Raw genomic sequence first — 117,636 nt, forward strand, 5'->3', positions numbered from 1 at the left:
GATCCCAACTTTTGGGATAAGAATTCATTATTTGACAAACACTGCTGGGAAAACTGGAAATTAGTATGGAAGAAACTAGGCATGGACCCACAGTTAACACCACATACTAAAATAAGATCAAAATGGGTCCATGATTTAGGCATAAAGAACGAGATCTAAATAAATTAGAGGAACATAGGATAGTTTACCTCTCAGACTTGTGGAGGAGGAAGGAATTTGTGACCAAAGGATAACTAGAGACCATTATTGATCACAAAATAGAAAATTTTGATTACATCAAATTAAAAAGCTTTTATACAAACAAAACTAATGCAAACAACATTAGAAGAGAAGTAACAAATTGGGAAAACATTTTTCCAGTTAAAGGTTCTGATAAAGGCCTCATCTCCAAAATATACAGAGAACTGACTCTAATTTATAAGAAATCAAGCCATTCTCCAATTGATAAATGGTCAAAGGATATGAACAGCAATTTTCAGTTGGGGGGAGGCAGCGGCTGTTTGCCGATCCCTAGGTTTCTCACCCGGGCTAGTAGATGCGCGCAGTTTCACCTTCTTCCTGCCCGGGCTCGGCCCGAGTCCCGGATGCTGAATCTACATTTCACGACTACAGGGCGATGCTTTACGGCCCAAGTTCGAAGCGAAGGGGATAGGAGATGAAGTAAGGGCTCTGATTCCCGAGGGTACTGTATCCTGATGAGGATGAGCTTTGCATGCCGGGAAATGTAGGCCTGAGCGAGTGCACCGAACTGGGCAGTACCCGGCGTGCAGTGCGCCTTTTCTGAGCAGTGTGAGGAGCGTCCCTGGCGCGTCTCGAGCCGCGCTCGGGGGGGACTTCCCTCTTCTCTTTGCGAGGAGAAACTTCCCGCGGGATTGGTGTTTAGAGTGGGCTTTTCTCGTGTCCTCGTCTCCTTGGTGAGGGGGACAGGTAAGGAACAGCTGACGCGGTATTCGGGAGCGTAGGGCCCGGTGGTCACCCCTCAGACTTTTTCGGCTGAGGCCTCCTCCTCAGAAATCGGGCGAGGGGGACCATCGGGGAGTAGCGCCTCACTTTACCCTCCTCCAGCACCAGGTTCTCCTTGACCTTCGTCTGCCAGCACCAGGTTCTCCTTGACCTTTGTGTGCTTGATTTTGGAAAAGTTTCTCCTGCCTCAATTAACTGGGCAAGGAAATGGGGCCACCTATTGGAGAGGAGAGGAGAGGGGGAGGGGAGAGGAGAACACACCTCCGCTCCCTCCACCCCAGTTCCCTCCTAACTTGATTTCCTGCGTCTCTAGCTGCGGAGCCCGGGGAGGAACGGCCTCGGTGCCTTGTGAAATAGTAGATGAGAGTCTGCAAAATGTGGGTTCAAGTTTCCTTCCTGTCCCGTGCACCTGGGCAGCTCCGGAGAGGATTCGTTAATCTTCTACTGTGACCCGGGGACTGTGCTGGGTTACAAATTATATACAAAATTAATTATATCGTGTACCAGGTAGTGTAACCGAGTGCTGGGGATATAGATTATAATGGCACATACTCTATACTAGGCAACATGCTAAGCTGAGTGCTGGGTACACAGATAGTAACAGCCAGCATTTCTATGGCGTTTGCTCTTTGCCAGCATTATGTTAGCTAAGTGCTGGATTTACAAGTTATACCGGTTAACATTGTACCAGCTAAATGCTGAGGATAAAATAATTGCTGCTAGCATGTACATACTGCTTACCATGTGCCATGTGTTTCATCAATATGATCTCATTTGATCCTCACAACACCTCTGGAGAGAGATGTTATTATTTTGTGTGGGAAAATTGAGTCAAATGGAGGTTAGGTGGTATGTTCAGAATGATATAGCGGTAAGTCAGAGACTGGATTTGAACTTAGGTCTTCCTAACTGAGGAAAGTTGGAAAAGTGGGAGCTATGGGCCATGTATTAAATGTTAGGGTTACAGACATTAACAAGCAGTGTAGTTCCTGTCCTTCGGAATTTTAGTCTTAAGGAAGAATAAAAAGCATAAAGGAGGCCAGGTAAGTACTTAGCTGCTTGATTTGGAAATGGCCTGGAAGAGGTGCTTTGATTTTTGAGTCCCAGGGACAGAGCTTAAACTCTGGTAAGAAGGAAATGACTAGACTTTAGGCTAAAAGGCAAAATAAAATAATTTGTGGAGTGAAGATTGGGAAAGGACTTTAGCCAAAGAATGGGTTAGAGGAACTGCCTTTAGGCAGCACCTGAGCTGATATTTTAAGAAAGCCAGGGATTCTGTGAAGCTGAGGACCAATCTTCTGACCAAAGACAGCCTTTCCAAAGGTTTGAAGATAGGAAATGGAATTTCTCAGAAATCAGCAAACCAGACATTTTTACTGGAATGTAGAGCAAATGAAGGAGAGGAATGTGCAATAAGTCTAGACAAGTATATTGGAACCATATTGTGAAGGGTTTTAAAAATGAAAATGAAGTTTGGTGTTTTGTTATTAGGGTTTTTGTTTTGCTAATTCAGGCCAGAGGAAGTCATTGGAGCTTCTTAAGCTATAGAGTGACATAGTTTAACAGCTTTGGGCAAGCAAAGACTGAAGATGGTTATTGGAATAGTTCCGTTATTTGGCAGAGAAATAATAAACACCTCAATTAGGTTGGTAGTCATGAAGGAAAAGAAGGGAATGGATGGAAAATATGTTGTGGCTGTAGCATTGATTAGAGTTGACAGCTGATTGGATGAGTTAGAGGGGAAGACCAGGGTAACAAACTGGAATGACTAGAAGCTGTACCCTAAAACAGAAATGGGAAAGTTAAAAAAAGAGGATAGAGACCAGAAAAGATAATAAGGGTTCTTTTGGATATGACTTGAAGGTCCTATAAAACACCCATTGAAGATAAGAGGAGATAATAGGATGGTGTATGCTTTTATATAAAAGATATATAAATACAATCTCTAAGTCGGCAGCATAGAAGTGATAAATTCATGGCATCCATTGAGATCATCAAGAAAGTGGAGAGAAGAAGAGAAAAGGTCCCTAAGATATATAAAAATAGGAGGTAGGAGAATCATGATAATCATGTAAAAGAAACTGAGATGGATAGGCCAAAACCATAAGGGAACACAGTTCTGAAAACTAAAGGAGAAAGATGGTTGTCAAGTGTTACTAGAAGTCAAAGTGAATGAGGACTAAGTATGTTGTGCAATTTTGCAATTACTCCACAGAGAGAAGTAACTGTGAGATGAAAAAATATAGACAATGATATATATATATATATATATAGGCTGTCTTTTCTCAGAGTCTTGGTGTGAAAGGGAGGTTGTTTGTCCTTCGATCTTGAAGAGGACCATGACAACAGAAAGATGATGCCATGACATACTAGTGACTTGGATTAAAATGAGGGAGGGCTGGGCAAAGTCACCTGCTGCACTTTTCTCTCCAGAGCCATCTGGGTCCAGTAACAAGATGTTACTAAATGACTGGAGATGGCTCTGAATGAAATGGGAGACCTTTTTAAGCTAAAGTCTTCAACAGGTCTTGGTTTGACCAAGGTTGCACCTATTCCATGATTAAGGCTAGGTAGCAATTGAGGCAAAGAATCTCCTCTTTTACCTAGTTCAAAAAAAAATCTAAATAAATAAATGAATGAATGAATGAACCTGGGAGGGAAAGACCCTCAAGGTTTTTGGTCAAAGCAAAAATGGCTGCTTTTTATATTCAATTTGAGTATGTTGGAACCCTAACTATGATCAAATGGGGCTTGGACTAGGACCTATTATTAATAGCCAATGAAATCATATTGGTTTTGGTTTAAAGCATGGTCCTCAAGAAAGAAATATAGCCAATAAACCCCAAGATATCTTGGGAGGGTTCAGAGATGCAAAAGAGAAAACAAAAATAGTTTTAAGAGCATTTGTAGGTAAGGGAGGGAGAAAGAAAGGAAGGGAGTGAGAAAAGAGTAGTAAGGCACTTAGAAAGGATGTAATCAAGTAAAAAATTTAATGATGGAGGAGGTGAGAGTAAGCTGTAAGAAAAGAGCCAGAGAATAAGGAGTAAAATAATTAGGGAGAAAGGAAATAAGAGAAGTTTTGAGCTTCATTCAAAGTAGTAGCATATGTATATATAAGACTTCTCAGATATGGAACATAGCAATCTCCAAAGAATTTCATTTGAGTTTGATGCAGAAAGATGGCACTGGCAATGTGAGCAGACTATAGTAAATTACAAATAAGGAACTTTGAACAATAGTGTAAAAATGTATGACTGAAAGACTAGGGCAGGTTTCATGAAAAGAGCAAGTGTTAACAGGTTGACTAGAGGAAACAAGAAAAGCCCTGGCTGAGCACTGGCAAGTTGCAATTTGCTTCATGGAAAAAATGTCCAAATCGATGACAACAAATCATTTGAATTTTAGTAAGTGCAGAAAACTGGGAAGGATACATTGTTTTGAAAAGTTTCTGGGGGGAGGGGAGGAGAGAATAGGTTTTCTAAAAGAGTATAGATAATCTGTCTTTATACTTTTTGGCACTATCTTGAATTTTGTGCCTGTTATTAATAATAGAAATTCCTTTTTGAAAATAATGCTATGTTCTGAAAAACTGTAACAAACTATACATTTATCTAAAATATCAATGACCAAAAATTTGAATTTTTGATGTCATCACTATTATGATTTAAAGGCGCATAAGACCTTAAAAGTCTAGGAAAAGTAAATGACATTTAAATAGTATTTAAAAATACACATATTTTAATATACTTTATCCACTTATACTTCGTAATCATGTGAAGTAGTTACTACAGGGATTATCCCCATTTTACAGATAGGGAAACTGAGAATCAGAGGTTCAGTGAAGAATTAGAAGCAGAATTTCAGTCCAACTTATCCTCAGTTGTAACTCTGACATTCTGTCTGCTAAACTAGGCTGCTTCTATGTGCCAGAAACCAAGAGTGATTATTTTAAACTGAATATAAACATTATTCAGCAGTATTTTACTTAATATATAATAGCATCAAATTGTTTATCTGTTCAATTATCAGTGTTTTCAGTCCATTTTATAGGGGAAATGAAAACAAACTTTTTATTTGTTTTAGAAATTTTGTATTTTGGGCACTTGGAATTATGAGACCTGAATGTAGTTCTAATTCTATATATTATTTAACTTTGAGAAAATTTGATAAAATTAGCTCTGAAACATTGTCTTCATCATAACCTTCTTTGGCTAATAATATTTGGTTTAAAGTAAGAACATTTGATATCATTCTTTAAAGAAACATTTACCTTAGGGTCTTTTATTGTCTTAAAATTTAGGAATTCTTTATTCTATTGAAATACTTAAACAGGAAAGAAATTTCTTTACACCTATCTTTATTCTCCCCAAGAAATTATTTGGATTTTTTTTTCTTTTAGAATCTACCCTTTTTCCTCTTCTGCCTCTATGCCATTAAAATTAGCACTAGTCCACATTCTTGTGACTAAAATAAGTTTTGCCACACCTAAAATAAATATAATATATATTGCTGTTATATTTTTAATTGCCTCACGAGGAATGAGTTTGCTACATACAGGCCTGTACTTGTTTGAAACAGTGCTTTTAAATAAATGTGAATTAAGGAGGAAAAAACATCAACCTTTGTAAAATGTTTCAGGTTAGGTAATTTGTGTAAACTTTGAAAGACCTCTAGAATATATTATCGTGTATACTTGATGACAATTTTGTATATTGATTTGTGTAAACTTTTTAAGACCAACTACAGTGTATTATTTTTTGTAGTTTTTATTGTCCCTGGATTAACAACCTGTTAGTTGTTAATGGTATCAAGCTGTGGATTTCAAAATTTAAACTATAAAACATTCAGACTAACATAAGAGAGGCTTGATTTTTTTTTTTTTTTAATTGTTAATGACATTTTTCCACTGTGTCAGTATTTTTCCCCCCTCAGGTACTTCATATCCTGCACTTATAAAAAAGAGGATATAGCATGGCAATTTGTGTTTGGTTTTACACATAACATTTACATGTTTCTGTTAAGAAAGAACATAGACAAATTCATAGGATTCACACTTGAAAGGGAATTCAAAAATCATTTTAGTCCTTCCCTTTTATTTTATAGGTAAAGAAACTGAGAAGAAGATGTTAGAGGGGAGATGGCTTGCCCAAGTAGCAAAAGTAGGATTCATTTTTTAGTGTTTTGATTCCAAAATCAGGATTCTTTGTACCTTACCAATTTGCTTTCTTTCTTTGGCAAATAGATTGCCTGCTTCTTAGTTATATCCTTTCCTCTTGATTTCCAGAATCTCTTGCCTACTGTTCATGGTCAGAGATTTGTCTGTCTGTCCTTGAAGCATTTATCTCGGTTTGGTTGTCCACTGCCTCCTAACCCAGGGATAGGAAATTAATCAGATCTACTTCTGAGTCAAGTGTGATTGTAAACCCAGGTTTACTAAATTTCCCTAACCCTATTGTGTGGTATGGCAAACCCAATTCAAAAATATTCAGAGATATCTCAAAGTGAAGAATAGAAGTTTTATTAGGATCTCAGGAGAAATGGACAGTCCTCTCTATCTCAGAAGAGAAGGGTTACTTTCACAAAGGTTTGTGAGATAATTTAAGTGGTCAGAGAGAAAAAAAAAATTATAGAAACTATTCCCCCACCCACTCCTGCTAATCCTCCTAAAATCATTGGCAAACCAAACTTTATTTCTTTATTTGTCTCTGGAATATAGGTAGGCTTTTGTGACACTAGGGTCTTGGTTATGCAAAACTTGTTATAAAAGAAAGAAAGAGTTTGTTCTACATATTGTTCGAAACAGAAACATTTTCGACAGGACAAATGCAAAAACTATTATTCTCAGAATCTCTTTAAATAATGGTACAACAATCAATTAAAACTCACACAGAATATCCTATTTTCACATAAAAGAGTCTGAAAAGTTCTTAAAAACATCAATTAAACTTTTTGAAATAACCCTTTCAATTCACATTTATGACCATATTCTTTAAACAAGGAAACCATTAGGTATAAACAAATATTCAGGCAATTAACTTATTACAGTAAAGGTAGGGCTGTCTCATTAAATCACAGTTTGCTTTAAATTTATCTTGAATCTTTTCAGACTCCTCAAAGGAGCTTGCCATCTAGGTGATAATAGCCTCTTATTATTTCAGCCACTTCAATCACTTAAGATATATCTTAAATTAGTTCTGTTCAGTCTTTCTAATGTTCTGATTAACTGATTGTGTCAATCTCTTCAATGCCTCTGAGTCCCATACACAAACTTAGGGCAAAAATTAGCTGTATACTAAATCTTAATAAAACTTACTACAATTGCAAGCTTTCCTAATTTAAAAGAGAATTTCTCAACTTCTTCGGGTCAACTATCTTTCTCCCATTGACTATTGAGTGGGAAATTTGTTAATAACCATTTATAAATTCCTTTAAGGAACCCTCATTCCTAGTAATACCATGTAAACTCAACAAATATTTTCTAAAACATGGTATAGTTAATCATAAGGAACATTTCAAACAAAACTTAAACAAGATTTTTGACTGTAGGCTTAAAGATAGCTTTATGGTATAAATCACCATATCATTATATTTGTACACTTGTGTATCTTTTCAGGAGAATTAGAGGGGTTCAATCAATCAACTACAAAACACAAGTGTTATTTGGATTTTCATTGTATGTAGATTGTGATTAGGGGATGTAAATGGAGTAGTCCTATAAGTTACTGGAGAGAGGGTGATAAGTAAGTGACTTAGAATAAATAAGGAATTCAGTTTATCCACAATTTAAGTGGGAGTGGGAGTACTTTTCCAATTCTAGTCAACTGTAATTTTAATTTTTTTTTTCATTTTTTACATATTGGTATTTTCTTTTTTCTTTTTTGTTTTAATTTTTATTAATTTTGTAATTATAACATTTTTGACAGTACATATGCATAGGTAATTTTTTTTTACAACATTATCCCTTGTACTCCCCTCTGTTCCGAATTTTCCCCTTCTTCCCTCCACCTCCACCCCTAGATGGCAGGCATTCCCATACGTATTAAATATGTTATAGTATATCCTAGATACAATATATATTTGCAGAACCAAATTTTGTTGCTGTTGTTGTTGCAAAGGAAGAATTGGATTCAAAAGGTAAAAATAACCATGGGAGAAAAAGAAAAAATGCAAACAATTTACATTCCTTTCCCAGTGTTCCTTCTCTGAGTGTAGCTGATTCTATCCATCATTGATCAATTGGAATTGGATTAGATATTCTCTATGCTAAGATATCCACTTCCATCAGAATACATCCTCATATAGTATTGTTGAAGTGTATAATGATCTCCTAGTTCTGCTCATTTCATTCAGCATCAGTTGATGTAAGTCTCTCCAAGCCTCTCTGTATTTATCCTGTTGGTCATTTCTTACAGAACAATAATATTCCATAACGTTCATATACCATAATTTACCCAACCATTCTCCACTTGATGGGCATCCATTCATTTTCCCAACTGGAATTTAAAAATTTTGTCCCCCATGGGCCTTTATTACAGCAAATGATTTCCACAAACTATGCAATATGAAGATTTTATGTAAAATTCGATACTATTAATTCCTTAACTTTTCTGATATGTTGAAGGTAAGCAAATAGTGAAAGATGTTAGAATAAGACAAAATCATATCATAAGCCTAGGGCATCTTTATGTTTCTAAGAAAGACACTTGTAGAGTTGGGAACTTTGGAGAAATATACTTGAAAGAAGTATACTTGAAACAAGGTGTTAACTCAGTGGAATTGATGAGATAATGGTTCTCTAGTTTACATATACTTAGTACTTAGTATGGTGATGTAATAGTTCTACAATTGATGTAATTGTAATAGGGTATTTAAACTGGGGACAGAGTCAGACTCAGAAGAGAGACTAGCAGAGGAGAATGGGTCAGATTATGGAACTACCCGACTTGGGTCTTGGCCTTTGTTTTAAGGACCTTCTTTGTCTCTCTCAGATGGACAAAGTGAATATGGCTTGTTGGCACCCATTTGATTTCTTCTTCATCTGTAGAGATCTGGTCCTTTTCTGGATCTCTCCACATCACAGTGTGACACTTGTGTGACATTGCAGTGGACACTGCCCTTCTGGTGGGTTATAAAACCTGTCTGCCAGAGCCAGTGCATCTTTATCAAAAATTTAAAAAGTTAATGATATAGAGAGCTAAATTTAGAAGTTCTCTAGGGTTACCTGTGGCTCCCCCTTTCTTTTGTTTTTGGAGGAGTGTCTTAATGTCTCTGTTTCTCCTCTCTACTATTGCCTGTTCTTGAGGATTAAAAGGTATGCCAGTGGTATACTGTACACAAAAGTGCAAAATATTTAAAAGTGTATGCAAGTCCGTTATTTGTTTTTATTGCCTGGGGAACACCCATAATTGCAAAAGGTTGGATAAGGAATTCAGTGACCACTCGGGCTGTCTCTTTTACTGCTGGTATTGCAAAAGTAAATCCTGAAAAGGTGTCTACTTCGTACTATCCTACTATCATGGATAAAAGACAGATGACCAAAAGATTTATAATGGGTCACATCCATTTGCCAGATTTCATTGGGTCTCAAACCAAGAGGGTTCTTCCTTGGACAGATTGTAGGAGCATAGAAAGGAAAGCAAGCTGTACAGCCTTTTATTATGTTTCTAGCTTCCTCTTTTGTTATCCCAAACTGCAAAGGAGCAGCCTGATAATATTTAGAATGAGATTCGTGGGCTACCTGAAATAAAGGGAGTATTGTCTAACATGGTTAGGTGATCAGCTTTTGAATTTCCATTAAAAATATAGGACCTGGAAGTCCATTGGACTTCCACATGTGGACATGCAAGATATAAATCTTACTTAGATGTTTTCTCACTTGCTCTTGAAGTTCCTTAAAGAGCTGATATATATTAGAAGCCAAATTTTATTTGGGCTGTGGCAATTCTTTGTACCACACCTACTGAATAGGCTGAATCAGATATTACATTTACATCTTCTGGATAATAAGTAAGAGCTAGCATGATTGCATACAATTCATTCTGCTGAGTGGACTGAAAAGGAATTCTGATTACTCTCTTTATGGTTAAATCATAAGAGTATACAGCACAAATATTATATGTTGATGTGTCTTTGAAGAGAGTTGGTCCTTTAAGAGGTTCCTTAGAAACCTTTTCTTTAAATATCCATTGCCAATTATGTATAGCTGGGTTATTTTTAATGGAGACCTGTATGTAAAATTTGGAGGTGTGGCCAATAAAATTTGCCACTCTGGGATGGTTTCACAGCATACATTAATTCGTGCGTTAGTATAAAAGATGTATATCTTGTCAAGTCTTATCCCAGATAATTGTACTGCTCACTTAATGGTCTTTAATAAAATTCTAGCCACAAGCACTGGGTAAGGAGTAAGGTTTTGGTCTGGTTGTGCTGGGAGGTTCATCTACTCTATCATACTGTGTCCTTAATGAAGCACTGCTGTGGGTGCCTCTTTTTTTTTTTTTTTTTAAAGCAAAAACTGAAATTTCCAAGGGTTTTTGAGTAACTCCTTCAACCATATTGGATAAAGCCAGTTCAGCCTCTGCCAAAGCCTCTTGAGCTTCTTTTGTAAGCTGGCATGGTGTGTTTAAAGCAGTGTCTCCCCTTAAAATGTCATATAATGGTTGTAATTGATAGGTAGTTAAGCGTAACACTGGATGCATTCTTTGGATATCTCCTATCAATTTCTAAAAGTCATTTTAAGTGTTCAACTTTTTGTAATGTAAGCACCTTAGGGAGAGTATACTTCATATCCTAAATATTGAAAAGGAGGATGTTTTTGAATTTTTTCTGGAGCTACATGCAATTTGTAGCTCCTTAGTGTTTCTATGGTCTTTTGTAGACATGCTTTTAACATTTGCTCCTCAGGTACACATCCCAAGATATCATCTGTTTAATGTAATAACTTTTGGAAATGCTTTTCTTACTGGAGTTAAGTAGCAGCAACATACATTTGACACATAGCAGGGCTATTTTTTATTTCCTATGGCAAAACTATCCATTTATGTCTTTTATAAGGCTCAGCTAAATTAATGCTGGGTACTGAAAAGGCAAATCTTTTCATATCCTCCTTATCTAGAGGGATAAAATAGAAACAATCTTTAATCTAAAGAGGACATTCCCATGGCAATTGATAGGAGAGGGAAGCTCAGGCTGAAGAGCTCCCATTGTCTCCATTTATTCATTTACTTTTCTCAAATCAGTCAATATAATCCATTTTCCAGATTTATTTATTTATTTATTTATTTATTTATTTATTTATTTATTTATTTATTTATTTATTTATTTATTTTACAACAAATACAGGGGAATTCCAAGGATTTAGAGAAGGTTGTAAGTGTCCTTGGTTAAATTGCTATACCTAATAAGCCCTGAATTTTATCACTTTTAAGGGCCACTGTTCTATCCACACTGGTGTTTTCCATTGAATGGGAACAGGTAAGAATGCAGGCAGGCCTTCAATAGCAAACCTGCTTAAAAAGCCAAAATACTTATTTGTAATCCTAACTGTTGTAAAATGTCTCTTCCCCATAGATTAATGGGGATTTTTTTCTACTACAAAAGGAGTAAAAACTACTGTTTCAACCTTCAAATATCCATCTTAAAGAGGTAGCACTAACTTCAGCTGCTATTGATCCTTTTATGCTAGACATTGACTCATGAACATCAAAAATTTTTAAGACTGTTGCTGAACTTCAAAACTCATAGGAATCATTGGATTCCCTGACACATGAGGTAATTGACAATAGATTGGTTTTGGACTATCTCTTGGTTGCTTAAAGAAGTGCATGTGTGATTGTTATTTAGATACCCTCCTTCTAGGACTTCTGGAAATCTTTTACAATACCATGTTGATTCATATTGTTTGTTATATCACTACTTGCACATATAATTCATGTTTGTTATACCATACTGAGCTTGTGCCAGCTGTGGGGAGAGGCCATCATTACTAGCCTGAGCTATATTACTGTGTACTTGTGTAATACCTCCCATGGTGATGGATTTATGTATGCTGCTTTCAATTTCAGTCCTGAGGAAACCCGCTAACAATATCTGGTTTGACTCCCCATTTCCCTTTGGTGATTTTCACCTCCCTGAGAAGTCAGGGAAGAAATAATCATCTTTTTTTTTTTTTTTTTTTTTTTTTTGGGTGTTCTCACCTTTCTTCCTGAAAAGTTAGGGAGGGTTGTGTTCTAAAACAAGTGGGAGACACTTGAGAGAGAGGCTAACTTTTAGGTTTTCTTTATCCAAAGAATGGATATGATCTTTTTTTTTTTTTTTTTTGCCTTGTCTTCCTTCCTTCCTTCCTTCCTTCCTTCCTTCCTTCCTTCCTTCCTTCCTTCCTTCCTTCCTTCCTTCCTTCCTTCCTTCCTTCCTTCCTTCCTTCCTTCCTTCCTTCCTTCCTTCCTCCCTCCCTCCCTCCCTCCCTCCCTCCCTCCCTCCCTCCCTCCCTCCCTCCCTCTCTCCCTCCCTCCCTCCCTCCCTCTCTCCCTCCCTCCCTCTCTCCCTCCACCCCTCTCCCTCCTACCTTCAAATTTTATTGACAAAACCTATGCATGGTAATTTTCAATATGATACTTGCAAAACTTCTATTCCAACTTTTCCTCTCACCCTTCCCCTAGGTGGCAGGTAGTCCCATACATGTTAAATATGTTAAAGTATATGTTAAAAAATATATGTATATATGTATACATATTTATACAGTTATCTTGCTATACAAGAAAAATCAGATTTAGAAAGAAGGTAAAAATAACCTGGGAGGAAAAACAAAAATGTAAGCAAATAATAACAGAAAGAGTGTAAATGCTATATTGTGGTCCATAGTCATTTCCCAGTGTTCTTTCGCTGGGTGTAGCTGGTTCTGTTTTTTACTGATCAATTGGAACTGATTTGGATCCTCTCATTGTTGAAGAGAGCTACATCCATAAGAATTGATCCTCATATAGTATTATTGTTGAAGTGTATAATGATCTCCTTGTTCTGCTCATTTCACTTAGCATCAGTTCATGTAAGTCTCTCCAGGCCTCTCTGTATTCATCCTGCTGGTTATTTCTTACAGAACAATAATATTCCATAACATTCATATGCCACAATTTATTTATCCATTCTCCAATTGATGGGCATCCACTTAGTTTCCAGTTTCTAGCCACCACAAAAAGGGGTGCCACAAACATTTGGGCACATCCAGGTCCCTTTCTCTTCTTTAATATCTTTTTTGGGATATAAGCACATTAGTAACACTTCTGGATCAAAAGGTATGCACAGTTTGACAACTTTTTGAGTATAGTACCAAATTGCTCTCCAGAATGGTTGAACTATTCATAACTTCACCAACAATGCATCAGTGTCCCAGTTTCCCCACATCCCCTCCACATTTGTCATTATCTTTTCTTGTCAGTCTGAGAGGGATGTAGTGGTATCTCAAAAGTTGTCTTAATTTGCATTTTTCTGACATGATCTCCTTTTATAAGATTATCTTTCCATGTAGGTTTTAAGTAGGTGGGATCATAGGAAAAAAAAAAAAAGCAGTAATTCCACCCCCCAAGAGTAAGAAGTACAGAGAGAGGTTAAGCAGGTTTTATGATTAAAAACAAGGTTAGAGTCCTAAGGTGATCAGGATTTTGCTCCATTTAAGTTCTAGCAGAGCCTAAAAATGGCTTTTATCATCAGGTGCTTGAAATAAAATTTTAATTTTCACTTTGTCTTTTTTTCCCCTATTACTAATAGTAAAAACCATACAAGGGCTTGCTTTAGAGACAGGTAGGGAAGAAGATGAAAATAGGAATTTCCATATTTCTTAGCACTAGAAAAAATAAAACTCCATCCCTCTTAGAAAAGATAATAGTAACTAAGAGGAAAATCCCCAAGCCAGCTTTGAAAGGGAAAATTAAAAGATTAAATTAAACTTTATAAATAAGACTAAGATCAGAGTATCTGGAAAAATCATGCCACTTGTTCCTTGAGAAGCATTATCTTCCTCATTGGATGAATCCACAGGATGCATTGCTTTCTTTTCACTGGGCCTGCTTGTTGACTTTGGGTCTGGAGTTCAGGAATTACATTTTAGTCCTAACTGGATTTCACAGGAGACGCTGGAATGAATGGTAGCATTAGATATGATATATTCAAAAGCATGATTATAATTGATTGAGGATGTAACTGCTATATTATCTCTCTGGAAAATGAGTTCTTAGGACTTTCAGATGTTGCAGAATGCAAACGGTTTTTAGATGTAGAGTCCAAGGATTTGGTATAAGTTTCTTCTGAGAATATTCCTCAAACAATATAGTGATGAGGATATTGTGTGACATATAGTAAATCCTTTTCTATTTTTGCTTGCTTTAGTTTCTTTCATATGCTACAGAAATGCTCTTGGCTTGAGTTTGGAAGTACTCAGACCAAATGAAGACCTAGACAGTCTTGAAATTTTAAAGAAATGAATCTCAGATGCAAACATTGAATTTTTAGAAGGATTTACATTTACATGTAGAGGGTCTGTATTGAGTAAGTCCATGTACAGAAAGAGTCCTATTCAGATATTACTTGAGACCCACTCTCTGTAAGGGCAACTATTTCAAAGACATACTGTAGAGAAATTTAGGATAATCTTGATGGAGAATGCATGTGACAGGAGCAAGGCAGCACAACTATGCTATTTACAACTCAGTTTTGGCAAATACCTTGTTATTGATAGTTACTGCTATTTATGACTCTTTTGAGAAATACTTGTTATTAATACTATTAATATTAATTGACTATTAATAGATACTTTGTTGTTGCTAGTCAAGTTCAAACTGAAATGTGGAAGTATGATCTATAACCCTGGAGTGAATAAAGCGCCACCTAGAGTTAGCTGGTGTCAAAGCAACACTAGCTTAAAGAGTATATAACCTTTGGTCCTCAGATTACTAAAGAAAAGTGCAAAGTATATCTTGGTCTTGGGCTCATGGATATTCATTTCAGATTCACATTCTTGGTATTCACTGAAATTGGATTTCAACATGTAAAAATGATAAAAAATTGAGCAATAAAAACTGCTAATATTGATAATTCAGAAAATGAAATTAGTTTTTGAAAACTTTCTTCAGTTTAACATTGTAAATTGAGAGAGAAGATTACTTACAAATTTCTAATAATTGAGTGAAATGTACTTTTAAATTTGATAAATCAAACAACAGTTTTATGGGCAAAGCAAATTGTACACAATACATTTTATGCTTTATACTTAAGATAGATTTGGATCTTTCAAAAAAAATCTTATAAGTAGTATTGTGCTTGAAAGTAATTATTTTTACTTGGTTCTAAATTTTCTTCTCTTCCTCAGTCTTTCTTACTATTCTCCCAACCTGTCCTATGGCCCCTCCCATTACTATAGTGTTTAAAAAAAAAAATTCTTTCCATGAGTTCAGAATTTTTGGCAACTGGTATTCTATGCCATAACATTGTTTTTTCTCTCTATTGTTTGTATCTTCAGCAATGGTCTTTGAACTTGTGTTTTGGGCATACTGGTATCATAATGGCAGTGTATGCAAATATATTATTGTAAAAGTCATTTATCCCAAGTTCATTTCTTGTTCCAGTCTATGCTTTAAATAAAATAACTTGAGTATAGATTAGAATTTAATGTCTTTCTGCCTTAGACCACCATGCTTATTACAAATTTGTTTTTCTCCGATAGTGATCTTGTATGCTGCCCTGGAATATGAAAATCACTGATTCAGCTTGTATATGAGTATATTCCTGAAGAATCTGGGGTACCTTATTTTTAATAACTTCATTAATGGCAGATTTTCAGCCTTTTGAGAATATTCAGAAATCTTTCAGAGCCAGGTTTGATGAATAAGGTAAGTGATTGCTTTCTTTTGCTTTATTAGCCTTAATGCATCATTTTACTCTTCTTCAGTGTTCTTATTAGATTAATGTTCTACAAGGCTACAAGAACCCTTTATGTTTTGATTCCATCATGTAGTAATTTGCATAGGATCATATATTGGATTGAAGGGAACTTTAGAGACTAAATAGTCTAAATTGCCCATGTTACAGGAGAAGTTACTTATTGAAAGTAAGAGAAGGTAAGCCCAATATCACATAGATTATAATAATAAGAGCTAGAATTTGAATCTAAGCTCTCTTAACTTCAGATGTTTCAGGAAGGAGTCAAAGGGTAGGAATGTATTGGCAAGACAGATAATAATAAAAGAATAGCAAACCCACAAGAGACTTTGGGAGACCCCTTGCTAAAATCTAAATGTACTACTTACCACCCTTTTTGTCCATCAACCATCCCAATAAATGAAATGAGGTTAGTTTGGTATGGCTTATTCTTAGTGGACTGAAGATAAATATAAAAGAGTGTCACAGACCTGAAAGAACAGTATCAGGAAGGCTGACATAGATAGAAATGCTTTTTTAGTTCTTTTAGGTTTGAGGATAGAAACAAGGAAAATATAAAGCTACTACATGAAGTGAAAAGGGCAACTCAGAGTTGTGTATGTGGAAGTAATTTTTAATAGTAAGGCACTATATAACAATCAGCTAATATTATTTTTAATTCACATGTAATATTTGAATGAGACTTTGAAACCTCACGACCCTCCACAGCATACAGCTCCTACATATAATGTTCCTCTGGGCTTTGGTTAGAAAGTTTGTATATACTGTCTGCCTAGAAGGACTTGGGGGAAACATCTGAAGTTAAGAGAGCTTAGATTCAAATTCTAGCTCTTATTATTATAATCTATGTGATATTGGGCTTACCTTCTCTTACTTTCAATAAGTAACTTCTCCTGTAACATGGGCAATTTAGACTATTTAGTCTCTAAAGTTCCCTTCAATCCAATATATGATCCTATGCAAATATATATGTATATTTCAATACATCTTTTATCACCTCTTGCCCTTCTCTGCCATTTTCACATCTACCTCAAAATAGCTCATCCATAAATTGTTCTGAAAAGGTGATGCTTGAAGAATGTACAAGATTAGACACAAATGAACTATTTGGGGAACATTTTGGCTTAATACAAACAGATATATATCTAATTAACTTTTGTTGATGTAAAATCTTTAAAATTCAGCCATATATATATATATATATTTTTTTTTTTTTTTGAGAGAAGAAAGGGATCAATTATAAACCTATATACCTATGCCCTCTTGGCCTAAATGGACACAAAACCTAGCAGAGCCAAGACTAAACCATGAAGATAAAATAGAGAAAAGAAACCCAAAAGAGGAGGGAAATAAAGCATGTTTGAGTGAGAAAGAGAGAGTCAGTTATTTTTACATATTGGGTATGGATGGGGTGTTACATAAGAAACATGAAGTAAGAAAGCATGCACCTATCACAACTGCACTGGGCTGAAATTTCGCCAGAACTCCAGGGAGAAGAACAGATGGAGGGAGGGAGAAAGAGAGAGAGAGGTTGTGGCTGTTATTGAAGAAGGAAAAGTCAAGGATAAAGAGCAGAACAAAGAAAATATGCAACCTAAGCATGCTCTCCCCTTCTGAAAGGAAGAGGAAAAAGGCACAGAGACACATAGGCTAAGCCCTCCTACATACAATGTTCCTCTGGGCTTTGGTTAGAAAGTTTGTATATACTGTCTGCCTAGAAGGACTTGGGGGAAAGTGCCTACTTGTCTTTTCCCATTATTCTTCTCATCCTATCAAGGCAAGGCATCAGGCCCATGAAAGAATGTTTGACAGATGCTATCAAGCTTAGTAATTCTGTTAAGGTACATGTTGTTTGAAGAGAAGATCTAACTCAGATCCAATTGGTCAATGATGGACAGAATCAGCTATACCCAAAGAAGGAACACTGGGAAATAAGTGTAAACTGTTTGCATTTTTGTTTTTCTTCCCAGGTTATTTTTACCTTCTGAATCCAATTCTTCCTTTGCAACAATAACAAAAAATATTCGGTTCTGCACACATATATTGTATCTAGGATATACTATAACATATTTAATATGTATGGGAATGCCTGCCATCTAGGGGAGGGAGGGTGAAGGGAAGGAGAGGAAAATTCGGAACAGAAGGGAGTGCAAGGGATGATGTTGTAAAAGTTACCCATGCATATGTACTGTCAAAAAAAAAGTTATAATTATAAAATAAAATTAAAATAAATAAATAAATAAATTTTATATTTTATTAATTTTCTATAATTTTTTATAACATTATCCCTTGCACTTACTTCTGTTCAGATTTTTTCCCTTCCTCCCCCAACCTCCTCCCCCAGATGGCAGGCAGTCTTATACATGTTAAATATATTACAGTATATTCTTTTTTTTTTTTTTTTTTTAAATTTTAACAAAGCTATAATTAAGCAAAGAAATCCCAATAAAAACTCAAAACCAAAACCAAATTTAACTGTATAAAGTTAGAAATAGGAGCTACTCCAGGGTAATACAAGAAGAATACAGAGGATTCAAAACACAATAGAGTTGTTTTAGTTTTTTTTCCACAAGAAGGCCATAATTAATTTTGTTGACAGCCAACAGTAGGTGGAAAGAAAAGGCAGCATTTTTAAAGGGAGAAGAAAAACTCACCCTTGCCTAATACATTGGAGGAATATTTTCTGAATATGGTTACATTTTTAGATTAAGCATAAGAGAGCTTCAATGTGACCTTTTTTTTTTTTTTTTTTTTTTTTTTTTTTTTTATTATTATATATATATTTTATAATATTATCCCTTGTATTCATTTTTCCAAATTGCCCCCCCTCCCTCTATTCCCTCCCCCCGACGACAGGCAATACCATACATTTTACATGTGTTACAATATAGTCTAGGTACAATACATGTGCGTGAATATCATTTTCTTGTTGCACAATAAACATTAGAATCCGAAGGTACATGCAACCTGGGCAGACAGATATTAGTGCTAACAATTTACATTCGCTTCCCAGTGTTCCTTTTCTGGGTATAGTTATTTCTGTCCATCATTGATCAACTGGAAGTGAGTTGGATCTTCTTTATGTTGAAGATTTCCACTTCCATCAGAATACATCCTCATACAGTATTATTGTTGAAGTATACAGTGATCTTCTGGTTCTGCTCATTTCACTCAGCATCAGTTGACCTAAGTCTCTCCAGGCCTCTCTGTATTCCTCCTGCTGGTCATTTCTTACAGAGCAATAATATTCCATAACCTTCATATACCACAATTTACCCAACCATTCTCCAACTGATGGACATCCATTCATCTTCCAGTTTCTAGCTACAACAAAAAGAGCTGCTACAAACATTTTGGCACATATATGTCTCTTTCCGCTCTTTAGTATTTCTTTGGGATATAATCCCAGTAGTAGCGCTGTTGGGTCAAAGGGTATGCACAGTTTGATAACTTTTTGGGCATAATTCCAGATTGCTCTCCAGAATGGCTGGATTCTTTCACAACTCCACCAGCAATGTATCAGTGTCCCAATTTCCCCACATCCCCTCCAACATTTGTCATTATTTGTTCCTGTCATCTTAGCCAATCTGACAGGTGTGTAGTGGTATCTCAGAGTGGTCTTAATTTGCATTTCTCTGATCAGTAGTGATTTGGAACACTCTTTCATGTGAGTGGATATAGTTTCAATTTCTTCCTCTGAGAATTGTCTGTTCATATCCTTTGACCATTTATCAATTGGAGAATGGTTCGGTTTCTTATAAATTATGGTCAGTTCTCTATATATTTTGGAAATGAGACCTTTGTCAGAACCTTTGTTTTTAAAAATATTTTCCCAATTTGTTACTTCCCTTCTAATCTTGTTTGCATTAGTATTATTTGTACAGAAACTTTTTAGTTTGATGTAATCAAAATCTTCTATTTTGTGATCAATAATGATCTCTAGTTCTCCTCTGGTCATAAATTCCTTCCTCCTCCACAAGTCTGAGAGGTAGATTATCCTCTGTTCCTCTAATCTATTTATTATCTCCCTCTTTATGCCTAAATCATGGACCCATTTTGATCTTATCTTGGTATATGGTGTTAAGTGTGGATCCATATCTAATTTCTGCCATACTAATTTCCAGTTTTCCCAACAGTTTTTTCCGAATAATGAATTTTTATCCCTAATGTTGGAATCTTTGGGTTTGTCAAAGATTAGATTGCTATAGATGTACCCTTTTTTGTCCTTTGTATCTAATCTGTTCCACTGATCTACCGGTCTATTTCTTAGCCAATACCAAATGGTTTTGGTGACTGCTGCTATATAATATAGCTTTAGATCAGGTACACTTAGACCACCTTCCTCTGAGTTTTTTTTCATTAGTTCCCTTGCAATTCTTGACCTTTTATTCTTCCATATGAATTTTGTTGTTATTTTTTCTAGGTCATTAAAATAGTTTCTTGGGAGTCTGATTGGTATAGCACTAAATAAATAGATTAGTTTGGGGAGTATTGTCATCTTTATTATATTCGCTCGGCCTATCCAAGAGCACTGAATGTCTTTCCAATTATTTAAATCTGATTTTATTTTTGTGGCAAGTGTTTTGTAATTTTTCTCATATAATTCCTGACTTTTCTTTGGTAGATGGATTCCCAAATATTTTATACTCTCAACATTTGTTTGGAATGGAATTTCTCTTTGTATCTCTTGCTGTTGCATTTTGTTAGTGATATATAAAAATGCTGAGGATTTATGTGGATTTATTTTGTATCCTGCCACTTTGCTGAAATTTTGAATTATTTCTAGTAGCTTTTTAGCAGAGTCTTTGGGGTTCTCTAAGTATACCATCATGTCATCTGCAAAAAGTGATAGTTTAATTTCCTCATTTCCTACTCTAATTCCTTGAATCTCTTTCTCGGCTCTTATTGCCGAGGCTAGCGTTTCTAGTACTATATTGAATAGTAATGGTGATAGTGGGCAACCTTGTTTCACTCCTGATCTTACTGGGAAAGGTTGCAGTTTATTTCTATTGCATATTATGCTTACTGACGGTCTTAAATATATACTCCTGATTATTCTAAGGAATAGTCCATTTATTCCTATACTCTCAAGAGTTTTTAGTAGGAATGGATGTTGGATTTTGTCAAATGCTTTTTCTGCATCTATTGAGATGATCATATGGTTCTTATTAATTTGATTATTAATATGGTCAATTATATTAATAGTTTTCCTAATATTAAACCAGCCCTGCATTCCTGGAATAAATCCTACTTGATCATAGTGTATTATCTTGGAGATAATTTTCTGAAGTCTTTTTGCTAATATCTTATTTAAGATTTTAGCATCAATATTCATTAAGGAGATTGGTCTATAATTTTCTTTCTCAGTTTTCGATCTACCAGGTTTAGGTATCAGTACCATGTCTGTGTCATAAAAGGAATTTGGTAGGACTCCTTCATCCCCTATTTTTTCAAATAATTTATATAACATTGGGGCTAATTGTTCTTTAAATGTTTGGTAGAATTCACATGTGAATCCATCTGGCCCTGGGGATTTTTTCCTGGGGAGTTGATTAATAGCTTGTTCTATTTCTTTTTCTGAAATGGGACTATTTAAGCAATTTATCTCCTCCTCTGTTAATCTAGGGAGCCTATATTTTTGGAGGAAGTCATCCATTTCACTTAAGTTATCAAATTTATTGGCATAAAGTTGGGCAAAGTAACTCCTTATTATTTCTCTAATTTCCTCTTCATTGGTGGAAAGATCCCCCTTTTCATTTGTAAGACTATCAATTTGATTTTCCTCTTTCTTTTTTTTGATCAAATTTACTAAAGGTTTATCTATTTTATTGGCTTTTTCATAAAACCAACTCTTGGTTTTATTTATTAATTCAATAGTTTTTTTACTTTCAATTTTATTGATTTCTCCTTTTAATTTTTGTATTTCGAGTTTAATTTTTGGTTGGGGGTTTACAATTTGGTCTTTTTCTAGCCTTTTAAGTTGTAAGCCCAATTCGTTAATCTTCTCTTTCTCAATTTTCTTCAAATAAGCCTCTAAAGATATAAAATTTCCCCTTATTACCGCTTTAGCTGCATCCCAAAGATTTTGATATGATGTCTCATCATTATCATTATCTTGGGTGAAATTATTAATTGTTTCTATAATTTGCTCTTTCACCCAGTCATTCTTTAAGATGAGATTATTCAGTTTCCAATTACTTTTTGGTCTATTTACCCCTAACTTTTTACTGAATGTAGCTTTTATTGCATTGTGATCTGAGAAGAAGGCATTTATTATTTCTGCCTTCCTACATTTAATTTTGAGATCTTTATGTCCTAGTATATGGTCAATTTTTGTATAGGATCCATGAACTGCTGAGAAGAAAGTATATTCCTTCCTATTGCCATTCAGTTTTCTCCAAAGGTCTATCATACCTAGTTTTTCTAATGTTCTATTTACTTTTTTAATTTCTTTCTTGTTTGTTTTGTGGTTTGATTTGTCTAAATCTGAGAGTGCAAGGTTGAGATCTCCCACTATTATAGTTTTACTGTCTATTTCTTCTTGCAGTTCTCCTAACTTTTCCTTTAGAAAGTTAGATGCTATACCACTTGGTGCATATATGTTTAGTATTGATATGGCTTCATTATTTATGCTACCTTTCAGCAGGATATAGTTTCCTTCCTTATCTTTTTTAACAAGATCTACTTCTGCTTTTGCTTGATCTGAGATAAGGATAGCTACCCCTGCTTTTTTGGCTTTACCTGAAGCATAATAGGCTCTGTTCCAACCTTTTACCTTTACTCTGTATGTATCTCCCTGCTTTAAGTGTGTTTCCTGTAGGCAACATATTGTAGGGTTCTGCTTTTTGATCCAATCTACTATCCGTCCCCGTTTGATGGGATCGTTCATCCCATTTACATTTACAGTTAAAATTACTAATTCTGTATTTCCTGCCATCGTATTATCCCCAGCTTATGCTTTTTTCCCTTGACCCCCCTGATCCCCCTCCCCGATATTTAATTTACAGACCCCCCCTTGTGCCGCACAACCCTCCCTCTTTTTTTTTTGGATCCCTCCCCCCTCCCTCCAAGTCCCTTCACTTATTCTCCTTTTCCTTTTCCCTTTTCCTCTCCCCCCTTTTAATGAGGTGAGAGAAAATTCTCTGAAAAACAAATATGTTAATTATTTACTCTTTGAGCCTCTTCTGATGAGAGTAAGATTCACACAATGATTCTCCCCCTCACTAAGTTCCCTCAGATATGGTGTATTTTCTATGTCTCTTCCTGGGATGTAGTTTCCCTCTTTTTATCACTCCTTCCCCTTTTTCTGAACCGACCTCCTTCCCTTTACTACACCCCCCTTTTTTTCTTTTATATCAGTAAAATCAAATTATCCTTGAGTACTTTTTATATACCCACAACAGAGTTACAGTTCTCAAGGGTTCTGTGTACCTTTTTCTGTTTCTCTTCAGTCTTGTGGATGTAGATCAAATTTTTTGTTTAAGTCTGGTTTTTTTCTTAGAAACATATAGAATTCCTCTGTTTCATTGAATGACCATCTTCTTCCATGGAAAAAGATGCTAAACTTAGCTGGGTAGTTCATTCTCGGTTGCAGTCCTTGATCTTTTGCCTTTCGGAATATCAGGTTCCAGGCCCTTCTATCTTTTAATGTGGAGGCAGCCAGATCTTGGGTGACCCTTATTGTGGCACCTTGGTATTTAAATTGTTTTTTTCTAGCTGCTTGCAGGATTTTCTCCTTTGTGTGGTAATTCTGCAGCTTAGCCACAATATTCCGTGGTGTTCTTTTTTTAGGGTCTATTTCAGAAGGAGTTCGATGAATTCTTTCCACATCTACTTTCCCTTCTGTTTCTATTATCTCTGGACAGTTCTCTTTGATAATTTCCTGTAAAATAGAATCTAGGCTCTTTTTTTGGTCATAGTTTTCGGGAAGTCCAATAATCCGCAGATTATCTCTCCTAGATCTATTTTCCAGGTCTATAGATTTTCCCAGTAAGTATTTGACGTTGTTCTCCAGCTTCTCATTTTTTTTGTTTTGTTTGACTGATTCTTGGGTTCTCTGTGAATCATTCATTTCTATTTGTTCCATCCTGACTTTTAAGGAGTTATTTTCTTCTTTCACAGTTTTTAGTTCTTTTTGTAAATGCCCAATTTCGTTTTTAAATGAGTTATTTTGCTCTATTGAATTTTTTTCCATTTCCCTAATTTTTTTTTTTTGAGAATTATTTTCTTTTTCCAATTCAGAAATTCTATTTTCTTGAGACTTTTTTATCTTTTCCAATTCAGAAATCCTACTTTCCTGTGTTTTTTTAACCTTTTCTAATTCACTAATTTTGTTTCCCTGCATCTCCTGTGAATTCTTTATTTTTTCCAACTCCAATTTCAGGACATTGTTATTCTCTATCATAACTTCTCTTTCCTTTCCCCATTTTTCTTCGATCTCCCTCAATTTCTTAAGAGCTTCTTCTAGGAGAGAGTTATGTGATGGGGGGCAGGAATCGTTCCCCTTTAGGTTGTTATCTTCTGAATCTTTGCTGTTAACTTCCTCGGGGTTGGATACCCGCTCTTTCTCTGTATAGAAGGAATCTATAGTTTTTCTAGCTTTTTTGCTCATACTTAAAAAATGTTTTGGGGTCTGTCCCTGGGGTAGGAAATTATTTACTTCTTTACCAGCTTCCTCCCAGACCGGATGGATGCAGCCGCCCCTGCGCCCGCGCTAAGAGAGAGCTCTGGGAGAGAGTTCCCCACCCCCTCCCTGGAAGTGCCTCAGAGGTGATTAGCACTGCTGTGCTTTGAGGGCGTAGAATAGTGAAGACAGCAAGAAGCTCAGCCTATGTGTCCGGGTGGGGAGTGGGTGTCTGCAGCAGGTGACGTGAGAAGCCCCTGCGCTCAAACTGGAAGTGTCTGCCAGAAACCGCGGTCCCTAGTTCAAAGGTTCCGCTTCTCTGGGACTTCCTGGAGCTGAGTTCCACTCCCTCCAGCTAAGCTAGGCAGTGTGTGTTGCCTTGGGCCGTATCCACCCACTTGTCAGTCTCTTAACTATTCTCAGGAGGGAGCTGAGGCCACACCCCCTGGTGCCGATTCTCTGCTGAGTCACCCCCAGGGTGTGGGGGGGGGAATCTAATCTGAGTTTTAAAATATTTTGGCTTTCTCCTCTGAACTGCTAAATAATTAGCAGAGAAGAGCTAACAGCCTGTGCCAGATTCCTTTACCTCAGTGGCTTCTCTGATCCCAGAGCCCCTCCCAGCGCAATGGGCGCAGTGTGCCCCTACCCCACCGTCTGTGCTGGTCTTTCTTATTCCTCCCCTGAGAACTGACCTTTCCTGTTGAAACTCCAGATTCTCTTCAGCTGGTAAGTCGTGCTTCCAGTCCTTGTGGTATCTATCAGTCCTGAGCTAATTTTGAGACTTAATTTATCTAATTGGTTGTGAGGGAGTGAGGACGTTCACTGAGTCGTGTGTTTCTTCTCCGCCATCTTGGCTCCACCCCTCCACAGTATATTCTAGATACAATATATGTGTGTAGAACCGAATTTTTTGTTGCACAGGAAGAATTGGATTCAGAAGGTAAAAATAACAGTTTACACTCATTTCCCAGTGTTCCTTTTCTGGATGTAGCTGATTCTGTCCATCATTAATCAATTGGAATTGGATTAGCTCTTCTCTATGTTGAAGATATCCACTTCCATCAGCATATATCCTCGTACAGTATCATTGTTGAAGTGTATAATGATCTTCTGGTTCTGCTCGTTTCACTCAGCATCAGTTGATGTAAGTCTCTCCAAGCCTCTCTGTATTTCTCCTGTTGGTCATTTCTTACAGAACAATAATATTCCATAACATTCATATACCATAATTTACCCAACCATTCTCCAACTGATGGACATCCATTCATCTTCCAGCTTCTAGCCACTATGAAAAGGGCTGCCACAAACATTTTGGCACATACAGGTCCCTTTCCCTTCTTTAGTAGTTCCTTGGGGTATAAGCCCAGTAATAGTATGACTGGGTCAAAGGGTATGCACATTTTGATAACTTTTGGGGCATAATTCCAGATTGCTCTCCAGAATGGTTGGATTTTTTCACAACTCCACCAACAATGCATCAGTGTCCCAGTTTTCCCACAGCCCCTCCAACATTCATCATTATTTGTTCCTGTCATCTTAGCCAATCTGACAGGTGTGTAATGATATCTCAGATTGTCTTAATTTGCATTTCTCTGATCAGTAGTGATTTGGAACACTCTTTCATATGAGTGGAAATAGTTTTAATTTCATCATCTGAAAATTGTCTGTTCATATCCTTTGACCATTTTTCAATTGGAGAATGGCTTGATTTCTTATAAATTAAAGTCAATTCTCTGTATATTTTGGAGATGAGGCCTTTATCAAAACCTTTAACTTTAAAAATGTTTTCCCAATTTGTTACTTCCTTCTAATCTTGTTTGCATTGGTTTTGTTTGTGCAGAAACTTTTTTAATTTGGTGTAATCAAAATTTTCTATTTTGTGATCAATAATGGTCTCTAGTTCTCCCTTGGACACAAACTCCTTCCTCCTCCACAAGTCTGAGAGGTAAACCATCCCCTGTTCCTCCAATTTATTTATGATTTCGTTCTTTATGCCTAAATCTTGGACCCATTTTGATCTAATCTTAGTATGTGGTGTTAAATGTGGGTCCATACCTAGTTTCTGCCATACTAATTTCCAGTTTTCCCAGCAGTTTTTGTCAAATAATGAATTCTTATCCCAAAATTTGGGATCTTTGGATTTGTCAAACACTAGATAGCTCTTTTTATTCACTATCTTGCCCTGTGAACCTAACCTATGCCACTGATCAACTAGTCTATTTCTTAGCCAATACCAAATGGTTTTGGTGACTGTTGCTTTATAATACAGTTCTAGATCAGGTACAGCTAGACCACCTTCACTTAATTTTTTTTTTCATTACTTCCCTTGAAATTCTCGACCTTTTGTTGTTCCATATGAATTCTGTTGTTATTTTTTCTAGGTTATTAAAATAGTTTCTTGGAAGTCTGATTGGTATAGCACTAAATAAATAGATTAGTTTAGGGAGTATTGTCATCTTGATTATATTCGCTCGGCCTATCCAAGAGCACTGAATGTCTTTCCAATTATTTAAATCTGACTTTATTTTTGTGGCAAGTGATTTGTAATTTTGCTCATATAATTCCTGACTCTCCTTTGGTAGATATATTCCCAAATATTTTATACTATCGACCGTTATTTTGAATGGAATTTCTCTTTGTATCTCTTGCTGTTGGATTGTGTTGGTAATGTATAAAAATGCTGAGGATTTATGTGGATTTATTTTGTATCCTGCCACTTTGCTGAAATTCTGAATTATTTCTAATAGCTTTTTAGCAGAGTCTTTGGGGTTCTCTAAGTATACCATCATGTCATCTGCGAAAAGTGATAATTTGATTTCCTCATTTCCTACTCTAATTCCTTGAATCTCTTTCTCGGCTCTTATTGCCGAGGCTAGAGTTTCTAGTACTATATTGAAAAGTAATGGTGATAGTGGGCAACCTTGTTTCACTCCTGATCTTACAGGGAAAGGTTCTAGTTTATCACCATTACAAATGATGTTTACTGAAGGTTTTGAATATATGCTCCTTATTATTTTAAGGAATAGTCCATTTATTCCTATACTCTCAAGCGTTTTTAGTAGGAATGGATGTTGGATTTTATCAAATGCTTTTTCTGCATCTATTGAGATGATCATATGATTTTTATCAATTTGATTATTAATATGGTCAATTATACTAATAGTTTTCCTAATATTAAACCAGCCCTGCATTCCTGGTATAAATCCCACTTGGTCATAGTGTATTATCCTGGGGATGATTTTCTGAAGTCTATTTGCTAATATCTTATTTAAGATTTTAGCATCAATATTCATTAAGGAAATTGGTCTATAGTTTTCTTTCTCAGTTTTCGATCTCCCTGGTTTAGGTATCAGTACCATGTCTGTGTCATAGAAGGAATTTGGTAGGACTCCTTCAATCCCTATTTTTTCAAACAGTTTACATAGCATTGGAGTTAGTTGTTCTTTAAATGTTTGGTAGAATTCACATGTAAATCCATCTGGTCCTGGGGACTTTTTCCTAGGAAATTGGTTAATAGCTTGATCTATTTCTTTTTCTGAGATGGGACTATTTAGACTACTTACTTCTTCCTCTGTTAATCTGGGCAAGCTATATTTTTGAAGGTATTCTTCCATTTCATTTAAGTTATCGAATTTATCGGCATAAAGTTGAGCAAAGTAGCTCCTAACTATTGTTCTAATTTCATCTTCATTAGTGGTGAGTTCACCCTTTTCATTTTCAAGACTAACAATTTGCTTTTTCTCTTTCCTTTTTTTAATCAGGTTTACTAAGGGTTTGTCTGTTTTGTTGGTTTTTTCATAGAACCAACTCTTAGTTTTATTAATTAATTCAATAGTTTTTTTACTTTCAATTTTATTAATCTCACCTTTTATTTTTTGAATTTCAAGTTTTGTGTTTGTCTGGGGGTTTTTAATTTGTTCCTTTTCTAGCAATTTTAGTTGTAAGCCCAATTCGTTGGCCCTCTCTTTCTCTATTTTATGCAAGTAGGCCTGTAGAGATATAAAACTTCCCCTTATTACTGCTTTGGCTGTATCCCACACATTTTGGTATGATGTCTCATTATTGTCATTCTCTTGAGTGAAGTTATTAATTATGTCTATGATTTGCTGTTTTACCCAATCATTCTCTAGCATGAGATTATTTAGTTTCCAATTATTTTTTGGTCTATTTTCCCCTGGCTTTTTATTAAATGTAATTTTGATTGCATTATGGTCTGAAAGGATGCATTTACTATTTCTGCCTTACTGCATTTGATTTTGAGGTTTTTATGCCCTAGTATATGATCAATTTTTGTATAGGTTCCATGAACTGCTGAGAAGAAAGTATATTCCTTTCTGTATCCATTTAGCTTTCGCCAAAGATCTATCATATCAAACTTTTCTTTGACTTCTTTCTTATTTATTTTGTAGTTTGATTTATCTAATTCTGAGAGTGCAAGGTTGAGATCTCCCACTATTATAGTTTTGCTATCTATTTCCTCTTGCAGCTCTCTTAATTTCTCTTTTAAGAATTTAGATGCTGCACCACTTGGTGCATATATGTTTAATATTGATACTGCTTCATTATTGATGCTGCCCTCTAATAGGATATAATGCCCTTCCTTATCTCTTTTAATTAGATCAATTTTTGTTTTTTGCTTGATCTGAGATGAGGATGGCTACTCCTGCTTTTTTGGTTTTGCCTGAAGCATAATAGATTCTGCTCCACCCTTTTACTTTTAGTTTGAATGTCTCAACCAGTTTCAGGTATGTTTCCTGTAAACAACATATAGTAGGATTCTGACTTTTAATCCAGTCTGCTCACTGCTTCCTCTTTATGATCACATTCCTCTTTTTATCACATTTATGGTTAGAAGGACTAATTCTATATTGCTTGCCATCCTATTAACCCCTGCTTATGCTTTTCCCCTTTTCTTCCCTCTTACCCCCCTACCCAGTATTAAACTGGTGAACACCACTTGCTTTTCACAGCCCTCCCTTTTTAGGATCCCTCCCCCACCTTAAAGATCCTCCCCTTATTTTACCCCTTTTCCTCGAAATTTCTGTATTCCCTTCCCCTTAGCTTACTCCTTCCCTTTCACTTTTCAATGAAGTGGAAGAAGTTTCACTATAAATCGAATATATCTATTGATACACACTATGTTCATCTCCCTCCTTTCTTTCTCTCAGATACAATAGGTTACCTTTGCCTCTTCATGAGATGTAGTACCACCACTTTACTCTTTTTTATGATATAATTTCCTTTCCACCTCTAGTTTCTAAGACAAATTGTACATATGTTCTTTACATATTTTTTTGGCAGAAGTATATTTCTCAAGATTTCTTTTTACCTTTTTAGAAATCTCTTGAGTTCTGTGTTTGAAGATCAAACCTTTTATGTAGGTCTGTCTTTTTCATCAAAAATAGATGGAATTCATTTATTTCGTTAAATATCCATCTTCTTCCCTGGAAAACGATGCTCATTCTTGCTGGGTAAGTTATTCTTGGCTGCATACCAAGTTCCTTAGCCTTTCGGAATATCATGTTCCAGGCCCTGCGTTCTTTTAATGTGGACGCTGCTAGATCCTGGGTTATCCTTATTGTGGATCCTCCATATCTGAATTGCTTTTTTCTAGCAGCTTCCAATATCTTTTCCTTTGTCTGATGGTTCTTGAACTTGGCCACTATATTTCTTGGCGTTTTGATTTTAGGGTCCCTTTCATTAGGTGATTGATGAATTTTTTCAATGTCTATTTTACCCTCTGTTTCCAGAACGTCTGGGCAGTTCTCTTTGATAATTTCCTCGAAAATGGTGTCCAAGCTCTTTTTTTCCTCACATTTTTCAGGGAGTCCGATTATTCTCAAATTGTCTCTCCTGGATCTGTTTTCCAGGTCTGTTGTCTTTCTGATAAGGTACTTGACATTCTTTTCAATTGTTTCATTTCTCTGGTTTTGCTTGACTCCCTCTTGGTTTCTCCTTGAGTCATTCATTTCTACTTGTTCCAGTCTAATTTTCAATGATGTATTTTCTTCACTCACTTTTTTTATATCTCTTTGTAATTGTCCAATTGAGTTTTTATCTTCTATGGAATTTTTTTCCATTTTATCCATTTTGTTTTTTAGAGAGCTGTTTTCTTTTTCCAGCTCACTAATCCTGTTTTCCTTGGAGTTGTTTACCTTTTCCAGCTCACTAATCTTGATTCTCAATGATTTGATTTCTTTTCTTTTCTTTTTTTTTTTTTTTAAATGATTTGATTTCTTTATCCACTCTGTCTTTGAATCCATGGGATGACTTCTCCAGGCTGTCTTGCCAAGCTTCCCTTTCCTTTTCCCATTTCTCTTCCAGCTCTCTTGTGAGAGCCTTTTTGATTTCCTCTGAGATTCTTTTGTATTGAGGAGCAGCTCATATCCCCCTTAGGGGATTCCTCTGGCGACAGACAGTCTGTTTTTAGTCTCCTCAGTGTTTGAAGTCTGCTCTCTCTCCATACAAAAGCTGTCAATGGTTAGAGTCCTTTTGAATTTTTTGTTCATTTTGTCAGAGTAGGAATCGAAGAAAACAAATTGACAAGAGAAACAATAGGTCTGTTTTTGGGGGGATGGGGCTGGATGGTATTAATGGGCTTCCTCTACAGACTGGGGGTAGGGCAGCAGAGAGCCACTAACAGAACAGCAATGACTGTACTGAGTCTGTGCTCTGAGGCTCTGAGAACATGCTGAGTCAGTTCAGGTGGGGGTTGGGGGGTGGCTGTGTTCTGAGAGAGGCTGGCTTTCTGTGGTTTTAATCTTCACCTCCGGTGTTTACACCTCTGTGATGTTCCTGGCTTGCTGCCAAGACGGAGTATCCACACTGGGGAAAAAGTCTTTTTGCAGAAACGGCAGAGATTGTACCCCTCCCCCTCTGGTCTGAGCTGTGTGAGCTGCCTGTCTGGCTCTGGCTTGCCTGCCCTCAGTCTGCGCCCAGTCTGTTCGACCCTCCCCCGAGCAAACACAGACCTTTTCTGGCGACTTTCAAGAATGTCTTCTCTTGGTGATTATTTGTGGATTTCTTTCTGGGTCAAGCATTAAGTCTGAGGCTTGTCATGAAGTAAGTTCTGAGAGAAAATGAGGAGCTCAAGCAGCTGTCTGCCTCCACGCCGCCATCTTGGCCGGAAGTCCTAAAAAATAAAATTAAAAAAAAAAAAAAAAAAAGGTACACATTGTTTGCTTTGAAAGGATTCCATGGAGGGTTATCATGAAGTTCTACTTTCTTGAGACTGGGGTATGAAATTGTAGTTACTATATTTCAAGCCAAATCTAGATAAATTGAACATTCTTAGGTTATACTATTCTTGCAGGGACTGAGCATACTTGGACCAAAGTGGTTTTACCTATCCTCAAATGAAAATATCTGGTCCCTACATAGATGTGGGTTAAGATTCCTTTCTAATTCCCAACCCCTATGAATTCCAATGGGAGATATCCTGGGCTTTCCCAGCCCCAGTGGCAGCTGAGCTAACTTGGGCTGTCCCAGCCCCCATTCTAATGATCTGCTCAGGTTCCCCAAGCATAAACAGCTTCCTCCTTATCTAAAAACCCATTGAATTCTATTCAAATTCTAACCCTGGCTGAAGCTCAGGCCTGAGGCCAAGCTGGGACTCCACCCAAGAGCCCTTTCAGATTACCAAAAGCCCTCCTGTTATAAAAGGGGAAAACTGAAGTCCACGTTTTGGCTGAAGTCCCAAACATGGCATCCTTACGTTGGTCATGTCAAGGGTTTCTGTCCACGGGACCTGTAGCTCTGGTGCCCTCTTATTTCTGCCCTCAACTTTATTAATTAAACTTTACTTCCAAACCCCACAATAAACCTCTTTTAGCAATCTAGATTTTCGGTTCTGTAAATTCCTTTAGAGGACTCTTGCTCCTACTAGACCTCATTTAACTTGGTATCCTTGCGCTGAATCCAAAGGGGTTGCAGGGGAGCTCTATTTGACTCCCTGTACCCTTAACCTGCCACTAGACCTCAAATTAAACCTTATTTCATTTAGATACTCCTTATCTAATTCTCATCATATTCAGTCCCTGGAAAAGTCTGTATCTTATAGTCTTTTACTCTGGGGTATGGTCAGTAATATTGACAAGCTGAGAAACAAAATGTCACTGGTTCTGATATTATGACTGAATAAACAAGCAGGGTAACTTCTGACATTGATCAGCATTTTTCTTTGTGACTTATTTTTCTAATAATGAGATAGAAAGAAATCCTAATTGATTTTCAGTTCATTACAATTTTATGGTTTAAAAAAATTGGATTGAGCTTTAGTTTTTGGTTTGTTCCCCCACCAAAAAAAAAAAAAAAGAAAAAAAAACTGCAAAGGATTTCAGAATATTTCCCCTAGTAACTGTTAGCTTTAAAAACAAAGTGCACAAACAAAAAACTGAATAGCAGTCTCTGTTTCTTTTAGGAGATTTAGATCTTCTAGATATAAAAGAACAGATCTACAGTTTTAGAATACTTTTTTTTAATCATCCTGTGGTATAAAAAAGTTTTAAATTACTGATATGCAATAATGAGTTAAAAGATGTAAAAACTGCGGTTTTATTGCTCTCATCAACTTTTGCTAATGACTTTTTTCTCTTCCGTTTTATAGTGACTGCTCTTATATACACTTACACTTTTGAGGTTGGAAGACATCTGTGTATGTGTATATATATATGTGTGTGTATATATATATATATATATATATATATATATATATATATATATATATATAAAGTGTAAAGATTTTTCAAACAGTGAGATTAAATGTTGTAGATGGGCAATGCAGAAATAATTCTTTTAAAGCAGAAAATGTAAACACTTCAGTTTCTGGTCCTTCCTGGATGTATAAGTAAATGATATTTGGGAAAACTATTTCAGAGACTAAAGATTATGGGAGAAAATGGGACTTTAGATTGGGGTGAGGAAGATTTAAGTGCATATCATGAAAAGAAAGTAAATGTGGATTGCAGGAGTTTGTGAGGAGTGGGGAGGATAGGAAAAAATATATCAGAAGAAGGGAAATACTATATCTTTTGTTTCTGTTAGAGAAATTAAAGGAGAGGGGGAGAAACATATTTGGAAATGAGTGAGAATAGGGGGGAAAGTTTGAAATAGGTTTTTTTTAAGTCAGGCAAAGTAAATAATTTTTATTGTAACATTACAATAACAACAAAAATATATCACACCAGATTGAAAAATGATCTGGAAATCCAAATGAGAAACTAAAGTGATTTCTTTTAACTCAGAAGTGTTAAGGACCATGCTTAGTGTGGAACCCAGAAAACTTGTAAAGGGCTAAACTGGGACCTGTACACACAAAAAAGTGATTGGTTTTCATAAGTCTGTGTAGCTGAGAATTTGAAGGAGTGACTGGATTTCATAACCTTTGCAACTGTGTTACAGAGTTATGTCTATAGTGTTGTCGTAGTTTGAGCTAACAGACTCCCTGGAATTTCCATTGTCCTGACAATCAGAGATATATGTTTGGAAGTCATAAAACATAGTTACAAATGTAGGTGCAAAGGAATGTATTATTATTTTTAACCTTGTTGTGCTTTGAGAACATTTATATTCTATATAGGGGATGGAATAAAACAGAGGTTTTTACTGCAGCTGCCTCTTGTTTCCTTGTATCATTAGCATCCTCTCACATGAAAAGATCTATTTTGCTGGTCTGAATTAGATCTCTGCTGCCTCTAAACAATGACACATGACAGAAACAGTTTAGTCCACAAGAAGCCCAATTAGTATTTGGAATACGGTGAAACAGCAAAGTCAGTGCCAACACAGGAAACTAAGCCTAACAGCCTCTCAGAAAGACCAAAGACTATTCAGAGGTCCTTATAGTAGTAGTGCTAATATTACTATTAGTATCAGCAACAGTAGCATTAAAAGTACTTTAAATTTTCCAAAGCAATTTACATGTGTTATTTCACTTGAGAAAACCACTCAGTATTCAGAAGCAGAAAGAACAGTTCACTCCCCTGGACTGATTAGACAAGTTACAATGTGGATTTAGGAAATGACTGGTAGCACTTAGGGCCAGGGGCTGTGGGATTTTTTTAAACCCCTTTGTCCTAAACTTTGGGCCCTCACCATCGAATTTTCTGAATTTCAAAGATCCAGGGGAAACTAGCTCTGGGAAGTGGAATCAGTGCAGAAATGCAGGTGACTTATGTTGAGAATAAGCAGATCCATCTCATCTTATCCAAAAGTGCAGAAAAGGGCAAAGCCTAATGCTGTAGAAGAGTAGGAGCTAAGACTAGAGAAAAAAATCTTGCCTAGAAGGAGAAAGTAATGCTGTAATAACTAGAGAGACTCAAAGGAAAAAAATAATTTATATATATAAAAAAGTACCTAAAAGAAATGAAGCAAGAGATAAAATATGCAGTAAAAATTCTGGAGAAAAGTATTTAAAACAATAATTTGTATTTTTTTTTTAGTTCAGAATTTCCCAAGTACATATAAAAAAGTTTTTAATATTAAAAAAATTTCAGTTCCAGATTCTCTCCTCTTGGTCCCTCCTTCCTCCTTGAGAAGGCAGATAGTTTGATAGTTTGTATTTCCATTTTAGCCATCTTGCAAAAAAAGACACGAACAACAAAGAAAAATTACAGAGTTCATCCATTTTTTCTCTGGAGATGGATAACATTTTTCATCATGTGTCCTCTGGAATTATCTTGGATCATTATCTTGATCAGAATAGCTAAGGCTTTCATGGTTGATCAACCTATAGTACTGTTGATATGGTATATAATGTTCTCTTGGTTCTGCTCACTTCAGTTTGCATCCGTTCATATAAGTCTTCCCAGATTTTTCTGAAATCATGTTGCTTATCATTTCTTATAGCACAATATTATTCTATCTCAATTATATACTTCAACTTGTTCATCTCTTTCCCAGTTAATGGACATGCCCTTAATTTCCAATTCCTTGCTTCCACACAAAAATAAAGTTGCTATAAATTCTTTTGATCATATATCCTTTTCTATTTTTCTCTGATCTCCTTGTGATATAGACTTAGTAATGGTATTGCTGAGTTAAAGGGTATGCACAGTTTGATAGCCCTTTGGATAGAGTTCCAAATTGTTCTCCAGAATGCTAGTTGAGTTCATAACTCCATCAACAATGCATTCGTGTTTCTATTTTTCCCATCTCTACCATTTGTCATTCATTTTCTGTCATGTTAGCCAATCTGATCGATGTGAGATGGCATCTGAGTTGTTTTTGTTTGCATTTCTCTAATTTCTAATGATTTCTTAGAGCACTTTTCAGTTGAGTATTGATAGCTTTAATCTTTTCTTTTGAAAACTGCCTATTTAAATGTTACCTAAAATTTTTGAAAAGTGAGGTCTATCAGAAAAAATGCATTCTCCTTCCTGTCCATTTTTTGTTTTCCTTCTAATTTTGGCTGCATTGGTTTTATTTTTTCCAACTTTTAAAAATTTTATCGTTAGCATTATCTATTTTATTTCCCATATTCCCCTTTTATTTGGACACACTTTCCTTGTTCTTAGGTCTAATAAGTACATTTTTCCAATTGTTTATTATATAACCTATTACATTTAAATCATTTGCTCATTTTGACTTTATCTTGTTATATGGTGTGAGTTGTAGGTCTGTGCCTATTTTCTGCGAAATTGCTTTCTAGTTCTCATAGCAATTTTTTCTTGCCAGGTTTTGTTGATGGTATATAGAAATATAGAAATGCTGATGATTTTTGTGGCTTTATTTTATGTCCTGCCACTTTGCTAAAGTTAATTATTTTCATTAGTTTTTTTTTTTTTTTTAGTGGTTTTCTTGGAGTTCCCTAAGTTTTCTGTCACATCATCTGCAGAAAATAATAGTTTTGTATTCTCATAACCTATTTGTACTCCTCCAATATCTTTTTCTTGTCTTATTGCTATAACTAGCATTTTTAATACAATATTGAAGATCCTTGCTTTACTCCTAGTCTTACTGGAAAGGTTTCAAGTTTATCCCTGTTGCAGATGATAACTGCTCTTGGTGTTTTATTTTTATTTTTATTATTCTATTTTTATTCATTTCAAAATTAAATAAAAAAGGCAAAACATTTCTATAACATAAAAAGAGGATTCAATATAAAAATATGAATTTACATATCATACTGTTGAATTTTTAAAAAACTAATAAATGCTATAGATCATTAAAAAAGAAGCTATCTTGCTTTCCTATGTTTATTTTGACCTTATCTTGGAAAATGATATAAAATATTGGTCTACATCCAATTTCTGTCAACTGCTTTCCATCTTTCCCAAACAATTTTTATGAAATAATTCTTATCCCAAAAGCTTTAATCTACATTTGTCAAATACAAGGTTACTCCTCATTTGCTACTATGTATTATATATTTACTCTTTTCATTTACCTTTCTATTTTTTAGCTACTACCAGATAGTTTTGACAATGGTTGTCTTATGGTTTAAATCTGGTACAGCTATAACTCCTTCCTTAATTCTTTTTTTCATTAATTCCTTTGATGTTCTTTACCTTATATTTTTCTAAATGAATTTTGTTATTATGCTCTTAGTTTTAGATAGATACTACTCATCATAAAGCTCCATTATTGACTCTTATGCTTTCTAGTGTTTCGTTTTTTGTTTTTGTTTTTGTTTTTAATAATAATAGGAATTGGTGTTATATTTTGTTAAAGCTTTTTCTACATCTATTGATATAATCATAGGATTTTTTTTGTTACTGACGTGGTCAGTTGTCTGACAGTTTTCCTGATATTGAACCAGCCCTGCATTCCTGGTATAAATCCTACTTGCTCATAATGAGTAATCTTTGCAATATACTGCTATTAGTAAGGAAATTAGACTTTCTCTGTTTTTGCTCTTTCTGGTTTAGTAATCAAAACTACTTTTGTGTCATGAAAGCATTTTGGTAGGACTTGTTCTTTTCCTGTTTTTTCAGTTCACTTGTAAATCCATCTGCTCCTGGAATTTTTTCTTGGGGAGTTCATTGATAATTTATTCAATGTCTTTTTTTTTTTTTTTTAAGATAGGGCTATTTAGGTGTCTTGTTACTCTGGGAAATTTTAAAAATATTCACCAAGTTTTACTGTAGTTAGACAAAGTAACTCCTTAATAATTTCTTTAGTTTCATTTTTTTCAGTGCATTCAAGGGCATTCATCCTTGATTTTTTTTTTTTAATTGGCAATTGTTTTCTTTTTAAAATCAAATTAGCTAATGGTTATATCTATTTTGTTTTGCTTTTCCATAAAACCAGTGCCTACTTGTATTTGTTAATTCAGTGTTTTTATTTTTTACTTTCATTATGGTGCTTAATTGAGGAGTTTTAATTTGTTCTTCTAGTTTTTCTAATTGCATACTGTTCCTTCTCTTTTTTCATTATATGCATTTAGAAATATAAATTTTTCCCTAGATACTACTTTGGCTGCTTCCTTCAAATTTTGGAATGTTATCTCATTGTTATAATTCTCTTAATGAAATTAATGATTATTTCTATGATTTGTTGTTTGACTCACTTATTCTTTAAGATCAAATTATTTAGTTTTTTATTACTTTTTAATCTGTGCTTTCATAGTCCTTTTTTGAATGTGATTTATTTATTTTGCATTGTGGACACAGAAAGTTGCATTCTATCAGAAGGAACCCAGACAGCATTGTGAGCTCTGCAAGAAACTGAAAATCTTGGGACATAGAAATTGAATATCCTCTCATTCAAAGCAGGATTTTCAGATAGACAAGTTTGGGTAGTGAGCAGATAGTGAAAATAGTATATAAGAACAGAACTTGGACTTCTGGGTTATAGTTTCTTATATGGAAATGTACAACTTGAACTATAATATTTAAACAGGGATAAAAAAAATCTGTTGTCTGAAGTCTTGTGACTTTGATCAAGACCTTTAAAATAGAATGAATGGTAGAAAGATCTCAACTCCCTCTCACAGAAATACATAGATATATTTTGTATATATACATTTGATTGAAATGAAAAGTCCAGAAGATATAATTTCTGGGTAATTAATATTTATTTAATTTATTAATTATTCCTAGCAAATAATTAATAAAATGAGATTAGTGGTACTTTCAGGAACCAAAAACACCTTCCTGGAGGACATTGAGTACTTAAAAAGTCTTTGGAAAAAGTTGTGTGCCTGAGGATAGATGGCAACTCTGATGGGTTAACAATCGATGAGGGGGTAGACATATTAATGAGCAAAAAATCTTCATTACCTCCTGCTCAGAACTTGATCTTTCCTCTAGTAATCTGAACAAAAAAATTCATCTCTACCTAGACCACCTTGTCTGGTTTTTCCCCATTCATAACTGAATCACCCTCCATTCTAATGAAAGGTCCCAAGGATAAATACTCATTTACTAAAGGCAATATTATCACCCAGATTGGATTCTGTTTGTAATGTCTTCTAGTTGAGTGGCCTCCCATCCAAGATGAAAAAGTAGATACCCCAAGGATATGGGCAATCTATCATCTATCATCTATCAGCAGTGTTTTTCAGAGGCTGGCTGAGTGATCTACACAGGGATTGATTCTTTAATGAAAAAATAGAAAGGGAAAACCTTATCTTGTTTTAACAATTGGTTATTAAGAGAAAAAAGTCATTTCTTCCACACATGAATGTACATATGGATAGTTATCCACGAATCCAGATACCACAGAAAGTACTAGACATAAAAGGGTAGGTAATTATGAGCCTCTGCCTAGCACTTTCAAGAGACAATTTCCAAGTTGAAAGACAGTCAGCAAGATTAACTGGATAAGGACTGTGCCTCTCAGTTCATTGGTATAGGAAGCGCTCTCTACTGAGAACATTCCTTCTACCGTTATGGGTCAGCATCTTTGCAATTTCTAGTCTGAGAAAATTGCCTAGAGTACTGACAGGTTAAGTGAATTGCCCAACAACATATAGCCAGCATATATCCCACACAATATTTGAACCCAGAATTTCCCGATTTCAAGGCCAGCTCTATTCTCTACACCAGTGATGTCAGAACTCTATCAATAGGGCCAAAATTCTTAAATGCTGCCCAAATCGTATTAAAGTGTTTTTGGGAAATTTTAACCAAAAAACCCAGTAAAATGTAGATGGCATTACTTTACCATTTTTAAAATCAGTATATGTTTGATTCTATTACTTATACCACCATTCTGCCAATATTAATGATGTGTTTTTTTTTTTGTTTTTTTTTTAAGACAATCTCTCATTGAGGATGGAAATTTAGTAATTAGTGAAAAGTTCAGTTCCATTACTGATTGGCATAAAATTTTTTAACTTGCTCTGTTTTTCCCACCAAGTCTAATTCAGGTCTTAGTGTGGTGACCTTCTACTCCCAAGGACTCATCACAAAAGTACCGATTTTGGATATCTGATCAGCTTCACTTGTACTATAGCTCAGAACTCCCAAATTCGGGGAATCCACTAATTTTAGTCTCCTCCAGTAGCAAGAATTACAGGCATGTGCCTGGCAATAAGAAGTTTATTGATGATTATAATAAAACCCCTTAATTTGGTTTCATATTCACAGCTTAGTCATAAACTACAAATATGTTAAATAGATCCATAAATAACAAGAACACTGAATTTCATGTTATATTTTTCCTTCAAAACTGAATTACTAACTTTTTTTTAGTTGAATTTATTGTATCTCTTCATGAAATCTTCTTTTGCAGTTTTAATCCATGAGAGCTGGTGGAAACAATGGCTGTTAGCCTGAAAGAAATAACCTTAATAGTCAGTGTGGTTATAGCCTGCTATTGGAATAGCCTCTTCTGTGGTTTTGTTTTTGATGATGTTTCAGCAATATTGGACAACAAAGATTTACATCCTTCTACACCTTTAAAAAACTTATTTCACAATGACTTCTGGGGAACCCCTATGTCTGAGGTAAGTGTTCCTCTTGGTGGTGCTTCCCCCCCCCCCCCCCCCGCTTCCCCTACTCTTAAGTTGTCTCAGAAATTGAGATTTAAAAGAAAAATGTTCAGTGAGATATTGATGCATTCTGTTAACAGGAGATATAACCATGTTAGGTTACTTTTAACCAATGTGATTCATTTCTTGATCAGATCATCTTGGGCTAATTTATATGGATAAAAATCAGTATGTTTTTAAACAGAAGAGTATGATTTCCTTACTTTATGCTTTTCATTTTGCAGAATTAGGCAAATTAGGGATAGATTTCTCCCTGTTAGAGATTAGTGAGCCACCTTTGTTTAGTCTTCCTGTGTATTTTAATCTAATCTATTTTATACATGTTTGCCAGAAAAGTGAATCACCATCATCTGATGATGAAATCTGTTCACAGGTTCTAGCCTTGTAGCATGAAATAAACAAAAAGAGCAGGAGCAGGAGGGAGAAACCAGAAGTATACCTCCTTTTCTTTAAGGTGCCTTACTTCTGTAATTATTAACTTACCTTAACCCTAACCCAGCATCTCCATGCATAAAGTATACTGTCTACCCTAAAAAAGCTGTTAGTCTAAAATATAGGATATATGTAGATGACTTCTGAAGTCCCTTCCAACTCAAAATCTGTCATCCTATGATCAAATTAAATACTTAATTCAAAAATTACCTCAGAAAAACTTAATGTAGTATAATTATCATCATTAAGGAACACAAATTTTGGAATTATATGTCTGGTCTGAATTGTACCTTTTTCATTCTAGATAATAAGTTAAGTAAGCTATAGTGTTCTTTTATATTTATAAATATAGATTATGTACATATAAAGGTTATCTTATTGTTATAGATCCAGGTGTTTGAATTCACCAAATATAAGTATAAAAGAGAATTCTGTAGTAAGAGAAACTTATGAAGTGATATTAGGAAAGAGTTAATAGAAGAAATTATAAATGGATTTTATCTCAAACCTGCCATAGGGCCAGATTATCCTGATAGTGGATGAACCCTTCCCCAAATTTATCACCTTTTTTTTTTCTTTTAGTAAGCTGGGCTTCTCTAAGATGTCACAAACTTTTTTTTTCTCAAATATATCTCACTTTCCTCCCTCCTTATTTCAAATCAAGTGATGCAATTTTAGTAGTATTTTTAGACTTCTATATATGCTGTATTCCAAGTCAAATCAAATTTTTTATCATCTACTATCCCCAATCTTATGAGTAAGTAGAATATTTAATCATTTAAAATTGGGGGTCCATTAACATGGCTTTAAAAATCTTTAATTTTTCCAATATAATTTGATTTCTTTGTAGTTCTATTATTTTACGCATTATTTCATTTTATGCATTCTGAGAAGGGATCCTTAGATTTCATCAGATGGCCAAAGGGGTCTGTGTCATAAAAAAGACCAATGTAGTAATTGCTTGAATCATAGTAGTGGCAGTGTGAGTAGACTCACAGATAATCTAGTCTAATTTCATTAATGATTCTAGTTCCCAATTTCATTAATGATTCTAGTACCTAATTTCATTAATGATGCAATTGAGGCCTAGAATTGGTTATAAGTTTCCCAAGCAATATCACATGGACAATAAGTAGTGGAGTTGGGATTTAAACCCATCTCTTTTACCAGATTTTTTTAGTCCTTGGCTTTATGGTAAATTTGGCTAATTATATTATTCTGTTTTCTCACAGTGACCCTTAACAATCAACAGAAATTTATTAATCACTCATTGTTAAGCACTGTGGGTTAGGGGTACAAATATAAAGAATGAAATTATCTCTATTCTCACTGATCTTGTGGATAATGGAAAAAGGATATACTTAAATATTTATTATTACTTATCTGAAAAGTGAGGATCATAAGGGATATTTTTTCTAATCATTTTGTTGAAATAATAAACATTTTATTACAATCAAGTATTGTTATATGCAGACATTTGTTTTAAAAGGTTATATAGGCCTCAAAATTAATCTCCACATATTAAACTTACTTGTTTGAATTAATTCTTGGACATATACCACATAATGACTTATTTATGAAAGTGTTCATCTTCATATTCCAAGTAATGTTTACATAAAGCAACACATCATTTATCTTAGGGGTATATTATTTTACTATGTTGCTGTTTGTCAGTAGATCTGTCTTTTCTATAACTAAAACATTTTATTTAATTCACTACTTCTTTTAGAAATTGAACTAGAAATTATCTGGCTGCTCTGATCACACACACACACACATAAACCAAACTTCTAAATAAATAGCTTTCTACCTGAATTTTCATATCCTAAGAAAAATTTTGGTTATATCAATAATGATTTGCTTTAAATCGTTATATTCTTGACTTTCCTTAGCTTGAGCTAAGGAATAAAGTAAGTATAATTTGAATATAATGGTCATGCTATATGTAGATTTGAAATCAAGATTAAATAATTATTGAATATATTTTTTTCTCTTTTAGGAAAGAAGTCACAAATCTTATCGTCCTTTAACAGTATTGACATTTCGTTTAAACTATTTATATAGTGAATTAAAACCAGTATCTTATCATTTGCTAAATCTCATTTTTCATGCTGTGGTTAGTGTGGTCTTCCTTAAAGTCTGCAAATTATTTCTGGACTCCAGGAGTAGTATAATTGCCTCCTTGATGTTTGCTGTGCACCCTATACACACAGAAGCGGTAGGTAAACCTAAAAATACATTTTTAAAAAATCCTCATGGATGATTCTTTTTTTCTTTGAAACTTAAAAGTGAATTTCTTGTAGCATTTTACCTTTGTAGGATAATATAAGTATTTCTTCAAGAAATAAAAACAAAAATGACATTTAGATGTTACTTAAGGAAACTAAAATACTAGTTTCTAAATTGGTATAATCAGAGGAAAATTTCTAGTAATGAATTTTACATGCTACATTTTAATGTAAATAAAATCTTTGAAATTAGTCAATATAATTCATTTAATTTCACACATGAAAACAACAGGAATGTTTAATTATATGTATATATGTGTGTGTATATATATAAAATGTAATAAATTTCATTTGCCTGATATTTTTGAACAGTAAATATAAAAATAATTTTTCAGTTCAGCAGTGGTATGTTCTGAAAATGGGGTGAGCATTCTAAAAATTATCATGATTATTATTATTAATGTCTTCTAGACTACTAACTAAATAACTGGATATTGAAGAGACCACTTATTAGATAATAGTGAACCTGGGTAGTTCTTGCTATAAGAAACAAGAGCTCCAGTGACTCATTGATGAATTCAGAGAAGATTTATTTTATATTCTTGCAAAAATGGGTGCTTAAATGAGTAGACACACCATTGAAACTCCAAAGGCTGCATTTTATTTCTTCCCCCGAAGCACAAATCTCTTCCCTGATTCCCCATTAATTTGATGTTTCAGAAGTTACACAGCATGCATCTCCATCCCATATTACAAAGCCAGTCCCTGCTCCCAAGGAGCTTGCATTGTAGAAGGGGGAATGTAACACAGGGCTAAGGGCTAAGAACTAAAGATTGTTTTCAAATCTCAGGCCTTCATCCCTGATTACAAATCAGCCCCTGCCCCCAAGGAGCTTACCTTCTAGAAGGGGAAGATAAACTTTCACCTTTGATTATTCTTTGATGTCCTTATGGGTTTCAGTTTTGTAATTTAACTTTCATTTTTCCAATTTGATTTTTATAGCTGTGGAAATCAAAATGCCCATCTATTTCTCACATTGCTCTTATCCAGCAACTTCTGTCTCTGCAGATAATAAATAGAGCATGCTGGCTTAAATAGACTAAAAATTGATTCATATCTTTAAAAAATTTTATTGGGTTTTTTGTTACTAATGCAAATTTTAATCATCAAGCATTGATTAAGCACCTCATGTGCTAAAGACTGGGTTTACAAATAAAATAGTTATGCTAGTAGTAAAATAGCAAAACTAATAGAAGTCTTACCTTTTTTTAAATTAAAAAAATAAATTATTATTTAAAATCTCTCAGTCAATACAGTAACTAATTTATAATCAGCATTAGGAATCCTTCCACCAATATAGATCTCAGATTTCAATTCTGGTGGCATCAGAGATTAGAACTCATTTAGACAGCTAATAAGTGTTTAAAGCCTAGATGAGATAGATCTAAGTCTTCTCTCCAGCCCAGCACTTTCTTCATTGCCAGAGAAAAATAATTAGCAAATATACTATTGTAATTTCGATTCAGATCAATTTTACTTAGAAACTCTTAGACTTGAAATCAAACTAATTACTGTTTATGGGGGAAGTGGTAATTGTAGACATTTTGAATTGGAGCCTGAGGGTCTAAGTGAAATAGTTCTGTTGTTTAAAAAACAAACAAATGAACCCTGTAGTTGGTAATCCTCCTCTAAAAGTAGCCAATAAAAAGTTTCTGTGAGTATTTTAGAAGCAATCTGCCCAAGTCCTAAAGTGATCATTACTCCTGATTGAATTGAATCTTTAGGGGCAATGTTAACTCACTGTTCTAAGTTTGTTCCATCATCTGGCAGACAGTAGCTCTTACTGGTGGTATTGAGTTAACTCAGGTTTCTTCAACTGTGTTATGATGACCCACAATTAAAAGCTTAATTCCAGTTACTCATCTGTAAAATGAGAGACTTGTAGTAAGTGCTTTCTGGTGTCCATTTCATCTCTACCAGTCTGGATTCTATCTATGAAGATAGTGTCCTGGATTTGGGAATCAGAGCTGAAGTTCCAACTCCTCCATTTATTTAGCTGTGTGACTGTGGTCAAGTTACGCAAGCCTTCCAAGCCTCATTTTTTTCGTATGTAAAATGGAGATTTTATATACACGCAAACTCATAAATACACTACTTTACAGTGTTACCTGAAGGAAAATAAATCTTAAAGCTATTACATCAGTGTAACTCATTAATGTTTTCTTTTACATCTCACATGAGCTGAAAAATCAGATTAACCAAGCTTATCTAATGAAACATCTGTGTTCTGCAATCTGATGTATTCACTTCTTGATTCAATAAGTATTTATTAAGTACAGTGCTGGAATCTTTGCTGTGTTGATTTTGTAATCTGCTGAGAGGCTTTTGGTTCTTCTAATTTTCTTTCTAATTTTGGGGAAATTGGCCTCTAGAAAGTGAGATGCCATATGCTAAAAAGATTTTATAATACAGTAAGGCTATTCATTTGAGAGTAATGGAAGAAATATTTAACAGTGTTTCAGAGACTTAACTTTTATACTATTGTATCTCATTTGAATCAAGAAGATGTGTTTCTAAAGAGTTGAATGGAGTAGAGCTGCTCATTGAAACCTAAATTTAATTTTCTTAAAAAGGAAAGAATCCTTTCTTATTTTGCATAGTAATTACTGATTTTTTTAGTTCAAATTTTTGTATTAGATTTTCTTTCAAAGTGCATCTGTGAATAGAATCATATACAATAAAACTTTTTTTTTTTTTTTTGCTAGCTTTAAACTTGGTTGCTATGTTACTCAGTTTTATATTCCAGGGAAGATTTCTATGTGTGTTAAAAATATTCAAAAAAGGATGGAAACTCATCCCTAGCATAGTAGCTAAATCTTAAAGATATATTTAAACCTAAAATATTTTTGACTGGAATAATTTGAATAAGTTGAAGTTATGGACATTTGCCACATGAGGGCACTTAAAGAATATTAACATGTATGATATTCTAATTTTTTTTTGAAAATTAAATATTTGAAGCTTTCCTTATTAACTAAATTTTTTTATCTTCCTTTCTATTCTAGGTAACAGGTGTTGTAGGAAGAGCAGAACTTTTATCATCAATCTTTTTTCTAACTGCATTTTTGTCATACACAAAATCTAAAGGTCCGAATAATACCATAGGTAAATGTCTGCACTTTCTTTATCTGTAGAATAGTAAGGAAAAGTACTTTGTAAAAGGATATAAGAATTATTTTAACACACATTATGCTTTTGGATTTATCATTAAAACACTGGAGGAATACTATATTTTCATTGGAGAAAGCATATCTGTTTACATTTATTTTCTTAAAATAAAAATTTCTGATATATAGAAATGTCCTGTGATTTAAATGCTTTTATTTATTCCCAGCTTTACTTTTAAAACATTTCTATTTGGTGCAATTAATTTAACCTTTACTAATTTCCTTTAACCATGATACTAAAGTAATAATGGTAGCACATCTCTGATGGAGTCTTATTGATTCTTCAAAAATCTGCTTCAAAATTCTTCAAAAAAACCCCATAAATTAACATGTGTAAAGAAAAAATTCACTTTAGATTCACTTCATATGCTTATTAACAACATTTTTTTATTTCAAACTGGCATTCTAATATTTAATGTCCAACATATTCAGAACATTGTAATCTTTTCAGAAGTTATACACTTGCAGAATACAAAATGATTTTGTGATTATATGCTGCAGAATGTCAGGCATTTGAAAGGCAAATTTGAAGGATTCTGATGTCTGTACTTTTGAATTAGCCGTACCACTGTCCTTTGGGTAAATAATAAAGAATGGTGTGTAAAATAAGTTTAGAACCATACCGTTTTAGAGCTAGAAGGGATATTAAGGCTAGAAAAATTATTAAGCATATAAAATGATTACAGTTTTATTTCCCCTTCTAAATCCAATTCATATTCATACCAATGAAATCACAGATGTTTGAGGGAAATTTCATATTTCTAGAAATTTTGGTAGGAATGTACTTAAACTAATTTTATTTATAGTTGAAGAAACTGAAGCCCAGACTAGTACAGTAATTTAATCAGCATTAGATGATAGTGAGAACCCGACAAGGACCCTAACTTAACAACTATAATTCAGGCAAACAGTAAAAATACTCAGTTTTTGCAGAATTATATAGAATTTTAGCTATATAATCTGCCCATACAACAATTATTATGTCTAATGTCATAGTATACCATGTTAGTCAGACATTCTTGATATGCAATAAATAATTGGTCAATAAACTATAGAGTAACCAAAGTAATTTTTTTGCGTCATTCTCTTGGATCCCTTTGGAATGCCACAGCTTCTTGATGTTCTCCCTTTTGTTAAATCATATAGGTGTCATTATAGTAACTGAATTTGCCATTCTCATTTCTTCTCCTTCACCTGTTCCTATGTTGTCCTCTTCACTGAAGATTACTTCTGTCAAACAAATTTTGCTTTGTCTTAATACATTTTATTTTTGGTTTAAATCATTTGTTTCTGATTATGTACCCCATGCTATATAACTCTGCACCTTCCTTTCAGAAAGAACCACTCCCTTTGTCTAAGAAAGTTAATCCCAAACTGATTATAATAATTATGCAACATTCTGTCCTAGATCCTGCTCTGCAGAGAAAATAGTAGCTTTTTATTCACTTCCTTTAATGGTCTTTTTTTACATTGCTGTACTAATTATGTTTGTTCCTTTGGCTATTTCACTATATCTTTGTCCTCCTGTCTCTTCCAAAGTTTTGCTGAATACTTATTTTTTGTCATTTCTCATTTCACAATAATTTTCTATTACATTGACTTACCACAGTTTGTTCAGTCATCTGTCAGTCAGTGGACAGTGGAACTTTGGTTGCACTTCTTTGCTACCAAAACAAAAAAGTAGCACTTGGAATATTTTAGGGCATGTTAGACCTTTCTCTTGCTGACCTTATTAAGATTTGTGCCCAGCAGTGGAATCATTTGATCAAAAGGAGACATTTCTAAAATTTTTGTTTTCTTCTATATTAATTTGTCAAGAGCTGTATGAGGTTCTTTCCTCTAATAAATCTGCTCATTATGGCAGCCTAATTTTCTTCACTGACAATTGGAAGAGAATAAGTATTCTTATTTTAGAGTTGTACTGGGGCACTGAGAGTTTAAGTGATCAGCTAATTTGTATAGCAGTATTTGAATAAACTCAGTCCTTTGCTGCACTAATCTCTGAATTTAGATTAGAAGTGCATATAGTAAACATTTCTGGTTGAGTTAAAATGAAGAATTCTCATAAAAATGAAATACATACACATTTTAAACAAGAAGGTTTTGGGGACAATATGCTACATAGGGCTCAAAAATTTTGTCGAGGACTTTTACATTAATCAATAATAGCAGTCAAATCTAATTTATTCTGATGCAGTTATGAGATTATTTCATCAATTGTTTTTGTTCCTTATAGTATGGACTCCAATTGCATTGACTGTGGTTCTAGTAGCTATTGCCACGTTATGTAAAGAGCAAGGGGTCACTGTTGTGGGGATATGCTGTGTCTATGAAGTGTTTATAGCTCAAGGAGTAAGTAGCAATCTAAATTTTTGCTTTGTTTCTTTTTTTTTTTTTACAGTTCAGTTAAATTTTGTGTAATATTCAATACACAGGTTCAAGTTTTTTTCTTTGTGATTTAGAGGCAAAATAATTTTAATTATTTTTAATAGAAAATAAACATGGTTTAATATTTTAAAATAGAAATTATTACCCTTTTCCTTACCAGTTCTGAACATTATTGATATAATTGTTAAAATAAATTTCAAACCAAAGGCTTATTGTATAAAATATATTGTTATAATTGGCCTTAATTATTTTGTTTTACATTTGCAGACTTAATGTATCTCATTTTAAAATTTCTGCCTGTTTCTCACAATATCTACAAATTTGTTATATTTTACATCTTTCTGAATTTGTGTTTAGCCTAGTATTTAATGTTTTAAGTTTGTTAATGAACTAAACTAACTATTTAACACTTTTCTCTTTACCAGTATACCTTGCCATTATTATATACTACTGCTATGCAGATTCTTCGTGGAAAAGGCAGTATTCCTTTCTCTCTGCTGCAGATACTGCTAAAACTTATTGTTTTGATGTTCAGCACACTGTTGCTTGTTGTGATTAGAGTCCAGGTTATTCAATCTCAGCTTCCAGTATTTACGAGGTAAAAGCCATACGCTTTGGGGGTTTTGTGATAGATTAACTATAAATGGTCAGATATTTCAGAAACACTTAATTTTATACCAATATTTTGTCACTGTTTATTTTTTTAAAACACTAGTTTTTATAGCTTAGTCTTATTGTGCTATTTGAGTTACTGTAAATGAAATACCATTAGACAAACTGGAATTATAAGCAAGAATTCTATTTAATAGAGACTCCTGTGTAATTGTAATGCTGTACCGTTATTTAAAAAAAAAGTCTTATCCTTTGTAATTTAATCAATTAAGTATATTAAATAAAATACATAGGAGGCAATGGAGTCTAATTGATAAAGTTCTAGACTTGGGAGCTTATACTGTCTTTCATCTTAATTGTTTGACCATGAGCAAGTTGCTTATCTCCAAGCCTTAGTTTCTATATCTATAAAATGGATATGATAATATCTCACAGGGTTATCTTGAGGTTAGATGAGATCATTATATAAGCATTTGGCAAACGGAAAAGCCATATGTAAATATTATCCAATAGCATTATTCTAGGACTTGTATCCTGGGGTGATTTTTCAGCATTAGAGATAATATTTATCTTGGGTTCTAAGTAGGCTTCTAGCTGCAGTATTTACTAATATTAGCACATTTTAAAAGTTAATCTTTTTGATAATTTTATTTAAGAGAAACTTTAAGTATTCATTTTTTTGTTTGTTTTAACCAAAAAGTTTGAAATGACAATATAACTGATAAGATTATGGTTTCTCATTGACTTAGAAAATAATCTTTTAAATTATTAATTAGGATTAAGATTTTGTTTTAATTCTTACTTATATGTTTTGTTTTAAATATTTTAAAATTTAATTTCAAATTTTTTTTTTTCTCCCCCCATCCCTCTAGGTTTGATAATCCAGCAGCTGTAAGCCCAACTCCTACAAGGCAATTGACTTTTAACTATCTCCTTCCTGTAAATGCTTGGCTTCTATTTAATCCCTCAGAATTGTGCTGTGATTGGACAATGGGAACAATACCACTTATAGAGTCTTTTTTAGACATTCGAAATCTTGCCACATTTGTTTTCTTTTGCTTTTTGGGATCACTATTAGTATTCAGTGTTCGATATCCTGGTAATTCTTCAAAGACTGTATTAATGGTAAGAAATTCTTTCTTAGTAATAGTTTCATTTTTTAAAGTATTATACTGCTTATTTTTGATGACATTTAATGAATATTCCTTTTTTAATCAAAAAACATTAAAACAGTTTAATCAAAACTACATTAAAACAGAAGATTTGTGAAAAGGGTTTTTTTTTTTTAAACATTACCTTTTATTTTTTAAAATTGTAATTCCATGAAGGTAAACACATTGTTTTAAACTTTGTATCTCTTTCAATTTTGGGGGGGTGTTTTACCTACAAAGCTGTGTCAGGAGTTTTGTGTTTCTTTGTCATTATTGTTTTTTCATTACCACACATTTACAAAAATTCATGAAGATCTTTCAGTTTTATTTATGTATTGTATTGCTCCTATAGAATTAAAAAGGATTTATTAAAAGCCATCTGTTTCATAAATCCTAAAGCAAAGAGAAAAAGAAGTTTTATCTCAAATCTTTTGATGTCATATTTATTTTTGATTCACTCAGCTACTCTAGATAATGACAAATAGATGAGGATGCCAAAGTTTTTAGAGAGAGTAAGGATTAAATTTATTTCACAGTACAAAGTTTTAGTATAACCAGATGGTTATCCCAAGTAGTTAAGAAATATAATAGGAAATTCTCATGTTTTCCTATTAATCGTTCTGTGCTAATTTGTTGCTGTTTCAATTTTTTTGGTAACTACTCTTTGTCAGTCATCAATTCCTTGATGCAAAGTAATGTGTTAAATGTTTCAAGTTTTTGAGATTTAATAAGGAACTTTTATTTGTATGCTTTAATATACAGGAAGAAATATATGCTATTCTTAATTTTTGTTTTTAGTAAAAGTTTATAGAAATGGATGCATAGAAAACCAGTAAAACTGGATTCTGAATAGTTCTATAATTCAAGGTGAATCTGGTATAATCCTCAATTTAAATTTTCATTGAATAAGTAGCATACACACACACATACTATAATAGAAATTACAATTTCTACATTTTTAGTAATTATACCTATTTATTCCTAAACAAAATAGTCTAACAGCAAAAATTGTAGAAGTATTATGTCAATGCATTCTGTTACAGTACGAAGCTGGACTCCACTCTCCAGGTAGTCTTAAGGTTTTCTTAGACTTAGATAATATTCTTACTTTTGCTTCAGTTAGTTTTATAATAAATTTCATGTGTAACTCTTCCACATTATCATTATAATTTTTCAGTCACTACATCATTTAAGTCAGCTGAAAAGGAGTTAGGTTTGGGTGTTTAATTAGTCTAATTGAATTTACCAAAATTTCTGGGTATTTTTCTTTATAGGCATTATGTTTAATGGCATTGCCATTTATTCCTGCATCAAACCTCTTTTTTCCAGTTGGATTTGTGGTTGCAGAGCGAGTATTGTATGTACCAAGCATGGGATTCTGTATTTTAGTTGCTCATGGATGGCGGAAATTATCCAAAAGAAAGTAAGTTAAGATTTTAGTTCAGTTTGATGATTATCAATCATAGAACCAAATCAGACAGAACCAAGTATTTCAAAATAGATGTGTGGGTGTACTAGAATTATTCTTGTTTTGAGTTTCATTTTGATTGTTGTCTTTTTAAAAGTTCTCCTTTCAGTCTTTTTTTTTTTTTTTTTTAAACTCTCTTTTTAATATTTGCTTCATTCACCTCTGTTGCTTGTTCTGTCAGTTTTGGAGATTTTTTAGCCTATCTAGTACTTGTCTATATTAGACTTTGTCATATGAACTGACCATTGACTGATGTATATATTTTGGGCATAATAGAGACAAAAAAACTTGAGGAATCTTAACTCTAAAGGTCTATATTCTAATTCCCTCATTTTACAAAAGAAACTGATGACAAGAAAGACTTCCATAATTCAGGTTGAATCTGGTGTTATCCTCAATTTAAATTTTCATTGAATAAGTAACATACACACACATTTATTTGCCTAAGGTCACATCAGTCATAAGTTAGTAAAAATCTTAAATAAACTACCTTTCAAATCAAATATGGGTATTCTTGGGAAAAGTATCAATGTGTTTAATAATTGGAACCTATCTTATTCCAGTTCAACCTTCCTAGTCCCTCTAAATAGCATTCCTGGCTTGGTATTGGCTCCTTCTTTGGACACTTTTTAGTGGCCTCTTGTCTTCTAGGTCTGTTGACATACTGAACTTTGAAATCCACTAAAATATAGAGCTTCTTCACCCAAATTCTTGCCAGATTATAGTGTCACCCATTCTGTAATTGTGCAGTAATGTTTTGAAGCCATGTACACAACAACTCTATTACATTTCATCACTCTGGCTTCTTGAAGTCCTTTGGATAGTTTTAGTTCCTGAATTTGTTATCCAACATGGTAATTATTTTGCCAGCTTTCTACCATCTTCAGTCTTGACAAGCTTGCCATCTGTCATCATCCAATAAAAGCTTTGAACAACAAAGGCCAAAGACCAGATTCCTAGGATAATGTAGAACTCTACCTATAGATTGACATTAATCTTAATCACTATTCTGCTTTTTATTCTTCAAAGAATTCTGAGTCCTAGTAGCCCATATATTTAATCTTATCCACAGGGATAGCATCTGCCTTATTCTGTAACCTAAGTTTCCCATATTTTAGACTTTTCCCAGTAATTATTTTTGTGATCATATCAAGAAATCCATAAATGACATGAGAGAGATACAAATACAATTTATTAAAAATCCCTACTAATAAGGAGCTGACATAAAAGTGAGAGTGTATGTGTGTATGTATACATATATAAAGAGTGTGAATAAATGTAAAGGAAGTAAAAGGAAATATATACAAACTGTTTATTGAAAGGATAAACTGGATTTGATAAAACTTATGTTGGCTTTTAACGATTACTACATCTCAGAATGAACTAAGACCACATCTATACATTAAAAATAACATTGTAAAGACAAACAACTCTAATCAACACAGTGACCTACCATAGTTCCAGAGGACTTTGGTGAAATACGCTTCCCACCTTCTGATAGAATGATAACTCAGCACAGATTGAAGCTTTTTTGTTTTGTTTGGGATTTTTTGTATTTTGGACATGGACAGTACAGGAATTAGTTTTACTTGATAACATATTTGTAATAGGAGTTTTGTTTTTCATTTTTGAGAAGATGACTCTTTGTAAAAATAAAATTTAATTTAAATAATAATTCACCATTTCTCCAAGCACTCACAAAAGTCCTAGAATTTATCCAAATCAAACTCAAGGTTACCAGTCCATTATGTGAATACGGAAGCAAGTTTTGCATATGTCATCTTGTAGCAACTTTACAGGCCACCAGCCATTTTGGAGAGTAATTTGGAACTGTACTCAAAAAGTTATCAAATTATGCATACCCTTTGATCTAGCAGTGTTTGTATTGGGCTTCTATCCCAAAGAGTTCTTAAAGGAAAGAAAGGGACCCACATGTGCAAAAATGTTTGTGGCAGCCCTTTTTGTAGTGTCAAGAAACTGGAAACTAAGTAGATGCCCATCAGTTGGAGAATGGCTGGATAAGTTATGGTATATGAATGTTATGGAATATTATTGTTCTATAAGAAATGATTAGGAGGATGATTTTAGAGAGGCCTGAAGAGACTTATATGAACCAATCCTAAGTGAAATGAGCAGAATCGGGAGATTATACACTACAACCTCATTATTATACGATGATCAATTCTGATGAATGTGACTCTTTCCAACAATGAGATGATTGATACCAGTTCCAATGATCTTGTGATGAAGAGAGTCATTTACACCCAGAGAGAGAGGACTGTGGGAATTGAATGTAGATCACAACATAACATTCTCACTCCTTTTGTTGTTGTTCACTTGCATTTTGTTTTCTTATTTTCTTTCCTTTTTGATTTGATTTTTCTTGTGCAGCAAGAGAATTGTATAAATATGTTTACACATATTGGATTTAACATATATTTTAACATGTATAATATATATTGGATTGCTTACCATCTGGGGAAGGGTGGGGGGAGACGGGGAAAATCTGAAGGCTATGCAAGGTTCAATGTTGAAAAATTATTAGTGCATATGCTTTGAAAATAAAAGTTTTAAAAAAACCAAAACTTTGCAAGCCACTAGCATTAGATTAGCAATTACATCTCATAATTCTTAGTTCTAGTTTGTGTAGGCATTGTGAATTATACTTATTGAGAAGACCTACATACTCTGCTATACTCTTTATTTATCTTGGTTTTCTGTGCTGTTGGTCCAGAATTAATGAATGTCAAAAGCTTAGAAATCCAGTCTAAACTTCTCATTTTATAGAGTTGAGGAGATGATTTGCTTGTTAGTTAGTTAGTGGTAGAATTAGAATCAGAACTTGAATTCACACTTTCTGATTGCAGGTCTATAGTATCTTCCTTTTTTTATCCTGTTCTTGAAAGTCTAAATATTCATTCTCCTTGACAGAGAAAAGAAAAACAAAAATTAAGCAATTCTGACTACTTCATTTAGTGTAGTCAGTCACTCTAAGAAATGTCTCCAGGCCTTTGGTCTTCTTTTCTACAACAATCTTTTAAAATAAAAACCAAACACCTTCTTTGGTATTAGTTTTTATTACCAGCCTTAGATCATTATAACTTTTGTGCTTTTTTTGGCACCATTATTACAGGATCGTGTGCCACTTTTTTTTTTTTTTTTTTTTTAACTCTTTAGTGTTCTTTTGGACTATTTGTGATGTTTGCAAATGAGAAAATGTTGGTGTCTTTCCTATTGGTAGTTTCTAGGTGTATTGACCCTGTTAGTACCCTGGATATCTTAGAATCAGCCAAAGTCAGGAGAAGCAAAAGTCTTTATTCTTGGTCTTTTGGGGTTGCCCTCAGGGGATTAAATATAGGAATCTCCATACCTTCTTTCTCTCTCTCCACTGCCAAAGAATGATCCTGCTTGTCCTACTTCACCCTCTGATCTTTCTTCCCCTTCTCTGTCCATACCCACAGATCGAGCCAGCATAGAGTTGAGTAGGGTCATCCTCCAAGAATATGTTAATAGAGAATTGTCCAATTGGTAATTAGCCTCAAGTGCTAGGTTATCTTGCCTTAAGTGCATCTGCTCAGAGTTTCAACCCTTTACATCTAGGCTCCTTTATATTTTGAATTAAGCAAGAGCCCCTTCTAGGAAATGTTAATAGTTAAAATCCCTACCTTTACTCACTCTCATTTTATTTGGTGTCAACAACTTGTTTAAAGAGGCTGGTTTGGAAATGCTGTGATCCCAGTTATTATCTCATCTTTATCTTTCTGAAATGATCTTGAGTTACATGTGACACTCTTGGGAACCTCTTTTCCTTATTCTATTTGCCTATGCTCTCAATCTCAATGTCATGGATCGTCCTCTTAGATTTACTCTATATGTCTATCTTTTGCCAGGCCTGGTCAGTTCTGCTATCACAGTATTTTCATAGAAATCCCCTCTTTTCCTATTCTTTATATATCATAATTGTTTGCATGTTGTTTCCTCCATTAGAGTGCAAGGACTTTTTGTATCCTGAGCATCCACACTTAGTACTTGGTTTGTGTTGTTTGTTATTCAGTTATGTCAGTAGTCCAGCTCTTTATGATCCCACTTGGAGATTTTGGGGGAAAGATACTGGAGTCGTGTGACACTTCCTTCTCCAGCACATTTTAAAGAAAACTGGTTCAAATAGGGTTAAGTGACTTGGTCAGGGTGACACAACTAGGAAATGTTTTAGGCCAAATTTGAATTTAGGAAGATGCGTCCAATTATTTATTCTCTATTTAAGCACAAGTTTCTCTTTACTGTCATGCTATGCTCCCCACATCCATAGTTTTCTGACTTAACTTGAAAAAAAGTATTTGTGATAACTAAGCACAAAATATCTATGTAGTCTACAAACCTTTGACCTCTTATTTCTTGATAAAATTCAAGCAATTACTAGGCATTTATTCTCTTCTGAATCCTTTCATAGGCATTGGGTAGTTACAAAAACCTTAAATCTTACAAAAACCTCCTAATAGGAGGATCCTAAACCTCAAAGTATATTTTTGTGTGCTCCACTTTTCTAATTTACATCAGTATATTCATCTTTTAAGTTGTCACTGTGGTTAATGAAGTGATTATTATATATGTATATGTGATACATCTCAGTTTACAGAGAACCCCCACCATTAAAAAGGTAGAGATTATTATTACCATTTTATATATTAAAAAGCTATTTTACATTATATCTACCTTTAGCTCTCTTAGTGTTTTTGAAAGCTTGGCTTAAGCAGGGAGAAATTTTAATATGTCTTAAATGTACTTATACTAAAAGAATAGATTTGAAAGTTAATTTTAGTATATTTATCTTAAGTCAATTTTTTGCCATTGCAATGGTGTATCACCTTTGCTATATAATAGATTTGAATTTTATATTTGTAAATATAAAATTTTTCTTCAATTTCATAAAACAAAAAAGTTGATGATGATTTATTATAGTGAAGTTTTTTATCAGGTTGGAAATAGTTGCATCTGAAGTCACTTCTGAGATTCTATGTAATTTTGATTCTTTTTTTTTAAACAGTGTGCTAAAAAAATTGTCGTGGGTTTGTCTGTCTATAGTGGTGATTACTCATGCCTTAAAAACACTGCACAGAAACTGGGACTGGGAATCTGAATATACCTTGTTTATGTCTGCGTTAAAGGTAGGTAAAGTGTTTTTCAATATGATTGGAAAGCATATTTCAAAAGCACATTTGTGAAACATAATCAACCTGCTTTTGTTTTTACTTTTGACTTAGTAATAGAAGAGATTTGTAAATTCCATAGAGAGTTTATGGTATGTTTTCACTCAGTCCTCTAGCATTCAAGTACTCACTGTGCCTGATTCTGTACTAAGCTAAATAGGTATTGATCCTAAAGTACATATCCAGACCATATTTTAATCCTTCCTCATGTTAAGCAAAAAAAAAAAAAAAAAAAAAAAAAATAATAATAATAATAATAATTTATACTGGAATTAAAATAAGAGAATTTATTATTCATGGGTATGTATTTATAATATATATTTCATATATTATTTTCTGATCTTAAATTGAAAATAAAACACTTTCTGCCATGTATTAGAATTTAAAAATGTAAAGTTAATTTTAATAGTAATAGAAAATCATAGTACAAATTGAAAATTTGTCATTGGAATCCTTTGATTAAATGACAGTTTTGATACAATTAATTTGTTAATATTTGGTGGATGAAAAATAGCCACTAAAGTACTTTATTTGTATTCTATGAGTGCATCAAATAGAATAGGGCCACATGGAAGACAATCACATAAACAGTAATAGGGTAAATGTATTGTGGAAATTTTTTACTTTGATAATAGTCAAATTATTTAAAGATTATTTAAAGAAATAGTAAGACTTAGCTAGAAATAGTAAGTTAAAAAAATGATGAATTAGGCTTATCAGCAATATTAGTACATTATATATGTATATGATTTTATACTTTTATGGATTTTTCATATCATATCACCTGTTCCTTTGTCTAAGGAATAGATCCATGGTCACCAATTGTGTCAGGAGCAGATCTTGAACTTGTGTCTTCTGAGAGCAGCTTTTTATCCACTGTACCATAGTGTGTCTTGGTGTAAAGTGTTTGAAGTGGGATGATTTTTCTTTTTTTTTCTTTATTTAGAATTTTTTTCCCTCAGTATATATGCATGAGTAATTTTTTTAAATAATATCCCTTGTATTCATTTTTCCAAATTATCCCCCCCTTCCCTCCACTCCCTCCCCCCCGGTGACAGGCAATGGGGTGATTTTTCAATAGATATTTCTAGAATATTAAGACATAAAATAAATTGGACTCATTCCTAAGTTGTGAGCAGAAATTGGTATGGCTGAATAATTATCTTTCTATATTTATATTACAGATCTGTAAAGCCTTACAGGGAAACAAAGTATAGAGAAAGTAGGGGTAGTTACATTTTAAAAAGTGTAACGGTTCCTATAGTTTCATCCTCATTCTTTACAGGTTAAATATATTCATTACTCTCCTTAGATTTCCTCCTGCCCCAAATTTTTTCATTCCAAGTCTTGATTTTTGCTCAGTTTTGGTTCCTAGTAGCAAATATTGCTGTTTTTAAGAGTCTGCTTTCCAGGTTTTCAGCATCTGGAAGAATCACAAAGACTTGATTCTCCAGTTCAATAAACTTATCTCTTTGCCTACAATCCAAAAGCCCAGACTTTTCCTAGCACTGCTGTCTCTTCTTTGAGAAAGAAATCTTTCCTTCTTAGGACCCCAAGCCTGGGTAACAATCTCATTAGAAAATGTTTTGCTTTTGTGCCTCTCACATTCCTTGCCTGTCTAGGCCTCTGAAATGAATTGTATAAGATAGATTGTTTTGGGTATTTGAGAGCTTTAATGAAGTAAGACTTGGAGTCATATCTCCTACTAGTAGTGTGATTTTGAACAGATTACTTTTTTTGTGACTTTCTTGGTTCATGTAAAATATTTTCTAAACGTTAAAGTTATGTATAGTTGACATCAATCATTTTAATAAACAAGTCTCTTTTCCGCCTCTGTTTTAAGGACAGTAACCTTTCTTAACCTGGTCAACACTCTTTGCCACCTCCCCCTTGTTATGAGCATGAGCCTTTGTTATTAGGTGAACCAAACTGACCATACCTGAGACTAGATATCTTTTCCTAGTCTATACAACATTGTTAAATACTAGCCAAAAGAGCATCAAAATGTTTGAAAATCATAAAATAGTAATCTAATGTTGGAAGCTGCAATCTTTAAGCTGATTGGCAAAACCCAGCACTGAGATCAAATGTGCACAGCACTCATGCAGGAACATTTCCTCATATGATTCTCATTAGTGGACTACTATTTCCTATATTATTTATAATTGGCTTGATTGGCACTAAAACATAATTTCATACACTTCTTATTATGTGACCTAGGGCAAGTCACCTAACTTCTTTGCAATTCCTCATATATAAAACAATCTGAGAAGGAAATAGCAAACCATTCCAGTATCATTGCAAGAGCGCTTCAGATGAGGTCATGAAGAGTCAGACATGACTGAACACAATGAAAAGAGTGTGATGTGGACATGCTGCTTTTAGCTGACAAGTTGAAGGTAGAATTGTACAAGGTTTCACAGTGGAGATAGTTCCTCATTTCAGTCTTCATGAAAGAAGAGAATTTTTATGGAAGCATGAAGAGCTTGTGAGTACTCAGATGTGAAATTAGATTAAATAGGAAGGTTACTTTTAGTTTGGATTGATTAGAAAAGTGAGAAAAAAACTTTGAGAAAGTAGATTACAACATTGTGGAAGGCACTAAATATAAAATTTAGGACTTTTAATTTTCTAAGTAATTGAGAGTGCTAGATTATCAGCATAACATAATAAGACCTGTGTAATAGGGAAATTATTTTCTCATCAGATTGTAAGGTGAGTTGGAATCAAAAGGTGATGCCAGGGGTAGATTATGGAGGGGATAATCACTAATAAAGGTTCCTCTATCCATAGAGGACAATGATCCTCTTAGGTATACTTGCATTGGAGCCAGATTCATATTTACTCTTTATAAGAAATCAGGACATTATCGGATTAAAAACCATCAAGAACCATAACCATCTCAAGTAGGTGTACCTTATAAGTTGTCCTAAAATGCTTTTAAGGGCTCCATAGAAGAAGTTATATCTGGAATTCCTTTTCAATGGGAGACCTTCCTTTAGTAGTTAGAAATAAAAGATTTAAAAACAAATACTATGCCTTTCATTTATATTGCAGTATAATAAGACATTCAAGCAAAATATAATGAGTCCTATTAGGTCTCATATGATTAAATTTTTTCCCCTGTATTATAGAATTTCCAAAGCTTTGGAACTCACCAGCACTTTTTATTCCTCAGTTCATAATAATAATTCATCTTTTTTTTTCCATACTTATTTGTATAAAAAGGGAAAAGACAGTAGGAAGATTGGGGAGTTTTTGGTTTATAAGCACTTAGAAATGCATTTATCCATTATTATTATTATTATTATTTTATTAAAACTTTTTATTCACAAACCATATGCATGGGTAATTTTTTCAACATTGACCTCTGCATAACCCCTTGCCACAAATTTTCCCCTTCCTCCCGTCTCCTCCCCAACCCAGCAGGCAATCGAATACATTCCAAATATGCTGAAATACATGCCAGATCCAATATGTGTATACATATTCACACAGCTATCCGATTATGCAAGAAAAATCAAATCAAGAAGGAAGAAAAAGAAACAAAACCCAAGCAAATAATTACAGAGAGAGTGAGAATGCTATGCTGTGTTCCACCCTCTGTTCCCATGGTTCTTTCTCTGGGTCTAGATGGTTTTCTTCATCACTGTGCAAGTGGAACTGGTCCAAATCATCTCAATGTTGAAGAGAGCCATGTACGTCAGAATTGATCATCATATAGTTTTGTTGTTGCTGTGTATAATAATCTCCTGGTTCTATTCATTCACTTTGCATTAGTTCATGTAGATCTCTCCAAGCCTCTCTGAAATAATCCTACTTGTCATTTCTTACAGAACGTTAGTATTCCATAACATTCATATAATACCACAATTTTCTCAGCCTTCTCCAATTGGTGGGCCTCCACTCAGTTTCCAGTTTCTTGCCACTACGAAAAGGGCTGCCACAAACATTTTTGCACATGTAGGTCCTTTTTCCTCTTTTAAGATCTCTTTGGGGTATAATCCCTTTGATGATTTGCTGAAAAATAATGTCTAGGTTCTTTTTTTATCATGATTTTCAGGGAGTCCAATAATCCTTAGATTATCTCTCCTAGATCTATTTTCCAGGTCTGTTATTTTCCCAAGTAGATATTTAACATTTTTTCATTTTTTTTCGGTTTTGCTTGACTGATTCTTGGTGTCTCCTCAAGTCATTCATTTCCATTTGTTAAAGTTTGATTTTTAATAAATTATTTTCTTCATTTATTTTTTTAAATTTCTTTTTGTATTTTTAAATGAGTTGTTTTGTTCCATGGAATTTTTTGTCCATTTTGCCAATTTTTTTTCTAAAGAATTATTTTCTTTTTCCAATTAACAAATTTTGTTTTCCTGGGAGTTGTTTAATCTTTTCCAATTCACAAATTCTGTTTTTCAGGGAGTTGATTTCTTTATCCACTCTATCTTTTAATGAGTAACATGACTTATCCTGACCTTCTTGCAAAGCTTTCCTTATTGAGATAATCATATGACTTTTGTTAATTTGGTTATTGATATAGTCAATTATGTTAATAATTTTCCTAATATTGAAGCAGCCCTGCATTCCTGTTATAAATCCTACTTGGTCATGGTGTATTATCCTGGGGGTGATTATCTGTAATCTCTTTGCTAATATTTCATTTAAGATTTTTGCATCAATGTCCATTAGGGAGATTGGTCTATAATTTTCTTTCTCTGTTTTCACCCTACCTGCTTTAGGTATCAGTACCATGTCTGAATCATAAAAGAAATTTGGTAGGAATCCTTATTCCCTATTTTGTCAAATAGTTTATATAGTATTGGAATTAATTTTCTTTAAATGTTTGGTAGAATTCACATGTAAATCCATCTGGTCCTGGGGATTTTTTCTTAGGGAGTTGATTAATAGCTTGTTCAATTTCTTTTTTTAAAATGGGACTATTTAAGTAATTTAGTTCCTCTTCTGTTAATTTGGGCAATCTATAGTTTTATACGTATTCCTTCATTTCATATAGGTTGTCAAATTTTTTGGCATAAAGTTGGGCTCTAGTTTCCTCTTCATTGGTGGATAGTTCTCCTTTTCATTTTTGAGATTAACGATTTGATTTTCCTCTCCTTTTTCTTATCAAATTAACTAACGGTTTATCTATTTTGTTGGTTTTTTCACAAAACCAACTCTCGGTTTTATTTATTAATTCATTTGGTTTTTTTAGTTTCAATTTTATTGATCTCTCCTTTTATTTTTAAAATTTCAAATTTAGTATTTGGGGGTTTTTAATTTGTTCTTTTTCTAGCTTTTTTTTAGTTGCAAGCCCAATTTATTGATCTTCTCTTTATTTTATGCAAATAAGCTTCTAGAGATATAAAATTTTCCTTTTTTACCTCTTTGGCTGCATCCCACAAATTTTGGTATGTTGTCTCACTATTTTCATTCTCTTGGATGAAATTATTAATTGTGTCTGTGATTTGCTGTTTGACCCATTCATTCTTTAGGATGAAATTATTTAATTTCCAATTTCTTTTTGGCCTATTTTTCCCTGGCCCTTTATTGAGTGTAATTTTTATTGTATTGTGATCTGAAAAAAAGTGCATTTACTATTTTTGCCTTTCTGCATTTGATTTTGATGTCTTTATGTCCTAATATATGGTCAATGTACTCCTTTCTGTCTTCCTTTCAATTTTCTCCAAAGATATGTCTAGTTTTTCTGGTATTCTATTTACCTCTTTAAGTTCTTTCTTATTTATTTTATGGTTTGATTTATCTAGTTTTAGAGAGTAAGGTTGAGATCTCCCACTATTATAGTTTTGCTGTCTGTTTCTTTTTCCAACTTTCTTAACTTCTCCTTTAGGTATTCAGATATTACCACTTACTGCATATATGTTTAATATTCATATTGCTTCATTATCTATGATACCCTTTAGCAAGATATAATTTCCTTCTTTTAATCAAATCAATTTTTGCTTTTGTTTGATCTGAGATGAGGATGGCTACCCCTGCTTTTTTTACTTCAACTGAAGCATAATAGATTCTACTCCAGCCTTTTACCTTTACTCTGTATGTATCACTCTGCTTTAAATGTGTTTCTTGTAAACAGCATATTGTAGGATTCTGGCTTTAATCCAGTCTGCTTTATGCTTAAGTTTTATAAGAGAGTTCACCCCATTCACAGTTACAGTTAAAAACTACTAATTCTGTATTTCCTGCCATCTTATTAACCCCAAATTATACTTTTCTCCTTTTCCTCCTCCCCAGTATTTTACTTATGAGCACTACTTACTTCAAGCAGTCCTTCTTCTTTAGAAACCCTCCCCCTTTCTTATACTTTTTTCTACTGTTTCTTTTTTCCATTATATTTAGCCTATCCATTCCTTTTTCCCCTTTCTCCTCCCACTTTTCTATAGGATGAGAGATGTTTCTTGATGAAACCAAATATATCTAATATTCTTTCTTTCGGCCAAATCTGATGAGAGTAAGATTCACACAGTATTCATTACCTTCCCTGTCTTCCCTCAATTATAATATGTTTTCTTTGCCTCTTCCTGAGATGTTAATTTCCCTTATTTTATTTTTCTCTTTTTATTTTCTATTACACATTCATCCTCCTCCCTTCTTTCCCTCAGATATAATAGGTTTCTTTTTACTCTTCATGAGATGTAGTATTCTTTTTTTCTGGTACAATTTCCTTTCCATCTCTAGTTTCTTTTTTTATATTATAACAGTAAAATCATATTAGTCATGGATTTTCAATGTATTCCCAAAACAAAAATATAGTTTTCAAGAGGGTTTTTTTTTTTCTTTTTACCTTTTTATGGTTCTCTCGAGTTCTATAGTTGAAGGTCAATTTTTTTGTTTAGCTCTGGTCTCATACATGGAATTCACCAGTTTCATTGAATGTCCTTCTTCTTTCCTTAAAGAAAATGGCTAGTTTAGCAGGGAAATTTATTCTTGGCTGCATTCCAAGATTCTTTTGCCTTTTGAAATATCAGATTCCAGCCCTTGGATCCTTTAAAGTGGAAGCTGCTAGGTCCTGAGTAATCCTTATTGTGCCTCCTCAGAATTTGAATTTTTTTTTTTCTGGTTGCTTGTAATATTTTTTCCTTAGTCCAATAGTTCTGAAATTTAGCCACAATATTCTTTGGAGTTTTAATTTGTAGTTTCTTTCAGGAGGTGAATTCTTTCAATGGTCATTTTACCTTCTGCTTCTATGGTGTCTGGGCAAATTTTCTCTTTGATGATTTTCTGAAAGATAGTATCTAGGCAATTTTTTTTATCATGTATTTCAGGGAGTCCAATAATCCTTTGATTGTCTCTCCTATATCTATTTTCCATGGCAGTTGTTTTCCCATTAGGTATTTTACATTTTTTTCTATTTTTTTCATATTTTTGGTATTGCTTGACTGGTTCTTGTCTTATTGAGTCATTTATTTACATTTGTTCAATTCTGAATTTACTGTGTTATTTTCTTCATTTATTTTTTTACTTCTTTTTGTATTTGTCCAATTGAATTTTTGAATTGAGCTGTTTTGTTCTATGGATTTTTTTTTCTATTTCAGAAATTCTGCTTTTTAAGAAGTTATTTTCTTTTTCTGTTTCACAAATTCTGTTTTTCTGGGAGTTGCTTTCTTTTTCCAGTTTATCAAATATATCTTTTAATGAATTATATGCTTTTTCCATTTCACTATGTCTGTTTTGTGTTGCCTTTTCCAAACTTTCTGGCAAGGCTTTCATTTCCTTTACCCATTTTTCTGTTAGCTCTCTTTTACGATCCTTTTTAAGTTCTTCTAGGAGAGCCTTGTGTGATGGGGACCAGGTTATTTCACATCTAGAGACAGTCTGCCTTTAGTCTCCTCAGGGTTTGAAATTTGTTCTTCTCTTTTGCCATAAAAGCTGTCTATTTAGTTAGAGTCCTCTTTACTTTTTTACTGGTCTTTTTTAAAAAGTAAGTTAAGGTCTGCCTTTAAGACTGGAGAGGTTTCCATGCAACTGCAGCTGTGGTAGGTCAGTGCTGATTCATTCCTGGAGCTGGGTCTGCCACGTGGAGTCATCAGCAATGCCCTGGTGCTCTGTCATGTTTGCGCTGGTGCTTGTGGTAAGCTGCCTGGACCTTACTTTCTCTCTCTCCCGCTTCCTATTGAAATAGACCTTCTCTGGTCCGCTTCTTCCTGCAAACTCTCTGCCCTGTGGAGGTCACACCACCACACTGAGACTGTTCTGCCCTGAGACTGTTCTCTGTCTGTGCTGCTGTTTGTGGTCAGCTGTTTGTGTTTCTCTGCCTCTCTCCTGTTGCTGATTGAAACAGATCTTTTCTGGTCTGTTTCCTCCCGTTGGACTCTGAGCTGTCTTCACTGGCATTTGTACTGATTGCCCTGGCTGCCTCCCTCCCGTTTCCAATTGAAATAGATTTTTTTTGAGGATCTTTGAAATTATCTTCTGCACAGAATTTGTGGATTCTGCCATCCAGAGCTAATTCAGAAGCTGGATTTTATAATTATTGGGAGGGTTATAAAGAAGGTTATAAAGAAGAAATATGTGTTGTCTATACCATCTTGGTTCTGCCCCTGGAAGTTGAAATGCATTTATTATTTAAAGTTAACGTGACTTAATCAGAAATAAGCCATACAAGATTTATCTTGGCCTTTCCTGTTTTAGTAAGTGTATTAGACCTATGAGATCCCTTCCAATTTTGAGATTCTGTGATTTTACTGAAGCAGAGGCATGACATATGAAGAATTCTTTTTAGCCTAGGGAATGCTGTGTTGGATTTATTTAAGCAGTGTTTATTTCGTAGAAAACATAAGAAATACACACACATAAGTATAAAACAAAACAAAATATGATTAGACACCTAAATAAAAGTACAAATTACTCTTGTTATATTAAGTCCTTTGTTCTCAGAGAGAACCACAACATCAGGAAGGTGATATCAGGATTTGCAAATGAATTAGTGAGGGATGGCTATGCAATCACCAGCCTCACTTTCTCCTGAGCCATCTGGTGGTTGTAGCCCCAAGAAAGAACTGTAGCCTCAATTTGGAGAGGGACTGGGTTCAGGGAAATGACAAAGGATGTTCATTCTCCTTTGAAGGATCACTAGGATATGATCAGGTGGAGAGGGGGATAGTCAGAGTTTAGGATTTTACAAGTGGAAGGAATGGTATAGAATGTTGTGAGGTCATAGTCCGGGCGTAAAAAGCATTTGTTCCCACTGTAGCACAGCGTCTTATGATCTCCTCTAAAGGAGCATCTTTGTCTAATCCCCCATGTAATTCTTTTGCAATTCTCATTGGCATTTTCCTTAGCCAGATGTCTGGTCATTATTTCTGTAGCTGCATTTTCTCCAATAGTTCTTTTGACAGCAGTTTGCAAATGTCCCACAAAATCCGCAAAAGGTTCATTGGGACCTTGCTCTATTTTAGTGAAAGCCTCCCCCTGATCTTTCTGTCCGAGGAGGATACCCCAAGCTTTTATTGCAGCCTTAGCAATTTGTTCATACACTGTCATGAGATATTTAACCTCTTCTGAATTCTCTCCATAGTGACCTTCACCAGCTAATTGCTCAAAAGTGAATTGTGTGTTAACTCCTGTTTCTATATTGCATCTGACTTGGATCTTACATAATTCATGAAACTCCACAAGCCACAATAAGTTTTGTCCAGGTTCTAGACATGTCCTTGCTATAGATTTCCAATCATTCGGGGTTAGGACTTCAAAAGACAAATCATCTAGTAACATTTTAACATAAGCTGATGTAGCCCCATAAAGGGTACAACCTTTTTTCAAATCTTTAATCTTATTCAAATGTAAAGGTATATATCTTCTTCTTTTTTGACCTACAGAATCAATATCTTCAATCACAGGATATGCATGTATAAAATCACTTATATCCTGTCCTTCTCTCTTAGCTTTAACCAATGCTTTTTCTAATCTTGTCACAGGCTGCTTCACAGGTGATTCTGTTTGTGTTTCTGCCTCTTCCCCTCCTCCTTCTTACTCCACCCTTGAAGGTGGAGTTGATGTGGGCCTGTCAGTAATCTGCTCTCTAGGCGGGGTTGAATCTTTTTCAAGAGAATCAGTCATCACACCCTAATTCCTCATTTAAATCCCGTTGCTCTTGGGCAAGATCTTGATCTTTCATTTTTTCCTCACATTTCCTCCTCTGTTCATTTTTAAAACTTTTCCTTCTCCTACAACTTGCTCAATAGTTTAAGGCTAATTGAACTATGTTGTAGATATAAAATACCTCTGCAGAAATTGAACGAGGCCCATTTTTTGTGTGAAATTCTTTCATTTCAAATCCCACTAGCTTCCAGTTATCTACATCTGTTTTTTCTTCCTCTAAGAACCAAGGGGACGTGTGTCTTAATGCAGACAAGAGTTTAGCAATCTGTACCCAGGTTACAAGTAAACTCTGCTCCTCAATTATCTTAATTATACTCTCTATAGTACCACTCCTGATTGGGGCTGGAGCTGAGGCTGTAGCTGGGGCTGGGGCTGAGTTGACTGAGGTTGAGGGATTGTCTTTAGCTAACATCTACCCCATTTCAGTTATAAGATATTGCTAGTTTAGCCCTTAACAAGTTAAGTTCCTTATTTGTCTATTAGAACATTCACTTAATCTTTTAACAAAGTTTCCTTGTTACTCATGGTTATTTCTGTGTCAGAAAGTCTTTTCCACTGGAATCTGAATTGGAGGTTTTTCCACTGGAATCAGGATCGTGTCTGTCCTTGTTCGGGTGCCAAATTGCGATGGTCTGGTCTACCTCCTCTGAAGGGCTCAGTATAAGTCCTTAAATGCAAAGGTCTGGGCTAGCTCCTCTGAAGGGCTCAGAATAAGTCCTTGTGAGGATAAGCAAAAGTCCTTGCCCCATGTTGGGCGCCAATATGTAAAGTTCTTTTGTCTCCAGAAACTGCTGATCGCTCTCTGGGAGGAGATCTGCTGTCTCAACTGCCGCCAACTCTGACCTAGAGTAGAGACTTGCCTATCTCTCCAATGCCTATCTCTCCAATGCCGCCCTCTTTTATCCTCCCAGAGAATGGGCATGGGATAACACAAAGGCTTGTGGCAAGATTACTTCTACCAATGAACTTGCTCCTCTTAAACATGCAAGCTCCTCCCTGAAACTCCCCTAAAGGCCGGAACTAGAGAATTGTTAAATACCGACTTAGCACTTAGTAAGAACCTAATATCTCATTATCTCATTAGCACTTAGTAGGTGCTAAGGTTTTTTTAACATCATATAAATATAAGTTAGGACTATGTTAGCATTAAAAAGAGCTATATAAACCGGATATCTCATTTATATAATTTTTTTATTGCTTTGTATATTTAAGGTAAATAAAAATAATGCCAAATTGTGGAATAATGTGGGTCATGCTTTGGAAAATGAAAAGAATTTTGAGAGAGCCCTAAAATACTTCCTACAGGCAACACATGTTCAGCCAGGTAAGTAGTATATGTTAAGTCAAAATCACTCTCAAGTAATTATTAGTAATTTATTATTATTATTTTTTAATTTGATGATACTTGAAGAGTAAGGACTATTTTTTTGTAATAAATCATCTGAATTTTCCAATAATTCTATCCTATCCAGTGCTTCATTGCAATTTTGAATTGTCCATTGCTGTGGCTTGGGAATAGTTTTTATCTTAGGGATGTGTGGAAGGTAAAGTTCTTCTGTGAGATCTTGAGCAAATCCCTTTGTGATTCGATTTTCTTATTAGTGGGAAATGTAAATTAGATTATTTTTGCTCCTTTTTTCCCCTTTTAACTGGGGTTGTGATTTTCTTGGTATAGAAATCCCTAGTAAAGAAACTCCATTAACTGCTTTGCTTTTTATGGTTATAGAAAATTGTTTGGGGCCCTAAGTGGTTAACTGACTTCCTCTAGTTCAATATCAGAGGAGAAATTTGAACCTAAATCTTTCTGAGTGATAGCAATCTGCTTTTCAGACAAGTTGATCTTTAATACTTCTGACACCTTAATATGAACCAAATTCAGAGTAAAATAAGCAGGAATAGGAAAACAGTATACTCAGTGAATACAACAGTGTAAAATAGAAAGAAGAATCACCAAAAATAGCTCTGAATAAGGAGAATGTGTCGTCTTCATTTTTTCTTTGAAGTCCTGAGCTACTACAAAGATGGTACATGCGATATTGGTGTATTGTTTACTTTCACTTTTTTATTTTCTTTTTTAATTCTTGTTGTAGGGGTACCTCTCTAGGTGAGGTTAGGAAATGAACATGATGAAAAATGTGTTTGTGTGTGTACATATACATATACACACATCCAATAAAAATTTTTAAAAATAAAGTTAAATCATTCCTGGTTTCAACATGTTGCTTCATAGGGAGCTCTCCAAAGAGCTGAGATTTTAGAAAAAAATATATAAAAATTAGGACTAGAAAAACATAACCAATAGAGTACAAAGAGATAAACACAGACTTATAACAATTTTACCAAGCTAAAAATCCATGTTTGAATAGAGCTTTCCAAAATAATGCTAAGGAAAATTTAAAAAAAAGATTTCTTTGGAGAAGTAAAGCAAAGAAGGAAGGAATAAGTCTAATGCCTAAGACAGATGTTGCAGTGTTAAGGGATGATAGAATAAGTAGAAATATTCACCCTTGTTTTGCTTCCATCTCTGTCAGAAAATAATCTTTAATTCTCTTTACTATTTGTATAATAATTTTTTTCTGACATAATTTTAATGGTTTTGGCATTTTTGCTAAATTGTTGAGTCTTAAGGGAAACCTGGAGAGTAAAGACAGATAATAGAAGGTAAGAAAAGGTAAAGGTTCACCTGTTTGTTTGTTTGTTTGTTTGTTTTGAATAATGAGAAGTTGAGGGAAGATGGCTTATAATTTTGTTTTACAGAATCAGAATCTAAAAAGAGTCCTAGGCTAGGGAGACAGATGAAATTGATTTGTTTCTTGCAGATAATTACTATTAATTAGCGATTATTATAATTACTATTCAGAGAAGTTTGAGAGATTGTTTGGTCGGAGATTAAAAATTAGATAAAATTCAGTAAGAATAAATTTAAAGTCTTGTATTTAGGTTTTAAAAAAAGCAAATTTTGAGAGTAGGATAAAAATAGCAAATTCATATAAAAAATACAAAGTGTTCTTAAATTGATTGCTATGTTTAATAGGAACCCCTTGTAGGGTACAAATGACATGAAATATTTATATTTCACTATCTACACTAGAAGAAATATTTCTAAGTTTCTAAGATAAGAGCAGTAAGTATGTCTCTTCTGTGTTGGTTAAAGAACTTTTAGAGTATTATATTCAGTCCATAATGCTCCATTTTAGTTGGGACATTGTCAAACAGGAATTGAGTCTACAGAAAAATAGAATGAGAAGACTTTGTACCATGTGATAAGTTCCAAGTTATGCAACTAACTAGATGAAGGATTTGAGGTTTTGTCCAATTATAGAAGAAACTGAGTCAGTAGCAGTATGTGTACCTGTAAGGCATTCCACTAAACTTGAGGGAAAGAAATGCAGGTATCAGTTCTACTTCCCCAAAAGTCACTTGAGGCATTGAGAAGATCCTGAGATAGAAGTCTAGCCCCCAGGGTGATTGCAATCAAGGGAAAAGACTCCAAAAGTGAACAATAGGGGAATATGAGGAAAAGAGATTGAAGTCACTAAAGATCTCATGAGTAAGAAAACTCAGTTAAAGACTTTGAGCATAAGCAAATAAACCAACAAGGAAGATATTAGAGAAAAGAAATATGACCTCCAGACCAACTAAATGAGAGCAGATATCTCTGAACAAATGTTGCAATATAAAGCAAAATAAATCAACACTTTATAAGGGAGATTACCTTGTGGATTCCTAAGAGTATATAGAACCATAGCAGGATGTTTCTAAATGGTTTAAAAGAGAAAGAAGAATTATAAAAACAACATATGGTCTGCAAGGCAGAAGTAATGGCACAATAAAAAAGTGTGAATCCAATCACCAGGCCTGAAATAAGGAGAACCCAAGTTCAAATCTAGTCTCAGACTTTAACACTTCCTAGCTGTGTGACCCTGGGCAAGTCATTTAACCCCAACTGCCTCAGCAAAAAAAATAAAATAAAAAAGTCTGAATTCAAGATTAAACTATATTACATGAAAAGCTATTAATGAAACAAGGAATGCTTGTTCTGAACATGTTGGCTTAATATGAAGAATGTCTTAATGATTTGACCTTTCAAATGGAATAGGCTGCTTTTTAAGGTAGTAAAATTTCTGTCACCATTGACATTCAAGGAGGGATGAGATGGTCATGCTTATTTATCATAAATGTTCTAGAAGAGCTTTCTGTACTGGATGAGTTTTTGCAGTATGCCTTGGTAAAGAAATCCTTGTCTGGCTTTCCCTATTGTTGTCCTCTTTATACTTTTCTCATTTAATGGAAAAGGTTTAGCTTTATGTACTGAATCTTTGGTAGAAGAGATCTCTTACTCATTGGTCAGTTAGAAAAACTAGATGCATAGAAAGCTTGAGGCTAGGTAAAATGCTGTCACTCTTTTTCACCATATTTCAGCTCTTAACTTCTACTATTGGCATAGAAAGACTTTTTTCCCCAAAGTGCTAATACATAGTTCCTTAGTGCATGGACCTGCCTTCAAAGAGTTTACAATTTAATGAGAGAAAAAAAAATTCATAATACAAATTAGGATAAAAACAATGTAAAATGGTATGAATGTCATTGTTTCTTGCTGGGTTCTCTACAGGAGGAACTATTATCACATATTAAATACCTATTGTATATTATAGGGTGAAGTCTTTAGGACAATACATGTTTTTATTTTGTTTATATATGTGACCATATAATACTGTTTTATTTAGTCATATATATTGTATTGCTCATGAGATACTTGCATATGAAGCTATCAAATGTTTTATTTTAGATGATATTGGGGCTCACATGAATGTAGGAAGAACTTACAAAAATTTAAATAGAACCAAAGAAGCCGAGGAATCTTATATGATTGCTAAATCACTGATGCCACAAGTAAGTAATATTATTTTTTCAGTCTTTTTCTAGTTGTTTTAATATAGCACAAACATTTTCAATTTTTAAGTTCTCTTTTTCTTGTATCTATAATCCAATAAAAATAGTAATATTCCAAAGAAAGCTATCATTTCTAACCATTTTAGACTTTTTAAACTACAAAAATACAGTGTACCTCAAATAGGGTACCTTTAAACATTAATAACTTAAAATTACATTAAGATTTTTGTGAAACCTTGTATGTTTTAATTAATTCATTAAATGACTCAAGTTATTGATATTTTCTACAGTCTTATTAATACACTTTATATTTCATACTTAATTTCATTAAAGTATTACTTTTGTTTGTATTTTAACAAGCCAACATTTTTTAATTCTCTAAAGAAATGAAGGGATTTAACTTTCTAAATTACCAAACCAAACAGGTCTGAGATATTCATAAATTTTTTTCCTATACTTCACTCCATTGTTATAAAAGATAAATAATAAACCATGTCATACAAGGAATTATTTTCAAAAAGCATTCTAAAGGGCCAGTACAGATCTTTTCCACCTATGGTACCACAAAATAGTTATTAATATTCATATCTTATAGAGCAGAAAAAGCACTAATAATGTTTGATCTTGCCCAAGTCATGTAACAACAATTTCCTTTTCTATATAAAGAGAAACTAGATGAGTTCCTTTTTATATATTATGATTCTGTGATTAGATTACATATACTTAACGTATTATATAGGTAGTTTGTTAAATGTTTAACTTCTAGGCAAGTAATCTGTATAGGAAAGTTCAGTTAATCAGAATAATTTAACTAAGTTATTATTATTTGACTATTCTTATAAATTATAGTTTACTGTCCCTTAAGAAATAAGGCATTTCCTCTTTTCCAACCATGAATAATTTTTGTCGTAGCAGCAACTTAGCTAAAAGGCTATGTATGAATTTCAAAAGATGTTCATTTGTGAAACGAAATCAGTCATTGGCAGAACCATATGCTTCTCATCTGTAACTATTGTAAAGTTGATTGTTTATTCTTTGTAAGACATACCAAGGAACTAATTTTCAATGTCTTCTCAAGTTAAATCAGTTAAACCCAATTCTGGAATGTTCTACCAAGGCTGATCGATTAGAAAATGGTGATGTGGTGAAAAGTTCTGTGATGGCAAACCAGCAGAAAATGGGGCAGTCTTGGGTTTTTCTGCACTTAGCTTGGTTGGTCCTTAGGTTAGAACTATCCTTGAAAGCAGAATGGAACCTTCCAGAATTTGTATTCTACTGATCTAGCTTTTGAGAATCCACTATGAAAATTTTGTCACTAGTGTCAGTTACAAAAGAGAAACTCTGCAAGTAACTAAACTTACACCTCAGACTAAATCAGAATATTGTAGGATATTTGATGACTTTCTTAATGCAAAAGTAAAAAAAGATGGCTACAGGAAAAAAAATAGTACAAAAATATGTCAGGAATAAGGAACCAAAAACTTGTATTTTACAAAGAAACTTCCTGCCAAATATATTATGATTCTTCAAAGAATCATAAATTGGTGTCTACAGTAAGCACCAGCTAATGCCACCAAAAAAGATGAAACTGACTTACTTAGGCTAATCTGTAGGAAGCTAATCTTTTTCTATTTTCATCCTAAAAGAATACAGATTATAAATATTTTGTACAGAAATGTACAGAGAGCAGTTTCCATCTCATTTTGACTTCATTGAAACAGCTCTCATCTAATGTATAAATAATACTTCTGCCCAATCTCTTACCCACTGACAGGAGGAGAAGATGTGAATGAGAGTGAGGTTAAAGAGTAGTTTATAATGAAGGGACACAAAAAGTGTATTGGGGCTGGAAATAATCTACTTTTACGAAACAATATAAAGCATGCTAACAAGAGATTCATTCTACTTAAAATCTTATATGCTCATACTAAAGACAAATAAGGACAAAAGTAAGAGGATAATAAAGAAGACAAAATAGAGATGTGAAAAACAGCAGTATTGGACCAATTTATATAGAATATATCCATTTCAGATGTATCAAAGTTATGAAGCATTGAGGAATTAATTCATAGTGTTATCTGAAGAAGAGAGAGAACTAGGGACTTCCTTACTAGTCTTCTAGCTTCAAGATTCTCTCCCTTTCATCTTTAATACAGATCTGATCATGTCATACTCATAATCATAAAACTTCAGAGATTCCCTGTTGCCTCTAGAGAAAAAAAAAATGAAAAAATATAAACACCTTTTCCTATCACAACCTGACCTTAACCTATATTTCCAGCTTCATTGTAGATTGTGCTTTTTTCCATATTCTGCATATTTGATGAACTTTAGTTGCTGGTTTTTTTTTTTTTCTTTTTTAATAAAGATTGGATCTTTCTGAGGGTCTAGGAAGTATAGATGAGGAAAGTAGATGATATATGAGGAAAAGAAAAGATAATATTTTACTTAAAAATAAAAGGAAGATAGCCCTCTCAGTGTTTCTCTGTGAAGCATAAAGAAGAAGTATGCCTGCCAAAGGTATTTACCATTGTCATGAAGGAGATTTTATGCAAAATCCAGATTGAAGATGGATTCTTCCCAATTGTTGAGACTCACCAAATATTCCTGTTAGTTGCTAATGTTTTGCATATTGCATAAAGGAAAAAACCATTGATCCATAACCATCCTCCCCCCAAAATCTGCCCTAACATCCACCAGAATGAAAAATCCAGTGATGAATATCTGTTGCTCAGATTATGACAGCAGTTGAATAGAGAACCTGTAGAATTTATACATAAATTATAAATGGACAACAAATTGGGCCCAGGATTAAGTAGGAGAATGGATTGAATTGTCTTTGGAAAATTTCAGAGCATCTTTAATAACACCAAACTTCTTCAAATGCATCCTGTCTTTTTTTATTTCAGTATTCTGCTATATGGCTATGAATCACAGAACACAACAGCCTCCAGTAGATTAAAATAGAATCAAGCATTTTCATCTCTTTGATTTTTGTTATATAAGTTTTTTAGTCTCTCAAAAAATATTAGAATGAATGAATTAATGAATAAATAAAAAAGAATTGATGAAGCATTCTTACTATGTGATAAGCACTGAGGATCCAAATTGAAAATGTTATCATAGGAGACAATACATTCAGGGTTTTATTTCAGGACTGGTGGAAATTCAGAGTTCCATAGTATGTTATGGGAGGGAAAGATGACACAGCAAAGGAATCTGGAGGGCACACTGCAAGGAAGGCGATGAAATCTAGTAGCCTTGAAGGTATTGAGAAGGTGGCTCCCTAACTTTTGAAGTAGTTTCACTAGCCATGTCTACTCTCCATACCAAAGGTGGAGTGGCCCAGGATCTGGGAGGTTAAAAGTTCAACCTATTCTGTTTCTGGTGCCCAGAAATAAAATATTTTTAATGGCCTGGTCATATGATGAGAGTGAGGGATGTTCTACTAGTATCTTATGATACATTTTAAAGTGGGACAGGGAGGTGGGGAACAAGAAAGACAAACTCTGTGACAAATTTATAAGAAGACATAGATAAGTCCCAAAGGATAAATGAACATGAATGGATCAAAATATGCATTTTTGTAGGGCAAGACCATGCCAAAATCATAAATCATTTGCATAACATTTTGTTCTTTTTAAATGGATTCTTTATTTTTAGTAATGCCACTTATTTAAAAAATCCTTAGTGGATATTCTATATATGACTTTTAATTTAGTTGCCTGATATGAATGTTTCACTTGAAATTTGTTTTGCCTTAGTGGCATAAATCATAAAAGTGTTTTTTTTTTTTAAAACCAGATTATTCCAGGCAAAAAATATGCTGCACGAATTGCTCCTAACCATTTAAATGTTTATATTAATCTTGCCAACTTGATTCGTGTAAATGAGTCTCGACTTGAAGAAGCAGATCAATTGTATCGACAAGCAATTAGTATGCGACCAGATTTCAAACAGGCTTATATTAGCAGGTATTGCTTTACTTTTGTACTATTCTTATATAAGATTGTCTGTTTTGTCTTTGCAAATGATTGTTACTGAATTAGAAGTATTACTTTTTTTCCCCATAGTCTATTTGAGGGAAGGGAGGGGGAAGCAAAAACCTATAAAGATTCATCTCGTAGGTAGTTCCTTAATGTGTCTCCTAATTCTCTGCTTGTCACCTTCTCTAATAATCTTCTTCAGAGTACCTAGGAAATAATTGAATTAATGAATAATTTTTTTAATGTAAATTTTGAGGCTCAATTAGTCAGAGCTTTTAGTATGCTTAATTTTTTTGTGTTCATCAAACCTTCTTAGAGATCTTATATTGCCAGTGTTTGGAAGAGATGTGTTTCTGGCATCCCAAATTGGACTTGAAAATTTTTTTTCCCTTTTATTCTCTATTTCTACTTTTCCCACTATTGCACTTCATTTAAACCTAATTTTGACTCTCAACATGATATCTGTATACTGAGTGAGAATCTTCTTGTTCTTGTTTTTCTTGCCTTCTTGACATACCTTTCTGGATTCAATTTATTGTCTACAAACTCTTAACACTATCCTATCAAGATCATTTATTTTGTGTGTGTGTGTGTAATGTTTTCTCTCTCTCTCTCTCTCTCTCTCTCTCTCTCTCTCTCTCTCTCTCTCTCTCTCTCTCTCTCTCTTTCTGTCACACACACACACACACACACACACACACACACACACACACACACAATCATTTTAACCATCCTTTGTCCCCTGCCCTGCCTTTGCTTCTTTATCCTAGATCTTGCTAATCCTCAGGCCTGGGAATCATCCCACCACCTATCTTCTCCATCTCTTCAAGTTATTGAACACTACTGGGAAAAAAAGTCATAAATTATCCAAAAAGGATATATTATAAATTCATGCTACCTGAGGTGGAACCCTTGCCAATAGGTAGCAATTCTCTTCATTTCTGATTGACTCCCTTTTATATCATCAAAGCTGTTGTTAGAAACCTGCTTATCTCTCCTAAAACTCCAAACTCAGTATATTTTCCTTCTGTAGATGGCCTTGGCTCCCACTCTGTTATTGAAATCATTTGTCATAAATTCCTTCATCACCCTCAAAAATCTCTCTTTATCTGTTCTCCCTTCCATTTAATCTCAGAGTAAGTTAGATGTCTCTAACAAAATAAGACAAGGAGGCCTTGATCCATTACTTTCTAATTCCATCATATTCTTCTTCATTCAGTTAGTTCATTTAAGAGAGAAGGAAATATTATGTGCCAGGTACTTGCCTAATTATAAGTATGATCTTACTTGATTCTCACAATAACTGTGAAGTTAGCTGCTGTTATCTTATTTTTATTAATTATTGTTAGACTCTAGGGATACACATTCAAAGAATGTAATTATCATACTTTTAAGACTCATTCTAAGAGGAAAAAAGTACTTACATAAGTGTATACAGAATTAAGTAAAAATTACAAAAAATATAAAGCATTTGAGAGAGGGGTCACATTAGCATGGGATGATCAAGAAAGTCTTCAACTTGAGCTGCCTCTATTTTTACTCATAATCTATGTCCAGAGTGCTCTTGGGTACTTGTCTATATGATATCTAAATGGTGCCCATTTTTTTCTTTTTTAATAAAATCTTTTGGCAAATCTCATTCAGGAATCATGTTTAATTATATTTACTTTGACAAATTAGTTAAGCCCTCTCTGAAGATATCAGGGCAGATCTTTCTTCTTTCCCTCTTCCCATCTTCCTCTCCAACCTCTCTTTCTTCCTTTGTTCAACTAACATCTTAAGCTGGTGTATTTTTTTCCTGTTTTTAATTACTTCATATCCTATTTAACCAAGCAAAACACATAGGAGTAAACATAGGAGGAATAAGAGACATTATTGTATTCTCTAATTATGATTAAGTTATTTTTGAGAGAAAAATTGAAAGGTTGTAGAGTAAGAAACTAAAAGAGCTTACCTTGTCAAAACTTTTAAGTTGCAAGTATAAGTGTAATATTATAAACTAAAGTTTTCGTTTTCTTCTTCCACAGAGGAGAATTACTTTTAAAAATGAATAAACCTTTAAAAGCAAAGGAATCATATCTTAGGGCATTGGATCTTGACCGAAGCAATGCAGACCTCTGGTACAACTTGGCAATTGTTAATATTGAACTTAAAGAATCAACTGAAGCCCTTCGAAACTTTGACCGGGCTTTGAAGATGAATCCTAATCATAAATTAGCACTATTCAATTCTGCCCTGCTCATGCAAGAATCTGGTATGTTGACATATTTAAAATGTATTTCTAGTTAAATCAGGGTCATATCCCAGTGCCCCTATACAATAAAACTGTTTACTAATTATATTTATCATTTGTCATAGTTCAGAAGTCTAACTAATATTTATTTACCCCTTTAACAAACTTCACATATATATATATATATATGGAAATTTGGTGATTTAAATAAAATTGTAAGACTAAAATGAATGAATTTTTAAAAGTACTTTAAACTTTTTCAATATTGAACAATGAAGCATTTAAATGCAATATTATACTAAATATTTGTTACAAATTTGTTAGAATGGTATTCTTAGGAAGTAATGATGTTTTATCACAATAGTTTTTCTACTCCCTAATAATATTTTTCATTTATCCTAGTTACCTATTTATGTCTCTTTCCACACCACTCCCACCCCATCCCCGCCAACTGTTGTAAAAGTACATGAGGGAAAATACTTTATCTTACCTGAGCAATATACCCACCCCCAGGATCTAGCACAGTAAGTGCTTTTATGTTTGTTTAAATACATGATTATTGTGGAAGAGAATTCCTATTCAAAATAACTGCAAAATTCATAAAATATCTAAGTGGATGCTTAATAATAACAAAAAGAAACACTTTTATTTGGTGGGGGGATGGCTAAAATCTCAAGAGAAGTAATAGGGAAAAAATAAGAATGTAGGGGAGTAGCACTTTGAGACCTTAAATTGTATGACAAAACAATAATCATCAAAACTAATTGGTATTGTTTAAACATAGAAAAGCAGATAATTAGGACTAGGAAGAATCTGGAGTTATTAAGCTTGATTGTGCAGTGTTTGATAAAGGCAAAAATACTAAGTTTTTTGAGAAGATTTCTTATTTGAAGAGAATTGCTGGAAAAACTCAAAAGCCATTTGACAAATTAGATTTTAGATCAGTATCTCATGCTATATGACATTATAAGCTCAAAATAAATTCAGATCTACAGATTAAAAGTCATGCCATTAAAAAATCAAAGAACATCATAATGCCTTTCACACATAATGGTTTAGAAGATAATTCTGAACCAAACAATAGAAGCAATTGCAAGTTTAAAAAATAGATACTTTTAAGCACGTGAAATTATAAGATTTTTGTCTGAAATCACTGCAGCTAGGTTAAGGAGGGAGTCTTGTCATCATTAGTATCTTAAATAGGATTTTGCTATCCAAGATGGAATATAAAATCATTATTAAGTATATATTATGTGCTAAACACTGAGCTTTTTGCAAGTAGAAAAGCAATAGTCTCTGCTCTAAAGAGCTCTTCTAATTGTGGAAGTCATCAACCAGTCAAATGGCAAACCTAGTGGCTGTGCATTTGCCATTGCCCCTGCAAGTCTGAAGGCTGAACAAGCAAGAAAGGAAGGTACAGTTACTTTTAGGGCAAAGTGGCTGCCACAGGACAAATGACAAAATATAAATCCTCCATAATGCCAGGATTATAGTTCATCATTGCCCACTTATCAGAGAACTAACATGAATATGTCCATCCACCAAACTGGGATTTTAAGGGACCTGGGCACAACAGTTGGGAAAGGGAGAATATGGAGGGCTCTGGCCCCTAACCCTAAATGTTTGAGAACAATATTTTTGATAACAGCAAAATATTTTACATTTTTGAAAGGCTTGAAATTAATTTTGTTCAAAATTATATTTGTAACTTTGGAGAGAGGGTTCCATTCATCTGATAATAAAGTTTTATTAGCTCTTTGGAGATCAGAGATAACTATAGACATCATCTAGTCTAGCCCACTGAACAGATGAGGAAGCTTCAGGCTAGAGTCTGAGAGACATTGCTAAAGACTTAGAACCAAAGTTTGCTGACTAACAAGGTAAATGTTCTTTTATTCTAGCATACTACCTAATAACTAATTAGGGATGCCATCTTTATGCTTGAATCTTTTTCTTTTTGATAATTCAGTTCAACAATTTGTTAGAGAGAAGTTGAAATATTTACCTCCATAGAAAAAGCTGTGAATTCAATGGGGTAAAAGAATCCCTTTTAACAGAGAATCTATTATTATAGGATGCCTTGAGGTTCCTCTGCCCCCAGATCTGCTGTTTTTTAAAAGAATATAAATTGTAAGGGGGCTTAGATGTCAACCTCTTCATTTTCAGATGAGTTTCAAGAGTGCCTAAAAAATAAGGTGCTCAGTCAGCATTTAAACTCAACTTTTCTGACCAGATAAGCACATTCCATTGTAATACCTGCCCCTATTTGATTAATAGTTACTGCCTCAGTCATTTTCTTAAGCATATTAATATTTTGTGCCATGAGTTGGTTTTCCTTTTATCCTTATAATACCCCTTGAGATAAAAAGGATAGCTATTATATTTTCTGCAAATCAGTCAAGTGTTTATCAGGGGTCTTCTAATTCCAATAAGGAAAATGAGGGTTAAAAAAGTGAATTGCCTTACAGTCATCTAAGTAGTGATAGAACCAAACATCAAATCTCTGGTTCTTGTCCCCACATTTCAGTGTCTTCTTACTATCGTATGCCATTTTGCTTTCTTATTAAGAAAGTGAAATGTTGATCTAACTTTCACCAAATAGATCAAGATCAACAGCCTTTGGTTACTTAAAGTTTTGTCTAAACTTCTATGTTTGATCTACATACGTGGCTATTGATGCTAGTAATATAATTTTTAAAAGCTGTATCTAGGCAAATAATTTCTTTATGAATGCTCAGGACACCATTTCGGTGTTGCATAAGAATAATGATTCTGAGAATTTGATAAATACACTTATCTTTTCATGGCATTGCTTATTCAAAATTAATACAAGGTTTTATATTTTCCTTTACATCTGAAGAAGTATCTGTGCTCCCCAAAACCTTTTAGTCACACCCTGATGATGGATTCATTTGTGCCTCAAGCACTAGTCTGAAGGAAGAGTTGCATAAAAAGCAATTATATTGCTTTCCCAGGCTCCTGTTATCTCACCAAAAGTTTTGATAAAAAATGGATTTACCAAGTTATCTCATTGGTGACAAAGGATTAAAAGGTTTTGTTGTTATTTTTGTAATCCTTAGGTGAAGCTAAAGTTAGGCCTGAAGCAAAGAAACGACTGCTCAACTATGTAAGTCAAGAACCCCATGATGCAAATGGCTACTTCAATCTGGGCATGCTAGCTATGGATGACAAAAAAGGCAGCGAAGCTGAGATGTGGATGAAGAAAGCCATCAAGCTGCAGGCAGGCTTCAGAAGCGCTTTGTTCAACTTGGCTCTTCTATATTCTCAGTCCTCAAAGGAATTAATGGCTTTGCCCGTGCTGGAAGAGCTCCTTCGCTACTACCCAGATCACATCAAAGGTCTCATCTTAAAGGGAGACATTCTGATGAATCAGAAGAGAGACATAGTTGGAGCAAAAGAGTGTTTTGAAAAGATTGTAGAAATGGATCCCAACAATGTCCAAGGAAAACACAATCTTTGTGTTGTTTATTTTGAGGAGGGGGACTTGATCAAAGCAGAAAAATGCCTACTTGAGACACTTGACTTAGCACCACATGAAGAATATATACATCGTCATTTGAATATAGTAAGAGTTAAAATTTCTTCCTCTGGTGGTGGAGAACGGTTATATCTCCCACCAGCTGGGACCACACGTGTAGAAGCGAGCAAAAAAACTCCATTTGAAAACTTAGACGAAATAAAAAGTGAACACAAATCCACTGAGACAATGCAAAATGATAATAACAAAAGTCCATCTAAATTCAACACACAATCAGAAGAAAATACAGAGAAAGAAAACAAAAAAACAACAAAAGAAATCAGTGACATTGAAAAAAAAAGAGTTGCTGCTTTAAAAAGACTAGAGGAGATTGAACGTATTTTAAATGGCGAATAACCTTATTCTTTATTATAACAACAGTATAGAAAATACCTTAATTTGTAGCATTTAAATTAAAGTTTGCTCAAACTAGATGTTTCAGAAAGTGGAAAGAATACATAACAACCTATAATAAGTTGTTTCTCTATCTGTAGAGAATAATAGATCAACTAAATTTTATGTATTAGGTTGAATGTGGGGTTTTGAATATGAGAAAATTTGTTAAGTTAAAAGTGGAGAAATCATTGTTTTTAAAAAGCCCAGAGGAAATTTCTAATGGCAAAAAAATTTTCAGTTGGATATTCTCAATTGGAAACTATCCCACAGAGCAGTTTCAATATATGCAGCTTTATTTCATGCAACCCTTTTTTATTTTCCTATTATGGATTTTAGCCTGTTTTCATTTAGTAGAATCCGACTACAGATTAAAAATACTACTTGACTGTATTTTTTTCTGTGAAACTTTCCTCTATGAAAAAAACACTGGCTTAGCTTTTATGTGGTGTTTTTTTGTTGTTGTTGTTGGTTTTGTTTTTGTTTTTTTGTTTTGTTTTTTAGTGCTTGTTTTCAAAAGAAATAATGAAACAACTTTTTTTTTAAGCAATTAATGTTTAGGATGTAAATAATTACCTTATTTCAGTATATATTTTCACAATTGTATAATTATCCATTAGCACTATATAAAAAGTTTTTAAAGCCTCTGTGACTGACATGCAGCCTTCTGGTAGTAATCTTATAGAATTTTACTGCATTTTCTTTTGAGAAAAAATACTTATTAAGCACAGCTAGTAAATCATACAGTTGTTATAACTCCACATTATTCTTTGTCTTTCTACAAACCCTTAAATTTTAATACATATAACTTCATAAGGCCAAAGAATTATAAATCTAGGTCTGGAGAGGACTAAAGAGGCTATCTAGTCTAACCTCCACATTTTACAGATTGAGGAAACCAAAGCCCAGGAACATTGATGTGGACCTGATATCACAAAAGTAGAGAAGTGGGATGGGATTGATGCATGTCTTCTAACTCTAACGCTATTTATTGCTCCTTCCATTGTATCAAGCTTTCTTGCATAATTTTGTACCACATAGTTTTATTTAAGACTTATAACTGCTTTGTGAGCAGGTAGGTAACACAGTGAATAGGGTCCCAAGGCCTGAATCAAGAAGACTCATCTTTCCAATTTCAAATCTAGCTAGGTTCAGGTACTTAACACAAGTGGCCCTATACAAGTCACTTCACAGTTTGCCTCAGTTTCCTCATCTATAAAATGAGTTGGAGAAAGAAAGGCAAACCACTCTGATGTCTGTGCTGAGAAAACCCCAAATAGGGTCACCAAGGATCAGAACCCTCTGAAAAATGACTGACCACCAACCAAAAAATTCTACTTGTGATAGTAAATGACTTCCCCAAAGTCATCTGGTCTTATTTTCTGAAGTAATGAGGTTTTTGGTTTTAAAATTATGTGTTCATTGAACAAATATTTATTGTTAATATATGTGAACAATTCAACAGAAAAACCACTAAAGCCAGTGTTATTTAATTTTGAGGAAAAGAAAAGACACTTGGTTCTTTTTGAAGCACTAAATTCTATTGTTTGCCATTTTTGTTCATTTTAACTAAATATTTATTTTGACTACTGACTCATTAAAATGTTCACATTTCTATATTAAATACATTTGTTTCATTCCTTCTTTTTGGACTTTTTCTTGGTCAAACTACTATTTCAATGAGTTTATCTTTTGATGTATGTTTTAGTGGATTAACTAAAAATGCTTATTTACCTATTGACAGCTGTTTTCCAAAATATTGTGAATATTATAAGAGTCAATTTGATGATCATTTTGAACTTTTTAACTTTTTGTAATTTAAAAATCCAGGAAAAAAATGTTTCAGAATAAATATTTTTTATTTTAAATTAAAATTTTTTGTTAATGTTTTTATAAAAAAAAATTTTTAATCTGTGCAAAGGTAGTTTTCATTTAGAATATGCTAAAGCCTCAATATATGTCATTGAATAGGGCTTATAATTTCTAGTTAAATATTTCAGAAAAATAATTCATGGTACTTTTCAGGACAGTTCTATAAAATGTTTTAATAGACATGGATTATACTGGTGACCCAATTTTAGTGGGTACATAAATGATTTACTGCAAATCATTTTCAAGTCACTGAAGGAAACCTCTATACTCTCTACTTAGACCCATTAGACAGACAAGCTTAGTTTCTAGGCTTATCTCATATGTTTGTATCTAGGGAGATAATTATGCCTACTAATTGTCATGTGGGAAAATGAAACATAATGGATTTAATACTTCCTACTTATCAGAAATTTCCAAATGGAGATTGCAATGAAATCTATTAAGAAAAACTGAAGGTTAAAAAAAATCCTTCTGGGCTGTGGTAGGGGATATATGCCTTCAAAAGCACTTATGGCTATCATTGGGTTGTGAAAATATATATATATTGAAGTAGCTAAAACAAAAAAGGATTTTTTTTTTTTTAGTGAAAAAAATAAGTAGGACATGCATTTGATATGTAATTAAAAGCCAATCTAGTAAATAACATCCTCTCTAAATGAAAATTTCACAATTATTTAAAATATTAAAACCTTAATATTCATTTAGTAAACTGGCTTATCTCCATCTTTCTATAATGTAGTGTTTCCAAAGTAACTTATTCTTGAAAGCTATTTGTGTTGCACATCAATTAAAATTTCAGTAGGGTTTTTGGTTGTAAGAAATATGTGTGTATGTCATCACATTTACTGGAATTTAAAAATTTGATAGTTAAAAATTTAGCAAAATTTAAGGTTTTAAAATGAAAGATTATTTTAAGATTTTTTGCTGTATCTTTGGGTTTTTTTTGTCAATATTAACTTCCTTTTTCTAAGAACTCAAAGAGAGTTTGGGTAAACCCAGCAAAAGAAAAATTTTTACAAGTTTGTAGGAAAGTGAGTTATAAAAAAGAAATTCTCATTACCACTTCCCATTCACTCCAAGTAGAATCTCAATCTTGTCATATGTAATAAACTAATAGTTGAAAGGCCATATATACTATGTAGGTATTCAGGAAAAGCAATGACAATCCCCTGGTAGTTTCTATATCATTTTCTTTAAAAGGAAGTTTCTTAAAAGGAAGATTTGTTGCTGAATAGCTTTTCATAGGTTCATAAGTCGGTAGAATTATTCTATATTTCATTCAAGTCTTTTTGGAAGCTGTTGATTAAGGTATAAAATTCTTAGTATGCAATTCTATATTTACCTTTTTTGTATTTAGGTCTTAAAAACGGGGGGAAAAGTTCAAAAGTTAAACATAATTTAATACATTTAAATAACACTAAGAAAATAATTTGACTTATTTAGGGTTGTCTTAGTTCATTTAAACTTAAGAAATTCATATGTTTGTCATTTATTTTTAATCTTTTTTTAAATTTCTGCCTGAATAAATGCTATATAAAATGAACCACTGTAAAGGTCAGGGGAGGAACCTCTCCTGGCACAAGGAAGTAAAAAGGCTTTGATGTTTCAGGCACCACCCTGATGTGATTTCTATAACTAGCAGGAGCTGCCACAAGTACAGAAACTCTGGCTGCATTGAGGACACATCATCAACGGGAAAGTCTCCTCTTATTGGCTGTGCGTGTGACCTCATAGACCTAATATAATCAGTGGGACCAGGAAATAGTGGGAGTGCAGGATGTGATTGTGTATAATTAAGATTTATGCTCGCAAGCTCCTGTGGGTACTCTGTTGAACAAAGAACTGCTGCTTAAAGAGGCAGTAGCCATAGACATCTGAAGACCTGGGATAAAGTAAGACTGGCAACCAATGACTTTGGTGGTCACAAGTGGCAGTCCTAGCAGGAACAGTGCTTTCCGAGTCACTAGGCCCTGTAAGGGAAGGTTCAACAGCCTCACTGATAAGACAGGAAAACAGGGAAGCATAATAGGTCAGGATATGAGTTTGCCCGTGATCATGCCCGATGACACAGTTGTGCATGTAGCTCAGGTATATAAGTTAGCTAAGAAGCAGGGGCTAAAGATACATTTAAAAGTTTGCCATGCCTTTGTGGAACATATATGGCAAACATCCCCCTGGCTTGCTAGGGTGGATAAGAAGAGATGAAATATTGTAGTTGAACAAATGATGTCCTATGAGACCACCACTCTGGGGCTCTTGACTGATCAGGATTTTCTACTTTTTTGGGATAGTGAAAGCAGCCTTTGTGGGACTGCCATGTCTACTACAACAGGTTATCGAGAGATGATTCTGTGGCAGAGAACACGTATGACAAGCAGCAGGAGGCTTGCTCCTGAGCTCCGAGGCATCTAGTCCCATGTCCACCGAGTGCAGTTTAGCAAGGAAAAAATCGGGAGGATGTGAGCAGTTAGAACAACTGCCTTTAGGCTGAGTCAGAGAAGAAACAAAAAATTACACAGGGACCTGTTGCTTTTCTCATAGAGAAAGCTGTCCCTGCTCGGCCTTGCAGGAAGCTTTGATAAAAGTTGAGGGGGAGATTGTAACTCCATAGGATTCTGATTGGGGCCTCCAGCTCTATCCAGTGGAGGTTGATGGGGCCCAAGATCGAACACAGCCCTGATCCCATTTAAAATGCTAAAAGAAGTGAAATAAGCTTGTGTTAATTATGGCCTGAATGCCCTCTATACTATACAGATGTTACAGTTGCTATCTAGCAGATTTGCCCTCACTCCAAATGATTGGAAATCAACGGCTTTGGCCTGTTTTGCCCCAGTCAGTTAGTAGTATGGCTATCAGAATTTGCTAAAACAGCTCAGAAATATGCTGTGGCCAATGATTATCAGGACCCAGAAGAGTCTGTGCTTTTAATTACCCAGCATTGGCTGCTATTCTACAACTGAAGCCCACATTTTGTATATTATGACTCTATTCCCACCTATTGCACAGTATGCTATACAGGCTTGGGAAAGAATAGACAAGGAGGGGTTAGTACAGCAACATGTTACTTCAATAAAACAGGTTCCTGGGAACCTATCCAACATTATGTGTCCCAGTTAAGAACAGCAGTTGACAGAATTATAGGGAAAGGTGGTGCTTCTGACCCTCATTTCAGGCAACATTTAAAAGAGGGAATGAATAACATATGTAGCCATATAGTGGCTGCACTTCCTAAAGATGTTCCTATCTCCAAAATCAGACAAATGCACTGAAGTAGATTATGAGGCTGCCAATGCAGATGCAATGGCCTCAGCTATAGTGCAGGGAATTACACGAGGGATCAACAGGAAGGATGATGGAAAGAAATGTTATAGTTAACGGCAGAAAAGGACACTTCCAAGCCAAATGCTGCACAGAGCCACCAGGAGGTGAAAAATCGACATGTTTTGTTGTGGGCATGGTGCAAAATTTTGCAGGGCCAACATGAGAACCAATTTTACAGCCCAGGAAAACGGACACAGGGGCCCCATGAGGGCTCTGAATGCACACCAGGTAGATCAGAGTTATGCCCAAGAAACAAGCCCTAGTGAGAAATATGGACAATTGGTGAATGCAGTAGAGGGCTTTGATATCGAACCGATACAGCCCAAAGCTGGAGATAGATTAATGATTGGGCTTTCAGATTATGCACCTGTGATTGTACATACTATGATATTGAAACATGCAACCATTTGTCTTGGTCACCAATGCTCACCCATAAACTTTGACAGAGGAGCATCCAATTGCCAAAGCACTTCCATTACGTGCCTTTGGAGAGGTGAATTTTACTCAGATGATTGGATGAGAAAGGCCCATGTGTACAATTTACATAGAAGACAGACCATTTTGAGGTATGATTGATACAGGGACAAACATATCTGTTATAGCTAAACTCGATTGGTCTCCTGAATGGCTACTGCAACCCCAAGCAGTAACAGTTAATGGAGTGGGTGGGATGCTTCCCAGTCTAGTAAGGAACTTCATTGGGAATTTGAAAATCAGAAGGGTTTTTTAAACTTCTAGTCATCACTGGGCTCAAGACCTCCTTGTGGAGTGTGCTGAAAGCCCTTTGGATTACATTACATACTGAGGGAAACTAATGGGGGCCACTGAGAAGGTCTTGGCAGTGCCACCCTTAAAATAGAAACATGACCATCTGATATGGATGTGTCAGTGGCCCCTCCCAAACACTCATTGACTTAATATCCATTATTGATGAGCAAGAGAAACTGGGTCATACTGAACCCTCCTTTAGTGCCTATAACTCACCCATTTTTGTAATTTGGAAAAAGAATAATGCATGACGCATGTTCATTCATTCATGTGAATGCCACCATGCAACCCGGGGTGCTTTACAACCAGGCCTCCTACCAGGGAGGCTTTTATTAATGTAAAGGATTGTTTTAATCTATTTCGTTACACCCCACTGAGAAGTTTGCCTTCTCCATCCCATCTGTTAATTTACAAGCTCCTGCCACTAGGTGGCAATGGGAAGTATTACCACAGGGTATAGCCAATAGCCCTACCCTTTGCCAATGGTACATGGACAAGGTTCTTGCACCAGCCAGAAAACTATGCTCTAGTGTCTATATACTCCTTTACATGTATGATATACTTGGTGGCAACTAAGGAAGAGGCAAGGTTACAGCACATTGTACAACATTATCATTCAAATATTACCTCAACAGAATCTCATAATGGCAGCACACAAGATACAGACTAAGCCTACATTTCTCTATCTTGGGCACATTCTTCATGATCTTACTGTGTCCAAGGTGCCCCCTAAAGTGGATGAGAGTAAATACAAAACTCCAAGATTTTCAATAATTGGTAGGAACCTTACAGTGGCTACCGTCTATCATCTAATCCCTCCTGTTATGATCTTTTGAAGGGCCCTTCTGCTCTGACATTGCCACAATCATGGTCTGCAGCATTACAACCTATTCCTGTGCTGTGTGCTCATCCTACCTCTGGAATCGATCCTTCACAGCCATTGATGCTGTCAGTGTTTATTGATAAGCCTTTTTTCTCCACACTGCACCAAAGCGAGCATCCTATAGAATGGATGTGCCCTACTAGGCCTTCACCCATTCTGTCTGATACTATTGAGGGATTTGGTTCCTTTTTGTGGCAATGTTGCCAACGGGCCGTACTTATCTTGGGACAGCCCCCTCGTTTGGCTTGCGGTATACCATCACAGCAAGTGCTTGCTATTGCCCAGGATAACTTAATATGTAATATCCTGTTACAGCTTTGCCCCTTGGGACCTCTACATACTTCTCACCAACTTAGGCAGTGGTGATCTGATAAAAGAGATCCAGCAGCAATGATTATCTTTAACCCTAATGTTTTCACTGATGCTATTCAAGATCATAGGGCTCCAATATACAGGGAGGACACTCAGGAGACACAAGTTCTTAACACGCCCTATGATTCCACCCAGAAGAATGAATGGTATGCTATCATACATGCCATGCAATAATATTAAGAGGCTATTAATATCATTACAGACAGTCTTTATGCATGCCAAGCTGTCCAAAATCTACCACATGCATATATAGATGACAGGCATTCTACTATCACTGATCTCCTTCATCAGGCACAAGGTGCATTGAATGATAGAACTGCACCCCTTTTCATTATGCATGTTAGATCTCATACTGATGGTATCAGTCCAATATTTGGGGGCAATAGGGTAGCTGATGCCCTTCTCTATCCTTTGTGTAGCCTCTACTCTGCTTCTCCTGCTGAAAAACCACATGCTTCATTACATCTATCTGCCCGCTCATTCTGAATGAAGGCTGTATGGTATTACCAAAGCAGAAGCGGCTGCTATTGTTCACCACTGTACTAGTTGTGTTCCTTTCTGTCCTCCTCCATACAATGCTGCAACAAATCCTCATTGTGAGTTGCCCAATGCTCTATGGCAAATGGACGTCACCCATATTAAGAAGCAGTGTGTACATGTAACCATGGACATGCATTCTAAATTCCTCATGGCTTCACTCCAATCTGAGGAAACAGACATGTGATCAGCCATCTTTATCACTGTTTTTCCATTGTGGGAGTCCCACGTGCACTTAAGACAGATGAGCCAGCTTATACATCTTCTGCCTTTTGGTACTTCTGCATTGGATTTGGCATTTCCCATTCCACTGGGATCCCATATAATCCCACTGTCCAAGCCATCTTCGAACGGGTTAATCATACCCTAAAGACACCCCTCTCTAAACAAGAAAAGGGATTGTTGGGGTTCACATGACCCTCCACTCAACTCATGCAGGCCCACTTAGATGCAGCAACATATACATACAATTATCTAGAATTTTCATATTCTTTGAATCTCACCCCAGCAATGTGCTGCTGGCACACACAAAAAGTATGGCTAACTAACAGACTGACCAACAAAAATGAGAGCCCTTCTCCACAATAATGTGCAAGGACTTAGATGGCATCTGGAAGGCCCTGGAATGGGTCAAGGCCAAACCTTGACAAAGGATATAGAGACAAAGGATATAGTATTCAGACATGACCTCTTCATCCTGAACATTCTTTTCACTCCATATGGAAAATTGTTTGGTTTGCAGGATGTGGCATGTCCCTTGGCCTTGGATTATATCTGTCAAGTGAGAAGAGTGATCTGGAAGCCACAGAAGTTAGGCAATCTCAGATATGATTCAAACCAGTTCCACTTGTTCAGTGATGAAGAGAGCCATCTACACCCAGAGAGAGGATGGTTGGAACTGAGTGTGGACCACAACATAGTATTCTCACTTTCTCTGTTATTTGCTTGCATTTTGTTTTCTTTTGCAGTTTTTTCTTCCTTCTTGATCTGATTTTTCTTATGTAGCAAGATAACTGTATAAATATGTATACACATGTTGGATTTAACCTATATTTTAACAAATTTATTGCATCAGACTATCTACCATCTAGGAAAGGAGGTGGGGGGAATTTTGGAACAGAAGGTTTTGTAAGGGTCAGTGTTGAAAAATTACCCATGCCTATGTTTTGTAAATAAAAAGCTTTAATTAAAAAAAAAAGCAATTTAGGCAATCTCTTGCTAATCAAATCTGGGAACAGATTCTTTGGCATTTAGCAAGAGAATTAACCTAATATAGATGGGGTTAGGGTTGGAGGGCAAACTATGGCTCAATATTTTATTTTAACTAATACTCTATTCTAGATAATATGCCACCTGATATCCACATCTCATCCTATAATTTATTTACTATGGCTTCTGAAAAATCTGTTTAATGTTTTCAACCCTGGATTAATTTGTTTCTGTCGTATAAGAATAGGCCTTTGATATATATATATTTTTAATATTATGCTCTTTTGATTTTTCTTTATATCTCCTCTGACTTGACCTTCCCCTTTGCCTTCCTCATCACACTCTTTTAATAAGTTTCTCCCTTCTGTTTTCAAAAATCTTGTCAGGGAACTTTTTTTCCCCACAAGTCTTTCAACACAAGGACGTAAAATTTAAATTGTTGCAAACTATTGTTTTCTTAAATGTTCTTGAAGTTTAAGCACAAAATATTAAACTGTAAATTCTACATTTATTACCCTTTGCCTTCTTTATTCCTGTGACAGATACATAAACTAAAGGGTTTGCCTTGTTGTTCTACGGGGCCATCTGGAATGGGTTGGGAGAGAGAGAGAGAGGGAGGAATGAGTGCCCCATCTGGAACAAAACATACTATTCATTGATTAAAACAATGCAGAAGTAACTCAAGAAAGTGCTTGTCTTTTTGTGGTGGCAAGAAGAATGTTGGTCAATTGAGAAATGACTAAACAAATTTTAATATATGAATGTAATGGAATGCATAAAAATGTTAAGCAGGAAGATTTCAGAAAAATCTGGAAGGACCATGTTGCATGCAATAACAAGCAATATTGTGCAATGATCAACTTTGATAGGCTTAGCTCTTCTCAGCAATATAATGATGATCTAAGACAATTTCAAAAGACTCATAATAGAAAAAGCTATCCAATGAACAATTTTCAGATGAAGAAATTGAAACTATTTCTAGTCATATGAAAAGGTACTCTAAATCAGTATTGATTGGAGAAATGCAAATTAAGACAACTTGGAGATAACACTACACACCTCTCAGATTGGCTAAGATGACAAGAAAAGATAATAACAAATGTTGGAGAGATTTGTGAAAACTGGGACACTGATACATTGTTGGTGGAACTATGAATGGATCCAACCATTATGGAGAGCAATTTGGAAATATGCTCAAAAAGATAATAATCCAGCAATGCTTCTACTGGGCTTATATCCAAAAGAGATTTTAAAGAAGGGAAAGGGATCTGTATGTGCAAAAATGTTTGTGGCAGCCCTTTTTGTAGTGGCAAGAAAGTGGAAACTGAATGAATGTCCATCAATTGGAGCATGGCTAAATAAATTATGGCATATGAGTGTTATGGAATATTATTATTCTTTAAGAAATGACCAACAGGATGATTTCAGAGAGGCCTGGAGACACTTATATGAACTGATGCTAAGTGAAATGAGTAGAACCAGGAGACCATGATACATGGCAACAAAAAGCCTATATGATGATCAATTCTGATGGATGTGGCTCTCTTTAACAATGAGATGATTCAAACTAGTTCCAATTGTTCAGTGATGAAGAGAGCCATCTACACCTAGAGAGTGAACTGTGGGACCTGAGTGTGGTTCACAATATAGCATTTCCACTCTTTTTGTTGCTTACTTGCATTTTATTTTGCTTCACTTTTTCTCTTGTTTGGCATGATAATTGTATAAATATGTATGCATATATTGGACTTAACATATACTTCTACCATGTTTAACATATATTGGACTACTTGCCATCAAGGGGAGGGCATGGGGGAAGGGGAAGAAAATTGCAACAACATTGTCCATGCATGTGTTTTGAAAAATAAAAAGCTTTAATAAGAAATGAGGCTATCTTAACAAAGGAAAATGCTATCCACATTCAGAGAAAAGACTATGGCATCTGAATGCTTATCAAAACATACTATGTTCACTTTTTTGTTTTTCTTGTAGTTTTTTCCTTTTGTTCTTGTTCTTCTTTTACAAAACAACTAATGTGGAAATATATTTAAAAGTATTGCATATGTGTAAGAAAAGAAAAATTGTCCAATGGGGTGGGGGAAAGAGAGAGAAAGAGAGAGAGAGAGAAAGAGAAATAGAGAATGAGAGAGAGCAAGTGCTCTTGATCCATATTATCTTATTTTCTAAGACCTATCAAATTTTTAACATGGTAGCACCTGAGTTGTAGTCAAAAATAATAATAATAAGATACAGGTTCTTCATCAAATTTTCTTCAAATTTGATCTCAGTTATATTTACATTGATAATCAATTACCATGATAGCATAAAAAGGGGTTGAAAGGAATCTTCAAATCCCAAATATGATCATAGATTATGATCATGGAGTGATGGGTGAGAGAAGGAAAAGTTGATTTAAAAAATTAACAAAAGCGAAAGGCTTTTCTAGATAGCAGGTGGATACCAAAGGCCAGCATCAACATCATAAAATAGTTGAAAATCTTGGAGGCCGGGGGGCGGAGCCAAGAAGGCAGAGAAGATACACATGGATTTCTAAGCTCCTTTCTTCCCTCAATACCAACTAGTTAAATCAGCCTCAAAAATAATGCTGGACTGATAAAAACCACAAGGATTAGAAGAACAACTTACCAGCCAAAGAGAATCTGGAATTTTGACAGAAAAGGTCAGTTTTGAGGGGAGGAAAAAACATAGACAGGGTTGGACTAGGTGCTAGCATACTGTCCCAAATGGGCTGGGGAGAACTCTGGGATCAGAGAAGCCACCGAGATAGAGGAATCTGGCATAGGCTGATAGCTCCACTCTGCTTATAAAACAGCAGATCAGAAGAGAAATCAAAGCCACTTTATAACAAAGCCAGAAAATATAATCGCCCCAAACTGGAAGTGACCTAACACCAATCTCGGTACAGCTGTGCAGCCACCTTCTGCTGTCTGGGGCTTTTCCTTGGGGCAGTTGAGAACCTGAACAGCAGGGGACACAGCCCAGGGAAGCCTCTAATCCACAGAGTGTGGGGCTTAGCTTGAGGCAGTGGAATTCTCACATTAGCTAAACTCCAGCAGCAGCAGAACTCCCATAGCAGTGGAACCTTTGCAGCAGGGACTATGCTTTCCCGGTAGACACTGCTGGTTTGAGCATAGGGGCTTTTCGAGTCAGCTGCTAATATCCACGGCCTCATGGGAAGCTTTGGCTGGAGTTTGTGACATTTTACTGTTCAGCTCCTAGCCTCAGGGCAGTCACTAGGCCACACAGCGGGGGTCCTGCACTGGGCACTCCTCACAATGCAGCCATGCTAACCACCTCTAAGTCATTTCTGTGGAGGGGGAGGGGAACTCTCTCTCAGAGCTCTCTCTTAGCCCAGTCACAGGACTGCTGCATCCTATCCCAGGTCTGGGCGGAAGCTGGAAATTTCCTACCCAAAGGCAGACCCTCACAGAGTTTTAACAGTGAGTAAGAAGCTGAAGAGAACGATTGACACCTTCTATACAGAGAAAGAGTGGGTATCCAACCTTGAGGAGGCTAACAGCAGACAGTCTCCAGATAACACCCTAAAGGGGAATGATACCTGCCTCCATCACATAACTCTCTCCTAGAAGAGACTATTAAAAAGTTAGAGTTTGAAGAAAAATGGGGAAAGGAAAGAGAAGCTATGTTAGAGAATAACAATGTCCTGAAATTTGAGTTGTAAAAAATAAAGAATTCACAGGAGGTGCAGGGAAACAAAATTTGTGAATTAGAAAAGGTTAAAAAAATCACAGGAAAGTAGGATATCAGAATTGGAAAAGATAAAAAATTCGCAAGAAAGTAGGATTTGTGATTTGGAAAAAAAAACTCACTTAAAAAATAATTTGTGAAATGGAAAAAAATTCAACAGAACAAAATGATTAATTTAAAAACTCAATTGGTCATATACAAAAAGAACTAAAAATGTGAATGAAGAAAATAACTCATTAAAAATCAGGACTGAACAAATAGAAATGAATGATTCATTGAGAAACCAAGAATCAGTCAAACAAAACAAAAAAAAATGAAAAGCTGGAGAATAACATCAAATATTTACTGGGAAAATCTATAGACCTGGAAAATAGATCTAGGAGAGATAATCTGAGGATCATTGGACTTCCCGAAAACTATGACCAAAAAAAGAGCCTAGATTCTATTTTACAGGAAATCATCAAAGAGAACTGTCCAGAGATAATAGAAACAGAAGGGAAAATTGGCATTGAAGGAATTCATTGAACACCTTCTGAAAAAGACCCTAAAGAAAGAACTCCATGGAACATTGTGGCTAAGCTGCAGAACTATCAAACAAAGGAAAAAATATTGCAAGCAGCTAGGAAAAAACAATTCAAATATAAAGGTGCCACAATAAGGATCATTCAAGATCTGGCTGCCTCCACATTACAGGATCGAAGGGCCTGAAACCTGATATTCTGAAAGCCAAAAGAACTAGGATTGCGACCAAGATAAACTACCAGCTAAGTTTAGCATTTTCTTCCATAGAAGAAGATGGACACTTAATGAAACAGAGGAATTCCATTTGTTTCTAAGAAAAAAACCAGACTTGAACAAAAAATTTGATCTACATCCACAAGAATCAAGAGAAGCGGAAAAAGGTAAAAAGAAAAGGTATTTCTGTTGTGGATATACAGAAAGTCCATATGGATAATTTGATATTACTGATATAACATAAAGAAAGAAAGGGATGTAGTAAAGGGCAGGGGATAGTATCAGAAAAAGGGAAGGGAGAGATAAAAAGAGGGAAACTACATTTCAGGAAGAGGCACAGAAAATTTACCACATCTAAGGGAATTTAGAGAGGGGGAGAAACACTGTGTGAATCTTACTCTCATCAGAGTAGGTTCAAAGCGTTAATAATGACATATTTGTTTTTCAGAGAATTCTCTCTCACTTCATTATACGGGGGGAGAGGAAAAAGGAAAAGGAAAAGAGGAATAAGGGAAGGGTACAAGAAAGGGGAAGGGACTTAAAAGGAGGGGTGAGGGATACTAAAAAGGGAGGGCTGCATGTCACAAGAGGGATCCATAAATTCAATACTGGGGAAGGGGTTCAGGGGGGACAAGGGGAAAAAAAGCATAATCAGGAGATAATATGATGGCAAGAAATACAGAATTAGTAATTTTAACTGTAAATGTGAATGGGATGAACTCTCCAATTAAACGGAGGCGGATAGCAGACTGGATCAAAAGTCAGAACCCTACAATATGTTGTTTACAGGAAACACATTTAAAGCAGGGAGATAAATACAGAGTAAAGGTAAAAGTTTGGAGGAGAATCTATTATGCTTCAGGTGAAGCCAAAAAAGCAAGGGTAGCCATCCTTATCTCAGATCCAGCAAAAGCAGAAATTGATCTAATTAAAATTAAATCTAATTAAAAGAGATAAGGAAGGAAACCATATCCTGCTAAAAGGTAGCATAGACAATGAAGCCATATCAATACTAAACATATATGCACCAAGTGGTATAGCATCTAACTTCCTAAAGGAGAAGTTAAGAGAGTTGCAAGAAGAAATAGACAGCAAACTATAATAGTGGGAGATCTCAACCTTGCACTTTCAGAATTAGATAAATCAAACCACAAAACAAATAAGAAAAAAAATTAAAGAGGTAAATAGAACATTAGAAAAACTAGGTATGATAGATCTTGGGAGAAAACTGAATGGTGATAGAAAGGAGTATACTTTTTTTCTCAGCAGTTCATGGAACAAAATTGACCATATATTGGGACATAAAGATCTCAAAATTAAATGCAGGAAGGCAGAAATAGTAAATGCCTTCTTCTCAGATCACAATGCAATAAAAACTACATTCAACAAGAAGGTAGGGGTAAATAGACCAAAAAGTAATTGGAAACTAAATAGTATCATCTTAAAGAATGACTGGATGAAACAGCAAGTTATAGAAACAATAATTTCACCCAAGATAATGACAACAATGAGACATCATACCAAAATTTGTGGGATACAGCTAAAGTGGTAATAAGGGGAAATTTTATATCTTTAGAGGCTTACTTGAATAAAATAGAGAAAGAGAAGATCATTGAATTGGGCCTGCAACTTAAAAAGCTAGAAAAAGACCAAATTAAAAACCCCCAACCAAAAATTAAACTTGAAATTCTAAAATTAAAAGGAGAAATCAATAATATTGAAAGTAAAGAAACTATTGAATTAATGAATAAAACTAAGAGTTGGTTTTATGAAAAAGCCAATAAAATAGATAAACCTTTGGTAAATCTGATCAGAAAAGGGAAAGAGGAAAATCAAATTGTTAGTCTTAAAAATGAAAAGGGGGATCTTTCCACCAATGAAGAGGAAATTAGAGAAATAATAAAGAGTTACTTTGCCCAACTTTGTGCCAATAAATTTGATAACTTAAGTGAAATGGATGACTACTTCCAAAAATATAGGCTTCCTAGATTAACAGAGGAGGAGGTAAACTGCTTAAATAGTCCCATTTCAGAAAAAGAAATAGAACAAGCTATTAATCAACTCCCCAGGAAAAAATCCCCAGGACCAGATGGATTTACATGTGAATTCTACCAAACATTTAAAGAACAATTAGCCCCAATGTTATATAAACTATTTGAAAAAATAGGGGATGAAGGAGTCCTACCAAATTCCTTTTATAACATAGACATGGTACTGATACCTAAACCAGGAAGGTTGACAACTGAGAAAGAAAACTATAGACCAATCTCCCTACTGAACATTGATGCAAAAATCTTAAATGAAATATTAGCAAAAAGACTTCAGAAAATCATCCTCAGGATAATACACTATGATCAAATAAGATTTATACCAGGAATGCAGGGCTGGTTTAATATTAGGAAAACTATTAGTACAATTGACCATATTAATAATCAAATTTTTAAAAAAATATGATCATCTCAATAGATGCAGAAAAAGCATTTGATAAAATACAACATCCATTCCTACTAAAAACACTTGAGAGTATAGGAATAAATGGACTATTCCTTAAAATAGTCAGGAGCATATATTTAAGACCATCAGTAAGCATAATATTTAATGGAGATAAACTGGAACATTTTCCAATAAGATCAGGAGTGAAACAGGGTTGTCCACTATCACCATTACTATTCAATATTGTATTAGAAATGCTAGCCTTGGCAATAAGAGTCAAGAAAGAGATTAAAGAATAAGAGTAGGAAATGAGGAAATCAAATTATCACTCTTTGCAGATGATATGATGGTATACTTAGAGAACCTCAGAGATTCCAATAAAAAGTTATTAGAAATAATTCACAACTTTAGCAAAGCATTTTTATACATCACCAACAAAATGCAACAGCAAGAGATACAAAGAAAAATTCCATTCAATACAATTGTCAAGAGTATAAAATATTTGGGAATCCATCTACCAAAGAAAAGTCAGGAATTATATGAGCAAAATTACAAAACACTTGCCACAAAAATAAAGTCAGATTTAAGTAATTGGAAAGACATTAATTGCTCTTGGATAAGCCAAGCGAATATAATCAAGATGACAATACTCTCCAAACTAATCTATTTATTTAGTGCTATACCAATTAGACTCCCAAGAAACTATTTTAATAACCTAGAAAAAAATAACAACAAAATTCATATGGAAGAATAAAAGGTTCAGAATTTCAAGGGAATTAATGAAAAAAAAAAGTCAGATGAAGGTGGTCTAGCTGTACCTGATCTAAAGCTATATTATAAAGCAGCACCAAAACCATTTGGTATTGGTTAAGAAATAGACTAGTCAATCATTGGAAAAGAGTAGGTACACAGTACAAAATAGGGTACAACTATAGCAATCTAGTGTTTGACAAACCCAAAGATCCCAGCATTTGGGATAAGAATTCATTATTTGAAAAAAGCTGTTGGGAAAACTGGAAATTAGTATGGCAGAAATTAGATATGGACCCACACTTAACACCATATACCAAGATAAGATCAAGATGGGTCCATGATTTAGGCATAAAGAATGAGATCATAAATCTTTTAGAGGAACATAGGATAGTTTACCTCTCAGACTTGTGCAGGAGGCAGGAATTTATGACTAAAGGAGAACTAGAGACTATTATTGATCACAAATTAGAGGATTTTGTTTACATCAAATTAAAAAGCTTTTGTACAAACAAAACAAATGCAAACAAGATTAGAGGGGAAGTATTAAATTGGGAAAATATTTTTACAGCTAAAGGTTCTGATAAAGGCCTCATTTCCAAAATATATAGAGAACTGAACTCTAATTTATAAGAAATCAAACCATTCTCCAATTGATAAATGGTCAAAGTATATGAACAATTTTCAGATGATGAAATTGAAACTATTTCCACTCATATGAAAGAGTGTTCCAAATCACTACTGATCAGAGAAATGCAAATTAAGATAACTCTGAGATACCACTACACACCTGTCAGATTGGCTAAGATGATAGGAACAAATAATGATGAATGTTGGAAGGGATGTGGGAACACTGGGACACTGATGCATTGTTGGTGGAGTTGTGAAAGAATTCAGCCATTCTGGAGAGCAATTTGGAACCATGCCCAAAAAGTTATCAAACTGTGCATACCCTTTGATCCAGCAGTGCTACTACTGGGTTTATATTCCAAAGAAATACTAAAGAAGGGAAAGTGACCTGTGTGTGCTAAAATGTTTGTGGCAGCTCTTTTTGTAGTGTCTAGAAACTGGAAAATGAATGGATGTCCGTCAATTGGAGAATGGTTGGGTAAATTATGATATATGAATGTTATGGAATATTATTGCTCTGTAAGAAATGACCAGCAGGATGAATACAGAGAGGTTTGGAGAGAGTTGCATAAACTGATGCTGAGTGAAATGACCTGAATCAGGCGATCACTATATACTTCAGCAACGATACTGATTGAAGTGGATATCTTCAACATAAAGAAGATCCAATTCACTTCCAGTTGATCAATGATGGACAGAATTAGCTACACCCAGAGAGGGAACACTGGGAATTGAATGTAAACTGTTTGTACTACTGTCTTTCTACCCAGGTTACTTAAAACTTCTGAATCCAATTCTTACCATGCAACAAGAAAAATGGATTTACACACATATATTGTATCTAGGTTATACTGTAACATTTAATATGTATAGGATTGCCTGTCATCTAGAGGAGGGAGGGAGGGAGAGGAAAATTTGGAAAAATGAATACAAGGGATAATGTTATAAAAAAAATTACTCATGCATATTTACTGTCAAAAAAATTATAATTATAAAATTAATTTAAAAAAAAAGAAAATCTTGGAGGCCAGGAAATGACATATGATGGTAAGCAGAGGTATATGGTGTTGTGAATAGCAGCAACAAAAAAAATCCATATAGATCCTAAAAACCAGCACTTGACAGCAGAGAGCAGTGTTGGGTCATTGTTGATTCTCAGAACACTTGCTGAAAGTAATTTCGCAGAGAGCAGATCAACAAAGAAAGTCTTAGTAAAAAAAAGCAGTCTCAGTAAAGAAATCAGCTAGTGACTTCACTAGATGAAAAGAATTTTCCTTAGCCCATCTTCTATTTTTATATCACTGGTCCTTTTCTTTCTTTTCTTAGGATTTTGTATTTTTGGATGCTGACTCAAAAAACAAACAAACACTGTATTATTATTATTTTTCTTTTTCTTTTTTTTCTTGGGGGGAGGATAAAATTAAGGGCATTATTATACTAGCTGGGCTCAATTTTCAGCCCCATTTTCAAATTTGCCCTTAAAATTTGATATATTGTCTTATGAAAAGTCCTATACGCCACATCTAAAGGGGCTCTTTGAGTAACTTCGACTCTTGAAACTTTATTTTTCAAACTCTCAGTTGAATGAAGAGATGCCAGCACATAGCATCCTCATTCTTCATAAACTAATCTAGCATAGCATATTTCTATTCTTAAAAAATAAATCACATTTTGTCAACTGAAAAACTCTTTCTTGATCCATATGTAAGAAATATCCTTTCTACAATAAAAATATTTTCCACTTCTTTTGGCACATTCTGCAATTTCTTTGTTCCTCATTCCAGCTTTTGTAGAAAGACTCTTGTAAAAATTTTTGTTATCATGCAATCATGTGGGTTCTAATGTCTAATATTATCTAACATTTCTTCTTTCATCCCAAGTCTTGGTTATCTCAGTATGCATCAGATCCAGGGGTACTTGAACATAAACAAATACTCCTTAGTGAGATCTAAGAATTTTGAAAAACTTAATGTTGTTTCAATTTTAGATATTATTATCATTCACAATTAATGTAATAAGATTGGTTCGTTTATTCACAAAGCAGAAAATCCAGGGGAATGAAGAAAATATATTGTCCAAGTGTTGCTATATGGTTGAAAGGGCAGCTCATTGGATAAATCTATTTACTTTATTTCTATCCCAATATTGCACACAAAGAATGAGCAGGATTACAGTTCAGCAACTGAATAGGAAAAGGAAATTTTACTGAATGGAATTTGGGAAATCATAGTGTTTTCAAAGATCAAAAGCTGCCAATTGTCACAAAAGTTCATCTTTGTATCCTCAACATTTTCATTAGAATGCTACATGGCTTCATGGAAAAGAAGTCACCCAAAGAACAATGGAAAGATGCACAATGGCATGAATAGAGAGGGTATATTATTGATAATGATTGCAAGTAGAAAGTGATATAAAAGTCATCATTAAGAATATATAGTTGTGTCTGATTATATATATCTGTGTGTATGGATGTGTATATATACATCTGTGCTTAATTAATGTAAATTGTTATTTATACTAATATATATATTATATGTTATTACATATATATATATATGTATACATATATACATATACATATATATATATATCTTGGGGGAGGGGGTAGAAAAAGTGGAGAAGAATAAAGTAAAAAATGCACAACAGAAAACAAAAGAAAACCTACAAAGAAACAAAGATGGAAAGGTTTGAACACAATGTGTAGTATTTATTATATAGGCTTTCTTTGAAATGGAAATTTATTGCTTTATACTTTGAATCCTCTCTTGTTCTGCTGTGCATATGGTAATTTTTTATTTTTATAAAGTTTTAAATAAATTATTTTAAAAATGAATATGTAACACTGGAAAAAGGGCATCGGCCAACTATATAGCATGATTAAAGGATAATAAACTGTCCACATATTGGAGTTGAATCCAGAAATTGTTTAGATTTTTCTTAAGTATAGACCCAGGAGTCTTTATGATAAAACTTAGATCAGAGTTGCATAGATTGAGATATGAATAGATTGTAGTTTGAAAGGCATAAATACAGCAGTGAGGTTCACTGAAATATTGAAGCACACATTTACAATTTACAAAATACGTTTTGCCTTTTTAATATCATTTATCTTTATACTTTAAGAGCTTTTAAAATTATTTTTATAAAATATTATTTTTTTCGGGCACCTAGGGAAAAGAAAAAGGATTATCCTTCTTAGAATTTAATATTCTCTGTTTTTATAATAATTAGTATTTTAGTAGCACTTAATACTTAGTAATATAATACCTGGAGGCAGCCATAACTTGCACGGGGAAGGAGGGATCCCTAGACACAGAAGAAATAGAATGTCCTATATGGGGAGCAGCAAGTAGTAGTTTGGCTGGAAGGCAGACTATATGAAGGTCAAGTGAAATACCATAAGCTAGGGAAGGTATTATTGTTTGTGCTTCATTTTTTGAAGAGTATCAGTGACTTGAATGTGAATTGGATTTAAGTAAGGCAGAGTTGCACAGAGTTAGCAATCTCAATTTTTCTTCCAGAATCACTGAAGTTCAGTGGCAAAATAAAAGTCAAAAATGGCTGGTAATGGCTTGGGATGCAATTACCTTGGTATCTTCAGTCTCTGACCAAGTTCTAACCACTCTACAACACCTACTTCAACTGCCTTCACAGTCACTGGAATAAAATCTTCATAAGTTTGGGATAGATATTCCCTTAATTCACCATCCCCTCAACCTGGTTTAGCCAATCTGCTGAGACAGTTTGCCAGGATGTGGTTTTGTGCAAGCTATTCATGTAGAACAGGAACTTTAATCCACCCATCCTATTCCCATTGTCACCCACAAAGATAAATTAACTCTTTACACTGTCTTGTTAGCAATATTTAAAACAGTCTCAATTGTCTCATATGCATCCTCCAACTACTCAACTAGATGGAATGTGCGTTTGAGTTTCTTCTTGACTAGGCCTCTGCCTTGTCCTCCTTAATTCCTCCCTAATTCTTCCCTAACTCCCTAGATCCCCCTCTGCCCTTTTCATCTGATTTTAAAAGTTCATATCATTAAGAGCAGATTGCTTAATCATAGATGATTTAGCCTTGCTTAATCTTATTTGATTTAGCCTGGGAGCTGTTTCACATTAATAAATAGGATCCTTTGAGGGGTGATAAATATTTGCATGAGTTCATGTTGTGAACTGCTCTCTCACTGGTACTTGAGTACTTTATTTATTTGGTGCTTCTTCACTACAACTTCTTGGAGCCACTGGTGAGAACTGATTCATCTAGCTTGGGAAGGTAGTCAGGGTCCAAATTATGAAGAACTTTACTTGCCAAGCTGAAGAATTTGTATTTTTGACTTGTTACTCTACTCCTGATGAACATTAGAAAACATTCTTTCTACCGCTTAAATTGATTCCTTAGGTAAATTCTTTTTATCCAGGGCTTAGATTTTTTAAAAAAATATTCTAGATTTAATTTTACTTTGTGTCAGAATATTTCTCAAATATTATTAAATGGAAAATCACTCATACTCTTTTTCAATTTGGGCAAGTTTCCAGTCAGGATAAAGCCTAGAATTCATGATTCTAACTTCTGCCCTCCACTCCTTTAAAAAAAATGTTTGTATGTCACAGAACTTTCACTGCCACTGTTCTGTTTCCTGTCATTTTAGCCAATTTGAGAGATGGGAAGTGGTACTTCAGAATTGTTTTAATTTGAATTTCTCTAATCAATAGTGATTTAGAGCATTTTTTCCACATGGCTGAGCCCTGCCAATATGACAATGACAATTCTACTAAAATGAATTTACAGTCCTAGTAATCTATTGTTTGACAATCCCAAGATCACCAAGTATTGGGGAGAGTCCTGTTTAACAGGAAATAAAACTAGAAAGCAACTTGACAGTGTATATATATATATAAACTCAAAAATAATATAACTAAACATAAAAAGACATCATAAAAAGGAGAATACAAAAAAGTAAGGTAATTATTTTTTTAAAAAATGAAGAAATTAGGTGTTCATATGGTCATAGACTTAGATGTGGAAAGGAGTTTGATGATCACTGAGTTTAACCACCTTTATTTTATAGCTAAGGAGTTGAGGCCCACAGCCTAAACTTACTTTCCCAGGGTCATCAGAAAATTGGTAATTTATGAGATCTGAATCCAAGTCTTACTGATTCAAAGTTCATCGTTCTATCTACTACATGATCCTGCCAATAAAATACAGAAAGCAGATAATTTTAAACATAAAATATAATTTTTTTTTGCACAAAACCAATGCAGTTAGACTAAGAAGAAAAGCCAATTCTTGGCAGGGGAAGGCTTTGCATCAACTATATATGATATAAGTGCAAGACATTTAGAAAAATTGACACAATTATAGAAAATTTAAGAACTGTTTCCTAATAAATAAGCACTAAATGGATGGGTAGAATATTTTAAAAAACAAGGTAAAAATAATCAACTATCATGAAAAGTACTATAAATCATACAAACATAAGTTGAAACTATTCTCAACAATTCATTTTTATATTCTTCAAATTGTCAAAAATATTAGTATCAAAACTGGAGGGGTTGTGAGATGACAGTAACATTAATACATTGGTGGCAGTGCTATATACCTTGAGTGGGTCAAAGAAAGAAAGAGCTCCATATGCACCAAAAATACTGAGAAGCACACATTCAGTATTAATTTTATAAAAAAGCCGAAGAAACAAAGTGAGTACCCATTAGGTAGGTTATAGCTAAACAAATATTGTAGCAAAGAGTTGTAGCAAATGACAGGTTAAATGTAAGCAATTCAGAGAAAAATGAGAAGAATGAAACTGATACAAAATGATACAAAGTGAATAAAGAACCACCAAGAAAAGGATTTTCTCAATGCCTGCAATAATATAAATGAAAACATGAATAAAAGACACTTGAAATTTGACTAATTGCAAAACAATCATATTGGTTTCAGAGAATAGAGAATGAAACATACATTCCCTCCTTTTAGAAGAATGGTGTCTTTGTCATTTAGATTGGGTATTTTGTTTTGTTTTGTTTTTTAATTCTGAAGGTAAGGTTCAATAAGAGAAAATTTGATAAATGATTGCAATGTTTAAAAAACACAAAAGGCAATAAAAAAAAAGAACTTGAAAATCATCTCTTTCTATGCCAATTTGAAACATTTCTACATTTCTTTATAATTCTACAATACTATAAAATTACAAATAGAAGTAAATAGTATTACAGATTATATTTTCATTAGAAAATGAAAGGATACAGATGATTTATGGCTGCTGGGTATGACATATTTATCTAGGACATTTTCTAATAGTTATACATTTTCTACTATTCTTTTAAAGAAGACAGTCCCTATCACTTCATTTTCTCAACAGTCACAGAATATCTGCAAGATTCAGTATTGAGCCTCTTTTCCTTTTAAATTCTTTAATTCTTTTGAAAAACTTTAAAACTTGATTTGATAAGACTAGATAAGATGCAAAAAGACTATTAAAATGTGTCTGTCTGTGTATTTTCAGGGTTAAGAGGAGTGTAGATGAGCTACATTTATTCTATCACTTTTTAGAAGCCCCAAAGATTAGGTTCAAAGTTTTAAAATCATCCTCAGTGGAAAATTAATTACAATAGGGATGGAAAGATTGAATTCTTCTCTGTTGGAATTAATGAAACAAATGAAGGTGGCCTAGCTGTGCTAGACCTAAAACAATATTACAAAGCCGTGGTTATCAAAACCGTTTGGTACTGGCTAAAAAATGGAGCAGTGAATCAATGTTAGGTTAGGATCACAGGACAAAATAGTCAATGACTATAGTAATCTAATGTTTTGACAAATCCAAAGACCCCAGCTTTTGGGATAAAAATTCACTATTTGACAAAAACTGCTGGGAAAATTGGAAACTAGTGTGACAGAAACTAGGCATTGATCCATACCTAACACCATATACCAAGCTAAGGTCAAAATGGGTTCATGACTTAGAGTCATATTATAAGCAAATTAGAAGAACAAAGGATATTTTACCTCTCAAATCTGTGGAGAAGGAAGAAGTTTATGGCCAAAAAAGAATTGGAATTCATTATTGAACACCAAACAATTTTGATTATATTATGTTTAAAAGTTTTGATACAAACAAAGCTAATGCAGACAAGATTAGAAGGGAAGCATTTCTAAAATATATAAAGAACTGACTCAAATTTATAAGAATTCAAACCATTCTCCAATTAATAAATCGTTAAAGACTATGAACAGACAAATTTCAGATGAAGAAATTAAAATCATTTCTAATCATATGAAAAGGTGCTGTAAATCACTATTAATTAGAGATATGCAAATTAAGACAGTTCATTTTCTAAGTGCGTATACAGCTATAACACATATCTAACTACATTTTTCTGGCTTGCTAGTTAGGGCTCACAATGGCTGTTCACAATTCAAACATTCACATACTCTCTTTTTTATCTTTTTATCTCTTTCTCTCTTTTTCATACCTCTCAGATTGGCTAAAATGATAGGAAAAGATGAATGTTGGAGAGGATGTGGGAAAACTGGGACACTAATACATTGTTGGTGGACTGGTGAACTGATCCAACCATTCTGGAGAACAATTTGGAACTATGCCCCAAAGGCCATCAAGCTATGTATATCCTTTGATCCAACAATGTTTCTACTGGGCTTATATCCCAAAGACACCTTAAAGGAGAGAAAGGGACCCACATGTCCAAAAATGTTTATGGTAACCCTTTTTATAGTGGTAAGAAACTAGAAACTGAGTGGATTTCATCATCTGGAAAATAGCTGAATAAGTTATGGCATATGAATGTTATGGAATATTATTTTTATATAAGAAATGATCAGCAGGATGATTTCAGAAAGGCCTGGAGGGACTTACATGAACTGATGCTAAGTGAAATGAGCAGAACCAGGAAACCATTGTACATGGCAACAAGAAGATTATACAATGATCAATTCTGATGGACTAGGCACTTTTCAATGAGATACTTCAGCCTAGTTCCAATGATCTTGTGATGAAAAGAGCCATCTATACCCAAAGAAAGGATTGTGGGTGTGGATCAACAGCATAGCATTTTCATTCTTTTAATTGTTGTTTATATATTTTTTCTTCATTTTTCCCTTTTTAATTTGATTTTTCTTGTGCAGCAAGATAAGTGTATAAATATGTGTGCATATATTAAATTTAACTTATATTGTATTACTTTCTATCTAAGGGGATTTTGCAAAGGTTTTGCAAAGGTTAATGTTGAAAAATTATCCATGCATATGTTTTGAAAATAAAAAGCTTTAACAAAAAATAAATTTAAAAATAATTCTTCCCTGTTCTTTAAACATATATCCTATAGAACTTCAAGTACTAAACATCTTACTTATAACATCAAGAATAAAGAATGTTTAAGGAAACTTTTCTACCCTTTAAGCAAAAATGTATCTGTAATACATTAAAGTTTCTTTAATGATTTTCTGAAGATTTAAAGTTTTTCATTATATTCTCATATTTAACTGTAAAACCCCAAAAAGATTAACAAGTGTATTTATAAAAATGTAGAATAATTTGAATTTAAAAAATTATTCCTAAAAAGTAGTAGATTTTTATGTCCCAAAGTCATTTAATGCCTTTCTATTAAAAGAAATTATTGGATTAGTTTATTGCTACTTTCACAAATAAAAACCCAAATCATGTAGATGATGATAAAGATTTAAAGTACTTATTTGGACACCTCCACCTTCCTTCCCATTTCACTCTTTTTTAAACTCTAGAATCCATTGCCTGTCAGCATCACTCACTTCCTTACACTCTCAGGTAGTTCATCTCTTAATATTTGTTCCAATTGTTGTGCAGCCAAGTTGATTTTAATAAGCTAAAAAAAAAAAAGGACAACTAAAATGTTGCTCTTGAAATATTTATGCATCTTTCCCCTCTTTCTTCCTTATAATTTCATCACATTCTGATGTCCATGACTAAAATTTTCTGAAAATTTTCAATTACCTTTACAGAGCACATATTTCAATTACCTTCCAGTTCTACTTTGTGAAAGAGCCAATATGAATGGGGCACCCTCCTCTTTTTTAAATTTCTTGTGGTTCTAGATGTCCCAACAAAAGGTTCAGAAAGAAATAAATGAGGCTCATTTTCTAACTGTGTATACAGCTGTAACACATAACTAACTACATTTTGTGGGATACTTGTTAAAGCAAATGATGGATGTTCACAATTTAAACATACACACTCTTTTATGTCTTCATCTTTCATCTCTATCTCATGTGTGTGTGTATGTGTGTGTGTGTGTCTGTCTGTATGTATGTTATGTGATTGTGTGTGTGTTTCTATCTCTGAGTCCTTTTCTGCCTCTTTAGCTTTGTCTATGTTTCTCTCTCTTTCTTTCTGCCTCTCTTTTTTTCTGTAAGTAAACCCAAAATACTTAAAGGCACCAATTTTGCTTCTAGTTCTTTTGCATAAATATCAAAAGAAGTCAGTGACAAAAACACCCTCCTTCCCCCATGTGCCACATGGCTTTAGAGCTAGAACAGAAAGAAGCTTCAGAAATGATCTAAATCCAATCTCTTGAGATTACAGATAAGGAACTTGAAGTATGTGACTCAGATCTCCCAGGTAGTGATTATTGCAGATGGAATTTACCAATTCTATTTCCAAAATCAGTCTTTCAACTCAGTGTGACAGACTTCTTCCCCAAATATTATAACAGCATTTTTTTTCTCAATAGAAAAAGAATTGGAAAAAAAAGTAAGATTCCTATAAACAGAAGATCTGTTAAAGAAATTATGGTGCATACTGATGATGAAATAATATTAAACATATAAATTTATAAAAATAAAGTAAAAAGAACCAGAAAAAGCAGCATTCTCAGTGGTGAAATAGTGAACTAGAAACAAGAATAATAATAATAAAACAACAGAAATAGAATGTTGCAAAATTACAATAACGAACACTGGCCCCCAAAAAGAGAAATGTGGAAAAAATACTTCCCTCCCTTTTATGCAGAAATGAGTACTTTGGCTGCTCTTCAATAGTATGCCAGGATCTTTTCTTTTTTTTTTTTTAATATTGGATAAAATGTGGAAAGTTTATGAATATGTTGTGTTTCTGGAAGAGACTTGTATGTATGTTTAGAGATAAACAAATGCGAATGCCTCATCTAATTGTATCTAATGCTTTTCAAGTTAGGCCAAAAAAACTTGATTTGAGATAAAAATCTGTGATTACTTTAAAAAATAATAAATTATTCATGTGTTTTTAAAAATAATATTTAAAATACTATCCTAGAATTTTATTTTCTTTGTGAACAGCAAATGTCATAGAAATAGAGAAAATGTTATGCTTTCACATCTTGTTCCAGTGCTATTCCAGAGGTTATCCCTGCTGAAATCATTTATATTATTAATTAACATTCTTTTATAGCACTAGAAATTCAAAGGAAAGAAAAAGACTTTGTATTTTGCAATATTTACCTTGTCTGAAGAAGATATATGCAAGATATGATAATTACAATGAAGATCATGTTAATATTATATTTAAATATCAAAATGGAATACAGAAAGATGGATAGATAGCAATGTCTGCTTTTTTAGGATAAGCATTTGGCTTTTTTCCATGTATATATCAGCATTTTATTTTTCCAAATACTTGCAAAGATAGTTTTCAAATTCACCTTTGCAAAAACCACTTCATGTTCCAGATTTTTCTTCCTCCTCCTTTCCTACCCCTCCCCAAGACAGCAAGCAATTTGATATAGTTAAACATATGCAATATAAGCATTTGGCTTTGATGTTCATTATCAAGTTGTGCTTTGCTTGTTTGATTTTTTTCCATTTACATTTCCACTTCAATTCAATGCCCGAAATTCTCATTGGCTTGAAAATAATAAACCAATTACTCCCTTAGGCAAACAATAAGAATATTTTAGGAGACAAAGTAGGAACCAAAAATGACACAAGGAAAGTAGAATGAGGGAGAGGAATAACATCTAATAATTCTGCTCTATTACGGGCCAGAACTCTGTACTTAAAACAAGGATTCTTACAATGTGTTAAATCAGTGGAATTGAGAAGACATTGCTTATCTAGTTTAGCAACATAATAGTTTTCTAAGTTCAGTATGATTAATTTAATCTTACAACAAATAGTGGTTTCCTAGTGATATAATGATTGGTTTATACTCAGTGTAGAGCATATAAGCTGGGACAAACTCAGCCAGGGTCAGAGACAAATTCATTCACTTCATCTCACACTACTGTGGTAGCTGGCCTCCTACACTTCCCCCACTGAGACCAAGGCTGGTCTGAAAGTATCTCCAGAAAACAGCCCAGGATCAGGCAAGGAGACAATAAAGAATTTGGACTTTATCCCTGGCTATTCTTGTGGTGATTACTCTGCTGAAATGAAGGCTGCCCAAGAGACCTCCATAAAACCAGCCGGAACATTACATTTTGTCATCCAAACATGGGACTAAGGCTTTACAATCAGCAGCCCAGACTGACACAATCCTGAGTTCAGAGGAAAAGTCTCCAATCCTGAATTCAGTGGAAAAGTCTCCATGACCCAGAAATTAGAGTGAGTATAAAAATAGACAAGAATGAAACTTTATTAAGGGTTAAAGTAGTGTTTCAGCTGAAATGGGACACATGTTTAGATAACAGCCTTCTTTTCCACCTCAAGGAAAATATGTTGAAAGCATAGTTAAACTCATAAAAAAAAAAAAAAAAAACAAAGTTTGATTGTAACTTGGGAGCAGATCATCCTACTTTTAGAAACATTACAATACATATCTCCTTGGTTCTCAAAGGAAAAAGAATTAAATCAAGAGGAGTGGAAATTAATAGGAGAATGTGAATTATGGTGAATATTGCAATGATAATGGTACTAATTAGATTCCTAAAGAAACATTTTATATATATATATATATATATGTATATATATATATATATATACATATATATATATATATATATATATATATTTATGCAATTGGCTTTAAGGAATTACATAAGTTATAGAATAAGGAAAAAGAAGAAATGCAGGAGGGGGAGGATACCGACAAACTAGGTGAAAAGGATGAAGAATTAGACAAGAATGGAGTTAAGTACAATTCTGATGAAATTAAGAAGTGTGGTGCTTCACAGCAGGAGCCATTAGGGCATTTCCCACCTCCTGACCCTCCCCCCTCAGTTAACCCTTCATGGGTGGAGGGAAAAGGAGGGGGGGAGGAGAAGTGACACAATCAGCACCACCTATGAAGCAGCCTATGACAAGATTACAAAAGGCATTAGTTAAAGCAAAAAAAAAAAAAAAAAAAGGACAGAATATATTTGACTTATTAGAAGCATACCCTGTGATTGAAGAAATTGATTCTTCAGGTCAAGCCAGGAAAAGATGTATTCCTTTTTATCTGGAAATAATTAAAGATTTGACAAAGGTTTGCACTCTTTATGGGGCTACATTGTCTTATGTTAAAATGGTATTAGAGAATTTGGCTTATGAAATTTTAGTCCCCAGTGGTTGGAAATCTATAGCAAGGACATGTTTAGAACCTGGACAAAACTTGTTGTGGCTTTTGGAGTATAGTGAATTATGTAGGATACAATCCCAATGAGATAGGCAAACTAGAGTCAAAATACAAATCACTTTTGACCAACTAGCTGGTAAAGGTCAGTATGCAGACACTTCAGTACAGATTAATTACCCTTTGATAGCATATGAGCAAATTGCTGCTGCTGCTATAAAAGCATGGGGCACCCTCCCAGGAAGACAAGATGGAGGGGAAGCCTTCTCGAAAATACAGCAAGGTCCAAATGAACCTTTTGCTGATTTTGTGGGAAGTCTGCAAACAGCTGTCAGACGAACAATTAGAGAAAGTGCTGCAACAGGAATAATGATCAAACAACTGGCTAAGGAAAATGCTAATGAGGTTTGTAGAAGAATTATTCTGGGACTACACAAGAATGCTCCTTTAGAGGAGATCATAAGAGTTGTGCCACAGTGGGCACAAATGTCTTTTATATACAAGCTATGATGCACAAAATGGGAAGACAGGGTCCCTCATGGCAAGGGACATCTAAAGAGATTCATCAGTGCTTTCAATGGGGTAAAGTAGGGCATCTGAAAGCTCAATGTAGGCATAGAGATAGAGTGAGAAAACAGGATGGGAGAACAAGATCCAAAACCCCCATGTCCAAAATGCAACAAGTACTTCCATTGGGCTTCAGAATATAAAATGACTCAGGGAAATGACAGGTGGGGCCCAGCTCCAGGGCCCCAATGGATATAAGAATGTAGATTGACTCAGGGAAATGAGAGGTTGGGCCCAACTCTAGGGCCCCAGGTAGAGTATGATGGAAACTAAATTCACACCCAGAGAGTCTTTAGAAGTTCAGGGCTCTGATATGATCAATTAGCAGAGAAGCAATCAGATGAGAGAAAGAGATTATAATTGGGGAGAATACAGGCTTTTTAATCCAACAGAAGGGCAGTGTCCAGTGCAAGCAAGCTCCAATGTAATCTCCAGGTAATGAGGAGAGATCTCTCCAGAAAGTAATGAATGGAAAGGACCACATAGATTAACTTCTTACGGAAGAAGGTTTGTTCATATTTCTACAGAAGGAGAAGAAATCAGATGGGTGCCAACAAGCCAAATTCGCCTTGTCCAATGGAGAGAGAGAGAAAAAGAGAAAAAAGCCTCAAAAGAAGACCTAAGAAACATCTGACACTGAAAGGACATGGCTGATAATGACACTATTACAGAACTTCAAAATTAGCAAGAATCATTGGATTCCCTGGGATAAAAAATTGTTGATAAGACTGATGCAGGACTTTAAACTCTGCAGGAATCATTGGATTCCCTAACATAAGATGAGACTATTGCAGGACTTCAAAACTTGTAGTAATCATTGGATTCCCTGACATATGAAGATATGAACAACAGATTAGTTTTGGACTATTTCTAGGATTTATGGACATGTATAATTCCTCATGTTGGTTCATGTTGTTTATGTAATATCTCATGATAACTTCCTTTTGGGGGTTCTCACCTCCTTAAGAAGTCAGAGAGGGTATGACCACCTATGTTCTAAAACAAAAGAAAGTGAGAGATGTTATGGGCCTTAAAAGGATTCTTACAAGGTGTTAAGTCAGTGGAATTGAGAAGACATTGCTTATCTAGTTTAGCATGGTGCTTAATAGTTCTCTAAGTTCAGTATGATTGATTTAATCTCACAACAAATAATGGTTTCCCTAGTGATATAATGATTGGTTTATACTCAGTGTAGAGCATATAAGGTTGGACAAACTCAGCCAGGGTCAGAGCCAGATTCATTCACTTAATTGTGGTGGCTGGTCTCCTACACTTCCCCCTGAGACCAAGGCCAGTCTGAAGGGCTCTCCAGAAAGCTGCCCAGCCCCAGACAAGCAGACAATAAAGAATTTGGACTTTATTCCTGGCTATTCTTGTGGTGAATACTTGCTAAAACAAAGGCTATTCTCAAGACCCCCAGAAAACTAACCAGAACATCACACTGCTCTGTGTATCCAATCAACTTTCATGTATAGTTGAGTTCTCAGATTTGTAAATTTTTATACTTCAGTTCACTAAATAAAAATTTAAATGGAAAAAAAAAGTGTGCCTTTATTTTAAAACATAAAAAATTAAGTAATTTCTAAAACTAATTTAAATGTTATTCAATTTCAATAAATACCTTTGAATAATTAAATTAATACATATAATTTGGACCAAATTTTAGGAAAAAAACCTAAAGTTCCAATAAAAGAAATTTCATTTATTGCTGGATATTTTTGATGTTGCATCTTGACTCAATCCTAACAGCATAATAATAATGATTAAACTGTGTGCATACTTATAAACATTTTTTTCCTATGCTAAGTGCCTTAGTTTATGAAATTAGATGCAAATAGCCCTCCTTAATTAGATCCTCACTTGGATAGCTGAAGGAAATGAATATCATTTTTGATGGTTATTTCATAAATTGATAATGATAGAAAAGAGAGAGAGAGACATGCTAAGAAAATAATTTTATCTAAATTGGTCACTTACAGAAATGTGGGTAAAATCTGAAAAAAAAAAAAAAACCAGTCACATTTGTCAGGATAGATTTTCAAAAATACTAATTCTAAACACATAGCATCATGATTAAAAATAATGTGTTATTACTTAATACCTTTTTGTGTATCTATTTTAATCATATGGTCTTTGACTAGTGACACAACTATAAAAACATAACCTACAGCTAAATATTTTGGGGTTATATTCATTACCTAATAATAACAGTATTGCCCTAACCTGGTATTTCTGAGACAATCTAAAGGCCAAATTAATCAAGTAATGTCAGTTCCTTAAAGAACTAGGCTTACTTTCCAATTCTAAGGGATAAAAATTGGAATATCTAATTTCAGAAAACTTGATCTCCAATTCAAAATTGCATTATTTCACTTGTTTTAATGAAGCTTGTAAGTATTCATACATTTTTTGATAGTGTTCTGCACATTGCCTTTCATTGAGTTCCTTCATTTCTAACACTGTAATCTTTTTAGAAATGGAAACAATTTCACTGTACATTACGGATTTTTGAACTTCATCCATGGTCAAATCACTTCCTGTGGTCAAAATTAATTTAGTCAAATTAAATAAGGTTGTTTTAAAATAAAAAAAGTGAAATATCTGAATATGAAAAAAGTTAAGATGAAATAATTAGGGTGAAATTATGATGGAATCCATGTTGGTCTCAGGTAAATTTTTTTTTTAATTTTAAGATACTGAAGTTCCAATCTGTGAAATATTTTGCCAATGTCACATAGTCAATTCAATATTTTATATTAAAAAACTATGATATTTAGTCATGGATTTTATTTTTTGGTTGTGAGAGTAATTTTACAAATGAGGTGTCACAGTTTTCTATATTCATAAGCAGGAGTGTGTGGAGTTAATCTGAACAGGATATCAAGAGCTGACTTAAATTTTCAGACTATTTTATGGGAGTTCCTTCTTCTAATATTACTTGTAGTTCCTTCTTGTCTTCTCATCTTGAATGAATCTTGTCCAGATTCTACTGTAAATACTATATAAGATACCCCCAGCCCCTGCCCTCATCATTGTGTGTATTCGTATTTCCCCAGAGCAGATTCCCACTGACTAGAGAATGGGTAAATAAAAAGTGGCACATTGTTGCAATGTAATATTTCTACTCTGTAAGATACAACAGAAGAGACAATGCTGCACAGTAGATACTAGCTGGTCAATGAGTCAGAAATAGTCAGATTCAATTCTCTCTGTGACACAGTCTAGTTATGTGACCAGGAAGCCTCAGTGCTTTAAACGACCTTAAGGCTGAGAAGGACAGAATAAGGGCCAGTAGCTATAGGCAGAGGGATTTCCTCAACAGGTGTTCCCCACGACACAAATGAAATTACAAATCTAATCCAAAAGTGGAGATGATCAATGTGTAGAATTTAGAGAAGCTTGAGAAGAGAGGGAATTCTGCAAAGGAAAGTAAGCAGAACCAGGAAAATCAACACCATGATGATGACAATGATGTAAAGGAAAGGAAAAAGAATAAAGCTGAATGCTCCATAATCTACTGACTGATTTTGGCCCTGAATATGAATGGGCAAAACGAATGCTCTCCTTGATATGCTATGTTTATTAATGGCCCCAATGTTAATTTGTTAATGATCTGTGAAGCTGCACGAAGATAAAACCAAAACCATACCTGTAATAAGAGAACTTATAGCTGGCTGGGTGGGCCAAGGACACAAATATGAGCTAACATAATTCATTATGTAAGATAATCACCAACTTAGGCAACCAGGAAAGGCTCAGATGGAAGGAAATTCTTAAATCAGTATTCTTGCCAGAGACACCATGATGGTAGGTCTTAACTATTAACAATAAAATTGTGACTGCCAGTGATTTAAAAAAAAAAATACTGTGAATGACAGAAAGAATTCTAAAAAATAAACTCAGAATGTATAATAGCAAGTTCATCACCAATATACATACCTATAAAAGGCTGAAACTTTGAATAGGTGCACTTGAATTAGACAACCTAGCACTTAATATTAATTACCTATTTGAAATAAGACAATGACTCTATTAGCATATGTTTGGATAAATGGCTCTTCTCACCACTAATGCTGGCTCAATAATTTGAATCCATCTTAAATGTTTAAAGCTAATTATCTCTTGAAAAAAATCTATTTCCAAAAGAACCAGAAAATAATTAGGAAGAAAAAAAGATAGTTCTCTAAAATGGCCATTATAGACAAGGGAAAAAACTGTCCATTTTCCTACCAAAAAAAAAAAAAAAAAAAAAAAAAAAGATACTAATCTCTTTATGGCAATCACTATTATACATGTATGCATGCAAGTGTGTGTGAGTGGGTTTATGTATATGTTTGTGTGCATGCACATATCTTTATAGGCAGAAACCTTTACAGATCACAGAAATACGTCAAAACTAGTTATCTACCTTAAGAATCAATTTTATTTAATTTCACCAAGAATAGCATATTCTTAATTAAAATAATGAAACTTTAGCCATGCTAGAAGTAAACAAAAGTGAAAATTTTTTATATACAAAAATACCAATGCACTACTGCATAAACAGCAAATTAATATTTTAAATACTGAAAATGTTAAGTGCAAATATATTTTATTAATTCTAATTTAAAATTTTTTCTCAGACCCTCCTCTCCCCTATGAAACTCCTCAATTATATCTCAGATACTCTTTATATATAACAAGCCTTGCTGATGCTGAATGATTGTGAATTTCCTATTATATTCTTCAAGTGAATATTCTAATTTTTTTTTAAACATTTGTTCTTTATTTTCTAATTCCTAAAAGTTGCATTGGAAATACACTACCCTGATTACATTTAAATTTGAAGATACATCCCTGCTGAACTATTGTTAAGGATTGAATTAAAAATGTATGGAGAGTTACATTTCACTTACTAAAATCAGAAACTCAAAAAATAAATTCTTTTTTATTAATTGACAAGAAGATAGATATAATGTAATAGTTTGTGTAAGTTGTTATGCTTAA

The 117,636-nt window shown here is 34.2% G+C and overlaps 1 protein-coding gene across 1 annotated transcript; it reads left to right on the forward strand.

Annotated features, from left to right (window-relative positions):
• The first annotated feature begins 761 nt into the window (after positions 1–761).
• Positions 762–84,194, forward strand: LOC141544574 (protein O-mannosyl-transferase TMTC3-like). Its single transcript, XM_074270940.1, has 15 exons — positions 762–927; positions 15,677–15,842; positions 40,190–40,403; positions 42,880–43,098; positions 46,174–46,273; positions 48,572–48,687; positions 49,149–49,321; positions 50,208–50,460; positions 51,761–51,909; positions 56,999–57,119; positions 68,490–68,601; positions 72,067–72,170; positions 75,975–76,144; positions 78,184–78,410; positions 81,470–84,194. The coding sequence occupies exons 3-15, from the start codon at positions 40,218–40,220 to the stop codon at positions 82,282–82,284; spliced, it is 2,745 nt and encodes a 914-aa protein (XP_074127041.1). The 5' UTR covers positions 762–927; positions 15,677–15,842; positions 40,190–40,217; the 3' UTR covers positions 82,285–84,194.
• Positions 84,195–117,636: the final 33,442 nt, after the last annotated feature.

This window comes from Sminthopsis crassicaudata, chromosome 5 (genome assembly GCF_048593235.1).
Source record: "Sminthopsis crassicaudata isolate SCR6 chromosome 5, ASM4859323v1, whole genome shotgun sequence".
NCBI classification, from domain to species: Eukaryota; Metazoa; Chordata; class Mammalia; order Dasyuromorphia; family Dasyuridae; genus Sminthopsis; species Sminthopsis crassicaudata.

Coding starts and splice junctions, on each gene's coding strand:
- LOC141544574 (XM_074270940.1), top strand. CDS start 40,218: ATGGCTGTTAGCCTGAAAGAAATAACCTTAATAGTCAGTGTGGTTATA. Junction 57,120..68,489: donor TGTTTATGTCTGCGTTAAAG/GTAGGTAAAGTG, acceptor TGTATATTTAAG/GTAAATAAAAATAATGCCAA. Junction 68,602..72,066: donor GGCAACACATGTTCAGCCAG/GTAAGTAGTATA, acceptor GTTTTATTTTAG/ATGATATTGGGGCTCACATG.